The following is a 121,242-nucleotide window of genomic DNA, read 5'->3' as shown; positions in this document are numbered from 1 at the left end:
TGATAGTGCGTAGTAGTGCGGACGTCGTCCCACTGATCGTGCGGACACTTGTTATCTCTTACGCAAGCTACATTCCTTACTCGGGAAGGTGGCATGGTTGTATGATCCCGCAAGGACGAGAGAACAATGTGTATGTCCTCTCGAATCTGTATGTTAGCGGTCCGGGGCTGTTGGAATCCTGCTTGACTTTCAGTATGGCCCTCTTGGACCTTTCTATTCCATATTCTCCTGTCAGTCATGGGATCCCGACCTACACTAGCTGCAATGTCAAGGAACGATAAACCACAGTTTCGATAGGAACCGATCTTACCGCAATCGAATTCCGACATGTGCTAATAGGGTTTTCTTTTTCATACACCAGGCATAACAGACCTTTATGTAAACAATCAACATTAAAACGAGTTTTCCAAATAAGGAAACTGCTGTGCTGTCTACTTGCTTTGTGCACAGGCTCTGGAATTCTAATCATTTGCATATCCCAGCATGTAGTAACTTCCATGCAAACTTGACATTTGTTGTATGCCGTCATCATGTAGAAATTTTAATGCCTAGCAGTGTAATCTGTAAGTCTTAAAAATCGTTTAAAACTTCTGGGTGCATGCCTATCTTTTCCTGGGAAACAAACCTTTAGACAATGACTGAGACTTTTAAGGAAAGAAAAGCGTCCACCCACATGTCAAAGGCTTACTCTCATGAAAGTACAATGACTTTATTACAGCGAGTGAATTTTTCATTCCCGAAAGTGCTAGAAGGAATCACCTGGCCGTGCACGTTAAACATTAGTAGAAATTTCCCACGGAAAAGAGCAGGAACGATGAAATCAAATACAAGGGACGAAAATTGCTATTTATACAGAACCTTATGATTTTTCTCATGTTGAAATCACCCTCGTATTCAGGGAGATTTTTTTTCTGAGTCAGATTTTCCTTAACAGAAAGAATTATATTGGCGATGTATCGTGGCTAGGAAGTGTAGAACTCCTCTCTCTTTTTTTTCATACCTATACATTTTCTTTAAAATGTATTTTCATGTTCTCATACTGTGTGAAACGTTCTCTTTATTCTCATCAATGACACTTTAAAAGTTTTACCTTTTTTCAACGGTGTGTTGGAAAAAATAAGGATCCTTTCTTCCTAGCATCCCTTGAAATAGTAGATTATAATGTATATTCAGGGCTTAAATTGAACTGAATCCGGCTAAGGTATTTCTTAGTGTTAGATCGAAACTGTAATTCCATCTGAAGACACAAATCAGACGTCCGGTATTTTATTTGAATATTTAACAATTTATCATTAATTTAATCATTTATTAAACATTTTAATCTCTTTCTATTTTACTATAATTTAATTTTTATTACTTTCATTATTTTGCTATTTATTCCTTTTTTCCCCCCTCTTTTCTGACGGATTTACGGAATCGTGGAATCGCTTGTTGTGATCAGTAATTCGATTAACATTATCAGATAATTACAGAATATTTGTTTAACTAAACTAAAGTTGCTAAATAAGCTGAAATTCTTAACTCAAATTTTAAAAGAGCTCTTTTCGGCGCTTATAAAAATCTCAATTCTTTCAGAATTCTTTTTAGCCGAAAGCCCTTTTCTTTTTTAGCCCAAAGGCGCAGTTTGCCTATTAATTTCGTTTTGGCATTTATTGAATATTTACTGATATTGTTGTTGAATTGAATTTTTTGGTTTAAGTGAGAAGAACATGATATTTAATAAATAAAGGTAACACACAAAACGTTAAATAAACGTTCCTTTGAGCGTAATGCGAAATATGAAAGCTTTTAGATTTTTTCTTTTCTTTTCTTTTTTAATTTTTGGTTTAATTCTATCGTGACTTCTAAACACAATTTAAATAATTTTTTTAAAATTTCTTTTACTTATTTCTAGCAAAATGATATGAAGTATTTTTGCTTCTTGTAGATCAGAGATCTGTAACAAACTCACTTTAAATGCACTCAGTTTCGGTGTAAAATAATGCCAACCTAAAGTTGATATTTGAGCAGTTTTAAAATTTAAAGCGTTGCTTTCCTTCCATTTATTAACTAACAAATAAAACTAACGATCTTCAAAGTATATAAGTAATGACATTCAATTTTCAAACATCTCCTTTCATTATATTCAAAATTGTAACTATTGATCTATTGTCTTCAAACATTGCAATTTCATATCTCCAAAGATGATATGCACTCACCACTCTTACTCATTATAAAACTTAATTAACTTTGAATTGTAGATATTTTCACTTTAAATTTCAATTAACATAATATATAGAATTTCGTGTTCTTACTAAAGTGTTCGTATTAATAATAATCTGTTAGCATGAAGTCAAACATCTAATGTCATAGTTTAATATGAATATTAGAAATTTTAAATTTTACACAATGGCTGTAAGTGACATCTCCGTTGACAAACAGTTAAAGAAAATGTCCTTGATTGAAATATCGAAAATGACAACAGGGCAATAACAATGCATCACGAAAACGGTGAAGGTAAATCGTTAACACTTTTCTAACCTAAATTCCTTCTGTTTACATTGACTTGTTACATAATCGTCCGAGGTAAGCCATTTTTTTCACACGCTATCTTTTCTTTCTTCTCTCTTTTTCTAGGAAAACTTACTTCACTGGTCAAACGGCCTTCTAAAGGTAAAATTGTATAGAATGTAAGCCTGCACCCATCGAAACAGATGAAGGGCAAATAGCTATGCAAGAAAGAACCGAATTAATTGATATTAACAAATGAATATCTGGCTTAAGTTTGGAATACTTATTATTATGACGATGATAAAAAATTATTTTACCTCAATTCTTTTTCATTGTGTCATTATTATTGGTTACAATGAGAACAATAACAGTTTTATATTTTGTATTCCTTTCGCTGGGTTTTTTTTTTTTTTTTTGAAATAGCCTTCTATTTATTGCTTGCCTTTGCTATTTAGTGCTATCTACAATTAGAGCTATAGTAGTGGGATGTAAATACAGATTTTATGCTCCCAGGTCCCTCTCTCTCTGAAACTTTATATACATTTCCCCCTCTAAACTTTATAATATAAATATATCGGTTATACTGATATATTTTTCCCTTGCCTCGCACAGACATTCTGTTGTAGATTGTACTGGATTATGTAACTGCGAGAAAGTATACTGCAATGATCTGCTTTTGAATAGGAATGCCTTTTAGAAGGATTTTCAAATGCAAACTAGTCCATACCCGAAGAAACTGTACAAGGAATGATATGCGGGGGAAAATGCGAAAATTTCATGCAACCAGCGCATTCAGTTACCATCGAGTAATCGCCCTATTTGGTATGATCGTTAGAGAAACCAGCTGCTATGTCATTGGATCTGGTCTCGGTTCCTCTTAAAAACATGAATGTTTACATTTATTTATTCTTCCTCCTGTGAGTGTATTAGCGGTTGCCTCCTTTCTTATAGTGTAGCATGGACAATCTTCTCGATGATGAAACGGGCAAATGATAGATGTGTTAGCAATTAATTAGTTCCTTTATTAAAAACACATTCCGTCAAACATTAATTGTTAGTTACTTGCTTTATTCAGAAACATTACCGTCAACATTACTTCTCAAAAACATTACAGTTCAAATTATTATCGTTCTGAAAAAAAAACTGTTGTTGCCACTCGTGAAAATACATTTTAAGTAAAATTAATACGTTGCGTTTACATTCGGGCATCCTGACTTAGTTACGACCTCGGAACATTAAGAACTTATATTTAAAAAAATTAAATCTGTAATATTAATGTTTATAGTTCGAAAGTATTTAGCTGTCATATAGATTCAGCGTCGTTTTCTATTCTTTTTCCGTGTCCTAGTTTTAGTAATATGCGGCGTGTTGTTATCGTTATCCCCAGTAACACTAATGTCTTCTTCTGATTCAGCTTGATACTGCCATGACTTTAATTGGCTCACATGAGCTGTCGTACTAAATAAATGTCCTTTCACCTTCTCTTCTAATTGAGTCACTCTATAGGTATCACTCGGTAAAACTTTTGTAACTACCAAAGGTCCTCGATACTTTTGTTGTGTTTTGGTTGATTCTCCAGTTGATTTAGGTACTCTTCTCATAACTACTGTTTCTCCTCGTTCGAATGTTAAAGAATTGCTTTTCTTCTTGTCATAATTTGCTTTCATTTTCATCTGCATATCTTCAATTCTCTTTCTAGCTTCATTCTGTAAGATTACTGGATTCTCCCATTCATTTGCGTCTTCATCTGTAATCATCCTCATCAATCCGTCGTTAAATTTTGGTGAATAACCGTTAAGCATCTCGAAAGAAGTTTTATTTGTAGTCTTATTTAGCATATTGTTTAGATTTCTTTCGCATTCTTTAATCTTTTTGTCCCAGTCTCTCTGATTCGGATTTTCCATACTCGTTTTAATCGTAGACACAATTGTTCGATTCGCTCTTTCCACCATTCCATTACCACTTGGATATTGAGTTGAATTGAGTGTATGACTGATTCCATTATTTTGACAGTACTCTCGAAATTCCTTCGCTGTGAAACATGTTCCTCTATCGCTGATAATTTTTTTCTGGTAATCCAAAATCATCTACAAAACTTTTTAATGCAAATAACACATACTTGGTTGCAGTACTTTTCATAGGATATAAGCGTGTAAATCTCGTAAAATTATCAATTATTACAAATAATTCTGTATTTTCTCTTGAACTTTTTACGAATGGTCCTAAATGATCTATATGTATAATTGCAAAAGGTCTTCTACCAGGTCTAATTGGATACAGTACTCCTTGTTTCTTACCACTAGGCAGTTTATTTACTAGGCATTCGAAACACATCGAAATGTGACGCATAACATATCGTTTCATTCCTTTAAACCAGTATGATTCCTTGATTTTGGCAACAGTTCTGTCTGCTGAAAAATGTCCCAAAAGATCGTGAAATTTTACTACAATACCTTTTCTCATCGATTTAGGTATGACATATAACAATTTCTCCTTTTCCTGATCTTTCACTTTACGAAACCATCGATTATTCTTCAAGCGTAATTTTCAGTTACATATTTCTCTGCATTCGTTGTATCATTTATCTTTTACTTTAAAATGTCTATTAATTTGCGTAATTCTGGATCTGAATGCTGAATCATAAGAATTTGTTCATCTATCGTTAGCGTTAAACAAACTTCCAAGTTGTTTTCAATTATAGAGTCTAAAGTTTCTTCTGGCTGGTCAACTGGCGATCGGCTCAATGCATCTATGTGACTCATTCTTTTGCCTTGCCTGTGCTTTATTTCAAGACTGTATTCCTGGATCAGATTACTCCACCTTGCTATCTGAGGATTTGAAGTTTTCTTCGCGTTTAAAGAAACTAAAGCTTGGCAGTCTGTAATTACCGTAAATCGGATTCCAATTAAAAATTGTCGAAGTCGTGTCAAAGTCCAAACTATAGCCATTAATTCTAATTTGCTTGAATGATAATTCTTTTCTGTTTCTGTTGTTCCTTACTTACACAATAAACTAAATGCCACTTTCTATCTTCACCTTTTTGCAACAGCATTCCTGCCAGTCCTTTGTTGCTCGCGTCTGTGTGCACTTCAGTCTCTGCTTCGGGATTATATAATGCTAGTATTGGTTCATTAGTTAAATGATCCTTTAAAGTACTGAATGCTTCTTGCTGATCTTCGTTCCAACGAAATGTTTCATCCTTCCTCGTCAGACTCGTTAGCGGCTCAGCTTTCTCTGCGTATTTCGGTACAAACCTTCTAAAGAAACTTGTAAGACCTAAAAATTGTTTAACTTCATGTTCATTGGTTGGTTTAGGAGAGTTTAATATGGCTCGAACTTTTCTTGGTCCAGGTTGCATACCATTTGATTTTATTAGGAATCCCAAATACTCAACTTCATCTTTTCCAAATTCGCATTTTGTCAGTTTCAATGTCAGCATTGCTTCTCTCAATCTATCAAACACTTTCCTAAGTTTTTCCATCATTTCTTCCCAAGATTTAGCCGGAATTAATATGTCGTCCAAATAGCACAATACTTCTTTATTAAGCAATGGACCTAAAACTTGATTCATAAGTCTCTGAAATTCTGCAGGTGCATTAGCTAACCCAAAGATCATACGTTCAAATTGACCAGTATCATCTGGAGTGATGAAAGCTGTTTTCAGTTTCGCTTCTTCAGTTAAAGGAATCTGCAAATATCCATGAGCTAAGTCCAATGTAGTGAAAACTTTACACTCACTAAGACATTCAAGGAGATCATCTATCCTAGGGAGTGGAAATTTATCTTTAACAGTTTGCGAATTCAACTTTCTATAATCTATCACTAATCGTAATTCACCTGTTTTTTTCTTTACGAGTAAAACTGGACTAGCATACGGAGATCTTGTTTCAGTAACAATTCCATATTTCTTCCATTCATTTATTATCTTCTTTATAGAAGCACGCTCTTCGGCATTGGTTTTATACGACTTCATGCAAATAGGCTTATTCCCTTCAATTTCTTTAATATCCATTTTTGTTAAGTTTGTACACCCTAATTCCTCCATATTTAATGCAAAACAATCTCGATACTCATTTATCAAATGTAAAACTTCCTGTTTTCTCTCTGGGGTAATATTGTTATTAACTTTAATTTCTTTTAAAGTAATCGGTCTCCTAAACTTCTTAATTTCATTTATTATCAGTATTTCCTTTTGACTTGAATTTTCAGTTTTCTGATCTGAACTTGGTTCAACTAATTCTGCTACTTCCGCTCTACCGATACATTGATTCTCTTTCAAAATTAGTTTTCGATCGCTGTAGTTAATGACTGGTATTACTGTTTCTCCCTGTATTACTTCCAATAATGAGCCTAACTCATCTTCCGATCCACTTATTAAAACATAACCGTTATTTATTTCATGAGTTTTAACTTTCACGAAATTAACCGTATTACTTTCGATTTGAGTTTCTTGGGAAGCCTTCAGTTTAATTCGCGGAGTGTTGCTATCATTTTGCAACTGTGAAAATGGGCAGTCATTAGCATAGCGTATGTGCAAGGTATTACCTATCTTGGCGTATGCAATATGTGGTAAATCAATCCATGTTCGACCAACTAATAAGTCGCATGGTTGCGTTTCATCTCCTACAATGAGAACTGTAATGTCCTTTCCTTCCACATTATCTATCTCTAAGTTAACAATTACTTTTCCCAATGTTCTAGCGGCTGGTTTACTCTGGTTCCCAAAGCCAAACAATTCCTCCACATCAGGTTTTACAATAAGATTCAGTCTCTTAGCCGCAGACTGTTTCAATAAACACGAACTAGAACCCGTATCTATGATTGCAGTAATTTCTTCTCCATTATTGATGCGAGCATACTTTAAATATACAGCTGGTGAAAGACCTGAATTCTGGTCCACGGATAAATTATTTTTAACATTTGTTAAGTCTGGATTCTTAGACGTACACCTTTTAAAAGTATGACCCTTTTCATTACATTTCCTGCAAATAATTTCTTTTTTAGGCTGTGGACAATCCGTCGCTATATGTCCATAATCATTACAATTGAAGCATTTCGGCTCACCCTTTTCATTGCGGATGCCAGAATTATATTCCCTTTTCCTTTCGTCTGTTTTATAAAATTTATCTCTCAGATTGTATTTATTATCAAAACTGTTTTTAAAACCCACTTTGAAATTACCATCTGTCTGCATGGAATCGTTAACATTTCTTTGTCTTGAATACTGATTATAGGATCCTTCATAAAATTTAGAACCAGATTTGGGCTTTGAATTATGCCTAAAAGTTTTATTTTCTACTTGAAGTACTTTTATCCCTGCCCGAATATTTTCATATTCATCTAGTTTTTCAGCCAACTCTTCAGGATTAATGAATTTAGACCAATCATCAATGAAATGGTCTCGGATAGCAGCGGGGACCCTTTTCTTTAATTGATCAGTAATAATAAGTTGTTTTAAAGAGTCAAAATCTGTTACATTTAATCCAGCAAGCCACTGTTCAAAATAATTTTTTAATTCAAACGTGAAGTCCTTCCACGTATTACACAATGTTTTAATATGATCAACGAACTTTTGCCGAAACTGTTCAGGGCTTAACTTAAATTTTCTCAGTAGCAGTTGCTTAACGTGCTTATACTCGTTAGCTTTTTCTTCTGATTCATGGGCAATTAATTGAGTTACTTCATAAGGCAATAGACCCAGTTTTGTTCTTTTAACCCAATACGTCGTGCCTGTCTCTCAAATAAAACTAGATAAAAACTTATATCACCTTCATTCAAATCATACTTATGCATTAATTTACTCATATCACAAATATTACTTCTACTAACATTAGAAGGAACAGAATCATTTACATTACTACTTCTGATTTCCGCTTCTATTTTCAATTTTTCAAGTTCAAATGCTCTTTGCTTATCTTTTTCTGAAATTTCTAACTTTCCCCTGTCTAAACCATCATTTATAATTCTATCTAGCATTTATTTAGTAAAGTCTTCATTATAATTCTTACTATTCAAAATCATATCTCTTAAGCCTACAATTTTAATATCAGAAGGGACATCTACATCAAGTTCCAAAGCAAGTTCTTTTAAGTCACATTTCTTGCCTCTTGCCAAATAAGCCATCTTAGACTTCAATTTTCAAATAATAATACAATAATTATACTTAAGTTCTTTCCATTTAATACTTAGACAGTTTATAAATTCACGTACCTTTCTACCTTCAGTTTTGGCGAGCTTCCACATTCAGTTTAGGCTCAGCGTACATTAAGGCCATACGTTGTTAAATCTAGATAATAATTCTAGTTTATCCCACTTCTGAAATGTTAGCAATTAATTAGTTCCTTTATTAAAAACACATTCCGTCAAACATTAATTGTTAGTTACTTGCTTTATTCAGAAACATTACCGTCAACATTACTTCTCAAAAACATTACAGTTCAAATTATTATCATTCTGAAAAAAAACTGTTGTTGCGACTCGTGAAAATACATTTTAAATAAAATTAATACGTTGCGTTTACAGATGTATTCAGCCATTATCAATGAATGGTTAATAAGCAAAGGTCCAGCCGTTCAGAAAAAGAAGCAATTACTCATAGAGGGCAGAAACAGAAATAAATTATTAATTTTAAATGGCTATAGCCACTTACTTATTACAACATAAGCATCTATGAATAGCAATCATTTTTCAAGACTAAATATTTGCTATTACTAAGAAGTTATTACATTTTTAAAGCCATTCAGATTTCCAGTAATATTCTTTAGTAATACAATGCATTATATCTACGAATAAAAATTAAAAGCTTTGTACGTCAGCCTAAAAACCAGGTCAGTGTTGGTTTCCAAAAAGCACTTCAAATATTCCTTGTGAATAAAGAATGCAATATGTATAATAACAGTTATACCATTATAAAACTTAATTTTTCAAACTTAATTTTTAATGCTTATTTAAAAACTAAGAAAGATATTTTAACAAAGAGACTTTATAAATCTGAAAGTCGGTTGATTTCCAGTTATAACAACTTCATGTAACTAATATTTTAAAATATTTGTTGAACACAAGAGTTGTTTAATAAATGATGTTGAACATCCCTGACAAAAATCTGACATTTAACAGTTTTACGATTGTAAAGAAAGATCTCTCTTTATACAAACAATGGACTGAAATATAAGTTTTTACTTTTCTGTTCTCATATCCGTTCTTTGAATTAATTCTGTTCCGCATATCTGTTTTGAATTTGGGTCGAAAGTGAATTGGAGCAGTTTTCTCTTTATTTGTCGATTCTCTGCGGTTTTTATTGATTTTCTCGAAGAGGGAAAGAGATGAAATGAGGAATTTGTTATTGACCAAAATATTTAGAATATTCTTGACTAAAATACTATTGCTATAATTGCGTTGCAGTATACAAACTAGAATTCCAATAACGCCTAAATCTGCTTTACCTTTTTAGCAATTTAGCGAATATCTTTATTAGAAACCCTGACCATTTGCTCCTTGGACTATATTTTAAAATTATTTCTTATTGTGCTTATCTAAAGTAAGTTTTCTTAACCAATTCTGAATGCGCTATACTTTGAAAATGGAGGATAAGGACATTTGCGGTAAACGCTAACATTTTATGCTTGTGCGTGCAATTCCGCATCACGCTCTGTGCATGCAAATCAGCTAGCTATACCGGTGACAGGTGACGGAGGACGGGGACGCCTGGTGTTTAACGGAGGTAAACAGGCATATGTCCCACGCCCTCCCCTATATAGATACAAGAACTCCCTGGGGTCCCACAAGGGCGCACCGGGAGTTACTGAGCCTTCATGAAAAAGTTTACATGGCCATACAGGAGCTATTCCAGTTTGACATTGGTTCTGTATAGATTCTTATGTTAATGGTTGACCTGGGTGTTCATAGGCCATAATGCATACATGAAACATAACATTACATACATGATATATGACATGACATTAAACTTATAATACTTGAATGAATTAGTACATACATACTTTACACTTCACATGACATTAGACTACACATACATAATGCATGACATTAATCTACACTTATTAGAGTTATAACCTGACTGTATACTACGTTAAGCTAATTGTATTGCGAACTTGCTAAGTTACTTTATAACTGGATTACTTATAGTTTACATTATTGCTATTACTTCTTAAATGACATTATGCTATATAACAAGATAGGCACACATACTTTGCCTTATAATCATATATGCGTTACTTAAAATAATACACATGGGGCACGCGTTACACGCGCTAATGACTACATTACCGATTACGTTATGTTAAAAATACACATAGTACGACGTATTACACTCATTGATTAAATTACTTACATTACACTATTACTTACATTACTTACATTACACAGTTACTTATACACATACATATTTACAATTTTAGACATAACACCTGCTAAGTTACAATAGAGACATAGAATTATTGCGCTGTGTATGCTATTATTCCTATGTTGGTTGGCAGACATCCTGCCCTAGGGCGCTCAGCTGCTGTATAATTTTACATATATTTCTTATTGCAGGTGCGTGTTTGATGATGAACCTCTTGTAAGGTACTATATCCGTAGTGGGATATGGTAGGTGATGGCTCGTCGTGAGGCTACAGTTGAATACGTAGTGGTCGGGGGAGCCAATTTCCCCACACACACACGCTTCTGTCATGGAGATAGCACGCTTATAAAAGAAGGTGGGAAAAGGGCCATGCCCCGTGATATAGTTTACTAAAGGGGGTATGGCCTGTAAGCGTTCTTTATCTACTACAGGGTAGAATTCGAAAGTCCTTCTGCCGGTATCTCCATTCTCCCATTCGTGTTGCCATTGTTTATTCCCTATATCTCTTAGTTGTCTTTTTAAAAATGACGGCGGGATTAGTGCTGAGACAGCCTGTGCATTATTGTTGATTGCTGCCTCATTGGCCAGTTGATCTGCCATCTCATTACCTGCGATCCCAGAGTGGCCTCTTACCCATTTTAGCTTGATGTTAGATTGCTGGTTGCTATGCAATGTCTGTTGGATTTGCAGCATTATGGGAGATGTGTGATGATGATTCTTTAATGCCTGCAGCACTGACATGCTGTCTGTGCAGATTTCTGTTCGTGCAAGTTGTATGTCATGTGCGTACTGTGTTGCCGCTTCAATTGCTATGGCCTCCGCCTGGAAGATACTATTGTGAGCTGCAAGATGACCTTTCCATTGACTGTGAAGTGTACCATGATCATAATAAGCATAAGCACAACCCCCTCCGTTATCATGTTTGGAGCCATCTGTGTAGAATTGCGAGGCGACTGCTACATCCTCTATTCGCGGCGTAGATCTCTTTGCTATTTTGACGTGTATGCCCGAGTTTTTATGTGCTGGGTGCACATGCTGTGTGCTGCCTGGTGTTTCGTACTGCAGCGTGCTGAAGACTGTGGTGCCGAGTGCAGCATTCTCCTTTAATCTTATTACCGGCTCATATATTGCTTCTAACTTGGCCCTGATGTGAAGGGGTGTGAGCCCGGTAAGCACAAGTGCTGCATTTGTCGCGGTTGTTCTATATGCCTTGCTAATGTTGAGAGCAAAAGGTCTTTGTATTGTTGACAGGGCTTTTATTTTACGGCTGCCCATTGGTAGTGCGCAAATAGCTGAGGCATAGAGTACAATCCTTTCTGCAACCGTCAAGTAGAGAATTTTTTGAATGTAAGGGTTCTGCCCCCAGTTTTGTCCCCGAAACTGCCTGGCTTTCTTTGCAATGTTAGCTGTTCTGACTTTGACTTCTTGTAGATGTGGTAGCCAGGTCAAGCCTTGTGCGTAGCCAGGTGCGTAGCCAGGTCCTACGTGACTCCAAGGTATTTCAACGTTTTGGTGATTTTCAAGTTTCTGCCCATTAGCTTAATACAAGGTCGTCTCGTGGGGTTTGTACCTGGACGCGGTATGACCATGGCCGTAGATTTCTGGGCTGAGATAACGAGTTTCAGCTTTTGGCACGTGTCATAGAATTTGGAGCAAGTTGCGGAGCCGTTCCTCTCCAGTTCGTCTCGCGTACGGCCAGTAACTAGCAGTGCCGCATCATCGGCATACGCCACTACTTTGGTGTGGTCAGGCCAATTGAGTTGCAGTAGCGCATTGAACGTAATTATCCAAAGCAGGGGCCCCGCGCAAGAGCCTTGTGGGCAGCCCCTCTCCTGCTTCTTTGTATAGACACCACTATTGTTTGCGATTATGAGACTTCTTGAGTCCAGATAATCGTTGAAGATGTTATATAGATTCCTGGGGCATTTTGCCTCCCTGAGGGCCTGCTTGATTGCAGGCCACCAGAGGGAGTCAAAGGCACTCTGATATAAATGCCGTGTGCCGGTTATTGGCTCTATTATCGTTAATGTGGCTTCTGATCTTATCTAGGGCGTGTACTGTAGAGAGGCCAGTTCTGAACCCATATTGGTTATTGCTAAGGAATTTGGTACGGTGAAGGTGGTACTTTAGCCTATTCACCAGAAGTTTCTCGTAAACCTTCCCCAGCGCAGACAATAAACATATCGGTCTGTAGGAGCTGGGGTCTTCTGGTGATTTATTCTTTTTAAGAAAGAATACGACTTGGCCCTTTTTGAAGGCCGATGGAAATATCTGCTGTCTTAGCAATTTATTAAAGAAGGCCTTGAAGTATGTTGGGCAGGCAGTGTATGCGACCCTGATGACTGCATAGTCCAGTCCGTCAGGGCCTGGCGCTTTCTTGAGCGGAAGATATTTGAAGACTTGCTTAATCTCCTCCGTTTCGAAAGGGATATCATCCGGGGTATCTGGGACGTCTTGACAGTCTCTTGTTAGTCTTTGTTGTGGCGTGTCATCCTCTGGGTTATCTTCCCTGAAGGCTGCATTCAGATATGTGGTAGCAGTATCTTCTGCTATGTTGCCGGTGGAGGGTGGATTTGTGGTCTCGGCGTACAGATGATCCGGCTTGAAGACTTTGGAGGTTGCTAGTTTGTGCAGTATTCCATATGGATTTGAGTTCTCCGTACAGAACTTCCGCCAGCTGGTGATCTTCGCCTTTAGGAGGTTAATCTTGTACGCTGCTCTTTCCTTTCTGAATGCTGCGAGGATTGTAATCTTTGCTTCCTCGTCTGTCGTAGAGCGTAGACGGCGTCTTAACGCCCTGCACTTCTGCCGTTGTTGGCGCGGTTCTTTCGTCCACCGCGCAATACCCTGTAGTCGTTTTGCAGTCCTGGTGGGCAGGTATTGATCACATATGCATCGGATGGTGTCTAGAAGTTGTTCTGTATGGTCATTAAGGTCATTCTGATTATTGCATAAATCCAACGCTTGCTCCTTTTGATGAAGCGCCTGCGAAAAGGCCCTTGTGAGTGCCTGTATTCTATTCTTTGGTAACTTAAATCTCCTGAGTATGCTGATGCTCGTATCACCTTCTATATTGAAGTAAATATATCGGTGGTCCGAACAACTTTCGTCTTCGGCCACCTGCCAGTCATGGACATTGTTGGCGATGTCCTGGGTAGTGATAGTGATATCCGAGCTAGCTATACAGGAACTTTGAACGATTTTGTTTTCTAAACACAAAAGTTTTTATTGCATATTGTGTATTTCAACGTATTCGGTTTAATTGGGTTTAGCTGATTATAGCAAAGGTACGGTAAGTACGGTATAGTATGGGTAACTGTAGGGATGCCTTCGTGGAGGACTAAGTGAAGCTGGCTCGTATACACTTTACACATAGGGAAAAGGACGAAAACACCCATGCAGTCAGCCCGCTCGCCTGGAAGCGATCCCATTAGCGGAACCATTAGCGTTCAGCGATTCTACCGCTCCACCGCTGGCGAACCCTTAAACGTATTTGGTTAGGTTATTTTATCAGGTTCAATGTTCCTTCTAACCTTCTTCGGGAACATACAAGGACCTGACTCGGAACAGAGAGCTTACTAAAGCTATGTTCACTAATTGTGGTAAGTAGACAGGATACAGACGAAGGGTATACACAACCCTTTATTTTTCTCTATATACAATAACTTCCGTACTTCGGAATACACTGACCCTCCACTCGGGGTCTAACGTAAAAAAGTATAAAAATAAAACTAAACTCTAATTTAACTTTAGAATAATACACGTGGAAGATTGGCCTTATAATAACAGGAAGCGTATGTAGCACAGAGACTGTGAACACTACAATACGTTTAATTTAACAAGAGGATTAAAACCTCTGGCCTGGAAGGCGAACAGCAACTGCGTAACTTCTAAGGTAAGCGGCCTGCGTTGACTTACTGCTTCCTCTCTCTCGCTTGGCAAAAAGGCCACACTTAAATACTTGGCGTTCGCCAGACAAACTTTGCATAAAAACCTTCACGCTTATAATTCTGGCCGGAAGTAGAAAATAAGAAGTGATAGTAAAGATTTAAAATAAAATAAACGTTAGTAAAACTTAAGATCCTTACATACTTCCCGCCAGAGTTAATTAGTTTGAAACTGAGGTCTAAAACGACCTTGTTGAAAACTTTTAGCTCTAGAATCTAACGCAAGGCCAACCTTTTACAACCATAACTTAGCTAGAAACTAGAAAATTTAAAAGAAAGAAATTTGTTACAATAGCAGCTCCCAGGATATACAACAATCTTTTTTTTCATCTGTACTGCATCTAAACAGGAGCTTTATTCAATTCTGGTTCCTTCCAGAGATCTGGAAGGAAAACTAGTTTAATGAAATGTTACACAATGACATTGTAAATAACATATAGAATATACTTCTCTTAACATTCTTATTTCATTCACGACTATTTTAATTATCTCTCCCCGTGCTCTCTGACATGTGTTGTAAAAGAACACCAAACACGAATGTGTTTCTGTCTACGTGTGCCACACTTCCTCCTACAATCAAAACACTAACGTGTTAAATCTCAACATAACGAGACCTCTTAACACACCCTACTTTCAACTCTAAACCCTGAGGTACTATTCTAAAAGTGGCTAACTCTAAAGTGTAGCGTCAGAGAGCCTAACTACATCATTCAACCTTTACCACATATTCGCCATGATTTAATCTTTACAGTCACACGAATAACAAATTTTTAACATTACTTTCACTTTTACCATATCACGGTATTTCTTAACATTTAAAATAACAGTTCACATGTATATAAGAACATATCAACATGCCGTTAATTTTACACATTTGAAAACATACATTAGTAGTACATTGTTAACTTCTATTCTTTTCAAAGCAAGTGCCAATTCTTTCTACCCTGAAATAATACATTTCAAAAAGTCTTTCAGACTAAAACTTCTCTCTTGCTAGAATGTTTTAAATAAAATTTATACAATAACTTTTTTTACAATATTTAAGTTTTTACACAACGCTATTATACATCAACTTTAGTTTTACGCGCGAGTAATTGAAAAACATAATAAGAAAATCGGACACAACTCATTTCTCGCCCTTTTGGCGATAAAGGTAGACCTCGATGGTAAAACCTTTTGGCGATGAGGTAAAACTTCTTGAAATCTGCCACTTGCAGTAAGAATGAAAGATTAACTTAAGTTTGCAAAGTAACATAAAATTTTACTTATCTCTGTAATATTCGGACATCCTTTTCTGGGCCCAGTCTTTAAAGGTACTGCAGATAGTAGCTTGGTTTATCCTCCTTCTCGTACGCGCTCGCCTTTCAGTGCTTTCCTCTGGAAGCTTCCTTTTTTTACCAGTACGGCCACCCTTGAATACTTTCCTTTTCTCCTCTGCTTGTGGTCTTTGCCGTTTGATGGCAGCTGGTCTTGGCGGAACCGGGAAACTTCTGTCGTGATCCTGCTTGGACCTCGTTGTTGGCCGTTCAAATTTTTCTTGTACTTTTTCCTCCGCCGCTGATGGCCCTTCCGCAGTTCGGCGACTTTTGCTGCGGAGAGTTCTGTCGGATGAGTAGATCTTCCGTTTTGAAGCCGGGTTATAGTTGCCGTCATTTCTCCTGGTCCTCTTCACATACGTCGTCCTTCTCCCTTCTTCATTCTGGGGGTGTTCGTGAACTCTGTTTTCTGGACGGTGGAACGGCTTCTTTTTCTTGTTACCTTCCATTTTTCCGCGGGGCAATTTTCTTTTCACTTGCTTCTGTCTCTCATTGGCTTGCCCTTGTACTTGTCGTTTTTTCACCTCTGGAACTTGTACCTGCGGTGTCTGCCGTGCCGGATCCTGCAAAAGATCTGAAAAGATTTGCATTTTATTACGATCGAAGTAGGGCTTGATTTGATCAATGTTTGCGGAACAGGTTTCACCATTTCTGGCTTTTAACACTACAACAGCGTGAGTTATTTTTTCTATAACATATGGTCCTTCAAATCGTGGAAAAAATTTGGCAGTTTTATCTTCTGGTGCTGAAGAAAGTGAATGCTTAATTTTTAAAACTTCATCCCCTACTTTATAAGTTACTCCCCGTCGTTTCGAATCATAATATAATTTCTGTTTTCTTTGTGCTACTTCCGTATTCTTTTTTGCTTCTTTTATTAGTTTTTCTATATCACCCATTTTAAATTCTGGGGCTCTTTGTTGCACATAAAATAGTTTATCTAACGGTGTTATAATCTTTCTGCCTAGAAATAACTCAGCAGGAGTTTTGCCCGTTGTATCATGTTTTGCGGTCCTAAGGGCGAAAGCAAATTCATTGACATAGTTATCCCAGCTTTTATGAAAATTTTTAACATAACTACGGATAATTTTCACTATATTTCTGTTGACCCGTTCCGCTATATTTGATTGCGGCCGATACGGGACCATGTTTAAATGACGTATGCCCAGTTTTTGGCACATGTCTTCAAATATATTACTTACAAATTGAGGACCATTATCCGATATAACTTTTAGGGGCGCCCCGTATTTTAAAATATATTTATTTAAAATAGAATCGGTAACCAATTTCGCGGAGGCTCGTTTTAAGGGAACAATTTCGGTCCATTTACTAAAATGATCAACCATAACAAGGAGATAGCGACTTTTATTTAACTGACTTTTTGGGAAAGGGCCCAATAAATCGATGCCAATTATTTCATTTGGAAATTCGGATTTAATACTATTTAGAAACCCGGCCGGGCGGAAATTAATATAATTAACTGCTTGACATGTTGGGCAGGACTGGACATACGCCCTTGTTAACTTTTGCAGTTCAGGAAAGTAGACTGCCTCGCGTACGCGTTGGATAGTTTTTCGAATACCAGCATGAGAAGCTAAAGGGCTGTCATGGAGCTCATGCAGGATATTTAATCTAAGACTAGCTGGGATAACAGGTCGAAATTCGTTGTTGGAATTCGTAGTTTTTGTGTAGAATAATAGACCATCTATTAGTTCGTAATGGGCCGCCCTATTTCTTATCGCCACAATATCTTGGTGGCTAAAATTTTCAGGATCCTTCAAATACTCATAAATGTTTCCAAACTCAGGATCCTTACCCAGTTCTGTTATTACAGTTTCTCGGGAATTTATTGTACACGCTGTAAGCATTGCAACTTTTACGGTATTACCCTGTTCGTCTAATTTAATTCGTGATAGGGCATCTGCTACGATATTTTCCTTTCCGGGGGTATGCTTGATTACCAGATTATATTCTTGCAGCTTGAGTGCCCATCTTATTAACCTTGGGGATAAATTTTTCCCTGAGTACAATCTAGTTACCGCCGCATGATCAGAGTATACTGTTATCGGCGCCTTTCCAAAATAGACTCGGAACTTTTGCACTGCTAACAGAACTGCAAGTGCCTCTCTCTCGGTCGCGGAATAGTTTCTTTGTGTTTGATTTAAAGTTCGGCTAAAAAATGCCACGGGCTGCTGATTTTGCGAAAGTACCGCTCCTACCGCATAATCCGAAGCATCCGCTGAAATTTCTAAATTTTCATCCTTTTCAGGAAATTTTAACACAGGGGCTTGCGTTAATGCTTGTTTTAATTTTTCGAAAGCACTATTGGCTTCGGCCGTCCACGAGAATCTTGCCTTTTTCCTTTTTAATTTTAACAATGGCTCAGCGATAGCCGCAAAATCTTTTATAAAGGACCTATAATATGAACAAAGTCCTAGAAAAGAAGAGAGCTTCTTTGCCGTGTTTGGAGTCGGATACTTTTGTACAGCGATTATTTTTGATTCATCTGTCTCGATCCCTTTTTGCGATATTTTGTAACCTAAATATTTTAATTCAGGGGCTGCAAATTTGCACTTTTCGACATTAACTTTTAGACCGGCCTCATTTAATAAAGAAAACACCTGTCTTAAATCCTGTATATGTTGGTCGAGATTATCACTAGTAATAATGATATCGTCTAAATATATAAATGTGGACTTTCCAAGAACAGGTCTTAACACAATGTCCATGCATCGCTGAAATGTTGCCGGGGCGCCTGAAAGGCCAAACGGCATACGCAAAAATGCATAAGTGCCAGACTTGGTTATAAAAGCAGTCTTAGGCACGTCCTCAGGCCTCACCCCTATTTGAAAATAACCAGTCGTTAAGTCTAAAGTCGTCATAAATTTGGTTGATTTTATGTTCCTTAAAATTTCTTCTATGATCGGCAACGGATATACCGGATATTTCGTTATGGAATTTAATTTACGGTAATCAATAGCGAATCTCCACCTTTTTGGATGCTCCAAAGGATAATCATTATTTTTCTTACATAAAACCACCGGGCTAGCATAACTACTTGAGATGGGCGTTATGATCTTTTTACGTAGCATATCGGTAATATGCCATTCTATAATTTTTTCCTTATTCTTATCATACCGGTATGGCTTTTGACGAACTGGCAATGCATCTCCGGTGTCAATACTATGGTTAGTAACCTGAGTAAATCCTGGAATATCACTAAATAACGAAGCAAATTCACTTACCACTTGTCGGATTCTATCTTGCTCGTCATTAGGCAGGTGGTCAAGATTTAACCTTGGCGGTTCAACCTTTTCTACACGCACTGGTTTCATTGTCAGCTTAAGGGACGCTTCATTAAAATCCAGTGTAGCTTGTGCGTCTGAAAGAAAGTCTATTCCTAAGATTAAATGTGCCTGCAAATTCTTTACTATAAAAAACATCACCTTTACTTGTTCGTCCTTGATACGGATATACAAAGGTACTTTACCTACGCACTTACATTGTTCTCCTTGCGCCGCTAATACTGTCGTATTATCCGCATTATATATGCGGTATTTGCGAAAATACTTTCTAAAAAAGACTTCTGCCACACAGGAACACTGCGCGCCGGTATCCAGGAGTGCGGTGGCCGGGATATTATTCACCAAGACTTCAATCTTCGGAAGAATCAAATTTTTCACCATTACTGTATTTATCTTGTAGGAAGAGGGGTTTTCGTGGCCTTCGGATTTCCGCACCCTCTCGTCAGCAGAAATCCGTTTTAGTTTAAATTATTTTTCCTTTCCGTGCTTTCCTTCTTTTTCCCCTGGCCTTGAGACTTTCTTCCTGAGTTGCTATTGAACTGTCGACGTTCGCCGGCTGTTTTTGAATGCTCAGGTTTCCTTGCCCACTGATTCGCTTTTTCTCCGTAGCCGTATGCTTGAGTTTGCTGTAGTCTTGGCGTACCAAATTGGTTTCGCTGTTGATATTGGCGTCTTCTTTCGACGTCCGCCGTTCTTCTACTTTCAAACTGGATTGCTAGCTCAAATAACTTTTCCAGTGTAGTCGGATTTCTTAATTCAATAAAGTCTTGCACTTGGGGTAGTAACCTCGGCAAAATCACTTGAATTATTTCAGGATCCGGACGGTTTCCATACAAGAGCTTGAAAACGTGAATTTTTCTTAAAATAAAGCTCGAGAGGTTTTCGATTCTTTGTTGATATATGCTGAAAAGTTCCGTTTCTAATTTCGCACGATCCCTTACGACAGGGAAGGCTTTTAATAGGGCAATCTTGAAATTTTCGTAAGTATAGGTGGGACTTCCTGCTTGACCCAAGAGACTTCTGCCTATACATTTGAACCAGTTAAGCGCTTGGCCCCTCAAAGCGCTGGTAGCTAAGGTAACTTTTTGAAACTCGTGCACGGGGTAGAGCATGAAGTGGTCATCCAATTTTTCCAAAAAACTGGTTACCGGTGAGTTTCCATTAAACGTTGCTTCTGGTTTCATCGAAGCGCGCATGGTCTGGACGATGTAACCGAATCCTTCCAGGGCGGCAGCTGGCATTTCTGGATTCTGAGCCGTTTCTGCAGGCAGCACAGGTTCTTCTTGAAACTCGGCCATGGTTATTCTTCTTCGTTGGGCGCCACTATCAGGTTCAATGTTCCTTCTAACCTTCTTCGGGAACATACAAGGACCTGACTCGGAACAGAGAGCTTACTAAAGCTATGTTCACTAATTGTGGTAAGTAGACAGGATACAGACGAAGGGTATACACAACCCTTTATTTTTCTCTATATACAATAACTTCCGTACTTCGGAATACACTGACCCTCCACTCGGGGTCTAACGTAAAAAAGTATAAAAATAAAACTAAACTCTAATTTAACTTTAGAATAATACACGTGGAAGATTGGCCTTATAATAACAGGAAGCGTATGTAGCACAGAGACTGTGAACACTACAATACGTTTAATTTAACAAGAGGATTAAAACCTCTGGCCTGGAAGGCGAACAGCAACTGCGTAACTTCTAAGGTAAGCGGCCTGCGTTGACTTACTGCTTCCTCTCTCTCGCTTGGCAAAAAGGCCACACTTAAATACTTGGCGTCCGCCAGACAAACTTTGCATAAAAACCTTCACGCTTATAATTCTGGCTGGAAGTAGAAAATAAGAAGTGATAGTAAAGATTTAAAATAAAATAAACGTTAGTAAAACTTAAGATCCTTACAATTTTAATTACGGCAAAGCCTCGAGGGCTATCTGCCTAAGGGGAGAGATGCCTTCGTGGAGGACTTTCTAAGGGAAACTGGTTCGTATACACTTTACACATGGGGAAAACCACGAAAACACCCATGCAGCCAGCCCGTTCGCGGGACCGAACTGCCAGTGTTCAGCGGACCGAACTACCAGTAACCGCTCGGCCGCTGGTGGGCCCTTAAACGTATTTGGAATTAATACCGAAAACATACTTATTAATTTCCAAAATTATTATTATAACTTCAACCATTCTTGAAACGAAAGTAACATATAATTTTTAGTTCATAAAGTTTGGTTTCTCTTTTTTTTTTTTTCCCCCTTCTTGTTTGCTCGATATGATATGCTCATCATATATCGACTAACAAACCAGGTAACTATTTCGTACCAGTATAAACCGGAAAAGCAAAATCGAGATCCCCTATTGTTTAAGAACATATTTTTATGCGGAATGAAAGGGAAAGCAGGAAAACGAAATACATTACACATTTTGAAATCAAAACCTTAAAAGTGGTCCTTATATGTTTCCGATGACATATATTATTGCACATCATTTCATTGACATAGTATGTGTTAACTAATAATATGTATCATAAAATTCTACTATTATAAATTATTTGCTTGTAAATTTATTAATTCAGTTGAAATTCACTTGTGACGTAGTCAGCCCAAGACCCCGAAATTCCTTGTGGCAAGGAGCGCAAGATTACGCCTGTCGTTGGCAACTGCCTTAGGCACCATTCAGGTGACACTGCGATTTAGCTCAATTCCGCCCCCAAAATTTAGGCTCGCCACATATTTAGAGTGCCGCCATGCCGCACAGATACTATACATTTAAGTCCCTATCACGTATCCATCCGCTACGCGAGACTGGATGTCAAAAGGGACATTTTCACTTACTAAACTGTAATGATATAATGATTTTCATTTTTGAGAATCAAAAGAATCTAAGAAAATGAAAATCTCCCTTTTTCTTAGATACAACTTGAAATTTCACAAATACTCCAATGAACATTTTATTTTCAAGGCAGCATTTTTTTTTTTTTTTTTTTTTTTTTTTTTTTTTTTTTTTTGTCTTTGAATCATTCAATACACTTTCTACAAATAATGTTGCAATTTAAAATAATCATCTTAACATTTTAAATTGTTAAGAAATGCTCGAATGAAGCTATAAATTTTGTTTCACTTTTTTTCATCAACCCTACGATGTCGGTGATTTACAGAAATAACCCACGACCTAAACTTTCATATAACCGGGCTGAAGATAACAGTTTGCATCATCGCCCAAATCATTACATTAAATCTCGGAATGTTATTTACTTACGTGCCTCCCATTGATTCACTTCAACCATTACATCCAAACATAGAAATTGGGCTGCGAAGAAACCTTCACCCGGTATATTACGGAACAAAACATCATCTTTCGGGATATAATGGAAAATTCTGAGAGCGATGCACGCAGCTAAAGATGCTTGAAAACAAATCTTGCATAACGAAACGTGATTGAATGTTGCATAATAATTCTAATAACGCTAGTGTGAAACGTGTGGCAGTCACAAAAATATAATTAAAGTCTTACGATGATTACTTCACTATCAAGCAACTTTCACTGCACTTTGAATGTAGGTCGCCATGACCAAGACATCATTGCTGTACCTCATAACTGACGCCAAGGACGATGCTGTTTGGGAGATGTAAAACCTAAACAGAAGAAGATAACGAGCATTTACGGAGGCGTCCTGGTGACTTTTCACCTGGCGGTCAAGCTCAGAACGTTCTGAATTGCCCGATATTGACCGCGTGACTTCTTCTTTACAAGGCCGAAAGGTTACAGCGAATCAGTTTCTCTGTTTCTCGTTTAGCAAACAATAGTTTTTATTTTCCTTTACCTGTATTTTTTTTTTCCATTTTTAGACAGGATGAACAAAAGGAATGCCTGATTGCTATTAATGCGACTGAGTATGTCAAAATGAAATTTCGCTTATGTTTGGATGATTAGTTTTTGTTCCATAAAACTTTATTTTTCTTATATTCATTGTTTTTCATCTTGTATTTACATGGAAGCATCTAAGTTTGAGAAACAATGGCGTTCATTCCTAATTTTCTTTTTCCAAGGAACTATAGTAAAAGGAAATTTTATGTTTGCCAATATGAATAAATCTTACAATCACGATGAAGAATCGTGACAGAGCACCAGTGAAGGATTATTATCTACAACAATCTCTTTTCCAATATGTAATCTTCATTTTTCAATAGCTATTATTAGAACTATGAAATTTAATCAAAGTTTCGATATTTTGATGCATATGACTTCAAGAGCCTTGGCCAAATTATAATTTCTGTTTCCGGACAACTTGGAATTACATATTATTTTTGTTTCTGCTGATTCTTATGTTGGTGTTCTAAAATAAATTAAAGGTGCATTAGAATGAATAGGTATTAAAATTCTATTTTAAAATTGTTTTTAAAAAATATGAAACAGAGCTAAGAAATATTTATTTGGAAATTTTAAAGAAAAAGATTGTCATTTTCCTTTCAATAGCATTTTAAAAATTTGTTTAGTATCGAATAAATTAAAAAATACCTTTTAAAGTTACAAAACGTCTTTTATAGTCATTTAAAATTATATTCAATATTTCAAATCCTACGCTTATGGTGGAACTAGTTTCATAAAATAATTTATTGCAGCAATAAAAGGTCATATATTTTTACCTATTATTATTCCACTTGCATATTTTGAGGAATTCACAAATTCTTTCAAATTTCTTGATTTAAAAACTGACAGGAAAAAAAAAATAATTAGCTAAAGATTTGTGTAATTCTTTAACAGTGTACTAGAGATTAATTTGATAAATGTGCAGTGCAAATGAAGTTCATTTGTGAAAGAGTGTAGGTGAGTTGATAGGCACTGTACAAGTTGGAGACGTTTGGAAGGAAAGATGGGACACAGAATTACGCAGAATGTTTTCTCAAAGTGTTATAATTTTTATTTAATGACATAAAAAATGGAAAGAAACAACTAATTCCTAAATTTTGTAATTTAATTTAAACTCTAAACGATTAATTTCATGTATAAACCGTTCTTGGGGTATAGTTATTACCCCAAGGATCTGAAGCTGGATCTACCGCCTACCGGGACAGTGATTAGCGACACTGACTGCCCTACCGAAGGGCCCGAGTTCGAACCCCGGAGAAGGCATGGATGTTTGTTAATGTATACGGTCTGTGCGGCATGGGGGCATTCTAAATATGCAAGTCATTCAGAGGGGTTGTGGTAGGAAAGAGAAGTGGGAGACTCTCAGACCCGTTCAACCGGGAAGCTCTCCATCACAATTGGGGGCAGAACTGAGCGAAGTCGTACTGTCACCTGTATGGTACACAAGACTCTTGTCAACTACAGGCGTAATCTTGCACTCCTTGCCACGATGAATTTCGTGGGCTTATTTTGATGTTATTTCATACAAGTGAAATAAGTCACAACAGCAGCAACAACAGGATCTGTACTCCAACTAGCTTCTGTAGTAACATTACGAAACTGAATACTTGAATCCAGCTTATAAAATTTATTGAAATATATTTCGGGCAATTTTGCTTGGATATAAGTAAATTTTCTTATTTAAGCTAAAAGATGGTGTTGCGTAAAAATAAGATATATTTTCCTAAATTAATATTGATTCTTAGAAGATATTACCCTAAACGTATTAAAGTTTGCGAATGCCTTCTCCGTCATTAGTAAACGCAATCCCACTGTCTCCTAGGAAATATAACTGTATACCTAAGCCTAGCTAACAAGTATTCAAGCTAATAAAATATGAAAGTCTTGATAAACATTTTAATGTTTTGTGTTTGGAAGCCAATTTAACCAAGCAAACCTTGGAAGCAATTTCGTTCATATTTTATTAAAACTTTCTTTTACTTTTTCAGTTACCAACGTTTTGCTTAGTTTATAAACTATAGAACAAAAGTTTAACATAACAGGTATATACGTCTATAAGGCACTCTTATTTTTCAGATATTAATTCTAAAATAGTAAAAAAACAGTGCTAATTGCATATCTTTCTAGAATTTAGAAGTTGAATATCTATGAAAATGTTTTTAAATAAGGTAAAAAACGATTAAATAAGCTATACTTTAATGAAATGTTTTATTGGATTTAAATTTATTCCCAAAAAGACGTACGAGCAAGCAGATGTTCAAGTATTACAAATACATATATTAATGACAAGTATTCTGAAGGCACCAGTCCATTATTTTTGAGAAATTTTAGAAAATGGGTAAAAACTTTAAAATATCGAAATATTATAAAACTTTTTTGCTCCAACTTCCATCTCAATCGAACAACGAAGCATTCCCTACAAACCTCATAAGTGGTATTATATGCGGAGCTTTATCCCCACTTCAAAATAAAGCAGTAATTAACCCGTTGCGGTTATGAAGAAATTGAAGGAAAAGGAAATCGTATACTTAAGGAGTTCTATCCACTGTGTTTTAATCCATTCAAAGATAAATTCTTGCAGAATGGTTGGTAAAATCGTTCGGCGTAAAAAAATTATAAAAGTGTATTATGTCTGAAAACAGAATGAATATTTCCTAGAAACCTTTTTTAGTCATTAATAAATAAAAGACTTCAACAACTTTCACAACTATAAATTTATAAACAGCTAATTTTTAATGGAAATCATAATTTTTAAGGAAATGGGATCAGCCAATTCTTCATAAACAGCACATTAAGCTCTTTAAAAGTTTCTGAAGTAGAACAGGCCACAAATTGTTAACTGTGATATTTTTCTTTGCAATGACTGAAAACTCAAGATTCGGATTATCACTTTGTAAAGTACCTTATGTTAACTAACAAGTTATTATGGTTTCTTACTAAAACTCCTTACCTCGGTATTCCCTCCTAGAACGCAAACTAGCTTTCATTGTGTTCAGCTGAGAGTTTTTAATCTCAGAAGGAAGTAGCTTCTGGCACTCGTGTCTGCTGCTAGTTTTATGCCAGTTGTATTTAAAAGTGATACTCCGACTTTGGCATTCTCGCTAGCCACTGCTTCAAACTTACCGCGCCGATAAAATACTGTGCGCCTGGTTAATTTAGTATACTGAATGTGTAGTCTTAGACTATGTTATCCGTGTTTTAATTTAATTGCCTGTTTTACTTAATTTGAATAATCATATGTGGTGATTTTCTATAGCACACATTGTGCCCTTTTCGTTCAATTTTCGACTAAACTAAAAAGGTTGTTTCAGATGCTCTTCTATTTTGTGAGCTACTGAAATGTAGCGATAACTCGCTATCTTATCTGAAAGAATCTGCAGGACTTAACTTTAGTTCCAGACGCGATAACAGCCCTACAGCTTATAGTGTAAACATAATTAGTTTCACAAGATTGCAAACCACTTTTAAGAATATGTGAAATTTTCTGTCAATCAAATGAAGAACATAATAAATAGGGGCAAAATAAACACTTTAAGTCTAATTAGTGCCTATACTTTAGTGTGCAAAGATATCACCACAACTATTCTATGAGCATTAATTCTTTGAGTATTAACCCAACAGTTAAAAAGATAACATTTTAATGTTATGTAATTTGCACAACTTTCAGAACTTTTTAGGTAATCCTTTAAACGGAACAACAGTCTTAAAAACCTGTTATAGGCTTTATACTATAAAGAGCAGCCTGTATTTGAGACTAGGGAAATAATATTTTCGTGATGAAGACCATATATCAAGTTAAAAAATAGCTCTCTCCTAGCATTTCCTTTACGAAATAGACGTGCAAATATGTTTTTAGGCATAATTAATTTAGTCATAAATTAGTTAATAAATTATGTCAGTAACTGAGCAAGAAAATGTATTATAAATATACACCAGTATATGACAATCGACTGTATATTTCAACGAATTTTAAATAATGGATCATAAAACTTATGTCCAAAATCCTTTCATTATTCTATACATGTATTAAATTTATGCAAATTTTAAATTACCATGAATTTATTTTTTATCCATTATATATGGACTATAAAAACCAATCTTCAGAACACACAATTTGACAAACAATAGTGTATGAATGATCCGGCAATGCTTATCCTTTGTTAAATCTTTAAAAATGATTGCTGAAACTAAAAATAATCCTTTTATATCGTCGCGATTTATGAAGTTCTTCCCCCCATTGACCAGTTCACCTTGATCTGAAGATGAAAAAGCGAAAGTCTTCTTCTTTTAGGGCCAAGGTAAACAGACGAAGGGATGCGTTTAAAGATGACCCTCACCGAATGACCCTCCTTGGTACCTTCCTTTTGGCCGTTTCGCTTTCGTGATTTACCGATGCGGGCATGTTATGGGTCAGAAGGTCTCTAAGTAGCATTTTTTAGACACGTGTTGATTGCTTCGCAATTTTTAAGTCGTTTTAACGACAGGGTGGGTTTATGTGTGACCTAAATGAAGTGAAATTCTTTCCGTAGGCAAACGATAAGAATGTTTCATTGTTTTCATCATAATTTGACGGGAGATTGCATTCTGCTTTCGTAGGCAAATCCATCTCGTTGTTAAGTGCGTTGCAGATTGTCCTACAAATCCAAATGATCGTGAACTTCCGACTTCATGACCTGGCTTAAAAAAGAGAAAATCTGTAATTCGTGTTTATTTAAAATAATTAACAAATTCCTTAAGCATGAATCTAAGTTATATAAAAGAATACTTAATTTATTTAGGTCATTTAGTGAAAGAAATAACTAAATGCGGCACGGCTAGTTAGTTTATTATGAAATATTTCTCTCGGTTATAATAGTAATTTAATTTACTCGGAACGAAAACGCATAAAAATTAAATTTCTTCAAATGGAAAAAAAAGTGTTTAAAAATATTTAAGAAAGCTTGTATTTGTAATCATAAGTATTTACATTACAAAGAAGTTTTATAAAATGAGCAAATTAGTTCTCTATTGATTAGGCGTTAATGTAACTCAATTTCTGATTAAAAAGCAGTATTATCAATCATATAATTTTATTTGATATTCTTTTTTGATTTTTCTGGATTTAAAAGAAATTTTTGATTCAGTCTATGATTTAAGAAATATTTACAATTTTCATAACATAATTTAGTTGATTTTAACAAATTTTATATAGTTTAACAAATTTTATAAAATATGACACACAATTCATCCCAATGAAAACGTTAATATTTTTAAATGGCTAATTCAATTCAGTTTTGCACATAAATAATTTATATTGTATTTAATATGCAGCAAAATCTCACTTAATGTGGAACAAATCCACTCGTGTAGTTAAAACATCAGTGGGAGGGAAGAGGTTGAAATTATTTCAGATGAAAATTTTGAAGCCATACAGAAATTTGCCAATATATGTCGTTCAAAATTAGTACTTACAAGACTTTTTTATACATTGGAATTGATCATGATTTATGTTTTTTAGCCCAACCACGTGAATATTTAGCATAGCTTCTAGAGTACTAAAAAAATGCATTAGCTAACAGACACTGAGGCTAGATCCGCGAATTGTTGCTAATCGATCTGCACTGTGTTTCTAACAAAGCAATGGGCTTTTCGTGTTTTTCCCTGACTAAAGTAAATATGAATTAGTTTCCCTCATAAATGATCTACAAAGGCAAATTTACCTCTAGGCAGATTAGCGCAGCATATTTGATCATATTTCGATAATCCTATATATACAGAGCTAATCTGCAGCGAGCTAGCAAAGCAGAATTTGAAAGCAGGCTATACAGGCGGCTGCCTTATGCGCAAACCTTAAGGGGGAGTCAAATACAGGGTCAATTTAAATTGTTTTTATAAAATAAGAGGGGTGATAGTACCCATCCAGATGAGCAATAATTACCAAGGAACATAGGGTTGCACTTCACTCTTGAGAGGCAAAAAAGTGTAAAATTTGAATTCCAACATGAACTTACAACAGTGTTGAAAAAGCGAATGAATGATACCAAAAGTTGCACAATCTGATTTTTTCATCAAAAAACTCACAGAAAGTGCTCAAAGTCGCGGCTACATGTGTTGTTGTACAGTTCACACCAACGAAAGAATGACTGGCGCACCCTCCCGAAGACTCCTGAAATTGTACTAATTTTGTCTGCGGCAATAACGATTCTCACTGCGACAACATCTTCAGCCGAGCTCACCATCGTCTTGATGCGAACCTATAACTCCATGGTAATTATTGCTCATATGGATGGGTACTATCATTCTTTTTATTTTGTGAAAACAATTTAGACTCAGCCTGTATATTAAAAATTTACTTACTTAATTAATTTACATTAAGGTGTACCAGAAAAACCTTCTGCTTTAGGCGGAGAAATATATTTGTTCGGCGCTGCGAGTTAGCCATGTCAGACTTCGGAATTCAGTAAAACAAAAATTCCTAAATTTAGAGAAGATTAATTCGTTTTTAATTTTCTGTGCGAACCAGAATATATTTTCAGCCGTAGCTATCATAAAGACTAAACGTAGATCAATACTAGATTAGGAGTAAGAAATGAGACATTTTTTACACCGAAAAAACATTTTTTATTTACCTTCAATTAAAACAAAATTTGAAATTCTCGTTTAAATAAAAACAAATTTAAAAATATAATTTTGAAAATAAACCTTTATTTTTTTAAGAAGACGTAAGTGAAATTTAATAAAACTAGGACACAAATTAGAGCAGAGGCGCAGCGAGCATTTTCAGCTCCCGGGGACAATTGGAGATTTTGCGCCATTTTCTGTGTGCCACGAATGAAAAACACTTTATTCTAAAATTTCGTACCATCAGTTTGGCGCCCCCTGGATGCTGCGCCCGGGGACAAATGTTCCCTCTTGTCCCACCTTAGCTACGATACTGAATTAAAGTTCTTTGGATCTTGACAACATTTTCTAAAGTTGATTTCATAAAGTGCATTTGAGAAAGAATTCAAACCATTTACATTTTTCCAAAACCTGAAATCAACTATAAAGGGGAAAGATTATTTTAGGATTTATCACATATAATCAATGAGCACAAAGTGCAGAATTCTCTCCAAAAAATTAAGAGTGTGGCATTCAAGACTACCAGAGATAATACTGGTAATCTCAAGTCTACTGAAATTGCAGCAGTCGTGGATTTGACTGCTCCTATTAGCCGTCAGTAAAGCCTTGAGACCTTTGAATCTCGAATTTCCTTTTTAGAATCTCAGGATTTGAGGATTCGAAACTCCCATCCCTAATACACAATTTTCCTCACAATGAAACTCGAACAAAGCAAGTGTCTAATCTATCCTAAAATTTATTTAAATATTCGTTGGCCGATTGCGCCCTCAGAAATTTGCAATATTTTTTAACACGGAAAGGAACATAAATTTATGCGTGGCAAAGAAAAGTGTAAAATATAAGAATTAAACATTGTTGAGGTTGAACCTCGAATCAAGAATTTCTTTAATTGTTCCGCCTTACTTTTTTAATGCATGAATGTATGTTGAAAATTAAAGACTATATATGAAGTTAAATTATGCTTTAAATAAATTTTAGGCATTGAATTAATTTTCTAAATGCTTTTGTATGAATAAAATTCCTCAAGCTCGGCATACAAACACCAAACTGAAGAAAGTTTTATCGGAATCATTACCTAAGGTAATCATTAAAGGAAAAGCTACAATTTTTAGTGTTTGTTTTCAAGATTTTGAATGAAGTAAATAAAATAAGTATTAGCTTGTCAATACATGTCAATTACTTAACTACTTGAATAAAAATAAACTGGTATTTATCCATTAAGAAACAACTGGAACAGCTTTTATAACAGTAGAAATTGAAATCCATTCCATCCATATACAAATAAATGTCGCAAGTCTCGCAATATATTCCGTAACAAGCGTTTTTCCATTATTCCATTACGTTACCAACTACGCCCTTCTCAACATTAGTCAATGAACTCGGTCCAACGTAAATAAACACCACATTCCCTTTCATTAATTGTTCATTTCCGTTGATGTAATACCTTACGTGATGCCATCTGTCTAACTGGTTTCCAGGTTTCGTTCTTTTGAATATGTTTTCTCTACTTATTTTTTCTGGCTTTTATTACTGTGTCAGTTTTTTGAGCACAATTAGTTAGTTTTGGGTCAAGGATTCTGAAAAGACTGAAGAAAAGAAGATACACGAACAAAATGGAAAAGTAATGCTGAGTGCGATTACGTGCTTAAGGCTCTCCTCTCAGCGCCAAGCTTCCCCCACCCTTCTGTTTTTCGAAATGAAGGCAGGAATATATCATCGTTAAATTATACTAATGCAATGCTAAAATCAAGTTATAAATATTATGAGGTGTTGTGCAATTTTAATTACAGTAGCTATGTTTCCAATGGACCGGTGTAAATATTTAAAATTATCAATAGTTAAAGCGTGTATAATGATCCATCACATTTTAAAGAAAAAAAACTTTATAAAACGTGTAATGAAAACAGATAGTTGTTAGTAATACTGTTGTTAGCTACAGGTTTGTAAAGTTGCGCGCTTCCAACCTGCAAGCAACAAAGTGGTGACTGCTGAGAACTGGAAATAGACCAAAGTCTTGAGAAGGGTTTAAACCCCTTTTTATTCAACTTTAGAAATTACAAATGCGTGCTCTTGACGCTCACAAACTACGCCGACCCGGCGGTAAAATAAAAATAAGAAACTGAAAAGAGATAATAACAAGTGACTAACAACGAGGCTTTCTAAACGTAACTAACCTCACCGCGTTATAAAATACCGCTGATAATTCAGCAAACTCTGAATATTACGTTGAAAGATTAACAATTTGCCGAGGCAAGCACACAGGCCGAAACGCATGATTCTTCAATTTCTAACTAGCCACCTCCACACTCGTAAAGCAAGAAAGCACACTTTCGAACTCAGTATCAGTATCAGTATCAATCTTGCTTTTTAAACAAGAAGAAAGAAGATGAGGACTTTGGCGAACGCCGTTTCCTCCAATCCGTGAGGGTTAATATTGAAATTAACAACAAACGTTTTTACAAATTTTTTATTAAACATATACAAACATCCATGCCTTCTCCGGGATTCGAACCCGGACCCTTCGGCACGGTAGTCAGCAACGCTAACCACTATACCGGCTGGGCGGCACTTTCGAACTCGTTTCCTTTCTATTTAACTCAGAATACTTCCGCTGATAATTTGAATTCTTGCGCGTTCTACTAAAATTTACATACGCTTACATTGGCAATTCCAGGGGAAAGTAAGGCTTGACAGGAAAGATAATTTAAATTTAAAATAAATATAATCCCTACAGGTTCATGGACGTCTTTTTAAATAATCATTCCTAATCACGCCAGATTAACAAGAGAAAACTGATAAGTTACCGCAATTAGCAAAATTCTAAAGCAAAATAAATAGTATAAACTGCTCAAGAAGAAAACAAATATTAGGTAAAATGAAAAAGTTAGAAAGCGAATGTTCGTAAATTCCCAATATGGCTTATTCTATAAAGCGCAGTTTAGCTGTCTTTGCACCTCATTTTACCGACTTGAGTAAAAACTGACTCCTCCTTTATCTCAGAACCTTATATACATGGGGTTGTACATACTTTTGGAAGCTCCGGAGTACAGCTAAGTACAGCTTCTCTGCAAACTAAGTAAACAAAGTGCTTAATTACGTAACCAACGGAGGAATGCGGAGTAGTCCAGCCGCTAAGCCAGTAATCAGAGACACAACAAAAGAGAATGAAGCATCAGAAGGTTGAACAAAACCATAGAAAGGGGGAAATTATACAAATATTTATAGACGTGAATATACAACTATGTTTTCTAACACTGAAGAATAGTTGCTACAAATTACAAATAAATTATATACTATAAAAATAAGCAGCACAAAAAAGAACTGTACAGAGTACGAAAAAACGTTACGTAATTTACATAAATATGAAATATAAGTAATAAATAGATATACGAAATTAGAAGTCCATAATAAATTGACATTAAAAGACAAAGTATGTTACAAGTACAGACTCATGTAGAACTAAATAAGCATAAAAATCATCTACAATTTCGTGCAATGATTCTGTATCTCTAAATGATGCAAAATAAGAAAGAACTGAGATTATTTTCCCCGATCTCTGTGAAGGCGTCATAATCTTTTAAGTGTATAAGATCTTTTTTAAAGCCTTAACTCGGTATTGCATGCTTCCAGTTGCTCAACAGCGGTAGTACACAGGTGAATAGAAGCTGCCGCATGTGAACAGTTAAAAACATAATGATTTGAGTAGCCGTGTGCATTGCGCCGGTACAGACAATATCTTTTAATGCTGAAACTATACATATACGGTGAGAACGTGCCCTGGCTTGTGAATAAGAACAGATTCTGAAATCTCTATTCCTTTCACTGATTGTTATTTGGGGAATAAAAATGCAAGTCTTTGACCAGTCAAGCCCGTATCTGATCTTTCCTACAAGTTTTCAGGAAATCTGTGGAATGTGTGATTTTTCACGACGGTATGCTATATGATGCGGAAGTCAGAACTGAAGCTTGCTGTTCGAGCTCGTGTACCATTTCTTTACTGACGATTCTATTATGTGATAGCACCAAATAAAGTAGTGGTGTAATCCTTCTAGGCGTAAAAAGAAGAAAGCTTCTCATATTTTTAATTGCTGATTGTTCGGACTCATAATTGCAGTGAGACTAGTCAGAGTATACTATAATACATATTGGCAAACTCTTGGTATAAATTATGGCTTGTCTTATAGCGTGCAGTTCCGCCTAACAGACAGTGCTGTTGCATCTGAATTTGATTTTTCAATTGTACACTTGTCCATATAAGTCCAAAAACCACAGTTTGATCCTTTACCGTTTTTATAGATATATTTAAAAAAGAACTGAGGAAGTCTACATAAAAACTCGCGTTTCAAACTGCAATTTGAAGAGTCTAGGATTGCATGGTATTGTAATGTTATGATGCTCACAATCCCTATTTACATAGGTGTGTTGCCATATATTTGTAACTTTCTGGACTCTCGTTGTCCACGCAACAGCAGTTTCTAGTTGTACGACTAAGGTAGATCTACCAATACTTGCAAAGCACTTGTAGAAGCTGTCCTGTACACACCATAGATTCTATGTAAGACGAGTTTCTGACAATTTTTACAGATGATATGTTAATTGCATTGTGGGGTTCAGGCCTCATATAGGTGTATCATTCAAGACTTGAAGTTTCGGTGCATTGCCAGGAAGGGCAAGTTCTCTGCAAACTAAGTAATCAAACAGCTTAATTACCCAACCAGCAGAAAAAAATCCAGAAGAACAGCGTAACTATCAGGCCGATAACCAGAGAAGCAACGCAAGAAACAGAAACATCCTGAAGAATGTCGCGGCAAGTGGAAAAATAATGAAAATGTTCATAGACGTGGGTATACAACCATATAATAATACTGAAAAATAGTTTCTGCGATTTACAAGGAAACCGTAAACTCTAAGAATGAGTAGCAGGGAAGAATACATACTATCTTCTTTTTTATGGCATAGATCGAAACTCTGGGAATAAACCTGCAATATCTCCAGCCAATCAAGCCCGAACTCCATCTCTCCTGCTACTTTTCAAGACGTGTGTGAAATACATGTTTCTTCATATACACTCCTATGTAAAATTAGAGAATTTGAAAATTATGTCTGTTTTTATGAAAAGAATTGAACCAAAGATATTAATCATACTGCCGAAGAATTATACAAATATTCAGAGTCAAATGCCTAAACGTACACGTGCTTCTCTGCTGAGCTGTGATTGTGAAGGGAATATACGCACGAAGGGTTTTTTGCGATTTACGTTCTCATCCTCCTTATTTTCTTCTTTTCATGATATTCGCCCTATTTCTTGAAACAGATGTGTAAATTTTATAAAGAATCAGGTTAAATGAGCTATCATGAACGTATGGATGACGGAATGAGATGGAGAATTGTCGGTAGATTGGAGGCAGAACAGTCACAAACGCAGATAGCAACAGAACACAATATAACGTTCAGAGTCATCAGTGTCGTTTCTGGAAACAGTTTCAGGACACTCGGTCAGTATCGAGAAAACATGGACAAAGTCGATCAAGATCCACGACGACGAATAAAGATCGTTATTTGGCACTTTCAGGATGGCGACACAGGATTGCTACAGCTTCACAGCTCTCACTGAGCTGTATGCCGCCGATTGGAATCTGAGTTTCGCGGTCTAGAGTTGCCGGAAGGCTTTATGAGTTAGGGCTGTATGCCAGAAAAACCCCTGTTTGCTTCTCGATCACTGAGAATGCGTTTAGCATGGTGCAGACAACATGCGCCTTGGACAGATGAGTCGATATTTAACTTGGTACTGATTCTCGGCGCGCCTGTAACACTAAAGAGAGCCTGTAACACTATACCATCCCTTCTTCATCAAGAAAGAGGATCATTACAATGATGGAGGTGTAATAGTTTGGTCAGGTTTTATGATGGACAGCCGCATCAGACAAGTGATATAAATCACAACAACAACACAACCCAAATCCCATCTTCCCATTGACATGAAGAGTGTAAATACTGGGTGTAAGAAAAAGGCAATGCAAAGTACTGCAAAAGCATTAAAAGCAAGGAAAAGAGAAAAATAAGTTTAGAAGATTAACAAGAATAACGTTTTTAATTCGCGTACTTGACTATTAAGAACACGACCATAGTGTTTTGTGTCAACATATGTACGTCGACAAAAATTTAATATTTTATTCAAGAAACTTTATTATGATCTTAAACTACACTAGTGTGCAAATCTTAAGAAATTTTTTCTTATTTGAGCCGTAATTCCGCAAACAATAAATGTGAGACATGAAATTAGTATTACCGAGGCACAATTTAGTACTTAAAAGATGGGAATGCACGATAGAAACATTCATTGTCTATGTGATTTACTTCTAAAGGGAAAAATTCCCGAAAGTCAAATTTGTCACCTCAGAATTAAAGGATTGTTATACTAATCGTAACACCACAAACAGGGGCGATTTGCCCATCGCAAGCAAGGGCCTCTTTTTCCAATTTTAAATTTATCAGGCATGCGCATTAATAAGACAAATTTATAAGGCATAAATTTACAAGGCATATTAAATTTGTAAGGCATTAGTAAAATGCATATTAAATGTATTTAATCAGTGGTTATGCTCTCAATCATCGATTTCAGTCAGAAATTCGAAAAAGAACGAGCTGAGCGCATCTATGTGTGTTTCTTTTTTGCCCCTTTCCCACTGTATAAGAGCATAGAGCATGCTGACGAATTATCACAATAAGAGAATATTCATTATTTACAATGGAATTCTGATAAGTGATTTTTCTGCTTCGAGATATACATTGTACTATAATTTAAGCTCGTCAATTCTTATCTAAACTTCTTTCAGAATTATGTATAACAACGCGTTCTAAGAAATTTGAAGCCGACTGAAAAGAAAACTGAGACGCTTTTTTAAAGAATATGATTCAGCAGATATTTAACCTTCGAACTTTCTTGGAAAAAAATATTTAAAATGACAGACTTTTCTCTTTTTTAACCCTCTAACCATCGAGGACATATATATATACGGCTTAGAATATTTTTTGTGATATCAGTAAGAACTTATATATACGTGCATATTAAAATATATCAAAGAAATTAAGGCAATACTTAAAAGTGCACAAATCACGATATAAAATACCAAGATAATTTTTACATTAAAAATAAGAAAATATTTTTTATAGTAGTTTTGGGAAATCTGTACTTTTTTAGCGAAAGCCCTAGCCCGTCATAGGGCGTTAATGGGCATTTGCATCTTTGAAGTATAAAAATAGGAACCGAAAACATTTTCAAACTACATAATGCAAAAAAATCATTTTGGTCTTTTAAATTGCTTTGTAATGACAGAATAAGTGCTTCGGATAAAGATGAATTTAGTAAGCTCAGTGTGCTATGAGTATCTATTCGCCCACAAGCGGTCTAGAGGTAAAGTCGCTGAATACTGGTAGTTCGGTCCGGGGTTCAAATCCTGGCTCACGGACTGGCTGCATGTTTGCATGGACTGTCTGCGATTTCATGGTTTTCCCGATGTGTAACGTATATGGAACCAGTTCCCCTTAGAAAATCCTCCACAAAAGCATCGCTCCTCATAGGCAGATAGCTCTCAAATGCTTTAATATTATTAAATAAATCAAACAAAACAAAACCAACCATCTTCTAAAACATGAAACTTTTCATTTGCTGTATTAGAACAAGTTCAGAGATTTCCACACGAGCGATCTAGAAGAGCTTTTCCTTTATGTTAACAAATAAAAATGCTTGCCAAGATTCATAAGAGATCGTTAATAAAAGCAATAAAATTTTAAATTAATTGATAAATTATAAAAATTTCTTTGAAAATTACAAACTGGTACCACGAACTAGTAATGTTCCATAAAATTGTTCAACCTAAATCCCATAAAAAAATTAAAGTAGAGTTGTTCGTGGATATTTCCTATTGTTTAAAATGATATAAATTGCAGTTCAAAAGTTTATTTGAGTACCATCAAAACGAAACAGAAATTTCTCAGATTTTTTTTAAATCAATAAGCATATTTAGTTACTGCACAATAGTCTATAAGGTATTTTCTACCCCCTTTACGCATGCCTTCGTGGTGTAACTGGAAAATCGCTCGCTCGTTTTCGGAACGCCCGAAGTTTGAGTTCCGGCGAGAGCATTGAAAATTTTTTTCAGTTTCCTCACATCGAAAATTTCTACAAGACTCTATAGTGGAGCCCGAACAAAAAGGCGGTGGACAGTAATTCTCACCAGCAGGATTCGGCGGTATGATCCTCTAATCCTCCAGCTACCCTTTGAAGCAGGAACTGTATATAAGGTATTTTCTTCCGCTTTCCTGCATGCCTTCGTCGTGTAACTGAAAGCACGTTCGACGCATATTCGGGAGGACCCGAATCCTGCTAGGGCATTGCACATTTTTTACGTTCCTGCATCGATGTAACCGACTGGCTCTACAAATTAAGGGACTTTTTTTTTTTTCTAAACGGATAGAATAAGCATTGAAAATTGCGAAATTAGATAGGTGTATTGTGTGATATTATAATATAGCCAAGTAGAAATACAAAAGTTCTTATAATAAATTTGAATTCGTGAGCTTCCCTAAATGAAAAGAAATTTTCAAGTCTAATGCTCAAAAAATTTTATTTGGCATAATTTAAAGAACACATTTACTCTAAATTTGAATTTGATAAAATTTAATGAAAACTGTAATCTAAATTCCAACTATTATAATTAATTTTAAAAGTTTATAAAGATTCCCACTTTGATTCTCAAAACCTAATGAATTTTAAATGTTTATCATATGCACTTCATTATTTTATATGCTATTTAATATTCATTAAAGTTAGTAGACAAATAATGCAGCCAAGTTTAAAATACATGTAATACTAAATCTCGCATATTAATATCTTTAAACCACACAGCCTTTGTGGAAATTCAAAGTACACCACTGGCCACAAGTTCCCATGGAAGAAGTTCCCGTGGAAGAACGCTGTTAATTCCTCCTATTCTCATGCATACATACTATAGTATGTTACTTTAAAATAGACATTCCAAGGCTCTTTCCCCCTCCCTTGTTTACGACTGTAACACGTATCGTCATCAGAGACAGCGTATATTTTTCCAACCTCATCTGAAATTAGAGTTTAGATCAGTCTTCATTAATACACTTCTCATAACGAGAAACGCGCTAAACCAGTGATTTGCATTCTTTTTTCCCCTCATGCACCCCTTTCATCATTGCTCCAAGATCCAAAAGTTGAAAACTATGTTATAAATTTATTTAGATTTAGATTATTTTTTAACGACACAGGAAGTAGGTGGACCGCATCTCACTTGAAACTATGAAACCCCCTCTCAAGGAGGAATTTCCCCTCTTGAGAACTCCTGCAATAAACGGAAATAAAGTGGGCAAAAAATGTTAGGGGTCTCCAGCATCCGCTACTATGGTTACGAGGGGAGCTGACTGTCTAATGTGTAGTTGTACTAATATATCGGCATCTCACGTTCCAAGACTGTTTGGCACTCAGTCGATGCCTTCATTCTACAAATTCTCAAATAAGATTTTATCATATCTTTCATTCCTTCCGACCTTTGGAATGAGCAAAGTGAATCAGCAATATGGCTATTTTGGGAGTAAATGTTATATACTACTGTATATCCCATATACAGCAAAATGTGAATGGTATTTAAATTTGAAACCTTTTTTCATTTCAAGTAAAAGTCGCGTGCCGGAAACTGTATCATTATCCAAGATTGTGCTGAGCATGCAGCGGCAAATTAGTTACCATATGAGCGATTGCATGTAGCTGATCATTGCCATAATGAGGAAACACGTCGATTCGAGTATGGGAGAACAGGATAGACATGATTTTAACTAAGCACTGCTGCCATCGAATGCATCGGCGACAAAATTTCCTGAAAGGAACAGGAAGGTAAAATTACCTGAAAGTAGTGCTGATGTACTAATATCAGTAAAGCCTGAAAGCATTTGAAATGGCGACTAGTTTGGAAGAATAAAATGAATATTCTTCAGTTTAAAGTCTTGATTTGCGAGTGGCAATACCTCATTTTCCCTAATCATCGTATTGTCATCACACGATGCGATCAAACGTATCAGCTATATATTTGACTCAGCCAATATATTCTCCTTCAGAGCAGTTGTTAGCCTAAAAGTAATCGATCGTGATCCCGGGAATGTTCACATCAGGATAAAATAAAATACACAAGTAAATAAAATAACTTAAAAATACTTTTACAGAAACGTTGTAAGCTGCTCATGCGTTTTCATGTGTCTGAAAAATGGTAACACAAAATGCATTAGTTTTGAGCACAAAAAGAGTCCAGGAATAATGCATTTTCCACTTAATTATTATTACAAATTCATAAGAAATGTTGAAACTCTCACCGACAACCACGTGATTTGCGCATGGGCACAGCAAAAACTAAGAACACGTGATGGACGATTGAGTGAAACATGTAATCCTTCTCTACTGTGTTATATATATATCTTGGTTTAGTGATGTGATTGTAAATTAAATATCTTATTATCTTAGAAGCCTCTCTTTTTCCGTGAGTAGTGCCTTTTGATGAATGTAATTAATAAGAACATTCCCGGATACGCCTTCGGAACGAGAAAGAAGATCGACTTAAAGGTAAGCCTTTTACCTTTTATTTTCTAAGAATGATTATGCTGTTAATCATAACATGAGCATTACATTTTTTGGCATCCCGTGCCGCGAAGAAAGCAAATTAATTAAATATTGACATTATCAGGTTCAGTGTTCCGCCTTACTTCCTTTGGGAACATTCAAAGACCTGACTCGGAACAGGGAGCTTACTAAAGCTATGTTCAATAAATGTGGGAAGTAGACAAGATACACAGGAAGGGTATACGAAACCCTTTATTTTCACTCTTTACAATGATTTCCGGACTTCGGAATACAGAGACCAACCATTTGTGGTCTGAACGTAAGAATATAAAAATATTAACTAAACTCTAACTTAACTTTGGAACAACAAACAAGGGCCTCCGAGAAGATTGGCCGTATATTAACAGGAAGCCGTATGTAGTACAGAGAACTGTTAACACTACAATACGTTTAAAATTATCAAGAGGATTAAACCTCTGGCCTGGAAGGCAACCAGCAACCGAGTAAAACTGCTAAGGCAAGCGGCCTGCTTCTACTAACTCCTTCCTCTCTCTTGCTTGGCAAAAAGCCACAACTTAAGTACTTGGCGTTCGCCAGACAAATTTGCATAAATAAGTTAAAGCTTTTAATTCTGGCCGGAAGTAGAAAATAAGAAGTGATAGTAAAGATTTAAAATAAAATAAACGTTAGTAAAACTTAAGATCCTTACATACTTCCCTCCAGAGTTAATTAGTTTGAAACTGAGGTCTTAAACGACCTTGTTGAAAACTTTTAGCTCTAGAATCTAACGCGAGGCCAATCTTTTACAAACATTTTTCACTAGAAACTAGAAATTTTTTTAAAAAAATTTGTTTTTACATTATCAGCTCCATGGACAATTACTTTCCATCTGTACTGCATCTAAACAGGAGCTTTTAGTTGAAATCTGGTTAACTCCAGAGATCTGGAAGGAAAACTAGTTTAATGAAATGTTACACAATTAAATGGCAAGTAACATGAATATTTATATTTCTCCTAACATTCTTATTTCATTCATGACTTTATTTAATTATCTCTCCCCGTGCTCTCTGACATGTGTTGTAAAAGAAAACACCGAACACGAATGTGTTTATGTACAAGTGTTCACACTACCTGCCATCAAAACACTAACGTGTTAAAATTCAACATAACAAGACCTCATAACACACCTTATCTTCATCTCTAAACCCTGAGGTACTATTCTGAAAGTGGCTAACTCTGAAGTGTAGCGTCAGAGAGCCTAACTACATTCATTCAACCTTTAACACATATTCACAATAATTTGGTCTTTTTACAGTCACACGAATAAGTTTAAAATTTTTTGCATTACTTTCACTTTTACCATATCACAGTATTTCTTAACATTTAAAATAACAGTTCACATTGTATATAAGAACATATTAACATGCCGTTAATTTTACGCAATTTAAAACATACATTAGTAGTACATTGTTAACTTCTATTTTTTTCCAAGCAAGTGCCAATTCTTCTACAATGAAACACTACATTTCAAAAGTCTTTCAGACCAAAACTTCTTTCTTGTCAGAATCTTTTAAATAAAATTTTCTACAATAACTTTTACAATATTCAAGTATTTACACATTCCTATTATGCATCAACTTTAGTTTTACGCGCGAGTAATTGAAAAACATAATACCAAAATAGGTAACAACTCATTTCTCGCCTTTTTGGCGATAAGGGTAGAACTCACATGAGGTGAAACATATTGAAATCTGCCACTTGCAGTAAGAATGAAAGATTAACTTAAGTTTGCAAAGTAACATAAAGTTTTACTTATCTTTGTGATATTCGGACATTCTTTTCTCTGCCCAGTCCTGGAAGGTAGCAAAGATTCGTGTTTGATTTATCCTCCTTCTTGTGCGGGCTCGCCCTTCAGTTCCTTCCTCTAGGAGCTTTCTTTTCCCTCCAGTTCGGTCACCCTTGAATACCTTCTTTTTCGCCTCTGCCTGTGGTCTTGGCCGTTTGATGGCCGCTGGTCTTGGCGGAAACGGGACACTTCTCTCTCGTTCCTGCTTGGATCTCGTTACTGGCCGTTCAAATTTTCCTTGTATCTTTTCCTCCGCCGCTGGTGTTCCTTCCACAATTCGGCGACATTTGCTGCGTAGAGTCCTGTCCGATAAGTAGATCTTCCGTTTGGGAGCCGGGTTATAGTTGCCGTTATTTCTCCTGGCTCTGTTTGCATTCGTCGTACACAGGAAGGGTATACGAAACCCTTTATTTTTCACTCTTTACAATAATTTCCGGACTTCGGAATACAGAGACCAACCACTTGTGGTCTGAACGTAAGAATATAAAAATATTAACTAAACTCTAACTTAACTTTGGAATAATAAACAAGGGCCTACGTGGAAGATTGGCCGTATAATAACAGGAAGCCGTATGTAGTACAGAGAACTGTTAACACTACAATACGTTTAAAATTATCACGAGGATTAAACCTCTGGCCTGGAAGGCAACCAGCAACCGAGTAAAACTTCTGAGGCAAGCGGCCTGCTTCGACTAACTCCTTCCTCTCTCTCGCTTGGCAAAAAGCCACAACTTAAGTACTTGGCGTTCGCCAGACAAATTTTGCATAAATAAGTTAAAGCTTTTAATTCTGGCCGGAAGTAGAAAATAAGAAGTGATAGTAAAGATTTAAAATAAAATAAACGTTAGTAAAACTTAAGATCCTTACAACATTAATGATTTATGTATTTTGAATTTGAAAGGCACTTATTGAATTTTTTAAGATTTATATGTTTGATTCAGTAAAAATGTTAGTAGAAGTTATTACTAAACTAAAGAAAAAGAGAGGTGGTTTGAGAACGTCCATTACCAGAATTCTTAAGAAAATAGAATTAGAATTAGATAAGTCTTCTGTGCATATAAATTTGCTAGACGAAGACTTAGAACTGTTGAATGATAAGTTTGAATCTCTTAAAATAGCTGATTCTGAAATCGAAAGTATTTTGAAACCAGAAGAATTAGATGAAGAGATTCAAACTATAGAAGAATATCGCGAAAGAATTCTGTTGTGGAAATTTAGAGCGAAAAAACGAATTCGGTTATCAAACCAAAACTCTACTATTATTGATAGAAATCTATCTAATTCTCAATTATCTTCTCAAACACTAGAAAATAACAGACGAGAACGTATTAAATTGCCGAAAATATCTATTCCAAAATTTTATGGTGATGTCAGCCAATGGCTTTCATTTTGGAACTGTTTTGATTTGGCAATTCATAAAAACAAATCTTTAGAAAAAGTAGATAAGTTTATTTGTGTGCACTGCATTAAGTACTATAGAAGGATTTTCACTTTCTTCCGAAAATTATGATTCAGCTATTAATTTACTACAAGATAGATTCGGAAGTAAAGATGGGTTGATTAATGCACACTTTGATAATTTACTGAAAATTAATCCATTGACAAATTCTAATGATATTAAAGCGTTTAGAAAATTATTTGATCAGTGTCAGACTCACATACGCAGTGTTGGGAATGGCATCACTACGCCAGCGAATAAAAAGCCAGATAGAGACTGACGTCATGGGACGCCAGAGAAAAACGTAGAGTTCCGGTTTAGTTAGCTGAGAACGATGTTTGCATGATGTTGTTAGATATTGTAGCTAGATAAATATTTTTTATTCTTTTAAGTCTTTATGTATAAATAAATCTTTTTGCTTAAGTTTAAATGAAGTACTCCATTTATGACAAGATAGCTGTTAATTCATCGGGTAGATGACTTACGAATCCCTTCTGAACTAGCCATTGTTCGAACGTAACGCCTTACGTAACATAACATTGTGGCGCCAAGACGTGGGGCGCGGTAACAGCTAAAATAAATTGAAAATGGAGGCTTACACAGCTGAAAACCGAAAGAAAATGTCTAAGAACTTCCTTTACCACATGTGCAAACAAAATTGATGCAGAACTGAAATCAGATATTCCTGATTTGAAGCTACTTTCGATTCTGGAACAACAGCTTAGAGACAAGTTTAATCGACTTGAAATTTGCCAAAAGGAAGTAACGTCGCTAATTCTACAATCTAAAGAAGCTGAAAAGCTATATGAAGAAGATTTTATTTCGTCTGAGCCTTATAGAGATAAATATTTTGAACTGTGTTCTCAAATCGAAAAGCTGTTGAAGAATCCTTTACCTACTGAATTACTAGAGAAGCGCAAATTTAAACTGCCGAAGATCGAACTAAAGATATCAACGGCGAAGCAAAAGAATTTTTGACGTTTTGGAGCCAGTTTTCGAAGATCCATGAAGATCCGACGATTCCAGATGAAGATAAATTCCAGTACCTCCTGTAAGCAGTTGTTCCTCAGTCCAAACCCGCACGGGTAGTGTGGAGCTTTCCGGCAACGGCGTCGAATTATCCGAAAGCAATCGCCCAGCTTCGAGAGAGGTTTGGAAGAGAAGACTTACTTGTACAGATATACTTCAGAGATCTTCTAAGCATGGTTATGAGTAATGCAAGCAGTGGACGTGTGAAGATGGATCTTCCCACTCTCTACGATGATTTAGAAACCAAGATTAGAGCTTTGGAAAGTCTTGGAAGAACGCAAGTATGGTGATTTCTTAACGCCTTTAGTTGAATCCTGCCTGCCCGAAGAAGTATTAATTGCTTGGGAGAGAAACAGAAATTTAAAAGAAGCACCTCAGCCTGATGACCGATGCCTTGAAAATTTGATGAATTTTCTGAAACAAGAAGTGAAAGGAGAAGAGATGGTCGTGTTAGCCCGCACTGGGCTTGGTTCTAACCATATTTCTAAGAAAAAGGATACACTAAATAAAAATTTAGATTCCGCCACCGCAGCTGCGTTAGTAAGTACATCAAATTCTGAGTGCCCAGGTGAGCGCAATTTTAACTGTCTCTTTTGTGAAAAACGGCACCCAACTAAAGAATGTTTTTCTGCTAGGAATATGACATTAGAAGCTAAGAAAAATATATTAATTAAAAAAGGGGCCTGTTTTGGATGTTTCAGATTTAGACACACTTTTAAAACATGTCGAGTAAAAAATTCTTGCATGTACTGTAATAAACATCACCATTCTTTAATGTGTCCCGATCGCCAAGGAAAAGGCGCAAATGAAAAGTCTAAAAGGGAAGTAACTGAAAGCAGTACATTAACTAATAACTGTAAAATATAAAATGTTTATTTAATGACTCTAATAGTTAAAATTAAATTTAAGAATGTTGAGCTTAAAGTACGCACATTACTGGATACAGGATCTCAGCATTCGTATGTCAGTAAAAAATTAGTAGAGAATTTAAATTTAAAACCATTAAGGCAAATTAAATTGAAGCATTCGTTATTCGGTGGAAGAGAAACGCGAATGCAGATTCACGATGTTTATAGCTTGTTGATTTCGGCATTAGATGAAACTTTCTCCTTTCAAATCGAAGCACTTTCCGAGAGCAAAATTTGTGGCACAGTGCCAAAAGTGAATGCTAGTGAAATTCTTAATGAACTGAAAGTTAGAGGCGTCAGTTTGTCTGATTTGGGTTCTTCTGATCGTGAGATCGGTCTGCTTTTGGAAGCAGATATTGTGGGCGGTTTATTTACTAATAAATCTGTTCGTTTGGAGTCAGGGTTATTTTTGATTGACACTTGTTTGGGACATGTGTTAACTGGGAAGCATGAGTCATTTGGAGATAGCAATGATGATACTGTTTTGAATGCAATTTCGTTGTATGTTAGTAATTATTCGATAAAAGATTTATGGTCTTTAGAATCCATAGGTATTTCAGATCCCATTGAAAATAATAGAAAGAATTTAGAACATTCTAGAGTTTTGAAAGAGTTTAAAAATAATGTGAAAATTCTTTCGAACGGTAGATATGAACTTTGTTTACCTTTTAAATCTGATGTGGCCGATTTGCCGACAAATAAAGATTTAACTTGGAAGCGGCATAAAAGGATGTGCCAGCGAGCACAAGATAAAGCATTTTTAGAAGAATATACTACGATTTTCCGGGAATGGGAAAAACTGAATATAATTGAAAAAGTAACTGGTAATGCTGAGACGGGACATCTTTTACCTCATCGGCCAGTAATTAAGGAGAGTACCACTACAAAAATCAGACCTGTCTTTGACGCGTCAGCCCGAGAAAGTGGTAAATGCTCTTTGAATGACCTTTTGTATAAAGGTCCGAACTTACTAGAAATAATTCCAGACATACTTGATAGGTTTCGAATTCATTCAATAGGATTATCTTCAGATATTGAGAAAACATTTCTGATGCTAAGTATAGCCCCTCAACATAGAGATTTCTTGAGGTTTTTTATCCGTCCGAGAGTGAACAGATTGTTTACCGACATCGCAGAGTAGTATTTGGGTTAAAGTCGAGTCCATTTTTATTAGCAGCCTCAATTACACATTTATTAGATAATGTACCATCTGAATTTCATGCTGTAGCACAAAAACTGAAATATTCTTTTTACGTAGATAATTGTGTTTCTGATGTTGCAAATATTGAGGAGCAGGAAGATTTTATTGTAAATGCAAAAGATATTTTGTCACGGGGTTGCTTTAACTTAAGAAACTGGGAGAGTAATGTAAAATGTAAGTATGTTTCTAATAGTACTGGTGTCACGAAAGTATTGGGAATTTTGTGGGATCTTGATAAGGACACTCTTAAGTGTAATTTAAACTTTGATCTTGTAAGTGAAGATCAGAATTTTACTAAGAGAATCATTTTAGCTACAGTTCAGAAAATATTTGATCCAATAGGTTTGTTGAGTCCTGCAATCTTACCACCTAAGCTTTTATTGCAAGAAACGTGGAATTTAAATCTAAAGTGGGATACTCCCTTACCAGATAATATTCAAATGTCTTTTAAAAAATGGTTTAGAGAATAGATGCATTAAAAGATATCGAAATCTATTGTTATGTTGAAATAAATGATTCTACTGAGATGCATGTTTTCGTAAATGCGTGCAAAGAGGCATATGCCACCTGCATTTTTTTTTAGAACGAGAACCTCTCACGGGGTAAAAATTTACTTTGTTAGAGCAAAAACCAGAGTTGCACCTTTGAAGAAAGTAACGATCCCTAGGTTATAGTTAATGGCTTGTTGCATTGGTGCCAGGTTGGCATATTCAGTGAAGCAAGCTTTAAATGCCCATGAGATTAAAACAATATTTTGGAGCGACTCTAGGGTAGCTTTATACTGGTTAAAAGAACGTGGTGATTGGACAGTTCTTGTCTCGAACAGAGTAAAAGAAATAAATAATTTGTTTCCTAATAATGAATGGCGACATGTTCCAGGAAAAATAAATCCCGCTGATCTGATCTCGCGAGGGTGTTCCCCTAAGAAATTGTTAGAATCCTGCTGGTGGAAAGGCCCGGCATGGTTGTTGCAAACAACAGACAACTGGCCTGATACCGAGATATTGACAACAGAAATACCCGAAATAACACTTGAAAGGAGAAAGGTTAGGTTATGTAATATTAATTTGTCGGAAGAGAAAGTCCCGTGGTATGCCATTAAATTCTCAAATTTCCATTCAATAGTTAGAATGGTTGCATGGATATTGAGATTTATCAGTAATGTAAGATCGCGTCATGATACTAGACGGGGAGGGAGAACTTCTAACACAGGAGATTGAAAATGCTGAAATTCTGCTGATTCGTAATGTGCAAGCTCAATTTTTTCCTAGTGAAACCTCTATTCGGAACTTGTGTGTTTTCAAAGATGTGAACGGAATTATCAGAGTTAAAACTCGAATTACTGAACGCATAGATAAGACTTTCTTCATTTCACCTATTCTTCTTCCTGATAAATTATATTACTGATTATACTTCCCTGTTAGAAGCGGGAAAGCTTCTAACAGGGAAGGTTAGACAACTAAAATGTGGGTTATCATGCGTATACACCAGATTAGGATGGACAAAGATGGGGAAAACTGAAAGGCGTGAGTTCTCTAACAGTACGAAAACTGTATTGTCACTTCATGTTAATGATGCTAAAATTTCGGATTTATGGTGTCTTGACTCGTTAGGAATAACGGATCCTGCTACAACCTACACAAGAAAGGAAATTGACGAAATCGCTAAAACATATTTTCGTCAGTCATTAAAGAGAGATAGTGAGGGTAGATACCAGGTACCTCTTCCTTGGTTAGAAAGGCATGCAGTTTTACCTGATAACATAATATTAGCAATTATATATCCTACGTCAAAAATCTTCAGTCAAAAAACTGTCTGAAAGAATATGAAAATATTACTGATTACTGATTGAATATTTTCACCGAGAAAACTGTCATGCTGGAACCCAGATATTGCTAAGTATATTGCGTGAAAAGTACTGGATTACAAGAGGAAGAAGAGCGATACGTAGTGTTCTGAAGGACTGTATTAAATGTCGACGATACAAAACTAAATCTCTCATCACTGAACCAGTTTCCTTACCTGCTGATAGAGTGGAAACTGCTGCAGCTTTCGAAGTAGTTGGTATTGACTTAGCAGGTCCCCTATTTGTAAAACGTGGGGACAAAGTATGGATGGTTCTCTACACGTGTGCTCTTCATAGAGCAATTCATTTAGAGTTAATAACGTCGCTTTCCACTGATGCTTTTCTGTTATCATTAAGACGTTTGGTTGCTAGAAGAGGAAGACCTAGAGTAGTTTATACAGACAACGGTACAAATTTTAGGGGAGCTTATAATAATTTGTTAGAAATTGATTGGAGTAAAGTAACTCGACAAACAGAAATACAGAAGATCGAATGGAAATTCATCCTCCCCACTGCTGCCTGGTGGGGCGGATGGTGGGAAAGACTTGTTCGAGTAGTCAAAGAACTCCTTAGGAGAACATTGGGCAGAGCTGTTCTTACCTATGAAGAACTGGAAACAGTTATGTGCGAATGTGAAAGGGTAGTAAATTCGCGACCCCTGACGTATTTATCCGAAGATACAGAAGACTTAGTTCCACTTACCCCTGCCATGTTTCTGACCCATAGATCCAATTTAGATGTAACTGATATAGACACAGTAGACACCAATCATCTCAGGAAAAGAATCAGATTTCGTGAAAAATTAATGGAAGATCTCCGAGTACGTTTTCGAAAGGAATATCTAGGACTACTTATTCAAAAACGACAGCAAAATTCACAATTTCCAAATATTCGAGTGAATGACGTTGTGTTGATAGGAGATGATATCAAGAAAAGATTGAATTGGCCTTTAGCCAGGGTTACGGAACTGATTCCAGGAAAAGACGGTAAAGTGAGAACAGTTAGATTAAGAACGCAAACTAACAATTTAGTACGTCCAATACAACGAGTGTTTCCTCTAGAAATCCAAGATGATGATTTGTCAGGTTCATGTCATCCAAGGGATCCACAAAAACATCAATCATCTGTAAAATCTTCAGTTTCTCATCGTGGAGGCGACTTGCGTACCTCTCATCATTCAGAAATTTCTGGGTCACCCCAATCTCCGGACTCAACTGATGTTTCCGATGTATGTGACAGTTCTAAGACTATAAAGACACGAGCTGGTAGAACTGTTAAGATGCCACTTAGACTGAACTTGATAGACTTGAATGTTTTGAGTAGCTATCCAGCAACTCAAAGGGGGAGGATGTTGGGAATGGCATCACTACGCCAACGAATAAAAAGCCAGATAGAGACTGACGTCATGGGACGCCAGAGAAAAACAAACAGTTCCGGTTTAGTTAGCTAAGAACGATGTGTGCATGATGTTGTTAGATATTGTAGCTAGATAAATATTTTTTATTCTTTTAACTTGTCTTTATGTGTAAATAAATCTTTTTGCTTAAGTTTAAATGAAGTACTCCATTTATGACAAGATAGCTGTTAATTCTTCGGGTAGATGACTTACGAATCACTTCTGAGCTAGCCATTGTTCGAACGTAACGCCTTACGTAACATAACACGCAGTTTAGAAGCATTAAATGTCGCATCTGACACTTATGGAAGTATTCTATGTCCAATTATTCTTAAGTCCCTTCCTTCTGATTTAATCCTAGAATATAATAAAGTAAAAAAGGAAAGTTTAAAATATGATTTACACAGTTTAATGGGTTTTATTATTTCTCAGCAATTAATTGCACGGGAAAAAAACAGCTTTGCAATCAAAAGGAGCGGCGTCAATTTTTTCCTCCCCCCCCCCGACAAACAAAACGCGAAAGCAAGCTGTCAACTTGGCATGATAAACGGGTACCTCGCAGTTGCTGTCTACAAATGAGAATCGAAATTATAAACATTCGAACTGCATATTTTGCGATTCAGATCATGAAAGTTCTGAATGTCGGAATTCAATTCGTTTAACCTTAGATGAAAAAAGGCAAAAATTCCTGAAGAACGGATTTTGTTTTAAATGTTTGAAGCCTAACCATATTTCTCGATTATGCAAAGCCAAAGTTAAATGTTCCATCTGCGGTAAAGCTCATTTTTCAATAATGTGTAATACTGTTAAGGATGATTCTCACGGAAATAACTCTACAGACATTATAGGGGGTGAAAATGATAAAAAGGACTGTGTTTTGACAAATAAATCTTGCATGCAGTTAGTAAATTTGCAAACTTTAGTAGTAAAACTTCGTGGGGATGGAATCGAAAAATATGTGAGAATTTTAATAGATAGTGGCTCCCAGCGATCCTACATTTCGAAGTATGCAGTTAGTATAATGAATTATAAAACAAGTGGTAAAGAATTAATCCATGGTTTGTTTGGAGGAATTGAAAAGAAAAAACTCATAGTAAATATTTAATTAGATTGAGTAGTCTTAAAGGTGATTATCACTGTAATTTTCAGGTTTTGGATCAGGATAAAATATGTACTGATATTCCTCAAATTCTTAGAGATACATATCTTACTGAACTGCGAAAACATGGAATTTATTTAACTGACATGCAGAATAAATCTGTAGATTTGATGTATGAAAAATCGCCAGAAATTCATATTATTTTAGGTGCAGATGTGGCGGGAAAGCTTCTAACAGGGAAGGTTAGACAACTAAAATGTGGGTTATCATGCGTATACACCAGGTTAGGATGGACAAAGATGGGGAAAACTGAAAGGCGTGAGTTCTCTAACAGTACGAAAACTGTATTGTCACTTCATGTTAATGATGCTAAAATTTCGGATTTATGGTGTCTTGACTCGTTAGGAATAACGGATCCTGCTACAACCTACACAAGAAAGGAAATTGACGAAATCGCTAAAACATATTTTCGTCAGTCATTAAAGAGAGATAGTGAGGGTAGATACCAGGTACCTCTTCCTTGGTTAGAAAGACATGCAGTTTTACCTGATAACATAATATTAGCAATTATATATCCTACGTCAAAAATCTTCAGTCAAAAAACTGTCTGAAAGAATATGAAAATATTTTTAACGAATGGGCTGAAGAAAATATTATAGAATCTGTTGAGATAAGAAAACCGAAAATTACCTGCCACATAGGGCTGTAATTAAGGAAAATTCAACCACAAAGATTAGACCTGTGCTCGATGCCTCAGCGAAGGAAAAGAATGGTGTGTCCTTAAATGACTGTTTAGAAAAGGGCCCAAACTATTTGTAATTAATACCGAGTATTTTAAACAGATTTCGCCTAGGTAAATATGGGGTTATCTCAGATATATGTAAGGACTTTTTGCAAATAGGTGTGTGTCCTCGAGATAGAGACTTTCTTAGATTTCTGTGGTGGGAAAAAGGAGATTCTGAAAAATTGAAAATATATCGACATAAGCGCGTTGTGTTTGGCGTTAATGCCAGTCCTTTTTTTCTCGCCGCCACACTGAATTATCATCTCGAGAATGTTCCTGAACACCAACAAGAGGTAGCTAAGAAATTAAGTGAATCAATGTACGTTGACAACTGTGTGGCCAGTGTTGATACTATTGAAGAACTAAGCACTTTCATTAACGTGTCGAAGGAAATTATGTCTACTGCTAAATTTGATTTAAGGGGATGGTGTTACAATGAACATAGCGGTGAAACTTTGAAAGGAAATCCTTGCAGTGAAGACTTCGATAAAACTGTATCAGTTCTGGAGTTGAAATGGAATTTATCAAATGACACTTTGTCCTGTGATTTTAAAGACAGTTCTGTGAAACAGCCTGTGAGCAAAAAGAATATATTGTCAATAGTACACAGGATTTTTGACTCGATTGGGTTTACAGCTCCTGTTACTCTGATTCCAAAGCTAATGTTTCAAGAATGCTGGAAACAGAAGATTTCATGGGATAACAGTTTACCTAAAAGCATTTCAGACAAATTCGAAAGTTGGAAAAATAATTTGCACAATTTGGAAAAAATAACTATACCCAGAAGAATTTTTACTGACTTCGAAAGAATTTCCGATTTATCTTTACATGTGTTTTGTGACGCGAGTAAATCTGCTTATGCCACATGCATATTTATGCGAAGCTGTAATGAAAATTTCGTTACATGTCAACTCATCTCAGCTCGATCCAGAGTGTCACCTATCAAGCCGATCTCCATACCACGACTAGAGCTCTTAGCTTGTACGATTGGTACTAGACTGGCACATAGTGCTAAGGAAAATTTCAGACTAGAAACCTTGCCTATTTATTATTGGAATGATTCCATGGATATATTATTTTAGGTCAAAAAGAAGGAAAACTGGCCCGTTTTCGTTCACAATAGAGTGAAAGAAATCCGTACTCTAAGTAATCCAAACGACTGGAATTATATTCCTGGAACGCAAAATCCCGCGGACCTCCCTTCCCGAGGATGCAGTCCGGAAATCTTAGTCAAATCGAAATGGTGGGAGGGTTCCCACTGGTTGAGAAATGATCCAGAAAAATGACCTACCTCTGAAATTGCACCGAATTTTGACATTATAAATCCTGAAGAAAGAAGACAATAATTTCTGCAGTTAATTCGAATGCTATGACTGAAGTTAATTTTGATCAGATTTCTTAATACAATAATATTCTAAAGGTAATATCTTGGACCTTCCGTTTTGTTAAAAATGTCAGACTAAGTCCTAATGAAAGAACTTTTGGAACAATTACGGGGGAAGAAATTAAAGGAGCCGAATTAACTCTTTTGAAATTAGTGCAGAGTGAATCATTTTCTGGATTAGATGACAAATGATTACGTGTACTCCAACCAATGATTGATTCTAACGGAATCCTTAGGGTTAAAACCAGAATTCTGAGAAGAGATGATACAGAAAATTTCCGATTTCCTATTATTCTTCCTTCAGATCATCCTATTGTAGCAAAATTAATTAGAGCTAAACATGAAATGAACAAACATGCAGGAGTATAATTTTTGATATCCACTTTAGGAGAACAATATCGGATTTTGAAAACACGAAAGACTGTCAAGAAAGTTATAAGTAGGTGTGTTGTATGTCAGAGGTTCAATGCTAGTTCTTCGAAAACACCCATTGCTCCTCTCCCTGAAGACCGATGAGATTGTAGGTGTTGACTAATCTGTATATTTTTTAAAGTTCAGTCATAGAGAAAATGAGAGTATCCACTTTTTTTAAATTTATTTTCTTGTCATTGGCAAATACATTTTCAGAAAGAACTACACACTTGTTAGAAGATCTTTGACATAAATGATGAATGGCGACGTCTGGCGAGTGCGTACATTTTGCTGCACTCCTATCGGTACGTTTTATTCCAACTGAACTGCTAATGCAATTCTTTTTGAAAACGCAAGCTCTTTTGTTACAGCTCCCTCAATACCTAAAAAGCGCATTATAAACTTCGATTTTGGATGTTGAACCCTGTACACTTCATTTATCAATTTAATAAGTAATCCAAAAACTTGAGAAATTAATTTCTTCTCTCGTAGCCTGAATTTTTGGAGTTTAAAGAAAATCACATAAAGGAAGTGAGAACACGAATTGGTAAAGAAAAAATGTGCATGAGGATCAACGTTCTGAAAAAAGAACAGTTCATAAACAGTGCCTCGTGAAACTACAAATCCATCATAATATCCAGCAAAACGTTCGCGACATCTTCACCATTCAAACTGTTCCACAGTCGCTATGATAGCTATGTTATTTATCGCTACTGTTTTCTAACAAAGATTTCTTTCTATTTTTTGTTCAATGAACTAGCCGTTGAATCATGATTTCTGGGGAATTTAATCTCGGGGTGAACGATATAATACGTTTCTAATGGCTTCCTCCAAAACCATATTTCGCCATGTAAAGGATAAAACAATCGAAATATCGAAGAGTTACAACACGCTCCTTTTAAATCATAAAATCTGTTAATCAAAATTTTAAACTCGTACAAAATATAAAATAAATAAAAAAACAATTTCAAAATTTAAAATTCGGGCTTCGAGGTACACATACTAGATCGCAGAACTATATGTGTCCTATGTTCTGTGTGACTATGAGACTAGACGGGTGGCTCTAGTTGCCACCATTTTTCCACAATTGAGAGGAACAAACAAACTTACATACATGTCTAGACATAAATTTTTCATTATTCAATAGTAGAAATAGTGCTTAAATTTCGTAGGAGTCCTCCAAAATCCTGTCCCAGTAATTCTTAGTTTTGAGATAAATCACAGTTCTAAACAAAATGCACTGGAACATTAAACAAGATGAGCTTTCCCACTTCTTTCTAAGAAAATGATCCATAATTTCAACATAAAATTATTTTTATTCTGGTAACATTTTAATTTAATAATAAGTAAGACGCTGGACAGATGTTGAGACGTTTAAGGCAAGAAAGGTCCCTACCACAAATCGAAACTTTACTCCCTAAAATGCGTAATAAATGTACAACAGCATATTTGGGAACTTTCATTCTCGAAAGCATTAGTGGTGATCATCCTGGTCACTGCTGCTTTTGCTTATTCGGTATCAATATTTCACATAAAGGATTTTCCCATTCCTAAATGCCCTCAGTTACAACGGGCTTAACATAGCAGCATGCTATGATAAACAGCTGTAACCATGTAATAGTGACTTCGCATGGTAAAGGACCTTTGCGCACATTTCGGAATGGTGGACCAAATATGGAGGGGGTGAAAATCGTCACTAAAATCTCACGTGTAATCTTAGCTTACGGATTAACCTCGGATTCGGAGACAAGTTAACCTTGGTATTATAAGGTACTTCTCCCGCCTTCTTATCATGCCCTCGTGGTGTAGTGGTCAGTACGCTCGGCGCGTATTCGAGAGGTCCGGGGTTCGAGTCACGGCTAGAGCACTGCTTATTTTTCACGTCTTCTGCTTCCTAAAATAACATAATGTCTCTACAGTGGCGCCTGAATTAGAAAGGGAATGGATGATTATTCTCCACCACCAGGATTTGGGGATTAATTTCCCTAATCCCCAGTCGTACTTCTCTCGCCTTCTTAGCATGCCTTCGTTGTGCAGTTGTCAGCACGCTCTGCGCGTATTCGAGAGGTCCGTGGTTCAAGTCCCGGAGAGGGCATTGCTCATTTTTCATCTCTCCTGTTTCGAAATAACCTAATATCTCTACAACATAATTTCTGCTTAACAGATATAATTACATCAGCAGAAGACCATGATTACAAAATGGTTAAGTATTCTCAGTAAGAGTCTGTTGTATTCAACTTATTAGAAAAGGATTCACTCTCTGTTTTCATACTTATTTTCTTAGCTCAAATTTTCTTTCATAATATTTCTAGCATTGTCTCTTTTCTCATTTTTGACTGTTTTACAGTTTTTCTTCGTGTAACATGCTTCTGTATAAGTGGCCGATCCTGTATAGAGCAATGTACAATATTTAATCATATCGTCTTTCTGTGGCTAACTTCGCACAAATGGTGAGTTGGGAAAGACTGAAGCTTAATCGTGTAAAAAGAGAAATCGTTGATAAACCAAACATTTCAGTAGTGATGTATGAAGTAAACCAAGGTGGGGTAATTAGCAGAAGAACCCTGTGCTGAAAATAGCTGGAGGATAGGCCTTTGTAGAATAGCAATAAAGTAATTAGAAGTTAGAGTAATAATAGAGCTAGAGAAAATATCAGGTGTGCTAGGAGTATGCTTTTGTGCGGTAGGAGCTGGGGCTGTAAATTCACATATGGCAGGGAGTAATATGGTTGATAGTATGATTGACTGGGAGTTATGAGGTAATTCAGGGTGTTGATAGTCGGGAATTTACAAAAAGGGAGACTTTCAGATCCATACCGGTAGGTGTAAAGAAAGCAATATTTGGCTTGTTTAACTTGGAATTACATAACTAAATGACGGTTCAAAAAATGTAGCTGAGTTCAAAGCATTCAAAGAAAGTTCAAAATAGTTCAAAGAAGCTAAATGAATGAATTTTGTAGCTTATTATTAACCTTCCGGATCTAGTCTAAGTGTCCTGTAAGGAACTTGATAAATTTAGAAATATTTACATCACCAAGATTTCATGAATTTGTTTAACTCTAATAACCAGATCAAAGATGATACCGAAATCATAAGGGATACGTGTATTGATAATATTAGTACTTGGGATGGGGGCATAATCCACTGAGTTTTCGATTTCTATATCGCTATTATTTCGAGGCTTGGTTTCCGTGTGTGCAAATTTTAAAGCGGAGACGTAACTTTTATGGGATCAGGTTTCACAGTTTCTTGTGTTTAATGTATACTTCTTAAAGTGAAAACATCCACGATAAAAACTAATATAGTTCTCTTGGCAGTTACAGAGTAAGAGCTTTTCGTGTGGCTCGGTGTTGGTCCTGTAACTTATTTGTGAAACACAGAAGCTACTATACGATACTCAAACTTTTCAAAACATTTGGTAAAGAAAATGTTTCGTCAGATGGGGACATGCATAGCTATTGCAAAACAACGTTACGTTAGCTGGCGGCGCACGCAGCTGGACATCAGATAATCACAACAGTATTAAGGAATACGTGTTAATTTACATTTACTTGAAAGTTGCGGTTGTCTACACTTAAAAGAATGTTGTCAAAGTCTGCAGTTTTCTAAAAAAATGGCCGATATTTTCGCAGTTATAGCACTGAGGTAGAAAGATTTTAGATTTAAGCGTTCCATTTTCAACAGAAAATGTAACATAGCCTCAATTTTTTAGACTTCATTTACATTCTGGCTGGTTACTAAGTAAGCTTGGAAGATGGAGGGGCTTAATTTTAAAATTTATTAATTGTGCAGCTTTAAGGACTTTAAGATTTAGTGATGAGAGTTCAGCGGCAATTTTGTCAACAGAACAGTTGCTCAATAATCCTTTGATAACTATTTGTGTAGACATATTTGTGCTTAACCATGTAATATTCAAAAGAGTTGCAATTTAGGTAGCTAGTGACTGCATTATAATCATCTATTGTTTCAGGGATAGCCTTTAAAACATCTCAATGGAATTTAGAAATAAATTTATTATTAGCATTATTTCAAGTTTCGGGGAATATATTACGATGATCTATCTGTGTTCGATAAGAATATGTGGGGTAGTATTATTTTTAACAGAAGTATGAATTTTAGCAGAAATTCTCTATTTCGCTTGCAATCAGGACCAATGTCCAAATCTTCTACATTTCCTAACTTAGTAAATTTATTTCTGGTAAGTATTTCGGGAAAGCAGCACTCTTAGGCTATTTAGCAACTTATTTCAGAGATCTGAATTCGTCTAAATCAGGGCAGTAGGGGTGTCTTTTACATTAAGTTTCCTATCAGAATCCTAATTACTAATCCTCGTATTACTAATTTCATCTTACTTCATATGTGGAGGCAACCATTCAGTGCCGATAGGTAAATCAGGAAAAGGTTTAGTATGTTTGAGGAATAAACTAGCTTCAAAGGTAGTCAATATTGCCAGCCAAAAAGGTTTCATACCTACCGCTCAAAACATCTGCATTGTTGATGCCAGATTCGCCATCTATGAAAAAATGTGTAATATTTTGTGTTATAAACGCGCCAAGAGATGACGACGGAGCTTCCTAGCGCCATCTCTCCCCCACTTCAATTGAATGTGTTCTGAGACGCCGCCGAGAGATGTGAATTATTCGGCTCTCTGAATAAGTAATAGATTAGTGATACAGTTCACTGTGGCGTTCTTGTGTAAAGTAATTTTACTTTAAATATGAGTTTAACTGAACTACTGAGGGGGGCCTATGTATGAATCTTGAAATTTGTCCTTGATCTTTTCTATGTCAGCAAAGTGCTCCGGCAAGTATTTCGTGATGTAAGAAGGAAAGTCCAATAATATGTTTCAGTATAATTTCAAAGGAGTCCTCCATAAGAGATAGAGCTTGAGCAAAGCCGCCTGAAATAGAAGGCTTCCCAACCAAACTGTGACGTCACGCAAGTTGGGGGAGCAGTTTCAGGCGGCTTCGGCTTTGGTTCGCGTACGTAGAATCCTTTTGATTGGGTTCAAATGACAGATCTGACAACTCAATGCGCATGCGTGGTTAATGTTGGTGCGAATAGCTTAAGCGGATAATTGCACGGCTGGTGCGAATAGCATCGGTTCTTCCATAATCGGGGTGAGCGCCAAACTTGGCGAGAGTTTTTAATTTGGCGCGATTTTGATTTGAGTTATAACAACCTTCGCTCTCGCTACCCCCTGCCTTACGGAAATCAGCGTAAAATGCTGATACTTGGTCTGATTGTGCGCATGCGCGAACGTAGGTGGTGTGAATAGCTTATTAGCTATTCGCACCGTCGGTGCGATTAGCCACTGCGATTATGGAAGATTAATCTAAAAGTCCATAACAAGCTCCTGGGCAGGACCGTTAAGCGGAATTCTGGTCATTTTTTCTTGGGACCAGTGTTGCAATTCTCAGGGCTACAACGTGCAGGTTACAAATTAAATAATCACAGCAGGGATTCTTAATATAAAGATTTTAATATGGATATCTCACACAAACGGAAAACGTTACATTACTGTATCAAGTGCATACATATACCTGAGTGAAAAAGGAATTTCCCCGCTTAGTTCGCAGTTAAAGAAAAAAAAATAAGAATAATAAAAAATAGTCCAATCAAACGCGGCGCTTTTTCTGTGGACTTCGCACAGCCGTTACGTAATCGTCTGTCTGCAGCAGCCGTCTCCAACATTCTCCCCCTCTTTTGAGTCGACTTCAGGTTGGCTCAAAGGCATACAGTACCTAGTCGAAGAGATCTAATATCTGAGGCACCTTGATCACACTTCCAAATCTTGACGCTTTAGCACCTTGCAGATGTTACTAGAGTCATTTGAAGAGTCATTAGAATCTGAATGCTCATCACTAGAAATAGAAGAAATAGGATTAGTAAAAGCGTTATCGTGTATGGGATCAGTGGGTTTGACCGTTAACTGCACTTCCAATGGGAAGACTCGCTGAATGGGACGAAACAGCGTACCAGCTTGAGTCTTCAGTTCTACAGTTCTCACCTTGCCATCTTTCTCAGGAATTAGTCGAATGACCTTAGCTAAAGGCCAATGCATCCGTTTTCTTACGTCATCTCCTATTAGGACAAGTTCACTCAACCGTAGCTCTGATGATGGATCCTTCTAATTTTGTACCAGAAGGCCGAAATATTCTTTCCTAAATCTATGTCTTAAATCATTAAAAAGTTTTTGGCGATGTCTAGCCCTTTTTCGAAGACCTTTCGAATCGCAGAAATCAACATCAGGAACACCTAAGCTACGATTTTCGATGAGAAACATGGCTGGGGAAAGTGGGATTAAATCATCCGGATTTTCCGACAGATAGGTAAGAGGTCTAGAGTTAATTATTGACTCACAGTCGCACAATACTGTGTACAACTCCTCGGTTGTAAGAACCGCGTTACCGAGTATCCTTCTCAACAGTTCCTTTATTACACGAACTAACCTCTCCCACCAGCCTCCCCATCAAGAGGCTGTAGGAGGATTAAACTTACATATTATACGTTGTATAGCCGTTTGCTTCAAAATGTTTTCCCAATCGATGTTACTAAGTTCTCTTTGCGCTCCTCTGAAATTAGTTCCGTTGTCGGAATAAATTATTCTCGGCCTTCCCCTTCTGGCTACGAATCGTCTCAATGACAACAAGAATGCGTCGGTAGACAATGAGGCTCTATATAATCTATATATAGGCTCTATATATATGTTCACATGTGCAATATATAGAGCCGTTCATTTGGAAGTCAATTCCAAATGAACGGCTCTATATATTGCACATGTGAAAAAAACAATCCAAACTTTTTCACCTTCCTTCACATACAAGGATCCTGCCAAATCAACTCCTACCACCTAGAACACCGCTGCGTCATTGACACTATCGCCTGGTAGCGACACCGGCTCGCAACCATGGTACATGGCGCCAACACTGAGAAGGAATCAGACTGTTTATTTCTGTTACTCTATTCGCAACGAACACTGACCAATCACCACGGTTCTTAATCCACCAGAGTGCTACCATAGAATCACTCCATGCAAATAATGTTCAAATCAGGCAAATCTAAGGCGGCGTATACTGAGTGTACCAGTCTCGCGCCAATGCAACAGGCCATCAATTCTAACCGGGGTATTGTCAGAGATTTTAACGGCGCTACCCTGGATTTGGCTCTGATCAATCGAATTTTCACTCCCACGGGCGTTACAGTTCTAATGTAGACACATGCACCATAGGAGCTCTTACATGCATCAACGAATAGATGTAGATCTGAATTCTCATTTATCTCTACATGTCGTGGAATACTAATTTTCTCAAGATATTTAATTTCATCCTGCCACTTCTGAAAAGTTTTTTGAATGTTCTCTGGCAAGGGGTCATCCCATTTTAATTTCATAGTCCAAGCTTTCTGTAATAATAACTTAGGTAACAAAGTAGTTGGACTCAAAAAACCCTGCGGAGAAAACATTTTATGTACCATAGCCAAAATATTACATTAACTTACCTCATTATCCATTGAATAATTAAGATTACATTTTAATGTATCGTTATCCAAATCCCATAAGATTCCAAGAAGAGAAGTTATACCTGAACTACAGGAAATACAATGACCTGGAACATTACTTTCCTAACCCCGTAGGTTAAAACAACCACGAGCCATTACTTCAAATTTTCTTGCTGTTTGATATCGTGAACCCCAATGACACAATTGTCAACATAAAACGAATGCTTTAATTTTTGGATTACATCGTCAAACTCGACAGGGGAATTATTCAAGAGATGCTCTATCGATGCAGAGAGTTGGAACGGATACGAACAAACGCCGAACACCACTCTTCAGGGTCTGTAAATCATAGGTTCTTCAAGAGTAGGAAGAAAAAACCTCAAATAACCTCTGTGTTCTGGGATAATACTCAGCTGAAGAAATGCTTTCTCAATGTCGGATGATAAACCAAAGGAATACAATCTAAACCTGTCAATTATATCAGGTATGAGTTCAATTAAGTTCGGCCCTCTATTTAAACAATCATTTAGGGACGGTTGATTTCTCTCTCAGGCTGAAGCGTCGAACACCGGCTTTACCTTCATTGTCTGGCTAGTATGCTTTACAACAGGTTTATGGGGCAAATAATAACTCAAATCATCAATTTCAGTTTCAGGAACCTTTTCTATTATATTCAGGTCTTCCCATTGCTTAAAAACTACCTTATAGTCATCTAACTGATTTTCCTCATTAATTCGTTGACACATTCTTTGATGTCTTTTAAAAGTCATAGACGTATTATTAGGTAACAGAATTTCAGATTTAAAGGGTAGTTTCAATTCATATCGGCCATCAGGAAGAATATTTAAATTCTCTTTAAATTGCTTAACGGTGTCAGAGTGAGGACGTTTACGTTTAACATCTTCAGTTGGGTCTGTTATGCCAATGGCATCTAAATTCCAGAGTTCAGTTACGCTAAGATTAGCACAATGCAACGAAACTACATTATTGCACAAATTATTTTGTAGTAATGCTGGAATAGTAGCTGAAGTAGTTTCTTTAGATAAGCTGTTTACTTTACCAATCACAGTGTATCCGAATTTAGTCTCAACTACAGTTACACCCGAGTTCAGTTTCAGAGGGCTGCCAGTAATAATGTCCCTGATGGCATCTGCTCCTAAAAGCAATTCAATGTCATATTCTTTAGCTTGCAAATCAGACAAGGTAATAGTAATATTTCTTTCTTTTAATTCTCTCAGGGTATTGTGATCAACTACTTTTGTAACACATCCTGATATTTTGTTTTGAGAAAGTACTTCAAAGTTATGGTCATAAGTGCCCTCAAAATTTCTTAAATTAACATCAAACACTAAATGGGAATGAGGACTTGTCTCTCTTCCCCCAAACAAATCTCGTATAATGGTTCGTTTCGATTTAGGGCGCAGATGCAAAAACGCGATGACCCTTTCTGAAAGATAAGATTTCTGTGAACCACTGTCCAAAATCGTACGAACTGTAAGTTGTCTACCTTCGAATACTCTTTTTAAAACAAGTGTTTGCAAATACACATATTCATTAACATTTGACTGATTAGACAATACATTACTTGAAATAACAGTACTGTCAGTTTCATTTGGCTTTACAGGTTCGCCATTTGAGCACATTATGATATAGTGAAATTTATCACAAGTTAATTATTTTACTTTATTTTTGCATGCCCGTGAACTATGTCCAATTCGTAGGCAGCGAAAACAGGCGCGCTTTTGCACCAAAAGTTTTCGTTCATCTTTTAAAGACATTTTGCGAGCAGAAAAACATTCGGCAGAATTGTGGGATTTCTCACAAAAAATACAACGTAAATTTCGCCTTCCATGTATTGTCTTGAACATTTACCAAGGCAGCAGCTGTAGAGCAATCCGGATCATCACAATGTGGACGCGAATATGCAGAACGTTAAGTTTCCAACCCGGTACGAGCGAGCTTAATCCTTTCCTCACTTTGCACTTCGTTTCGAAGAAAGCACAAAAGTTTATCCAAAGAACGCGCACTATCTTGCTGTGACGCAGTATCTTCTATCGAGCGGTTTCTTTCCCACGCACGAAGAACAGTCTCTGGTGAACAGGACTCAACAAGTGGCTCTAAAAATTCTGCAAATTTTTCCTTAGTTCTACCAAGGCTTTCGAGTGCCATAAGCTTGCTCTCAATTAAATCATAAAGTTCAGCTAAATCTACTTTAACCCGACCAGCAGCATTTTTCATTACTATGGAAAGTAGATCCCGTACATAAATCTGAACCAAAAGTTCATCTCTACCGAAGCGTTCTTTAAGTTGTGCAATCACCTTTGAACAGTTTTCTTTAGTTAGCGGAAAACATGTTACCGGTCTTGACGCTTTAGAATCTGCTACCACACATTGTAACAGATATTGAAATTTGTCTTCATCCACAATAGAGTCATCTTTGTGAATTTTCTCAAACTGGGACCAAAAGGCAAGAAAGTCTTTCGGTTCTCCAGTAAATTTCCTCAATTCAAGATTCGAAAGCTTGAATTTCCTTTTTTGCTCGGTTGTTGTTCCTTCCGTAACCGAATTTGCCTTCTTTGCATTTTCTAATAGCGAGCAAATCAAGCAGAACTTGTCTCGGTATTCTTCTGCTTTCAAAAAATCTACGGAATATTCGTCTTGAAGGGTATCATCACTTAGCAACAAATTCGAAACTTCTTGAATTGTTTCCAAACGTGTGAATTTGTCCTGAATCTGTTTAAACAATGTACTGACTTCATCACTTTTTAAACTTTTGTTTTCGATTTTCTGAGCTATATCGTTGCAGCATATCGTAAACGCTGTTCTCAGCAACTTTCGTTTTGCTTTCAAGACTTTAATATCCATATTTCATCAAAAATATAAAGTCACGGACGCCATATTTACTATGTTGCAACTCTCAGGGCTACATCGTGCAGGTTACAAATTAAATAATTATAGCAGGGATTATTAATATAAAGATTTTAATATGGATATCTCACACAAGCGGAAAACGTTACATTACTCCATCAAGTGCATACATATAACTGAGTGAAAAGAGAATTTGCCCGCTTAGTTCGCAGCTAAAGGAAAAAAAATAAGAATAATAAAAGATAGTCCAATCAAATGCTGCGCTCCTTCTGTGGACTTCGCACAGCCGTTACGTAATCGTCTGTCTGCAGCAGCCGTTTCCAACAAGCAGTATAATTACGAATCTTCCCATACAATAATGAAAAGCTAAACTAAAACGTAATAATGTAAGTACAGTGAAGACACCAAAAGCATATTTAAGGTTGTATTTATTGTTTTGATAGTATAATGAATAATGAAAACTGAAATGCGACTGTCTCGCAATACAGATGATTAGAAAAAAATATTAAAGCATACTAAATTGTTGCCTATGTAGCACTGTTAATGAAACATTGTCTCCGGAATATAGTGTGCGCATTTTATTGTTTAAATATATTTTGAAACTGTGCTTCCTGATGCCTTTCATAAGTTAAAAATTAAGAATCATAATTTTCTTTTTTAAAAAGCTACTTAATAATTTTTTTAACTAATTTGACTTCATCCTATTCGTTTGCTTCAGTAACTCTTCTCTTGGCTCTCACACCTGCTAAAAATCGGATGAAAGGATACTGTCCTGATTGAAACATTACATAAGATATTGTCCTGATTGAAATATTACATACAAAGTGGCTATGTTTATGTATAAACTGAATCATAATAAATGTAACGTGATCAGCACCCGAACATCTTTACATTACGGAAATCGCATTTAAAGCGTCTTCATGGCGCTTTTTCGTAAAATTTCCGTGAAATTTAAACATGCATGTCAGTCTCATATTTTGTTAAGAGCTCGTATGTCATATTCTTTACATACATTCTGTTATTCAACGCACTGGGGTTATGAGTGTGATACTAATTCCATCAGCTGTTCTACACGCTATGCTCAAAAACTTTTCCTTTCGCCAAACATCATAAACTATGGTTGTCAAAATCATTACCATGCCTTAAACCGTTTACCTGATAATGCCGCTGTATTGTGCAGCGCAGAAAAACGAGTGCCGTCTGCAATTTGTCGTGACCATGCGACCCACACAGAAAAAACTTTATTGTCAATGGATCCCACAGAATTTTCTGAATTCTTGAAAAGTAACAAGATCACTCGATGTTTTTTTATTTGGAGTGATTCCGAGAACAGAGTTGTTGCATCCCATACTGAACTACAAGAAATTGAGGATTGGCTGAATGATCCCCGTAATCCTCATTATAAACAACATGAAGCAATATTCTTGACTCTAGGTATGCGAACGAATAGTTTACAGGGAGCCTTTTTATGGAAAATCGAAAGGGGGCAATCTGTAAGCAGTTTTTTTCATCATTGAATTCATTTATACAAGTGTGAATTCATGAGTTATATTTATTAAATAGGTAGTACAAAAAGTTTAATAAAAGTGTACTTTTTATTTGGAGTTATTAAACTATCACAAATGTGGCAGTTCTTGAATACAAGCTTGAAGTATTTGTAATTTTTATTTAAGCTTTTGAAGGTAATTAAAGCTAACTAAAATGTGTGTTAGGCAATGCAATGTGTTATATTTTAAGTCTTTTATTTTAACTTTATGAGAATGGAACCAGAAGCATTTTCATATTTTTGACTCTTATCAGATTAAATCACAGTTGTATATTTTTTCAAATTTCATTTCTCACTGCATATGCTATTTTGTGTCATTACATATATGCTGCTGTGTACATTCAGTGTGTGTCAGCACATATATGCTATTATGTAATCAAATAAGAGCAAACATTGCAGTTAAAAATTTGCCAGTATAGTTTACTTTTTCCCTTGTGTTCGTCAATTCTTATCCTGCTTTTGTTTGAACATGTGTGAGAGACTAGTTATTTTTGGAATTTGATTACAAAGATTGTTTTCTTGTTAGTATTTTGAACACACATTGCCAAGTTCCTAATTAACATCAATGATTTTGATGTGTCTTGAAGTTAACATAAGTAAGCATCATAAAACTTTATTTTAAAATATTTTATGAACAGTAGTTATTTACATAAAGGATTCTTAGTCAATAAAACTTAAAATGATATTCTAATAATTAATAATACTCTCAAATAAAATCTCTCTCTAAATATTCTCAAATCACATCCTCGTTACTTTCAACTAATCTTGAAACTTACAGTTATTATCATCTGTTTTTGTTAATGGCTAGCATTCACTACCGTACACTATAATAAGTTTAATAAGAGTTGTATAAAGATCTATTTTTGTCTTGAATTTTAATAATTTTGATTAGGGAGGCACAACCTGTGGCCCACAAGTGGTCAACTTGTGGCCCACCAAGACCTTTTCAAATTTTTGTTGTGATTTCACATATTAGTTGTCTCTAGAAAGGGTTGCAAGCAAAAAAATTTCACCACTCCCCCCTTCATTTCTCATTTTATTCTGTCTCCTCGAAGTGAGATTTGGCACTGCACCAAGTTCCCGCCGTCAACCAAACTATGTATCCACTACCTGAACACAAAAATTGCTCCGAGCCTGTGGGACCAACACCTGTAGAAGATTGAGAAAGAGTCTGTGGTATGACATAGCACAAGTGTGTTTGCACCTATGCGCTAGTAAAGTTGAAGAGAAAATAATTTGCTCAGATCTGAAGCGGTGCATTCATTTGCTTGCCGTCGTTGCACTTTTCGGCTTGACTATGCATTGTTTTATCACGTGTGTGTTTATTTTTCTTTTCAAGACCATTAAGAAGTTTCATGTTTTGAATATTTCACTTTTTTGTTTAAATATTATTTTGAAAGTGGAACCAACATAGAATTTTTGCAATTTTTGTTCCATGTGGTTTTGATAGTTGCCATGATGAATGGATGCAAAACGGAAAAAAAAGCAAACTATAACAGGAAATTTTTGGAGGCTTTTTTTTTTTTTTTTTTTTTTTCAAAATACTTTTTTTGTTGAGAAAAATAATAGAATTACATGCTTGATATGTAATTTTATGATTACTTCCTGCAAGGTGTATAACATTAAGCAACACTACGACATGAAACACTCAACATTTTCAAAGCTTGAGGGAGAGGATCGAATCTCTTCACCATTCTCTCGTTGCTCAAAGGAATATATTTACAAAGGCATATTCACAGTTAGATAATTGTATTGAAGTTAGTTTGGGAATTGCTAAAAGTGGCTGCCCATTTATTGATGGCTATTTAGTAAAGAAATGTATATTGGCTTCTGAGAATGTATGCCGTGAAGCTATGCAGAAATTTAAAAATGTGATTCTCAGCAGAATGACAATTCAAAGAAGAATTGAAAATTTATCTGATGATGTTACTGAAGAGTTACAGAATGCTACTGCCAAATTTAAGACTTTCTTTAGCAGCCGATGAGTCAACAGATATTACTTCAATAGCTCAGCTTCTTTTGTTTGTCGAAAATTTTGAAGTAACTGAAGAACTTGTTGGAATGAGTTCAATGAAGGGCCGAACAACTTTAACTGATATTTTATCCTGTTTTAAATTTGTGTTCTGCTCCTAATTTTGATATTAACAAACTTGTTAGTATGTCTACTCACCATGCCATTCTGAATTCCAGCCATGATTGGAATTAAGAATGGCATGGTGAATCTACTGAGAAACAATTTGGATGATAGAGGAAAAGATTTGCGTGGGTATCATTGTATCACGCATCCAGAGCAGCTGTATGCGAAAGAACTAGGATTTGACCATGTTCTGTAAGTAATGAGCGATACAATCAATTTGATTCGCTCACATGGTTTAAACCACAGGCAATTTAAGGAAATCCTAGAACACACTGATGCACCACATAGTGATCTCATATATTACTCTGAAGTACAATGGATGAGCCGTGAGTCTTTGAAAAGGTTTGTTGATTCGATTGATGAAATAATACCATTCCCTGAAGAAAATGGCGGCTAATCTTTGGAATATGGTAACTGGTAGTTTGGCGACATTTTGGTAAGGGGATAAAGGTTACTAGCTAGAACTTTAGCAGTGTACATGGATAAAGTCAAGAGTGTGCGCAATGCCATTTTTGTGCAATTTTGGGATTTTTTTTAAGTGAAAATAGGTCGACGTGTACACGGATGATATCGTGTATGTGCAATTCTTAAAAACGCGGTAAGTAGTTTGTGATTCTGCACTTTCTCCCAATTTTGCACCTAATCTTCGTCATGATTAAGAACTTTTGTTCTATAAAAGTTCTAGTATAAGCGTAATTCGCCTAGCAGATTGTTCAAAAAAATGTTGAGTAAAAAAAAAAAAAAAAAAAAAAAATGCCTTTACTTCATGAAAACAAAATGGCATCCAAAACAAAACTAGCAGATTGCTGTTGCAGGATTGGTTGCCAAATTTTTGCCAAAAAATCGCCAAGTTACCATAATCCAAAGATTAACAAAAATGGCAAGCAAACTAGGATGTTGAAGGAACCATTTTTCAAGTGTGGCTTAGCATTTTTAGTTAATGTGACAGCCCATCTGAATGACCTAAACAAAAATTGATGAAACTAATTCATCAATCACCTGGTCAATGCAGTATCTGCTTTCAAACTAAAACTCCAGCTGTTCTCAAAGCAGCTTGGCTGTCAAAATTTTGTCAATTTTCCTTATTTGAAAAAACTCGAAGAAACTTTTCCTGTTAAACAACTGGATTATTCAGATCAAATAAAGAGACTTCTTATTTCTTTTGAAAAGTGATTTGGAGACTTTGAGTTGCATAAAGTTAAACTGTTCGAGGACTCATTTTCTGTTGTAGTCGAAGAAGCTCTAGAAGATGTTCAAATAGAACTTATCGATTTACAAACTTCTGACTTATGTAAATCCAGATTCCATGATTTAGATATTCTGGACTTTTATAGAACTTAACCTGCCGAAGTTTTGTGCTTGAAAATTAATGCAAGCAGATGTGCTACCATGTTTGGTAGTACTTATATATGTGAACAAACATTTTCTCGTATGAATCTGAAAAAGTCAAAATTAAGAGTAAACTGACAGATCAACACTTGCAATCTTAAGAATATCAACGACTAACTTTCAACCAAATATATAAAAAATTGTTGATAAAATTCAGTCTCGACCATCTCACTAATGTATTTAACTATGGGTAACTTGTACACGTTTTTATTAAAATACAGTCAAAAGTCGTTAATTCGGACACCCATAATTCGGAATGATCTATAATCCGGACCTCAAAGCTAAAAACTTTCTGCGCATGCGCCGCATTGACACATGCGCATAGGCGTTTACGCGTTCGCGTAAGACTCTTACGACTGCGCATTTGCATGTGCGCAAGCGCAGAATACGTTTTCGCATGCGCGTTTTATGTATAACGGACGGTGTAAGCTAAAATTATCTAATTATCTATTTCAGTTAATGTTGATGATTGCGTTGTTCCTTAATTTTCGAATTGGATCCGGCTTATTATTTTTTGCAGACTGTAAGAGCAATACTATAAAAGTAAACTTGAACTTTCGATTATGTCAAATAGAATTTTTGATTCTGGAGCTCCCAAAGGATCGTACAAAACGAAAGTATGTTTCGATGTCCATCAAACAAAAAGTGGAATTGCTGCAAAAAATGGATAAAGACATGAAGAATGTGACAGAGAGGTTAGTGAAAACGAAAAAATTTCTATTGACTAGTTAGTCGGTATTCTCGGCACAGCAATTAACGGGACTTGAACAGCGGAACTTTGTAAGTGAACAAAAAATTATGTCTGTTTATAGAAGTAAAGAGAAAGTATTATCACATAAAACGAAGCAACTTAAACAACTTACATTGAAAGAAATGTTTAATAAAGTAAACAAATAAATATTAAGCTTTTTTTTTTGTAAATTTTGATACTTTTTAGATCATAATTGTTCTTTATTTCATAAATTACGGTTTCATATTTTTAATTTTATAATTTCTGCATGCCATCTTACGCAATTTAAACTGATGATCGATAATCCGGAATCGCTGAAGTCCCGACCAGTCCGGATTAACGACTTTTGACTGTATTTCTATATAAGTATTAAATTATCATGCACAAGCTTTTTTTTTTTTTTTTTTTTTTTTTTTTTTGTCCAAGCTGAACTGGGTGTTTTGGCCCCAGTAGCACATGCAAGGGAAAAGGGAAACCCTCATCCATCTTTGCTTACATAATACACAGTGGTCTCCAAATCAATCCATTAGCTCTAAATAATCTATTGTCAATTTCAATAAGTACCAATTACCAATGGTATTATATCTGTGCAAATAACAGTGATATAAACACTTTAAAAATTGCACCAACTAAAATTTCAGTGTTTTTCAAATACAGTAGAGTCCCGCAAACTTGACATAAAGTGGACTGAGAGACTATCGAGTTTTACGGAATAAGGAGTGGGTTTTTCAGAACTCTTAATATTTAACCCTTTCATGCATGTGATATTATATTTATAATGTTTTAACTAAAAAACTCTGGAAATCGAACGTTATGATGCTAGAGACGAATAATGTATGAATTTAAAAAAAATTTACTCTTGCGCATTGATCATTGGGTGATGTTACCAGTTTTTCCATCTGTCGAGCCAGCCAGAACTAGCAGTAAATCCAGGCTCTCTTTCTTAAAATTCATAGTAAAATTTTAGGGCTTTCTCTTGCAAGATTGGTCCCGAAATGAGTGTTCTCTGTTCCCTTTGCTGCCTGAACTACAAATAAAGCGTCTCACTCACCTTTTCGTATTCAACACCTTTCATACTTTTTCTTTCCTTTAAACTATTCGTACATGCTCTTTTCACGTACAAAGACTCGATTTCAGACCTCATCTTTTTCCACCATATCAAACTACTCTGCCTCAACACCTAAATCCATGGTAACTTTGTTTACACTTTCTCCTTTGTCCATTTCTTTAAGGCATCTTTCATTTCCATTGTCATAGTTTGTTTTCTTTTCAAATGACATTTTCACTTCATAGAATATCAAAAATTCCCCAAAATATGTAACACTTGGAATGCCTGGATGTGAACTGAGGAACGAAACCCGCAGTGAAATGGTGCGAGTTTAGTTGTCAATAAGATGCAGTAACAAAATTTCAGACAAGTCTCCTAACATTTCGTAACAATAGAAAGGAATGTGAGCCAGCAACCAGCTGCTACCTGACTTTCTTCATATCCTCGAAAGAAGCAAACAGCATTGTTAAATATTACAACATATCTTGAAATTTGTTAGGCAGTTCCAAGAATTAATGGCAAAAATTACAGAAAAAGTAGTCTCCAGTCATTGAAATGAGACACAGAGACATATGCATAAATAATAATTATATGTAATATTCGTACTGTTTGGCCTGGAGATATGTTTAAAAAGTTCCGGAAAGTTGTTGAGTTTGTGGGACTGTACTGTATTTCCTTTCAGCTTGATCTGTCACCTTTTATTTTATGTATTAACTTTAAAATGTTGCTAATGAAATATAAAGTTGAACTAATTATGTTAGGTGACCTAATGTAATTTATGTTTTTCCAGTTGTTAAGCTCAGTTTGAATGAATATATTTTTTAATCATTTTATAATATGTATTTTGTTTTGTGTTTCAGTGTGGTGGTATTAGAATGATCCCATTTAATTCTATGGAACATTATATTTCTGAAGGCTTAATGCTTTCTCGACGTTTGGGCGTTAAGTCTGCTTTGGCAGGATTGTGGTAAGGTTTTTTTATTTATCAAATCTTCTTTGTTTGTCAATAATTTATGTACTTGATATGGTCCCTGTATGTGCTCAAAATATCAAGATTTGTAGCGAGTTTTTTTTTTTTTTTTTTTTTTTTTTTTTTTTTTTTTTGTCAAATTATTCTGTAAATATGTGCCATTTTTAGATAAGAAAGTGAAATCTTAAGTTGGAAACATGATATTTATACTTCTGCTCTCCATCAATGAACTTTAAAATTCCATGCTCAACGAAATTGAATCTTCCTTTGCGGCAGTGATGATCTCCTCAGCCAGCTGAAGTCAGCACCTTCAGAGCTTTGCTTTCAAGAGGAGAACTAAAAGAAATATCATAATGCAATATCAGGTGAGTATGGAGGGTGTGACAAAGTGATGACATGTTGCTTTGTCAGCCCTTCTTGGATAAGCACGTATGCATTTGCATTCTGTAGCTGCAGCCAGACCTTTTCATGCCAAAGCCTGAAATGGTTACAGTGAATTAAATTGTATAGATGCTGAAGAGCTGCAAGTATAAATCTTTGTTTAGAGTAGCTTCTTATGGGATAAATTTTATGAGAATTTTACACATGAAGAGTCAAAAAGCAATCAAGCAAGTATAACTTTGCCTTTCTGATCTGTCTTGTTGCACTTTGTTCCTTCTGTGGAATGATGGTCAGTCATCATCACTTCAGTTGTGAATCATAAAGAAAATCCTATGTTCAACCTCCTGATATGATCTGGTTCAGAATGATACCATCTTTATCATTATTGATCAGGTTGCAAGAAATGATCATGGAATCAGGTTTCTTTCAGGATATATGAAACAGTATGCTGCTTAACAGAGCTGGATTAACCATTAAGTGAAATAAGCATGTGCTTAGGGCCTCAAGGAAAGGAGGCACTATAAAAAGGTCATTAAGAACTCAGGGAAAGGGGACACTATAAAAAAGGTCATTAAGAACTCAGGGAAAGAGGGCACCAGAAAAAATTTCCATTGACAGTTTTAACACAGAATGATGCAGTTGAACAAAGACCAAGAAAAAAGAAATAGGAAAAAGGAGTAAATGTAAGTGGGGGCACCAAAATCTTTTAAGTGCTTAGGACCTCTAAATCTTAATCTGGCCGGGCTGCTTAATGTGACTCAACCAGAATATTTTGTGAAATATGGTGTTTGGTCTCACCTGCTGTTATAGGTGTGCAATCAGTTGGCAGTTTAACCTTCTCAAATTTTACCTTTAATTCCTGACCATTGGCTGCTGGTGTGCTCATGTGTCTCAAAACTGTTTGTTCTTTATGAAAAACATTTATATTATTTTAATACAGCTTTGTGACAGAAGTCTTCTTTATCATACATTTTCTTTTCTTTCTTTCTTCACAGTTACCATACAGTTTCCAAAATTCTTCATTTGTAGATGTGTCAAATTTTTGGCAGAATTTGACATCATCTTGCTCAAACTGTCATAGTCTCTGTTTCTAACATTTGTACTCCACACCATTTGCAAAACTGAATTTATTTTCAGATAAACTCCACACTCTGTCTCATGCTAAAGTTGGGAGGAGGGGAGGGGGAGGGGAAACCTGCAAACTTTTGCTGCAGGTCATTATGCAGCAATATCGCTATGCGGTTAGTTTATGAAACTGGATGCACCTCTGTGGTATAGTTATATGTAATCCTAAATTACACATACAAAATAATTTCTAATTGATTGTTTTGCTTTGTTTCTGAGAATGTGTGTTAAAGATTTTTATTTAACAATAAAATAGTCATAATATTTGGAGGAGGAGGGAGTTTTTCCCCCAGTCAATACTATTATCATTGTTTTTACACATTATAAAGTGTAATATTGAAATATTATTAATGTAAGTATACAGTATTAACAAAATGACATATTTTAAGTAACTAATGCTCTTTTAGGCTAATTATACTGAATGTCAGTTTATTTTTTTCCCTGATGAATCTTAAATATTTTACATGTTTTTGGGAAAATAAATCATCTCTTATGTTCCACTGCATTATGTTTTTGAAAAAAAAAAAAAAAAAAGGTGCAATGTGGAATTTATATTGATGAATTTTGTATATTATATAACTGCTGAATTTAAAAAAAAAAAAAAAACTATCAAAGAGACTAATATTCAGATTTTTTATTACTATATTTAAAAAAAATTCCTCATAGTTGATGAGAATTTTTTAACTGAGCAGACAGAATGTGAAACAAGATTTAGCCCTGACTTTGATCTCAACTTCATAATCTCAAAGTGTGAATTCTTACAATAACCTTGAAAATACCATTGATAAGTAATATTTATCATGTGTGTCAGTATTGGTCTATTTGTTTTGATTTTTTTTGAGGGAGTGAGAGGTAACGAAGATAACAATGAGTTCCTGTATTTAAAAAGAAAAGCAGTGCACAATTTTCCGAACTAAAAAAAAAATTGTTTTTATATATCCTGTATTTAAAAAAAAATCTCTTTTTAATAGGAAAGCTTTAATAAAAAAAACTCAAAAATTGAAAAAGTAATTCATGTTTTCAATCTTTACTGCATTATTATTTATGAATGATTTAAGAAGGAAATTAGGTCGTCTCTAATATATAATTTCATATAAATTAATTTTTTCTCAAAACTTATTTTATTTGGAAAAAATGTTTCAAACTGTTAACATTCAGTGGGTGAAAGATTGACTTGAAAATTTTAGCTTGTAAAATAGACAAGTTCTGTGATAGTAAATTAGATAACTAATATATTAAATTAAATAATTTAAACATAGGTCAAAAAAGTAATAAACTTTAAAAAATGTGTTTAAGTCTTGAGTAATTTAAATTTGTGATATAATTATGCATAAATTCTAATTCAATTATATTTAAGCAGTTTAATTTTAATGGTTATCAAACACAAAGCAGGAGCAGAATTTTGATGTTAGATTTATATTTGGTCTTTACTATAGTTAATAGGATGTTTTTTAAATACCATCATCATTTCTACTCTTCATTCTGTATTGAATAATAAAAAACAAAGCAGTTGAAGGATTTTCATTTGATCTTTATCACTTAATTAATAATGCATTTTAAAATTACATCATTATTTTTATTTTTTGTATTATCTTTATTAGTGTGTATAAATATCATTATCATTTTTACTCAGGGTTAGTGGAGGTAAAGGCTTAATTTCAGAACCCAAGGATCGACAGCACATTCAGCCTGAATTTCGTCAGAAAATATTCCTTGATTATGGAGATTTTGTAACCTCTTTAAATGGTTGTTTCAGTAAGTTTTTTTAGTTTACTTTTGACTGATATATAGAAATTAAAGCAAATTAATGTATTATTTTGTCTTCTTAGATATACTTCAGAAATTACTGGTACTTCATTTTTATAGCGGCCTTGCACCAAGATCTCAGCTGTAATTTTGCTAAGCCCATGAAGCACTAATGTAAAAAATAAACAGCACAGTATATACTAATAACAGTAATACTCGCATGTCATTTCCTGAGAATATTTTTGAGAATTCTTACCCTTATCCTTACTATTATTTTATTGCATGTAATTGTTCCAGTCAACTGCAGTGCTTTCATACATATTTAACTGTTCATTACCCATTTCATGGATATCAACTTCTCTGCTTAAGAATACCTAATTCTAATAGCAATGACGAATGATATTCTAGAACTGCTGAATCAGTTTCCAACATGGAGACCCTTCTTTTTGCAATGTTTAACATTGCACCTCCCAGTGTTTTTGTCAGCAATATAAGTTTCATGGGTACTAATCCATTTTGAGAACCGTAAAAAATTGCAGTGAAAATGTATGCGCAAAAGCGCTAAATCTAGCAAACGCACCCATTTAACAGCGCACCAAATCTAGCGTACGCGCTGATTTCAGATTACTTAAGTTTATATAGTTCTATATTTTCTAAGACACCATCGAAATAGTAGTTTAATTTTTAAATCCTTTTTTTGATTTTAAATCCTTTTTTGATATCCTATGAATTTAACAATTTGGGAATTGCCCATGATGAAAAGTCCGCAGTAGAATTTTGGGTAAAGTGCAGAATCACCCACTGCTTGACGCGTTTTTAAGAATTGCACATACTCGGTATCCATGTACACGTCAATCTATTTTCACTTTAAAAAAAAATCCCAGAATTGCACAAAAATGGCACTGCACACACCCTTGACTTTATCTATGTACACATCGACCTATTTTCACTTAAAAAGTAAAATAAAATTGACAAAAATCCAATTGTTTTTACCCTTGTAAAAAGCGGCAAACAAATAAGTCGGCGATTCTGCACTTTACCAAAAATTTTTTCAAAGAAAAGGCATCATTCATTATAGAAAATTATGTTTGAACAACCAACGAGATGAAATTATCCTTTAGTGATAACTCGGTAGAGCGATGTAGGCATCCATTCATTTATGTTTAGGAGTTTTTCCATTCAGTCATGTTTAGCCTTTTTTATATAAATTATAATAATAAAAAAGTGTGGTTAATCTTTGGATTATGGTAACTTAACAATTTTTTGGCGAAAATTTGGTGACCAACTCTGCTACAGCAACCTGCTAGTTTTTTTTGGACGCCATTTTGTTTTCACGAAGTAAAGGCTTTTTTTTTTTTTTTACTCAAGATTTTTTTCCAACAATCTGCTAGCCGAGTTACGCTTATGCTAGAACTTTTATGGAACAAAAGTGCTTAATCATGACAAAGATTAGATGCAAAATTGGGAGAAAGTGCAGAATTGCCCACTGCTTGCCGCGTTTTTAAGAATTGCACATACACTGTATCCATGTACACGTCGACCTATTTTCACTTAAAAAAAAACCCAGAATTGCACAAAAATGGCATTGCGTGCACTCTTGACTTTATCCATGTACACTGCTAAAGTCCTAGCTAGTAACCTTTATCGCCTTACCAAAATGTCACCTAACTACCTGTTAAAATATTCCAAAGATGAGCCAAAAGTATTATATGAAATTAACCTTTCATCTAAATTAATACATCAATCTTAGATAGTTATTTACTATTATACTTCCTTTCTTGTGTTAGGGTTGCCACAATTATTTTTGGCAGCACTGGCATCAACAATAGTTTGGCGATTTTTTACGGCCCTCAAACCGAATAGTACCATTTCATGTTGTGCCCATTTTTGAATACTCATTTGTCGGTTAGAAGACCTCTTTTTTGAAAAAATATATGGCATCCACCTCATTACACGTAAAATTAAAAATTGTTAACATCATATTCACAAACAAAAGCAGTGAATATATTTTTAAGTAAACAATGCAAATTCGAAAACCTCATCAAAAATAAATAATGTAAGAACTTGCAGCGATAGTAAAAATGCAACATGTGCTAATACATGATTATGTGGCAAGGTGTAAGAACATATAGCCAGATTCTGGTGTAATATCTTGGTTGATTGGCAATTCAATCTCAGGGGCTTGCTGTAACAAAGAAGTACCAGATTATTTTTATTGTGTATATTACATTTTAGTATTATTTTAGTAGTATATTACAATATTTGCTAAAAACTGAATATTAAATTATGCATAATAAAAGAATATGCATATTTAATTTCATAGTGGTTTCTTCTTACTTTATGATGTGAAAAAGAAAAGTTGTGCTATGATATCTGCTTAGCTAATTTTTATTAAATTATGTATTCTGTCCTTCTGTTCTAGTTTATAAATTGTTTTTAAACTTACAAATGCCATTCACTGCTTTAGTCTGAATGCTTGTTGAAATAATTTTTCTCTAAGATACAACTTAAACCAGACTTAACTGTTGTTCTTACACTTCGTAAGAACAACAGGTGTAAGAACAAAACTATATGTTCTTACACCTCGCCACATAATCATGTATTAGCACATGTTGCATTTTTACTATCACTGCAAGTTCTTATATTATTTATTTTTGATGAGGTTTTCGAATTTGCATTGTTTACTTAAAAATATATTTACTGCTTTTGTTTGTGAATTAAACATATCTAAGCTTTTTGGTGATTGGAACAGGACTCAAAACTGTTTATATATATGTATTTATACACACATGTACATTTCTGAATCTGAACCCAATAACAAAAAGTATTGATGTATTATAGTTATTTTTTACTCATTTAGTTTTCATCTTCTTTTAGTAACTTCTGTCAATCTAAATTTGGTGAAAGTATATTTTAGGGTACTCCTTGGGGATTTTTGGTGGTACATGGATACCAAATTTGTGCAATTCTTTGACTTATTATTTTGGCTTGCATAATGGCGATTTTTGTGCCAAAAATCACCGCTGCACAAAGTCAAAATAACAAGACAAAGAATTGCACAAACTTGGTATTCACGTACACATTGACCTACTTTCACTTTAAAAAAAAATCCCCAAATTGCTCAAAAATGGCATTGCGTAGGCCCTTGGCTTTATCCATGTACACGTCAACCTATTTTCACTTTAAAAAAATCCAAGAATTACACAAACTTGCATTGCACACTCTCTTCACTTTGTCCATGTACACATTGATATATTTTCACTTAAAAAATCAAAGGAGCACCCAATTCTACAATACAGGCAAACAAAAAATACATAATCTAAATAAACTACATTTTAAATCAAACAATAAAATAACATAAAAAAGGAAAAACATGTTATACATTTAAGCACTACGGAAAGCAAATATCCACTTACTCTATTTAGAAGTTCTTTCGTCTTTAGTCTGTGGCACACAAAATTCCTTAACAGCATCCAAAATCTTTTTAAAATTATTTAAACTCGAATCCATTTATCGGCATCGCCATATCTGAACCTTTCTTCCTACAAACTCATTCAAATACATCTAAATGGTTTTTACGTTCGACTAGACGCATATCCTTCATACATACAGGACACTTATAATGGCTACTAAGTAAACCTTTATTTACACACCAGTCAATTAATGGTCTTTTCCCCTTTCGTTCCAAATCATACAGAAACGTCAAATTAATCTTACTAGATTCAGCCATTCTACCGTCTAAACAATAAAACCAACACACCCCACAAAAGCACTTACAAAACATCCCATAATTCAAAATTTCTCAGAATCATGCACCCAATTACGTCACAATAGGATTTCCATAACATTCAACTACTCAGGCTATCATAAATGAAACAACAACATGGCGATAAATGAAACAACTTTGTCATAATACAACTTTACTTCAGAACAGTAAATTTTGAAATACAATTCAAAATTTACTGTTCTGCAGTAAATTAATAATAATTTTATCTTTATTGTCTGAATGCCACATATAGGTGCTAGAAATAGGCAAGTGCGATATAAGTAATAAAAACGTGATTTAATTTTCTAGCTATGCTTATTTACCATGCGTCTTTTCTGGACCAAGTAAAAATATCTTCATTAATGTATAAAAGAGGAATACATTTCAGATCAAAATGAGGTTTATTTAGTTCAATTTTTTAAATAAAGTTTTTATTTTCAGTTACTTTAAAATATATCCTATGCATTTGTTTTTTTACAAAATTACAGTCAGAAGTTATATTTTTAAAATATCCCCAAAGTAAAGTTTAGAGTGCATTCTGCAAGACAAAATACTGATTTGGCTGAAATATGATGTAATGGTTTTTCAAATGCTCGCCCCCCCTTTTTTTAAATTTATAATTATCTATTTCAGTTTTTTTATATCAGGTAGTATTGTAATCTACATAATGAAATAAATAATAAAGATCAGCTTAATATCTTGACCAAATTAGGAAAAAGTGTTAAAAAAAAACAAAGATTATAAGTTTTCTCCTTTTGCAGAAGTTAATGTATTGATTTAAAATTTTTTATTATGAAGGAGGCATCAAAACTCAATTCAAATTTTGTGTTGAAAAATATATTTGAATTTGTCAAAATTTCTGTGTTGCAAATTGATAGAAGTTTAAATTATATTGCTTTTTAATAAAAATGTTTCCTTAGAGGATTTGTATAGAGGATCTTAGCACAGTAAAATTTAGGTAAACTAAGACTGAACAAATCTGGGAAAAAAAAAAAAAAAAAAATTGTAATTGAAAATTTGACTGAATCAAAAAAGTTACTGTAAATTTGGCATTCAGTTATGCTTCTGTTTTACTTTTATTATTAAACTGAAGAAGCAGGCTTCCATTATGGTTGCAAGTTTGACATATTTTGATTTTGATTTTAGTTTTTACAAAACAGATTTAATGTTTCTCTTAATTCTTTAATCATATGTAAAATTTTCCTTGTTACTTGATCTTACCCAAGTACTACAGCTAAATGAAGAGTTACATCTTTAAACAGGGTAGTATTTATTTATTGTATATTTTCAGTGTTAGTCATTGATGTTCATAAATTAGTTTTTTTATGTGTAAATGTCTATTGAAAAAGTATTTAGTTAGGTTAATTTACTTTTAAATCACCATTTTTGGTATTTTGTGCCAAAGAATTTTTTCTTTAAATACAAGTTGCAGGTATGGACAGTGGAGTCAATACTTTTGACCTTTACAATGTTCATTCCCGTTCGAGATGGGTTGTCTCAGGGCCTGAAGATATTGGAGGTTCTGGAAATGCTGCTGTTCTTTTGGCTAGAGGTATTTTTCTCTTATATATTCTGTAAGCTTCTCTTTTTCCTTGAGCAAATTTGTGTTATAAGACAACTTTAAAATTTTTTGGTACTTTTCCGTTTTGCCGGCGCAAGCGATAAAGTCGCCAATAATGGTACAACCGATGCCAAACGGAATATTCTCGCTGGTAACCTTTTACGCCTCATTTTTAAAACAAGTCGCAGCTTCTTTTTTTTTTTTTTTTTTTTTTTTTTTATCAGATTGATTGTTTCTTTCAATACTGGCATACAATTACACAGAATTTTTATCAGATAGTTCAGTTTTATGTCTAAAGCCATTTTCGGTAATTACGTCAATCACAGCGCTTACCCGAAGCCGAAAATATAGAAAAGGTAAAGTCAAGGGTTAAATTCATCAATTCTAATGAGAATGCATTAGCGAAGTAAAGCACTACAGTTTTACATAATTTCTGAGTAAGCTATTCGTACGAATTGAAATATTTCTTGCATTTAAACTTGTGTTCCAAATTAAGATTTAACTTGAAATTAATGTAGATAATTACTGAGAGCATTAGATTTTTGCAGAGTATTTTACGTGAGATGAGATCGCTTGGGGTCACGTGATATGAACCGGCGAATCAGGATGTTGAACCATGAAAGCATAGTAAATTCTTAAATTAATGTCTTTTTACAAATTTATTGTCTTTATTTATTGGCTTTTTATAAAATTTTAAGCGATATTAAAATGTTTATGCTTGCGAAATAAAAAATTCTTAGAACTAACATTTTTTAAATATTTTTTATGTGTATACTGTATGTTGTCGCCAATAAAGTCTGCTTGGCGAGATTTGCGCGGACGAAACAGAAAAGTACCAATTTTTTTTTATGTTTAATATTAGTGTAGATGCATTTCATTTATATGATATTGGTATTTCACTGTTTTTTGCTCATCTGCATGGTATTTTTCTTTTTATTATTTTATTAATTTTACTGTATAAAATAATAGCAAATTTATGTGACAGTTGGCATCTTATTAATTGCGCATGTGAATTTAGAAAATCTTATAATAACTACAATAAAACTTCATTTATCCAAACTAAATTGGGCAGAGTCAATTCTTTATGTTGTGGTATTCTGTAATATTACTTTTTGTTCTGTACTATATTTTTATAACATTCTGTAATGGTTCTTAACTGTTCTGCAGTAAAGACATACAGTAGAATCCTGTTTACGCAAATTAATTAGAACAGAGCTGTTTGAAATAAATCTTGACAATTATTTTCTGCAGTTAATATCAAAAATAAATATATATCACATTATTAAACAAAATTATATATTACAATATATTTTGCATAACTACATTAGATAAAATAACAGTTGATCTTTCGAGTTACTTTCTTGCATTGCTGACAAGTATTTAGGTTGCTTCACTATTTAATGAACAGCGTATGTAAAAGTCATCTACTAAATATCAGAAATGTTACATTTTTCCAGTTTTTCAGCATTCTGGTATATTTTTTTTCTTCATAAACAGTTTACTTGCTTCTAAAGAATGAAACTTTGGTAAAAATTTGAATTTTAAAAGTCTGAGGTTACCAGTAAATGACCAGCAATAAGCTTTATGTAAACTCTCACTTCCTGTTGATCATTTGTAAATAAAATCTAGTTTTTTAAGATAAGCAAATTTGCAACAATAGAAGCAGAAAGTGAAATGTGACTTTTTTTAGATGAAAATTGGTTTCAAAGTAATCCTGAATATTAATACAGTCAAAAGTCATTAATCTCGACACCCATGATCCGGACCTCGAAGCTACAAACTTTCTGCGCATGCGTCAACGCATAATGTGTTCATGCATGCACGTAATACTTTTACGCGTGTGCACGTGCGCATAATACATTTACGCATGTGCGTTTAATGTATAACGGACGGTATAAGCTAAGCTAAAATGATCTAATTATCTATTTCAGTTAATGTTGCAGATTGTGTTGTTCCTTAATCTTCGAATTGGATCCGGCTTATTATTTTTGCAGACTGTTAGAGCAATTTTGTAAAAGTAAGCTTGAACTTTCGATTATGTCAAATAGAATTTCCGATGCTGGAGCTACCAAAGGATCTACAAAGCGAAAGTATGTTTCGATGTCCATCAAACAAAAAGTGGAATTGCTGAAAAAAATGCATAAAGGCATATCCTTTGTTTCTCTAACCATTCTGAAATCTGTTTATCAATTTCACGCTGTTCTGCGGGGCAGGGGGGGTGACGTCGCTGCGTGCAATGAACTGGAAGTTGATCTGTCAGCGCTATCCTTATCTTCAGGCCAGATGTTTTTATTTTATTCAGCTTATAATTCCTTACTAAATGTAGTATTTCATCTCGATGTATTCCGTCTTTGATATGATTTAAATCAAATTCCTCATCATTATAAATATCACGAGTACACATCAAATAGTTTTGGTTGCAATTTTCTAATTTTGACTATGTATAATGTATGCTTTACGCATGTGCTTATTGAAAGAAATGTTTAATAAAGTAAAAAAATAAATATTAAGCTTTTTTTTGTAAATTTTGATACCCTCTAGATCATAATTGCTCTTTATTTCATAAATTATGGTTTCATATTTTTTATTTTATAATTTCTGCATGCCATCTTACCAGATTTAAACTGATGATCTATAATCCGGAATCGCCGAAGTCCTGACAAGTCCGGATTAAAGACTTTTGACTGTATTTAAGCTTCTAAAATTTTTGGATGAAGTCTTTATATAAGAGCCTGCATCATTAGCATAATGCAGGGATCATGTGTCATGGATTAATATGGAAATATGCAGTTTAGAGAGATTTTAATAAGCAGTTACAATTTTTAGAACAAAAAGAAAAAATAACAAAACTAAAATGAAGATTTACAGAGCTATTAAAGTTAATATTTTGATTTACATGTTTTTTATATTAAATATCTGAATTTGGAAATAATAATAATTGTAAAAGCTGAAATATTAACTATTCTGAAAGAGGGTTCGTATGGTCCTTGAGAGTCCTTAAATTTTTTGGAATCGATTTTTGGTCCTTAAAAGTCCTTAATTTTGGCCAAAATCAGCAGAAGGTCCTTAATTTTAAGCATCTGAAATTTCAGTCTGTTTTTACGACTGCCATTAAGTGTAAATTAGCATTTTGGAGGAAAATTTTTGGTGATTCACTGACGTATATACAGTCAAAAGTCGTTAATCCGGACTCCTCGGGACTTCGGCGATTCCGGATTATCGATTTTTCCGGATTATAGATCATCAGTTTAAATCTGGTAAGATGGCATGCAGAAATTACAAAATTAAAAATATGAAACCGTAATTTATGAAATAAAGAACAATTATGATCTAAAGGGTATCAAAATTTACAAAAAGAAAAAGCTTAATATTTATTTGTTTACTTTATTAAACATTTCCTTCAATGTAAGTTGCTTCGTTTCATGTGATAATACTTTCTCTTTAATTCTATTAAACAGACATAATTTCTTGTTTAGTTACAAAGTTCCGCTGTTCCAGTCCTATAATTGCTGTGTTGAGAATACCGACTAATTTGTCAATCGAAATGTTTTCGTTTTCAATAACCTCTGGGTCACTTTCTTCACTATCGGAAGCGAATTATAATGACGAGGAACTTTATTTAAATCATATCAAAGACGGAGTACATCGAAATGAAATACTACACTTAGTACGGAATTATAAACTAAATAAAATAAAAACATCTGCCCTGAAGATAAGGATAGTGCTGACAGATTAACTTCCAATCCGCCGCGTGAAATTGATAAACAGATTTCGGATTTCAAAACATACTTTCGCTTTGTAGATACAAATTACATATTATTAAATATATATCGAAAATTCTATTTGACATAATCTTTCTAATCTATTATAATCTAATAATAACGTTTCTGCCCTCCCTCTGCCGCAGAGCAGCGTGAAATTGATAAACAGATTTCGGATTTCAAACATACTTTCGCTTTGTAGTAAATATATATCGGAAATTCTATTTGACATAATCGAAAGTTCAAGCTTACTTTTATAAAATTGCTCTAACAGTCTGCAAAAAATAATAAGCCGGATCCAATTCGAAGATTAAGGAACAACGCAATCTGAAACATTAACTGATTTAGATAACTTTAGCTTAGCGTTTAACTCCGTTACACATTAAACACGCATGCGCACAAACATATTCGCAGCCGGAAGGGTCTTACGCGCTCTCGTAAACGCCTGTGCGCATGCGTGAAAGCGACGCATGCGCAGAAAGTTTGTAGCTTTGAGGTCCAGATTATAGATCATTCCGGATTACGGGTGTCCGAATTAACGACTTTTGACTGTAGTTATCTTTTGAATGAGTTCATGGGTTATAATTTGTTTCTATTTCCAATATAAATGATGGGATACTCGAGGTTCTAAACAAGAAGTGAAACATAAGCATAGCAAAACTAATTTTTTCTAATAAAGAACCCTTAAACAAATTTTCGCTTTTGGGGATGTGAATTCTTTTATTAAACGGTTCTAAATTTGGCGACTTATCAACATTTTGGTGATTTTAAGATCAGTTTCTATAGATAATTTTTAATTCCAAGATCTGAGAATTTTTCAACGATTCTTTTTTGAAACATCGTAACATTGATAAATTTCATTAAAATAATGGTAATATATTGAAATTATATTTAAAAATAACATTAAAATAAAACATTTTTATTTTTCACTGTCATATTATAAAGTTTCATTTTATCAACTTATTATTATACAATATTTTGAATCTGAAAAATAAACAAGATATAAAGCACAATTTACGAAACAGCTCTTAGCAAAAGCAAAATTAGCTATTTAATTAATTAAAAATGTCTTCTTTTTAATTTTTTCATAGTAAGAGTTTTTCCCATGTAATTGTGTCAATATTTAAGAATTATCAGAATATGCATCAGTTTTCTCTATACAATTAATTTTACACTTTTCCCCTACCTTTTTTTTTTTTTTTTTTTCCAAACTATTTCTGGCCTTTTGCTGTTACAGAATTGGTAGGGATAATTTTTCTTTATGATTTTAGACATCGAAGCTAGGGAAGTTTAGAAAGATTTGAAGGCAAGATTTATAGAGCCATGATTCTAGAAGATTCGAGAAATATGTGACAAAATGAAAAATGTCTCCATGGTATCAACACATAATGGATGTATTTTACAGAAAGTTTACAATTAATTTCTTACTTTTTAGAGAACGTCTAGAAGAACAATGAAAACATAATATTTGAATGTTTTACTTCTGATACTAAAATCCAATGGCGGCTCGTGGCTAAAATTAGTGGGGGTGCTGTTCCAAAAACATTTAACCTTTGTTTTAAAATTGTGTTAAAGGAAACAAACATGTATAAAAAAATTTATTTTGAAACTTCATGAAATCTTACAAGAAAAAAATTTAACATTTCTTAATTACTTTAACCAAAATTGTTATGGTTGTCTATTCTTTGTCAATTAATATAAAAATGAAATCCATTCTTCTTATTTTAATTTGCAGGAAAAGATCAATAATTTTCTCCTTGATCTCTGGATGACAACTGAGAAAATTTTTCTGTATTGAAAACAATCCAAGCGCATTTAGTCTTTCGGAGTTCCTAGTGCTTCTTAGAAAAGTTTTCATTCTTTTCAATGTTAAAAAGCAGTGTTCTGCTTCTGATGTAGTCATGGGAATTCTCAAGAGAATTTTTATCAGTTTCGTAATTTCACTATAAACATCATCTAGATTATTTTCGAAGATAAATTTCAGTAGCTCAGTTAATTTGCATTTTTTGTGGATATCAGACCTACAATAGAATACTTTTAGTTCATGTACAAGCTTTTCTTTCTCAATCATTGGATATGCTTCAATGGTCAGTACAGTACAGAGTCTTTAATCCAGACGTCAATAATCCGGAATGATCTATAATCCGGACCTCAAAGCTGCAAACTTCCTGCGCATGCGCATATGTGTTGACGCATGCGCATAATACATACGCATATGCATAATACGTTTGCGCATGAGTGTTTAATGTATAACGGACAGTATAAGCTAGGCTAAAATTATCTAATTATCTATTTCAGTTAATGTTGCAGATTGCATTGTTCCTTAATCTTCTAATTGGATCTGGCTTATTATTTTTTGAAGACTGTTAGAGCAATTTTATAAAAAATAAGCTTGAACTTTCGATTATGTCAAAAAGAGTTTCCGATTATGGAGCTGCCAAAAGATCTACAAAGCGGAATTTTGATGTACATCAAACAAAAAGTGGAATTGCTGCAAAAAATGGATAAAGGCACGAAGAAAGTCACAGAGGGGTTAGTGAAAACTAAAAAATTTTGATTGACAAGTTAATCGGTATTGTCGGCATAGCAATTACAGGACTTGAATAGCGGAACGTTCTAACTGAACAAGAAATTATATCTCTTTATAGAATTAAAGAGAAAGTATTAGCACATAAAACAAAGCAACTTAAACAACTTCCATTGAAAGAAATGTTTAATAAAATAAACAAATAAATATTAAGCTTTTTTTTTTTTTTTTTTTGTAAATTTTGATACTTTTTAGATCATTAGATCATAATTGCTCTTTATTTCATAAATTACGGTTTCATATTTTTAATTTTATAATTTCTGCATGCCATCTTACCAGGTTTAAATTGATGATCTATAATCCGAAATCCCGACAAGTCCGGATTAAAGACTTTGTACTTATTTTTGAAATATCAAAAATGCTTCTAATCTTCTAATCTGTTTTGTACAGTACTATTTCTTTTGTAGAATGTTCGTTCCTAAAACTAAGCATTTCTTGTTAAACAATTTAGCAGCTGCTAAGTGTTTAATGGAAGAATATCTGTGCATTATATCAATACATAGTATAAAGTCACATATTTCCTTAGCTTCTGCCATCAGTGTCTTTGAAAAATTATCACAGTACTTTGAGTTTCTTAATTCTAAAATAGCAGTTTTGAAATTTGTTAACTTTAAACACACTAATTTCTCTGGATTGCATTTAGTTGTATATTGAGGCATCAAAACTCAACATGAGGCATCAAATCATCAACATAAGGCATCAAAGCTCTAACCCAAACTTGAAATTATCATCATTTAGATATTTTAAAATTCCTGTTGCTTTTGCAATAGTTTGATCTGCATTTGATGTTGGCTGAATTTCAGTAAGGCAATTTTTAAAATTTGCAAATTTTCATGAACTCTGTTTATGATCCGTATGATGAAGTTCCACTTTGTGGAGGAATACCACATGCACGGAGTAAAAAGAAATCACATTTTCAAAACAACATGCCAGAATTTCGGCACTGCAAGAGCAACAGTGCTCCTCTCTTTACCCGGCTCGCGTGCTGCTTTCTGTGTGCGTATGCACAGAACAGCCAAACACCACGTCGCTGGAACTATGAAGTGCACAGTTCCAAATAAAAACTTTCGCACCTTTTTCACAAAGGGGGGGGATGACTACTGACATTAAGGATTATGTATTGTAAAAGTATAAAGAAAGAATTAAAGACTAAAGGGCACATTATATTAAATATTAAAAATAATAATAAGTGGAAATAGGGGGTGCTGCAGTTCCACAGTGCTTATTACGAGTCGCCACTGCTAAAATCTTAACATGTTTATCTTCCCTTTATTTTCTCTACTTTTCACTAGACACAAGCATGGAAAATATCAAAAATGCTTCTAATCTTATCACATGGGTAGGCATTATAGAAAGAGATTTTTTATTAATAAAGAAATTGGAATCTTACAATTTAAAAGATTAATCTAATATGTCTTATAATCTAATATGTCTTAATACAACATTTGGCACTAGGCATTTTCCGACTTGATGCAATCTCTGTGGATCCTAAATTCTGTTGCCTAGTGCCTTTCTAAATGCTTCCAATGCCAGCTCTAAATTCTGAAGGTTTTGCCATTTCTAAATTTTGTTGTTCGGTGTGCCATTCAATTCTAAAAAATTCTGCCACATCAGCTCTAACTGGCCTTTACCATACATATTTCATATTTCTTCTGAATATTCATATTACTAAAGAAATAAAATTAGCCACTTTTTCTGTACATTGCATTTAAATGCATTTAGTGTTTTTTAGAATAACAGAAATCCTTAATTAAATCCAAAAATTCTAAAATGAAAAGGAAACGTGTTAAAGAAAGAAACTGAATACATAAAGAAACTTATTCTTCAAAGATATGTGCAGTTATTATTATGTAAATTACCCAATTATTTATAATTTGAGCTTTAATATAATTTCCCATTTCTATTTCCTCATATGATAGAGTTACTGAGCCAAATTAAATTGTATAATCTTTGACCACTATTCCACATTTTTAGTTTGAATTTGACTGTTCTTGTTTAATTACATCACCATGAGCTGTAATTGATTTTGTTAGCATCAGAACATGCCTTTATGTTTTAAGTTCTATTTAAATAAGAGGCTTTTTTAAACCTTTGTCTGATATTGTAGTTACTTTCAGACATTGTGATAGTATGCTTCACGTCTGTCAGGGTTTTTTTACTATTTAACTTTTACCAGATCAAGTAAACCCTCATAGGTACATTGTGGTGAGGTTAACAAGTTAGGAGATAAAGCATGCAGAAACTAGCAAGGGCATTGGTTTGCATATTGAACAAATCTCTTAATTGTTAGAAAAGATGCTTAAAGAGAAGGAAATCAATATAAAGTAACCAAAATGTCTGGGAAGGTTTCAAATTAAAATGAGGGATAAATATTTTGTTGAGTGTTGCTGTTACAAAACATAAATGTTTTATAGCTTTTAATGTGTAATTATCCTAATATTGTTTAAAAATCAATGCCATAAATTACATGTATTTAAACTTGGAAATTTTGTTAGTTTGTTACAGTCCCCATGTAAATCCATAATGACTAAGGTTATTAGACTACCTAATTTAATTATTGATAACTAACTGTTTACCCTTAAAAATTATCTCTACATATTAAAGTGAGTTATTGCCTTTCATTAATACTCACTATGGTCACAAAATAAAATACAAAAATGTAAAAATTCAAGTAAAACTTTCTCTTTGCATCTAGTGAGACTTAAAATAATACAAAACAACTTATCACCTCTGGTGTTTTAATGGCTTATTGGAACCTTAAAGTATATTACTTAAAGTATATTTATTTAACTAATCTTTAAAAAGCTGTATTACTTTTCAAACTGTTGCCACCAAATATTATCACCCTGGAACTCCACACGAAGCTACGACACTAACTGCATCAAAAAGAGCCTGACTGACTTTTAACACTTTCCAACCGTGCCTACATGAGGCCTTTCAGATTTGTTCGAATCAGCAGCTCTCTCTCTAGACAAGCGGCAGCAGTGACAGTATTCAGTCTTTTGTTATGAATCATGCTGATTATGATCTTACTTCTTATTTTAACTTATGCCGTTTGACACAAAATCTACCTGCTATTTACTAAATCTCTAGACTGACCAAGATGTGACAAAAATGAGACATAAAAAAAATTAACATAAAGCTAACTGTTAGTAAAACGTAAATGTCACTTATCTTCTTTCAAATATGTCCAACTATTATAAGTGTAAAATATTTAATGTTACGTGATAAATTGCATAAAGTTTATTTTATTCTTAACTTATTAATAATTATGTTAATTCATGTTTAGTAATAATGCATACTACTTACGAATCTATTTTATTTTTAGGATGGTATTACAAAAGTGAAATTCGGGCATAGATAATATTTTTAATTGAATTTATTCAATTTCCATTTGCTCATAGGTCCTTAATTTTTTTCATTAATGGTCCTTAAAAGTACTTAATTTCCGTGTGCAGAAATGTATACGATCCCTGTGAAACATGGCAAACTAAAACCCAAATTACTTTGCCAATGCCCATGCTTCAAATATATCGCAAAATAGTATATAATAGGCTGCTCAATGAAGTCATGTGGTGCCCACATCAAATGTTTTTTAGTAGATTCTTCACCGATATTTTGTGTAATGCTGGCAAAACCTTGAGAGCTATCTAAGGGGAGGGATGCCTTCATGGAGGACTTTATAAGGGTAACTGGCTCATATACACATTACACATGCAGAAAGCCACAAAAACAGTCATGCAGCTAGCCCTTTCACAGGAATAACAGCAATAAATTTTTCTATCTCTGACCAAACTATCAGTGTTCAGAGGCTTTAACACTCGGCTGCTGGTGGGCCTGATTCTTCACTAAACAAGCAGGATATATAGTGTCTTTCTTACAAAGTCGTATTACAAATAAGTATAGTCGTATGAGTTTCATCACTGTGTTGAATGTGATAATTCATGCAATAAAGGTGCCTTTGTTGTCATTTTTAGTCCAAAGGGGCTTTGTCCCTGAGGGACTATTGTTTCGTTTGGCATTTTGTATTGAAATCTTTAAAAAGCTGTATCACTTTTCAAACTGTTGCCACCAAATATTATCACCCTGTATTATATTTGAAGAAGTTAAATGATGAAGAATCTGGATAAATGTATGTATGTTTCTCGCATTGTGATAAAACAACGGTACCTAGAGCCATCAAATTTTGAATGACATAATCATACTGCAAATATGGGCATCTGGAAGCCCAAATTTGACATTTGAAATTTGTTTTATTATCAATTTCATATTTTGTTAAACTTTTACGAATTTCTGATTAACAAGCTCAAGGATTTCAAAGCAAGTAATGGCAACATTGTACGATAAAACATTTTTATCTCCAGCACACTGTGTATGGGAAATTCTAAAGGATACTCTCAATTTAAAATTATTTTGTGATATTGCTTTTGAACTGAATTTTATGGTTTAAGTGCCAAGAACATGATATTTAATAAATAAAGGTAACACACAAAATTTTAAAAAACGCCTCTTTGGACGTAATTTAAAATCTGAAACCAGTCAAGTTTCCCTCCCCCATGGGTCTTGCAGTTTTTATCATCTGAAGTTGAGATTTATTTAGGGAGTTGACTCTTAAAGAAATGTATAGCTCTATTCAGTGATACACTTGCTTTTTGAGTGGAACTTCATATTCTTTCTCAGTCACAGATGTATCTAAAGAAGTACTTGTTCCTTTTTTTTTAAAATTCCTATTTTTAATCAAGAAAGCATATTTTCAAACTAAAAAGGAGACAAAGAAAAACCAGTAAAAATATGTACAGCAAGAAATGGGTTATTTTTATTTTGAATAATTTCATATAAAAATAAGTAATACTGGTTAAATAAGGGACCAGGAAAAGTAGAAAAAGCAAAGTTAAATAGAAAGTACAGCAGCAAAATTATTGGAAATGTTATACATTTAAAGGCTAGTTTATAATAAAAGCCTGTATTAAATTTCAAAAGTAGATAATGAAATGTATTAATATACTAATTTGCCAATAAATATTTACATATAATTTTTTTTAAATTGCAAAATAAGAATACACATAAGCACATGTTCATAATTTGTACATGTCTGTACAGATACATTTAAAATTTGGTGCCATATTAACATGTTAATAGTGTGTAAGTAATAATTGATGGCAAAATTAACACTCCTTATTGGGAAGCATATAAATAAGGCTAATGGTTGAAACACGTTTAATCCTATCTAGCAAGAAAACAAGTAAGTTTTCAGCTAAAATTTAAAGGCTGGAAAGTGATCAGGAATAAGTCAAATTTGACTTTACTGGTATATTTCCATTACAGTAGTTTGGTGTGGTTTATGTGAGTATAGCAAAACCTCGAGCCTAAGGGGAGGGATGCCTTCATGGAAGACGAAGGGAAATTGGCTTATGTACATTTTACACAAGGGAAAACCATGAAAACACCTATGCAGCCAGCCTGTTCACAGGATTCGAACCTCAACCAAACTACCAGTGTTCACCGACTAATGCTCAACCGCTAGTGAGCCTATCTATCACAGTAGAAAACTGCAATATTCATTTTTTTAAAATTATGATATTTTTAATAATGAAAAATATATACTCATTAGTTTCTAAAAATTTTATATTTATTTGCCAGTTCCCCCAAAAAAGATAAAATAAAAGATGTCCAAAGAAAACTAATACTTTTAAAATTTTAAAGCAACACTAAAACTCATCTTCACTTCTAAAGCAAAGAACAAAAATACATTCTACATGTATTTCATTGGGAATATAAGCCATCTTGTGTCATACTGCATTACTACATTTATTGCATGCACAATTTAAGCCATTCTGGCTTATGTTTTGCCTTTACATTTCTTATAAGTGTTATTTTAAATTGTGTTAAATATAAAAAAGCAAACAATATTTGGTTGTTATCTAACCTCAGTTTCATAATCTTTCACAGAACATAGTTTGGGAAACACTAGTCTAGATCAAAGAAATGTTGCAAATGATTTATTGTGTAATATTTTAATTCCTATATAGTAAATTTTTTTTTTTTTTTTTTTTTTTTTTTTTTTTTTTTTTTTGTAAGTCTGATGTAGCCAGCACATATGACCTTTCCCCTATTCTATGTCTTAAATAGCAATGACTTTTAAGTAAAATACCACCTGCAGTTGATTATTTCTAAACAAAATCCAATTTCTTTTATTGTAAAAAACAATAAACAGAAAGGTCTGTAATATGAAATTTTGAATTATATTTTATAAATGTAATTGGTTATGTCTAAAAGCTAGTTTTACTAAATGCATATCAACATAATCAAATTTTTGCCTCTTTATTTCTTTTTATTAAAAACTGTATTTTCCTGAGAAGTTGAATAGCATGTAATGTAATTAGTGTTTAAAGCAAATTAAATGCTTATAATATATTTAAAATAAGTACTTCAAAACAAATAGCATAATTTATTTTTCTTTTATGTTATTTCTACAATATCAACAAATCTGAATTCATTTTGGTGTGAACATACATCCCTGCAGTATTTAAGTATCAGTAAATAATATTCTTTAGTTTTGAGAGTAGTGACTACCATGCATTCTGGTATCAGTAAGAAAGCAGTAAGCGTTTTCGAATATGCTCTTTGCTTATGTGCCTAATCTTCCTAAACAATACAGAAAATAACAAGTCCATTTTTTGGCAACATGTCTGCATTTTAAGAGCTTTCTGTTCTGCATTCTAAGTTCTGCAAATGAAATGCTATTATAAAAATCAACTCTTCTTTGACTTGATATGAATGAATATCATATCTACATATAATAGAACTAGCCTGTTTTGTCAAAATCTAATATTGTTATGTTCTATGGGTTTATGGATTTAAGTGATTGATGACAACACTTGATGAAGAGTCAAAACACAATTTATTTAGCCATTATTACTCAGGACAGTTTCAAAATTATGTTTACATTCATCGAAAAACTACAACAAATATCCTGAAACAATCAGCAACACAGCCTTCAGCCTATAACGGTGAAAACAGCTTTACGACAAAACACTAAAGTACAGCTTCCGACTCAGCCGATTGCTCTCGAAGCTCAACACACTCAAGATAAAACTCGACAATACACTTCATGATAATCTCCTGATGCATTTTTTTAGGAAAAATGTGATGGTAACATTACAAAAATGGGTTCTAATAAGGAATGTCTCCACTCCTAGCTGAAGTACATTGGCAGCAGCGATGTTACATGTTGTCAATTAAGTTGTCAGTCAGTGAAATAGGAAGTAATGACCAGACACGGAGTAATCCTTGTTTAAGCTCATTTAACACCTTGAAGGAGGATTTAAACCAGCAACCTGTTTCCCAAGCTCCAAAGATGCTCTGTTAGATTCAGGTCCGGGGATTGAGCTTCCCATTCCACCCATTGCGTACCATGACCCTCAAGATATTCTTCATTAACCTGAGCTCACTGTGGTAACGCATTATTGTCCATCAGAAGAAATCCAGGATTAATAGCAGAAACATATTGGCGGACATGTTGATCAAGGATCGTGTCTCGATATCTCAGACCGGTCCAAGTTTCTCCATGGAACACATGCAGGTCACCGAGAGAGATCCCAGCCCAAACCATTACTCCACCACCTCTGTAACTGTGTCTTTCCACAATGCGGGATTGGTTGTATCTGGTGAGCTGTTCCCTCCAGATCAGCTGACAACCTGATTCACTCTCCAGTGTGAACCTAGACTCATCTGGGAAGAGAACAGATGCCCATTATTGACTTGTCTAGGAGACGTGTTCTCTTGCCCAACTTATATGGGCACCTCTGTGTCCTTGAGTCAAGACGACACAAGGTTGTCATAACTGGTCATCTTGCATACAGAGCCGTATTGTGCAGGTGTATGTGCACTGTAGTAGCGGAGATTCTTTTTCTTGTCAACGTTAAATGATCTGCCATTAGCTGAGGCACAAAAATATTGCTCCTCCTTTGGGCCAAAAAAACTAAATAATGGTCTATCGCAGGTGATATAACTGTAGGTGTGCCTGGAACATGTCTTCTATATACAGAATCCTTGGATTCAAACTGATCCCATAGTCAGTGGACCACACTGCGAGAGACGTTGAGACATCTAGCAGCATCAGCTTGTGACATCCCCATTTCCATCCATCCGAACGCCTGCCACCTGAATGAATCAAGCAAATGACTTCTGTACATTGATAGACTCTCTGGGATATTGTCAATTAAATTGCTAATAACAATTGAAGATTTAAACTTATAATTTTTGCATTTTTTCCAACTCCTATATAAAGTATTCATTTCTATAAAATAAAGGTGGTAGCTATTGTTTTTGCATATATTTTCTTAAACTTTGTTAGTATCATGCATATAAACTGTGGTACTGACATTTTTGTAATGGTGGACTTTGAAAAACATGCAGTTCCATAACTTTTGGAGTGCAGTGTATATGCTTTAAATACAAGAAGTTTTGGATTATATCATAATGTATATTTTTTCATGAAATTCTATTCTAAGCTTGAAGTAAAGTTATTGAGAGATTTCTATTCAAATTTTATTTAAAATGAAGAATCTGTTTTCAGTTCAGTCAACTTAAATTTTTCATGCACTGATAAAGATTCACACTGAAATTCCTTTTACTAAAAGTAAACATAATACATTGGTCATGTGTTCCACACTTTCTGAAGGTATTTTATGAAATCTGCCTACAGTCTGTTTAGATGGTGTATAATTTGTTTCTTAATTTCTTGATATGTGAAGATCTATTTCAAACAGAAAATTGGGCAGTGTTTCAAAAACTTGTTTGATTGTTCTCAGTACATAACTTTCAAAATTTTATTATTTTGATAAAAGATTTTTGCCAGTAACTTGGAATATAGTTACTGCACTGTTTTGAAAGAACAGATTTAGTTAGTTTAATTTCAAAAAGATATCGGATTGCAAGGCTTAAACTATTCATCAAATTTAAATGAAAGTCAAAAAAGGTAGTTCTCAGAAAGCACTTTATGATTAAGCTCAAACAAAGATTTATGATGATGTTTTATCGCTATTAGACTTCATCAGAAGATCATTAAAAAGGCTTAATAATCACAAACTTTAGCTAAAAGTAACTTTATTTAACATTTAAAACAGGAAAGCATATCTCGCAAGAGGCTAAATATTTAAGCACTAACACACACAAGCCAGTGGCAGACATAGCCACAAATAGGAAAAAAGGTGAGAAGTAAGTATTAGTAAATAAGTCTCGCTGAAAAGGTTTAAGTTTTTATCCTTACACTATGGTGAGCACATATGCGTACTGCACAGCAAAGATGAATGTTGTCACTCATTGCAATGACGATTTTTGCCATACATGTGCCATACATGTAAGAATCCCAAAACAGCCGTCAAAACCTCAGTATGAAGGTGTAGGGTGAATACTGCCCATTTGTCAATACAGTGCTGAGAAATTGCCTTGAATTTTTGTGGTGGGATTTGATGAAATTGGCCACTTTTACATAATCATCCAAAATGTCTCATACCAGTAGGAAAGGGCTTCAGTGCTAGAGCATACCTATGGATACAATATGTTCACTTTACCAAGGGGTTAATACTTTAACACATCCAGTGAGACCAAAGTAGATGTAAACTTTTCACCATCAGTAGTCAGTACTTAAACCACATTCAAAAAGCAAAAGTCCTTCTACAAATTCGTTTCCTTTTAAGTAACTTACAATCACTATGAAAACAGCAAATTGTGCTATATCAGTACTCTCATCAAATTGAATGATAAAATACCTATTCCTCCTCCCCCTTTTTTTTAATCCTTATCTCCTCCATATTATCAGAAATTTCTTTGATTCCATGAGAGACTGTATCATCGAAGAAAGGAACAGCATTAACTTTGTGAGTGTACTTATTGCTGAACATATAAAAAAACTGTGTCTTTAATGCTGGGCAAAATAAAATTTTCATTAGTCATGTGATTTTTACCATTTCTGGTGGTAACAGTAACTGATTGGATAGAGGGCTTCAAGCACCTACATTTGTACAACCATTAAGAAACGAGACCTATGTGTTAAGCTTTTAATTTACTTTACATTTACAACACTTACACATCTAGTGAAGCTCCTTATCTGTTGCTGAAACTTAATATTTTGGAGAATCTTCTTACCGAGGATTAAGAAGATGTATTCTACATCACTTCGACTAATGATGTGGGTTAGATGATGGTGTGTGTGGTATTCTAGAGTAGGCTGTATGTTATTATAATTTGTAAATCTTCTAAGTTTGCATACTGATAATATAAAATTACAGTACAATGTATGTACTATATCCACTTCAAAATTTTATAGAACCTGAAGTTTTAATTATCATACAAATATTGTATTTGTAGTATGGTTGGAAACACCAAGTCACAGAAATGGACAAATTAAAACTGATCCAACAACTAACACTGGGATTATCCCAGATTCTTTATAGAAATAAATTTTTATTATGAAAAATCCAGAACTGCCAGCCCACTTTATGTTCAGTTTATTGAAATATACCTATTATTGTCAGGTGGTGGCCAGTTGTCCTATCCCTCTCGACAAGTACTGACCTGCAAATAAAATATATACCTAAACTGAATTTATAATATTCATAACTCTCCAAATTAAAAATTTCTTTTAGATTCGATTTAATTATTTTGGGTTTTCCATAATGAAGTTCTAATGGGGTCTGCAAATACCTGTTTTTACAACAGCTTTTTATTGTTTCTCTGATGTTCAATCTATCTATTAATATCTGCCATTACATGTTTTTTCCCCTACATTCTCCCTGAGACTATTTGACATACCTCTTAGGGTATACGTACCACAAGGTTGAGAAATGTTGGTCCAGATGAATTAATTGTTAACGGTGTTTTCATTTTGTATACAAGGCTCTCTAATTTTCTTTAATGGTTTAGCAATCATTCTTATCATTTGTTACTTAAACTGTTTTAAAAATCAAGAGAATAATTAAGTAAAAACAGAATTTTGCAAATGATTCTAAAGTGTCCTGTTATAACCAAAACTACCATAAACAAAAGACTCACTTGGCCTTCTTAATTAGCTTTAATTAACAAAACACAATTAAGATAAAACATTACAATTAAGGGCATTATAATTATACATTTAATTTACAAAGTAAATCTCGGGGAACAACATCTTGGGGAAACAGCATGATTAGTTTATGACTCCCATACATCGACTGAAGGCTAGAGTCTTTTTTTATTGGCTGGTGTTTATTCCGGCGGCTGCTAGGTGGCGCTCATTGAGCCATGGGGTTACAGACTCCCCCTCTGGCTCATACGACGTCTCGGCGAAGAGACAGAAATATGTTGGTTTGTTCTGTCTCATCTCCTATACTCTATCACCTGGTTCGTAAGACATTGATGGTCATAATATATTTTTGTGCTTTTCATACTCTGCATTAAATCGTGATGATTCATCAGCAACATAGAATCTGGGTGATTCCCTTCAAGCTTCATTGAATCAGGATGATTCATGGTACAGCATAGAATCAGGATGATACTCTTCAAACTTCACTGAATCTGGAGGATTCATTCAAAACCTCATAGAATCGGGATGATCCTTTTCATACTTAACTGAATCAGGATGATTCATTCAAACATTTCTGAATTGGGATGATTCACTTCAAACTTCATTGAATTGAGATGATTTATCACACAACACAGAATCAGGATGATTCCCTTCATTGAATCGAGCTGATTCACTCGAAACTCCATAAAATTAGAATGATTTTCTTCATACTTCGTTAAATTGGGATGATTCACAGAATCAGGATGACTCTTTTCAAACTTCATTGAATCGTGATGATTCATTCAACAGCACAGAATCAGGACGATTCTCTACAAATCTTTACTGAATTGAGATAATTCATTCAACAGTATAGAATAAGGATGATTATAGAAAAATTCACTATGTGGGGTTGGATCTTTCCCTGGTTCGAAGCAGTTCTCTTGAATTTTTGCGATAAGGGATTTAGTTGAGTACTCCGTTTTGTATGTAGATGTTTACCTTCGTCACTTCAAAGATTCATTAAAATAGATGTTTCAGAACTTAATTGGAAATTTATGTAATTTTTTGTATACATGCGTAATTAGCTATTTGAGTTGAATCACTTTCAAATTATCTGAGATGGGCAGACCCAGTACTGTGACTAACACTAGCAGATCTTTTTTTTTTTCTGGTTAGTTCCAAAAATGCATGTTATCGTACTTTCAATGTCTGTTGAAAAGTTCAATATTTGTTTAAAGAAAAATTATATGTTAAAAAATTTTATGAGTTTCTTAATTACCCCTAACCAATTACATAATATTTGAAAAACAACATCGAACAAAATCATTCATCTGAGATTACTTCAAAAACGAAACTAACATTTTACAAGGATTAGTACACTTACAAAATGGACAATGAAATGCACAAATTTAATAAACATAAAATCTCCAAAATAGAATTTAACTTTGATAAATCTTCTGATAGTAATGTCTCTGATGTCTACAAAATTCTAAATACTCTAAGAAATCAATTTTTGACTATAGTTCTCTTTGAAAAACACAATTAGATGTATAAGTTGTTCTCAAATATTACAAAATAATAATTTAAAACTTTTATAAACTCACAATTCGAAAATATTAGAATTCTAATATTAGAAAAGGCATTCTAATATTAGAATGTCTTTTCAGAATAACAGTAAATAAAACATTAATTCAAAGAAGTATTCTTATTGCGGAAAAACAAAACATTAGTGGTACAGTTTAAATAATATATTAGATAAAACCCTTTTCACCTTTAAATCATTTCTATTCTCAAAGAGGATAAAAAATATCCTTTACTATTATTCATAAAAAATAAAATAAAACAAAACACACAACTCATTCATAGATAGCAATACAATTATAAAATCCTAAAAGAATTATGCCGACCAGAAACATTTATCAATCAAAATAAAAATAACATTTTGCCTCGTAAACACTTTTCATTCAGAAGCGAAACGAAATTTTACATGTTGACTTCTAATGAAAACAAAATTAATCTTCATTTAGAACATAGAATTAAAATATAAGAAATTCAAATAAAAATCAATTATTTAAACAATGTAAGGCAATATAAATTCTTAAAATGCAACATAGATAAAAAGAAACACCTAGAGCTTATATATACTTTATATATGATTCTGTTTCGTTTTCAACAACACATTTTATTCCATATTATCAAAGTATTAATGACATTATAGTTCAAATTTTATATTCTTATTAAGTGAAAACCTGTTATCTTATTATTAAGTTAATTGCTTATTAATTGAAAATCTGTTATCTTATTATTAATTGCTTATTAAGTGAAAATATCGTATCTGTTATCTTTGGGTGAAGATGAAACCAGTACTTCATAGGATTTCTAAAATAACCTTTGGGTGAGGATTTCGCTGGTGGAAGTTGTACCTAAAACCTGGAAAAGAATATGAGTCGATATCCTTGAGTCTTGAACATGGTTTTTTCTCAACTAGATAAACCATACGAGTCGCGTATTGGGTAGCCAACTATAACCAAAATTACCATAAACAAAAGACTCACTTGGCCTTTTTAATATTTAATTAACAAAACACAATTAAGATAAAACATTACAATTCAGGGTGTTATACATTTAAGTTACAAAGTAAATCATCCCGTGGAAATAGCATGCTTAGTTCATTACTCCCGTACATTGACTGAAGGCTAGAGTCTTGTTTTGGCTGGTGCTTATTCAGGTGGGCGTTAGATGGCGCTCATTGAGCCGTGGGGTTACACTGTTATTTTGAAAGTTTCTCAGCGTCTGAACAATGCATTAAAATTATGATCCTTCACTTGTGTGGATTTTTTGCTGTATGCTGAAGTACTATACTGGTCTAAAGTGAGATGGCATAACATACAAGATGAAATTATATTTTTGAAAGTATTTTACCAGAAAAAAAAGTATTTGCATTCTGCATAGTCTTACATATATATATGTATATATATGAGCTTGATGTAATAAAGTTCTTTTGAAAGAAGTATAATTAAGTGCTTAATATTATACCTTAAGGGAAACTTTAAAAAAAATACTAAATAAATATGTTTTCTTAAATTAAAATAATGAGTAATCTTTCATTTTTAAATATTAAGCAGCTATTAAGACAAACAGATTTTTCAAAAAAATAGTTTAATTAAGAAGGTGGGATATTCAGAGTAATATACATTATTTCACCTGTACTATACATGAATATGGTTATGAAACTGACCTATAACTATTTCATGAAAATAAATTTGTAATAATTATTTATTTTGTGTCTAACAATTCCTTGTTTCTTCCTAATATAAAATAGCATGTATGTCTTTTTTAAAAGAAATAAAGATTCCCTGCACTATTTCATATTTATTAAATCTGTTTGTACTTTAACTAAAATTCGGGATTATTCTTTATTAGGACTTCTGTGTGCAATGGAGGCAGCTTTAAATTTTCTAGGAGCTGGTAACATAAGTGGAATGAAAGTGGCTGTGCAGGGAGCAGGTGGCATAGGTAATTAATTTGTTTCTGGCAATTTAGAAACTGTGTGACAGAACATGTTTCAGGAAAATTACATTATAATACATTGATTTTGGAAGAGAAAATTCTTTCTATTATATTGAAATCAGAAATTATTCAGATGTACAGAAACGTTTTGGCTTAATATATAACAAGCAGTAACACATTTTGTTTCTGACTCTAGTATTAATAACTAATTTCTAACTTGATTGACCTTAAGTAATTACCAGACTATCAATATAATCAGCATCATTTTATATACTTATGTTAATCTGCATATTTATGTTAGATTTAAAGTTGGCAGTTTATAATCAGCTTTAAATTAAATAGTTATTGCTCATCATTAAAGTCTGCCATTTTAATTTAAGTTAGCATATACATACATTAGGTTGCCATGAATTGTTATACCACTGGAATGTAAGCTGTATTGCTCTGTCATCAATGTTTATCAGGAACTGATAGTATATATACGAGTATATATATACCAATAGCTTTCCTGAAGATGAATGCATGACATATGCCAAGGAAAACAGTGTGGTTTAATCACTGATATTCGTCAGTGTTTGGGTCTCATCCCAAATAACACACACTATAATAAATTCGCTGGTTCGGTTCTTTATTAATTCTCATAATTAAATTACAATCACTCATTATTAACTCATAGCTGTGACCAGCCCTTGTATACCGTCGATAGCAGTTCTCAAATTCGTCTGATCATAACATTACAGGTGCGCAGGCGCGAACATGCTGTCCCACGTTGCAATGCTTAGCATTCAACTATTGTAATTAAGATATAAAGAAATTTAAACAAGTATTATAAACAATTTTGAATAAGTACTATTACATAAAATCATTATTATAATTAGACATTTACCATATACATCAGCATATAATTCAAAACAATGCAATATAACATTTCAGTTACATAATGACATTTTATGTGAAGCACATTCAATACTACACAATAACGATAAAGACAATACTCATTTTTGTATTGGTAAGACACATAATTTGGTAATTGGTCATTTGAAAGTTCCAGTTTGAGTTTTTACGTTGCACACGCAAACCTTTCCATCTTTACCATAAAATACTTCTATTATATGACCAACCGCCCAATTACAACAAGGCAAATTATCTTTAATTAAGACCATGTCACCAACTTGTATATTGTTTTTAGAGATTTGCCATTTAGATCGATTTTGTAAATGACTTAAATAATTGGAGTTCCATTTTTCCAAATAATTTTTACTAATCTTGTGATCTGTTGCCACAGTTTTAACCTGTTAATGTTAACTTCCGTGATATCTGGCTCAGGGATCGAATTAACTGCTCTACCAAATGCCCAGGTGTTAGAACTTCTAAATCATCAATGCCCGAAGACAAGGGCGTTAATGGTCGGGAATTTAAAATTCCTTCAATCTGAATCATAACTGTTAAAAAATTTTCAAAGGTCAATTTTGCATTACCTACAACATGTTTGAAGTAGCTCTTAAAAGATTTAACTCCAGTCTCCCAGAGGCCTCCAAAATTGGATGCTCTGGGGGGAAGAAAAGCTCATCTTGTTCTTTCACTAGTTTATTTAACCTCTTTAATTCTGCATTTGCGCCTACAAAATTGGTAGCGTTATCACTAAATAGTGTTAAACTTTTGCCTCTTCCTGCAAAGAAACATTTCAAAGTAGCTATTAATGCTTCAAATGTAAGGTCTGTTATCAGTTCTAAATGAATGGCCTTAGTAACCATGCAAATGAATATACACTCATAAACTTTCTGATATATACCTTTTCTCTGGTTTTTGTACTTAATTAAGAATGGGCCACAGAGGTCAACTCCAATACAATTAAATGTAAGATTAGCTGTAATTCTTTCCTTGGGTAAATCACCCATGATTTGCTGAGCTACAATGGGATTAGCTTTAAAACATGTTATACAATTTTTTACAATTTTTCTACAAACATTTCTACCACTTATAATCCAAAATTTTTGGTCTTATATGATATAACAAAGATTGAGGACCCACATGCAAATATTTTAAATGATAGTAATTAACTATTAACTCTGTTAATTTATGTTTAGAAGGCAGAATAATAGGAATTTTTTTCTCGTAAGTTAAATTGCTATTTCTTAATCTACCTCCAACTCTTAACAGTCCATTACTGTCAATGAAAGGGTTAAGATTTTTAATAGAACTATCTCTTGAAACAATACCTGATTTTTTAAGACCATTTATCTCATTTATAAAATACTCACCCCTGCACTAATTTTAATAAAGCTTCTTCAGCTGCTCTGAATTCTCCCACTTGTAAATTACCTACCTTCTTTTGTTCTTGCTTACAATTCTTACAAAACCAAAAAAACATTTACAATAAGAATTAATTTTAAATACTTATTACTGCAATTCAATAAATCATTAACAAAATTATTCACATTTAGATTTAAACATATTGATAGTTCAGAATCAGCAAAGTTTTTAAGTTCACTACTCTCCTTTTCAGTAATTGCTTCAGGTATAACTTTTATAGGGTACTCATCCTTCATTAAGAAGTCAGGCCCATGCGTTCCACCACAGTTCACTTAGTAGCAGTCTTTTGGCAGACATACCTCTAGATATGAGATCTGATGGGTTTTCTTCAGAAGCGATATGATGCCATTGTGCTATTTCAGTCAGATCCTGTATCTTTGAAATCCGGTTTGCAGCAGATGTCTTGAGCAGATGTGACTCTTTCTTGATCCATGACAGCACAATAATAGAATTGGTCCAAAGGTGAATAACAATAAGCTCCAATTTTAACGATGATTTCACTTGATGCATTAGTTTAGCTAATAGCACTGCTGCGCAAAGCACAAGTCTTGGGATTGTAGTCTTCTTTAGTGGGGAGACACGCGATTTACTGCACACCAACCTCACTGATGTATGATTTGTTGCTGATGTGGCTTTACAGTAGATAACTGCTCCATAGGCAGTCTCTGAGGCATCAGAGAAACCATGTAACTCAATCTTGATTGTATCTGGTAATAAAATACATCTATGGACTACAATGTTGTTAATTAACTGCAAAGTAGTGGAGAATTCTTTCCATTCTTTAGCCTCCTTTTCTGGCAGAACATCATTCCAGTTCAATTTTAATAGCCATAATTTCTGCATAAATATTTTTGCTATAATTATAACTGGAAAAACTATACCCAATGGGTCAAAGATGCGAGATATGACTGATGTTTGTTTCACACGGTTCAGTAGCATTACTACACCACTTATAGAGTAACATACCTCCACTCTTCAAAATGCCTATTAACTAATTTTGAAGTTCTAACGCAGAATTTAGCGACTCAGCTCCAGATAAAATATCGTCCATGTACATGTCTTCTCTCGGTACAGGTTCTGCTAAAGGAAATTTATCTCCTTCATCCTTTGACAGCTGTACAAGTGTTCACATTGCTAAAAATGGTGTACTCACATTTCCATAGGTAAGTGATTAGCTCAAAGTTTTTAACTGGCTTATCAATGCCTTCTTTCCATAAAATCCTTTGCAATCCCCACTGATTTGGATGGGTAGAAATAGCTCGGTACATCTTTTGTATATCTGCAGTGAAAGCAAAAATATATTTCCTGAATCTCAGCATAATTGTATCACACTGCAATTATACTCCATAGAATTTAGAGAGTTTCCTCTGGTTGTCAAAGAAGAAGCGTTAAAATTACCCTCAAGAGAGTCGACTTACTTTTCTCTTCTCCCCTATATACTCCAATATGAGGAATGTTATATGATCCTTGTTCCTCCTCGCTTTTACTCACCTCAACCATATGTCCTAACTGTTGATATTCTTTTAAAAAATCTGAATATAATTTTAAATATTCGATATTCTTTACTAAGCATTATTTCCATGATTAATTTAATTTACTCGTAGCAATTTGTTTAGAACTTCCTAAAGTGTCCGAATCCTCCTGTAATGGCATTTTAACAACGTACCTACCGGCTTCATCTCGTGTAGTATTTTCTACAAAATGTTTCTCACAAATTAAAGATTCTTTGTTTTTGGATTTATCAGTTTCAATATTCTCTAATTCCCAAAATCTTCTAAGAGTTTTATCTAAGTTGTCTTCTTCTTTATCAGCCCACAATGAACCCTGTTTTCAGTCTCTGTTGGAATACTTCCAGACACGATAAAACCAAAAACTGTATCTTGAAAAATAAGATCAGGATCATTTATTCGAGTTTGACTTGGTTTCAAAAGTTCATAAAAAACTCCCTCTACCAATAGCATATCTATCCTTTCTGGAACATTAAATCCTTCATCTGCTGATTTTAAATTAGGAAGATCTTGCACTGAAATTTTAATTTTGCGCAAAAGTGTTAAATCAGCAGTTATTTTTGGAATTACTAAAAAGTAAATTCTTTATTAAAGTTCCTTCGTTATTGCATATCGAAGCATTAATTTTATGCTTTATTGTCAAAGTAGCATCATTTATTCCCGAAACTGAAATGTTTGTTTTTTCTTTCTCTAACTGCAAATGCTCAATAAAATTACCAACATACTGCTGCCATCCAGCAGACACTTCACTCTGTGTTTTTTCCCCTCGTTATCAGTTAAAAAACATAGGAGGGTTGAAAGCAAAACTGTATTTTGTTTATTCGAGTAATTTCTAATAAATGCCTTTTGAACGAACTCCTGCACATTAACAGGTTGATGAGTCATCTCGTTTGGGATCGTTGCAGTCAGAGACATTTGTTTTGTTTTTATTTTGTTCCGATGAAGAACATTCTCTATCCTTTACAATATTTGCTTTCGGAAAATGAATAGTTTTGTGGTGCCGCTTTTGACAAAAACAAGAATATTTTGAAGGGCAATTTGATATTGAATGCATATGTAGACAGTTAAAACATAATTTATTAGATTTCACAACCTGTAAAATACAGTTCTCTGTTTTAACATCTGACAAAAACACTTTAGCTACACTTTTTGAGCTGTTATACTTACGATTAACATGATAATTCTCAGTAAGAGGTTTTCCTCGTGACGTGAAATATAAATCTATTTCTTTATCTAACACACTAGGTGAAAACCATGAATCACCTTGCCTCACTGCAATGTGAGAAGCTGTTCCCATATCTAAAGATTGGTCTAACCTGTCTGAAACTATTAGTTGTTTGAGGGTCTTGAAGTCAGTTACCTTCCTTAATTTTAAATAATAATCCCAGGTCGTTACTAAGCATGAAGCGAACTGCACATGAGTTTCATGTGGTTGTTTAACAGTTTTTCTAAAGTTTTCTAAACACGAATATGGTGTTGGCTGAAACTGCTTCAGAATTACTTCTTTTACTTTTTCATAAATTGCGATATCCTTATCATGTAAATAGGTTATTATATTCAAAGCTTTGTCTCCTAACAGATTTAACAGAATTTCTGCTTTATAGTCCTCTGAAACATTTTTTGTAATAAACACTCATTCTAATGACAAAAAGAAAAATCCCCAACTTTCAGGCCGTATAGGAATTTTTACAGTTAAGGTCCTGATACTTTTTATTAATTAATCTAGTGGCTCTGATTTTGTTTTGGTTTCACTTACACCATCAAGTTTTGTTTCTGCTTTAAGCTAAGCCAACTCTAATTCTTTGATCTTTCAAGTTTTATTTGTTCTAACTCGACAAGTTTTTGCTCTTCTTGTTTCCTATTTTTGATAATAGAGTTTGCTATCTCTTGTACTAAATCTTGTTTAGTTTTAAAAATTTCACTATTCTCAATAATATCAGTTAAATCTAGTCATTTTTTATCAACATGTAGATTTATTTCTAAGGCAATAAGCCTTAAATCTTCTTTTTTAGCACCCCTTAAATAACATTGTTATTTATAACAGAACAAAGCACAGAATTTACAGAATTAACAAGAGAGGAATCACTTACCTCTGCAGTGATTCACTTTTGATGAATATCCTTATCCAAAATCAGCGCTATTCGTTGAAAAGAACAAGCTGGGCATGCTGGCAAACACAAACATTCCTGTGTTCTCAAAAATGAAACACTATTTATTCACGCACAAAACTCAATCTCCGGCTCCTCCGGCCAGATATGTTTGAGTCTCATCCCAAATAACACACACTATAATAAATTCGCTGGTTCAGTTCTTTATTAATTCTCATAATTAAATTACAATCACTCATTATTAACTCATAGCTGTGACCAGCCCTCGTACACCTTTGATGGCAGTTCTCAAACTGGTCTGATCATACCATTACAGATGCACATGCAGGGATTACATTACAGGTGCACAGGTGTGAACAGTCAGTTTGGTCATTTCATCCATAAGTTTTCTCACAAGTTCCAGTACTGCTTGCCAAAATGAATGATATATTGATAAAATAAAAAATCCTGAAAATATTTTTTCTGGGATAGTATTAGAATCATAAAACTTTGATCTAGTAATGGGGGAAAAATGACAAATCAGAATTGTCAGTGCTTTTGATATGTGGTAAAATGAAACAGGTCTCATTAAAAATTAAACGATCAGGTCTCATTAAAAATTAAACGATCAGGTCTCATTAAAAATTGCAGGCACATTTTCCCAGGAGGTTATATTGGCTCTTATTTCATTCATTAACAGTTGTATGTACTAGTACTTTGTAAATGAGCATCAACACATAAGACAGTGATCACTGACAGAAACATTGGTTATTAATTACAATGGTGTAAAATGTCCAGTTCTAACACCATTGAACCTTAAAACAATAGAATAATACTCTATACAGTGAAGAATTGCACACACATATGTGAACAAGGTAGTTGCTATGAAGCACTTTTACCAAAATATATTTTCCCTACTGTAAAATATGACAGAGGATGAATTCTTATGTGGGCTTGCTTTTCTTGATTTGATTTTTGTCTTCTAGGTTTCATGCCAGGAAACTTAAGAATCAAAGGTTATCAAGCAATGCTAGACAATTCTGTTCCTTCCGCTGTGTTGCAAAAATTTCAAATAAGTCCCTTTCTCCTTTAGCATGATAGTGCATATATTCATGAAGCAAAAATCTTAGATGAATATTTTGAAGAATGGGAGGGAGTTAAAAGGCATTAGTTTCTTCTCAAATGTTCCTGGTATTTGTTTTTATGTTATACATTTTCTTAGTATTCTCTTTCGTCACCTTCAAAAGTGTTGATTTGTTTAAATCTCTGTAATTTCTGTTTAACTAAGTAGACATTATCTTTATTATCATCACAAGTAAACTCTTTTCTACTTTATAAGTATATATTTGAGTTAAATTTAGAGAAACTTAACAATTTAAATTATATTGTCATCAGCTTATTGTTGTTGATAAACTGATAAAGATTCTAGTTAATAGAAGTGACCTGCAGCAGTTTTATTTAGGCCTTAAACAAGCCTGAACTTAGTCAAGCCAAGCACTTTAATGCTTAGCCTAAATTTTATTCAGACCAAGCACTTTTTTTTTCCCCCCTTCTAAATAGTGCATGTTAGCATACTAACCAACACATTATTCTTTAAAATTCAGCCTTTATGTATGCATTTGTACTCCCATATTTCATAGGATTAGCAGTTGCATCAGGTTTACTTGATCGTGGTGCTGCTCATGTTTATGTCACTGATACTAGCAAAAAGAGCATTGGAGACCTGCATGATGCTTTAATATCAAAAGTAAGTTTTAACTTTTTTTTCTTAATGGCTTTCTTAAAAATACTTAAGTGTGTTTTCTTTTTGCAGAAAAATGTTACATTCAATATTTAAGTTGTCATGATTAAGTTCTTAACTTTCCACTGTTCTGTGTGTTAAATTATTTAGTTTATGGAATATTCCCCCCCCCCAAAAAAAAAAGAATTCTAAATTGTGTGTCAGAAATCATAAAATTTATAACATTTTAATAATAAATGTATTATGTTTTTACTTAATTTTCCAATACATATGTAACAAAGAATACATTCTCAATAAAGCACAGAACATTCAGCATTTATTTTCTATTGGTAAAAATTTTAATTTAAATTTTTATGTAGTCATAATCATAATACCTAATCCATTAGCTTGTTCTTAATCTATTAGAATCGTAGTATTTAATCCATTAGTTTAGACTGCCTATTCTTAATCCATTAGAATATTTGCCAGTTGCTCTAACTAATCCTTTTTTGCTTTACCATCCGAAAGTCAGTTCAGCAGATGTCAAGAAGTGTTAAAATAACTTGACAAGTTGAAAAATCAGAAGACAAGAATCTAGGCAAAAGGTCAGCGTTAGGACTCACAAATTTTATGAACCAGATTGCTACCCAAATAAGTGATAAACTAACCATAAATTGCCAAAATAAATATTATTATTCTATCTCATTTATCAGTTCTGCTGAAACAGTACAAGCTGGCTGAATCCTGTTACTTCAAACAATCAATAATTTTTGCATATGTAGGCTTAACTTACTGCTAAATCAAAAGTTTACCCCCATCCTTATGCAATTTCTTGTATTAACAACAGCAAAAATGTTGAAATGTTGTAATGTTAAATATAGTTAAATTGAAATGTTAATATGTTGAAAGAATTGTGCAAAATGTAAAATCCATAGAAATATGTGTATGTATGTATATATGTGTATATTGTTTTAAAAACGTGAACAATTTTCATTGTATTTTTGTAATGTAGGTATTGTGTATTTAAAAAATATAACTGCAGTTAAATTGTCTTTAATCTTGTGTTATGTATATATATTTATAGAGATTTGTACTGAAATTTAATTAAGAGCATTTACTGTGTGAAAAAGAAATTATTATGATTTTTTTCCCCCTTTCTTGTTTTCCTCCAGGCAAGAGGGCGTTTAAAAACTGAAAAGGTACCAATAGGTGACAATAACATAATTGGATATGATTGTGACATTTTAGCACCTTGTGCTGTTGGACATGTAAGTACTCCTGTAAAAGATATAATTGATCTACAAATGGTGATTATTATTTAAAATCTTAAAATAATATTTTGCATTAAATAAAATTTTAAATTCGCTTATACTCTTCATAAAATTTCATCATTGTCTGTGAATATAGTGTCAGTAGTTTGTTTTGATTTTCTCTATATTGTGGTTATCTTGTTATTGTGAGATACTAATTAAATAGTTTTTTTATTATTAATTCTGAAAATGATGGCAGTTCAGTGAATGCAAATATGAAGACTAGAAGTACTGAATTATTTTCTGAACTGAGTAGTGCAGTACTAGATAAATACAGTAGATTTCTGATAATCTGCATACCTTGAAACCAGGGGTTGTGCAAATTTCTTACTACTAATGTAAACTGTAACAGAACCTGCATTTGTCAGTGTATTCTGGCACCATTCGCTAATGATAGTTGATTGATTGCAAGAGTAAAAATTAAACCAGCCTTAATACACTAATGCAGGATACAAGAGTGTGCTTCTAACCAAAAAAATCTGCTGAAGAGTTCTGTCAGTCATAACCTACATGCTGTTCAAAAAAAAAAAAAAAAAAAAAAAAAAAGGTATAAGAAATTGATTGCACGTTAGCAGAAAATTATAGTATTACTCATTTGTATAATAAAAACATGAATTTTGCACAAGAGATTTTTCTCAGAGATTAAAATTTAAACACATTATGAAAAAAAGTTCTGCGAAGAGATTTTCTACACAATTAACCTGTTTGGGACGGCAGCCCGCGGAAGATAGCGCTGCCTCAGGACGGGAGCTGTTACACACTGACTGTGCTTACAAGCCAGGGCATTTTCTCCCACTAAGCCTAATATGCAATTTCGGAAAGTATACTTTATATAATAATGGATAAAATGTACACTTTACGTAAAAATGGAACCATTTTTAAATATGTGAGTAACACTATCATAATTTCAATCATAACAAAAAATTTAATTAAAATAATTGATATTTAACAATAAAAATATAAATATATTGTATTTTACTATAACTAAAAGTACCTAAATTAAACACACAAAAAATGTAAAAAACAAAATATAAAAAACATTAAAAATATTTACACTTAACATTATAAAATACTTGAAGAATATTGTAATAATTAGTAATATTTCAATGCCGTACGAAAAATCTCAAAACATGGATCAATGCAGAGACTGACACTGCATTATTATCATGCATTAATTTCAGTCATGCTTGTCTATTATTATCATCTTCTAATTCAGAATCTGAAGATTCAGAACTACTATATGAAGAACTCCAATAATTTATAGTTGTTTCACTGTTGTCCTCTGAAAGATCCATAGATGGATCATTCATAACTTAAAATATTTCCTTCTCAGAAAGATAATGTAGTCTTAAGCCATAGTTATAAAAATGAATATAAAAGTAAAAACCATTCTAAAATATCTCCCATAAAATCCCATCCTAAAATAGAATCAAATAATCAGATGAATGATTTAGATTTATTGTCATCAAAAGACTTTGAAAAGAGATGACCAAAAGAAAGAAGACAGCCCCATTCTGACCTCAGAGAGAGAGAAAAATACTATTAATATACGAGAGCAATCTTTTGAATGGAACATGGGTTAGTAACGCCATCTGTTAGTAAATATTTCATTCCAAAAGCACGACACAACTGTGCAGGGATCGTCTCGCTGTGTAGGATGCGGCGTTAGGCTCTGAAGGGCATTTAGTGCTGACGCATATTTGCTGCATTCGTCCCGAACAGGTTAAGAAATGTTTAACTTTTAATCAGATAAATTTATTGTCATCAAAAGATTTTCCAGTAATTAAATCCTTATATCTAATGATTTACTTTTAATTATTGAAAAAATTCCGTTCTGCAATTTTGTATCTTTTTATTTTTCTTGTATATCACCCATTTAAATGACATACTTTTGTTGTTGCCTTCTTTCTTATGTCTGTTTTTTATTGTGGTGGAATGTACATTAAAATGCAAATAATTTTTTTACAATTTTACAGAACCTATATGTTAACAACTGAAAACGACTTTTTATGGAAGGAGTGTATTCAAAAACAAATTACTACATTTTAATTACTACAACGGCATCATTTAGATATGACTTTTAATTGCTAGTTAATGAAACTCTTGCCAATTTACTATTAAATACAAAATCCCTTTAAAAAAGCTAATAGCGTCAGATAATTTTCACTTTGCTTTCTACATTAATCAAAAATTATATCAAATTTTGTAAAACAGCTAGCTTATGTATATATAATATTTTTTAACTTGCTGCATTTTAATCTTATCTTTTGTATTCAGCTCTGTCATCTTATTTCATAAGCTTTAGAGTGCTATCTGTATACATTCATGTTACTACTGCTCATTATTAACTGTACTGGTATATGATGTTTTATAATCTAATGTACGCAGGATTAAACCAACTATGCAATCTTATAAATTAGATAATAATTCTGTTCTGCCATAAGTTTTGCTTGGTGAGCAATATTTCTTTCTACTAATAGAACTGAAAACTCTGGATTAGGCATATGGTAGAATACCAACGATATGGAACCACTTAATCTGTAAAGAATTGTAACTCATATGCAGTTTCAGATGTAAACAAACAAAATTTCATTTTTCTGAAAATTCAGCATAGTAGTGGCATTTTTTCCCTTTAGTGTAACTGTGGAAATAAAATTTGTAACAATATATAAAACATATTTTGATTTTAAAAATGATTTCATTTTTGAAGTAAATTAAAATCTACTGTGTACCTCTCTTCTTATTCTTAATAATGAATTTTAATAAATTTTTTATGTTAGATAAATAATAATGTTTGAGCATGTATTCCATTGTCATTTAATGTTAATTTTGAGTGTATGTATGATTACCAAGAATTTATTAATTGAGAGGTTTTTTTTTTTTTTTTTTTTTTTTTGAAAAGATTTCCAAGTGGCACTCTTACATCTTGACAGACACATCATATAATATTGAATGAAAAAAGTACTTAGCTCCTGTTTCATAAATACTATGTATACTGTCTATTTTGCATTTTTAGTTGTACAAGCAAATAGATGGGACCTCTTTGTACATACTTCTATCAGAATGAAGCAAAAATGTAACTAAGTGCATCGGCAAATATGCAACAGTGTTAAATTTCTCTCATTAGTGGAACTCCTGGTGCCAACTAGTGAGGGGAAGAAATACTTTAAACTGAATTCCTAGCATACTTCACCTTTAACTTAGCCAGAAACTAAATACAAAATTAAATTTACACTATTATTTAAAAAAATAACAAAATAAACAAGAATACTAAAGAATGAAATTTATTTTCATTCACTTTGCCTTTACAGTATTGTCCAAATATTTCTCAAAATCTAATTCATCAATAGAAGGGGATGATAGAGACTCAGTTGCAATGTCTGCAGTATGACTGCTCTGATATGAATACTCTAACTGGTCTGAGAATAATTTCATTCTTAGTGAAAATTTATAGATAGCTAGCTTTCTTTGCCTTTTTAATTTGTTCGTCATCCAACAGAATTTTGTGTTCGGGATCTACATATATTGAATTCAAGAAGATCTCATTGTCTAGCAAACAAGTTTCTCTTTTCTTCATTGAGGAAATGACTTATTTAATAAGTCATTTCCTCAATACCTCTCTTTTTAGAAAAAACGAACATCACATTCTTCCATTCTCGCAGAAACAAGGCTTTGTTAGTGGAAAGAAAACGGTGTAGAAAGAAGAGTTTCCAATTCTGCAACATCATTCTACAGTCTTTCTATTAGTGAAGCATTAGGGTTATCTAAATCTTCTAAAAAAGATCTTAATTCTAACAACCCCTTTATCATCACATATGTACTTCCCTATCACGTTGCTTGATTGCTCCTTTACCTGCTCACCTCCTAAGAATGGCACCAATTTTGAGAGTTCTTGCTGCTAGCCTAAATTTACCAATGAGATTTGTACCATGAGTTTCCTTCAACCCGTCTCTAACAGCTATTTGCAAGGTGTGGATAGCACAATGCATTTGCTTGATTTCGCAGAGTTTTGATGACTCTTCAGCAAACATCATCTAATTATCATCCATCCTTCTCCCTTATATTTATTTATTAATGTATCAAACTAGGAAATAACTAAATGTTTTATTGATGTATATAGTCCATAAATAAAAATAACAACTCTGTTTGCCCCCCCCCTTTTATCCCAATTCACTTAATTTCATTTCAAATTCAAACTGTCCAACAAAAACTACAGTCAGAGTCGGCGTGTTTTTAGTGAGTCCAGCTCTTATTCCTTCTACACAAAAATCTGCCTAACTCCCGACTTCACAGCTCTGGTTAACACCCTAAACCACTTTTGCATCATACCTTCACTCATCATCGCGTTCTGTCTGCAAGTTTCACTTATCTGACAATAAATTTCACAGGGTTGAACATTTCTCGCATTCAAAAACTTAATAATGGCTCCTTTTTTGATAGCTGGTAGGCCGACTGATTGTTGTAAACATAATTATCAACAAACAAATTGGCTAGGTTAATTTGTTCTCGAGTTGAATGATGTAACTATGTGCAACCTTCTGCTGCCAGATGTGCTGGATATATGTGCAAACAGGGCTTATATTCTGCATCAGCAAGTATAAATTAAGCTAATGAATGCTGTTTGAATTCAACTGTTCATGAACAGATCCAAATTATTGGGTCTTTCTAAAGATTTAATAATATTTAAAATTGTTAGCAGTGCAATAAATTTATGTGGAATTTATAAATTTTAATCATTTAAATTTTAGTTTTATAACTTTAAAATATTTTTCAAATTTGCATTTCTTTTGAAGGTTTTGACACCAGATACAATTTTAGATATTAAAGCCAAAATAGTATGTGGATCTGCTAATGCTTTGGTGAAATCAGATGAAGATGCTAAGCTTCTGGCAGAGCGAGATGTTACTTATGTTCTTGAGTATATACCTAACAGAATGGTAAGATTATGTTAAATATAATAATACAAACTTTATTATGCTTTGTGCACATTTAAAATAAGTTTTAATATATAAGAAAAAACGGGGAAATAACACCTTAAAATTTGTAGAAAATATTTCAGAATTTTATTCAACAAAATATTACCTATTTTTGCTTTATCATATTCTATTCCATATCTAAGTTTTATCAGCATTTTAATGTGTCATAAATTATCTAGTGTTTAATATTTTGGTAATTTTTTGTATCTGTTTGTTTTAACACATTAAGTGCCAATGACATGTCTTAAGCGTGCAATGTATTTCATTATTAAAAAATGATGAGGGAGGTATGTTATTGTCACAATGCATCAAACAAATGTCAAATGCTCACTAATCAAAATGTTATAAGTACTAATGATAGTTCAGGATATATAAATAATAATGCTTATGAAATCTAATTGGCTGTTACAAAAATATTGCAGCAAGATTTTGGTAAAATATTGTCAGAAATCTAGTTTAAAAAGTGCATAAGTTTTTCCAATATCTGCAATGGCAAATGACATCTGCTTATAGTGTCTGAATAAAACTCATTATATTATTTTGTAAGCTATTTTACTAATAATTAAAATTAATCTGATGATTTCTTTACTGTGTAAAAACTTTCAATATAAAAAGTTATTATTTATTAAATTTTAAATTGTCAGCCACACAGTAAAAGGCAGCAGAATAAAAGGTCAGCTATCAGTCAGTAATGATCAGCACGACCTGATTGAAAGTGCATTATCAGTCACTGATAGTTATTAATTTTCTATATTTAAATTGCAAGTTAGAATAGAATGTATTTCATATGTTATGTTTTGTAGCTACTTCACCTAGCATAAAATTTTGTGACTTCTTCCAGTTTGTTATGCTTTAATACCATTCAAACCCAGAACTGTTCTGTTTTAAATTTTTATTAAAAGTGTGTGTATGTGTTTTTCCCTCTTCTCGTATGTTGCTTTTTATAGTTAGTAATACAGCTGCCCTTTCATTTCAAAATATGGATATTTCAAAGAATAAATTTATGTTTCTAACATTAATTTTTTATTTAGATTTTTGGGTTATTAATTATATAACAATTTATAACTATTATTATAGGCTTTTGTAAATGCTGCATATGAGAATTATGGTCGAATGTACAAGGATCCTATAATAGAACGACATTTTGATAAAGAGTGGGAACATTCGGTTTGTATTTTAAACTGACTTGAAAGTTAAGTACTTATGTTATAAGCTTCGATAAGCCGAACTGAATGTGGAAATGGTACAAAATTAATGTTAAATTTTCTTGGTAGTGAATGTTTTTAATTACTCCAAATCTTTTTAGCTTCATTCAGTTTTGACTTATCAAAGTTTGTATACTTATTTATTTGTTTTTAATTATGATAAAAATTTAATCTATGCCAAAAATAAGAATTTTGAATCAGTGTAAGCATTTTAAGCCCTCTGAAAAAGTACAAAAGCTGCCGTTTAACATTTTAAGTACTCTCACAGACTCTCTCTCTATATCTATATATCTGCATAAAGTTGCAAAAAAATTGTAGGACTGAAAAAGGCATTTCAGTTAACATTGTGAAATGTAGTAGATTTCAAAATTTTTTCCTTCAGTTTCTAGTAGTCCCAAAAACATTTTGATGATTAAAAACTGAATTCCACTTCATTGGCCTGTTATACAAAAATAAGATAAATGTGTGAATTGCCTTTATTTCCTGTCTTATCAACCCAGTTCAAATAATAAGATAGAAGAATGTAACTTGATTCTTGAAGATTTCTAAAATTTAAAAAATTCTGAAATTGGTTGGAAATTTCCTCTTTTACAAACATTCTTGTATCTATTCCAGAAGTTTTGCTAGAGGGAACTCATACCTGCAAGAAAACATTCAGGAATGAAGGAATATAATTTGTATTTGTTCATACCTGTTTATTACACCAAAGAATAATATTTAGGGAAACCATTTTAATAGTAATGTTAACATATATAATCGTTAAATCATTAAAAGTTTTCTTCTCATTTTCAGAAAATATCAAATAACAATAATATATTTTTGTATTATATACATTCATTTATCCCATCATACAGTTGTGGTGAAGTTGAACATCAGGATTTTTAAAATCTAAATAGAACAAATATCAGCTAATTTATGCATGTAGTTGTTAAACTGGTCAACTGTAATACCAGCAGTGGTTGGGGGGGGGACTTTTAAAACAAATGAAACAGGATAATGCACCACTGAGCATTCCAAGTAAAATTAACATGTAAAGAGTCAGAGATTTCCTTGAAAGCGAGTTTGCTCTAATTGCTTTACTTGAAAGGGCTTGTATTTATTTCTGTAGATTTAGAAACCTAATTCCCTCTTTTAATTGAACAGTTATAACTGCACTTTCATCATAGCAGTTTCAATGCCACGAGTCATCAGGTAGGCTGGAAATTTGAAAGATGTTAGATTATCATGGAAGATTCAAAAATTTTGAATAAAATTTGAAAGCAAAGGTAATACAGTCAAAAGTCGTTAATCCGGACTCGTTGGGACTTCGGCGATTCCGGATTATCGATTTTTCCAGATTATAGATCATCAGTTTAAATCTGGTAAGATGGCATGCAGAAATTATAAAATTAAAAATATGAAACCGTAATTTATGAAATAAACAACAATTATGATCTAAAGGGTATCAAAATTTACAAAAAGAAAAAGCTTACTATTTATTTGTTTACTTTATTAAACATTTCTTTCAATGTAAGTTGTTTAAGTTGCTTCGTTTCATGTGATAATACTTTCTCTTTAATTCTATTAAACAGACATAATTTCTTGTTTGGTTACAAAGTTCCGCTGTTCAAGTACTATAATTGCTGTGTCGAGAATACCGACTAATTTGTCAATCAAAATTTTTTCGTTTTCAGTAACCTGTGTCACTTTCTTCACTATCGGAAGCCAATTATAATGACGAGGAGCTTGATTTAAATCATATCAAAGGAGTACATCGAGATGAAATACTACATTTAGTAAGGAATTATAAGTCAAATAATATAAAAACATCTGCTCTGAAGATAAGGATAGTGCTGACAGATCAACTTCGAATTCATTGCGCGCCGCGTCGTTTCCCTCTCCAAGCAGAGCGGCGTGAAATTGATAAACATATTTTGGAATGATTAGATAATCAAAGCATATACCTTTATCCATTTTTTGCAGCAATTCCACTTTCTGTTTAATGGACTTCGAAACATACTTTCGCTTTGTAGATCCTTTACATATTAGTAAATATATATCGGAAATTCTATTTGGCATAATCGAAAGTTCAAGCTTACTGTTATAAAATTGCTATAACAGTCTGCAAAAAATAATAAGCCGGATCCAATTCGAAGATTAAGGAACAACGCAATCTGCAACATTAACTGAATTAGATAATTTTAGCTTAGCTTATACCGTCCGTTATACATTAAACGCGCATGCGTAAACGTATTATGCGCATGCGCACATGCATATTTGCAGCCGTAAACTTGATGCATGCGCAGAAAGTTTGTAGCTTTGAGGTCCGGATTATAGATCATTCTGGATTATGGGTGTCCGAATTAACAACTTTTGACTATATTGTATTGAGATAATATGATTTATCTTAACAGGCAACACTATTCTCACATATGTATTTTGAGGTAAAATCAGACTTTTTCAGAAATGGCATAGTTTCTTCCATTTGATTCTACTTCTGAAGCTGTCTCAAAGTGTGAAGTTTTGTAAAAATAGCCCCAGCAGTGGTGGTTTTTTTTTTTTTTTTTTTTTAAGCATTTAAAATTTTAGCATTGCAGCTTTAAGTGAATCTGGTATATATTTAAAAGTATTGGTTTTTAATTAAACTTACTTGATTTTTTCTTTCATGTGTCAAAATTTAGGTTTAATCCAAATAAAAAAATTCAGACTTTTTTCTCCTGATTTATCAAAAAAAAAATTTTATTATTAAATAACTTTTATGAATTTTTGAAGAAAATTTTTAATTATAGCATTGTACACCATGTCAAAGTAAGTACAGTACAAAGTATTGCAGTTTAAGTGAATGGCAGCTCATTTTTTATTGTGTTTGTCATGAAAAGTGGAACTTTATTTCATGTGTTTTATCTGATAAAAGTCAGCTCTCTCTCTCCTCTCTCTCTCTCTCTCTCTTTTTTTTTTTTTTTTTTTTTCCTATGAGCAATCTAAATCTGTTACTGAAATGATAAAACTGAGTATTCATTTTGTAATTTTAGATATATTTTCTTACTCAAAAAACCTTGAGAATGGCTGCTGAACAAAATATAACTGTTGTTGAAGCTGCCTATCAGCTGGCAGATGCTTACAGTCAGCAGAAACATCCCTTATGGCCTGACAGAACTAAGACTATCATTCAAAATCTTATAGCTGGGAAGTGGCATCATGGACAGGATTTTTGGCGAAAACGTAGGAACTTTGCTAAAGCTGATGACTGTTCATAACATTTTTTCTTAACTGTTTAAGGAAAGCAAAACCTTATAAAAAAATGCCATAGTGATAAACCTTTGTTAAACAACTAACTTGAGAGGAGGGGTTGAAAAGAATCTCAGAGTATGTTGTAGATCTTTTTATGTCTTTCACATTTTTATAACTGCTAGTTTAAGTTTTTTTTAAATTTTAAACATATTTTAGAGTTTTTATGTTTTCCATTGTAGAAAAACTATTCTGCCTATTAAGGAAAATACTCATGAATGAAATTTACATTAAATTTCTAATCGTGTACCTACAATATTTTCTGTTTTACAAGTTAAGATTTTTTGTACGTTTATGAGTGATTAGTACTGTGTGTAATTAAAATGAAATGGAAAGAAAAATAGTATTTTTGTTCTAAATATCTGTTAATTTTCAGTTTTGTCTACAGTACATAGTTTTGCTGTACACTTTTAAATATTCCTGACCCATTCAATAAAATGATCAAAATTTTTTTAAATGGTAACATATCTGATGAACTTAATTTTAGTTTTCAAAGCTATTTTTAATAAATAATTAGGCATTTTCTTTTATATGCACTTGTACTGAAATATTGGGCTGAAAATATGCAAATGAATATATAATAAACCTGATGGTTCAATTCAGCAGCCCCTTCTGCTTATGAAATACATTTTGAATGCATTTCAGATTTGTATGTAGTTAAGATAAGTTTGTTTGATTTGTTTTGGTCAGTTTTACATTCCTAGCATTTTTCCAGTATGTTTTAAGTTATGTAAAAAATAATGTATACTTAAAAACTGTATTCATACAAATGTGTTAAAAATAAATTTTTCTAATTGTTGTATTGCCTTCTGTATGTATTCGTACTGTTTTATTAATTGTATAGCAAGCATTTATTCTTATATTGTTATTTGCGAAATATATATATATATATATTTCCAATGGCAGATTATGAACAGTTACAGCAAAAAAACAAGAACAAAGAACATAGAATACAGCAATACAATGAAAAAAAAACAGCTGTAACAGAGTCCATTAATCTAACCTATCTTTTGCCTAGAAAAGTCTTGCGCAGAGCAGGACAGTGGGATAGATGTGCGACATCCATCACCTCTCCAGAGCTGCACAGAGTGCATATCAGAGAAAGAACAATTTTGAATCTATGAAGATGATATTGTAGGCAGTCATGTCCAGTGACAAGGCTGAATTCAGCGACCTCTCTACACCTTGGGCCATTACACAAATTCGGGATAGCATTCTTCCAAGACTTATGAGAAACACGATTAAAGAGATCGATTTGACCACGTACTTTGATAGATCTTTTAATAAGATCTCTAGCAGTATGGAAAGGTAAAGGAGGAGAAATATTCTGCAT

The 121,242-nt window shown here is 33.9% G+C and overlaps 1 protein-coding gene across 3 annotated transcripts; it reads left to right on the top strand.

Moving 5' to 3' along the window:
• Positions 1-40,418: 40,418 nt before the first annotated feature.
• LOC118201890 (uncharacterized) lies at positions 40,419-120,709 on the top strand. Of its 3 annotated transcripts, none has more exons than XM_085818775.1 (10): positions 40,419-40,519; positions 71,936-72,042; positions 75,185-75,306; positions 80,490-80,615; positions 101,437-101,529; positions 109,072-109,178; positions 110,324-110,419; positions 115,255-115,398; positions 116,515-116,604; positions 119,654-120,709. In XM_085818775.1, exons 1-10 carry the CDS (start codon positions 40,454-40,456, stop codon positions 119,876-119,878), a joined length of 1,176 nt encoding a protein of 391 aa, XP_085674901.1. In that variant the 5' UTR covers positions 40,419-40,453; the 3' UTR covers positions 119,879-120,709. The 3 variants fall into 3 exon arrangements, with proteins under 3 accessions (XP_085674901.1, XP_035229943.1, XP_035229942.2); XM_035374052.2 differs by lacking the exon at positions 40,419-40,519 and adding an exon at positions 64,512-64,611; XM_035374051.2 differs by lacking the exon at positions 40,419-40,519 and adding an exon at positions 65,116-65,718.
• Positions 120,710-121,242: the final 533 nt, after the last annotated feature.

Source organism: Stegodyphus dumicola, chromosome 6 (genome assembly GCF_044657685.1).
Source record: "Stegodyphus dumicola isolate Sdum_Otavi_A_Nest chromosome 6, ASM4465768v1".
Classification (NCBI taxonomy): Eukaryota; Metazoa; Arthropoda; class Arachnida; order Araneae; family Eresidae; genus Stegodyphus; species Stegodyphus dumicola.
This window is presented reverse-complemented; position numbering and strand designations above follow the sequence as displayed.

Excerpts from the sequence above, each read along its gene's own strand:
- LOC118201890 (XM_035374051.2), top strand. The coding sequence starts at position 65,146 with ATGGCGCTTTTTCGTAAAATTTCCGTGAAATTTAAACATGCATGTCAG. Across the intron at positions 101,530-109,071 it reads GCAGGGAGCAGGTGGCATAG|GATTAGCAGTTGCATCAGGT; the intron begins GTAATTAATTTG and ends CATATTTCATAG. Across the intron at positions 110,420-115,254 it reads CACCTTGTGCTGTTGGACAT|GTTTTGACACCAGATACAAT; the intron begins GTAAGTACTCCT and ends TTTCTTTTGAAG.